Source organism: Labeo rohita, chromosome 1 (genome assembly GCF_022985175.1).
Source record: "Labeo rohita strain BAU-BD-2019 chromosome 1, IGBB_LRoh.1.0, whole genome shotgun sequence".
NCBI classification, from domain to species: domain Eukaryota; kingdom Metazoa; phylum Chordata; class Actinopteri; order Cypriniformes; family Cyprinidae; genus Labeo; species Labeo rohita.
This window is the reverse complement of record NC_066869.1, coordinates 49,189,739-49,333,917: the sequence shown is the minus strand read 5'-3', so window position 1 is coordinate 49,333,917 and position 144,179 is coordinate 49,189,739. Positions and strand designations below refer to the sequence as shown.

The 144,179-nt window shown below is 32.3% G+C and overlaps 5 protein-coding genes and 2 long non-coding RNA genes across 12 annotated transcripts in view; 2 read left to right on the top strand and 5 right to left on the bottom strand.

Moving 5' to 3' along the window:
- Positions 1 to 25,000: 25,000 nt before the first annotated feature.
- Positions 25,001 to 30,796, top strand: n6amt1 (N-6 adenine-specific DNA methyltransferase 1). 3 transcript variants are annotated; one of them, XM_051129479.1, is made up of 8 exons: positions 25,001 to 25,096; positions 27,151 to 27,288; positions 27,392 to 27,533; positions 27,601 to 27,687; positions 27,766 to 27,856; positions 28,675 to 28,758; positions 30,072 to 30,213; positions 30,296 to 30,796. In XM_051129479.1, exons 3-8 carry the CDS (start codon positions 27,406 to 27,408, stop codon positions 30,400 to 30,402), a joined length of 639 nt encoding a protein of 212 aa, XP_050985436.1. In that variant the 5' UTR covers positions 25,001 to 25,096; positions 27,151 to 27,288; positions 27,392 to 27,405; the 3' UTR covers positions 30,403 to 30,796. The 3 variants fall into 3 exon arrangements, with proteins under 3 accessions (XP_050985436.1, XP_050985348.1, XP_050985267.1); XM_051129310.1 differs by having other exon boundaries at positions 25,020 to 25,096; positions 27,146 to 27,288; XM_051129391.1 differs by lacking the exon at positions 27,151 to 27,288 and having other exon boundaries at positions 25,012 to 25,096.
- Positions 30,797 to 32,539: 1,743 nt separating this feature from the next.
- On the bottom strand, positions 32,540 to 57,725 carry gart (phosphoribosylglycinamide formyltransferase). 2 transcript variants are annotated; one of them, XM_051128855.1, is made up of 23 exons: positions 57,702 to 57,725; positions 56,457 to 56,525; positions 53,881 to 54,033; positions 53,637 to 53,732; positions 51,300 to 51,474; positions 51,050 to 51,161; positions 50,251 to 50,319; positions 50,054 to 50,179; positions 48,460 to 48,547; positions 47,616 to 47,701; positions 46,106 to 46,274; positions 44,809 to 45,043; positions 42,908 to 43,002; positions 40,608 to 40,717; positions 40,322 to 40,520; positions 38,398 to 38,649; positions 38,178 to 38,330; positions 36,659 to 36,862; positions 36,391 to 36,543; positions 36,192 to 36,322; positions 34,719 to 34,860; positions 34,350 to 34,465; positions 32,540 to 33,013 (listed from the first exon to the last, which is right to left on the bottom strand). In XM_051128855.1, the coding sequence occupies exons 3-23, from the start codon at positions 54,023 to 54,025 to the stop codon at positions 32,819 to 32,821; spliced, it is 3,051 nt and encodes a 1,016-aa protein (XP_050984812.1). In that variant the 5' UTR covers positions 54,026 to 54,033; positions 56,457 to 56,525; positions 57,702 to 57,725; the 3' UTR covers positions 32,540 to 32,818. The 2 variants fall into 2 exon arrangements, with proteins under 2 accessions (XP_050984812.1, XP_050984892.1); XM_051128935.1 differs by having other exon boundaries at positions 53,881 to 54,030; positions 57,702 to 57,719.
- Positions 57,726 to 58,645: 920 nt separating this feature from the next.
- Positions 58,646 to 65,083, bottom strand: LOC127177109 (uncharacterized). The gene is made up of 5 exons (XM_051129190.1): positions 64,925 to 65,083; positions 61,309 to 61,617; positions 60,854 to 61,120; positions 59,202 to 59,354; positions 58,646 to 59,020 (listed from the first exon to the last, which is right to left on the bottom strand). Exons 2-5 carry the CDS (start codon positions 61,595 to 61,597, stop codon positions 58,851 to 58,853), a joined length of 879 nt encoding a protein of 292 aa, XP_050985147.1. The 5' UTR covers positions 61,598 to 61,617; positions 64,925 to 65,083; the 3' UTR covers positions 58,646 to 58,850.
- Positions 65,084 to 65,802: 719 nt separating this feature from the next.
- Positions 65,803 to 73,800, top strand: LOC127177330 (myelin-oligodendrocyte glycoprotein). Its single transcript, XM_051129608.1, has 4 exons — positions 65,803 to 66,134; positions 67,419 to 67,733; positions 70,761 to 70,904; positions 71,116 to 73,800. The coding sequence occupies exons 1-4, from the start codon at positions 66,035 to 66,037 to the stop codon at positions 71,148 to 71,150; spliced, it is 594 nt and encodes a 197-aa protein (XP_050985565.1). The 5' UTR covers positions 65,803 to 66,034; the 3' UTR covers positions 71,151 to 73,800.
- Positions 73,801 to 76,381: 2,581 nt separating this feature from the next.
- Positions 76,382 to 80,674, bottom strand: LOC127177462 (uncharacterized). Its single transcript, XR_007829231.1, has 3 exons — positions 80,282 to 80,674; positions 79,760 to 79,874; positions 76,382 to 78,541 (listed from the first exon to the last, which is right to left on the bottom strand). It is a non-coding gene; the product is annotated as an uncharacterized LOC127177462 (long non-coding RNA).
- Positions 80,675 to 93,970: 13,296 nt separating this feature from the next.
- On the bottom strand, positions 93,971 to 105,468 carry LOC127177518 (uncharacterized). The gene is made up of 3 exons (XR_007829239.1): positions 105,369 to 105,468; positions 102,331 to 102,413; positions 93,971 to 94,001 (listed from the first exon to the last, which is right to left on the bottom strand). It is a non-coding gene; the product is annotated as an uncharacterized LOC127177518 (long non-coding RNA).
- A 33,692-nt stretch (positions 105,469 to 139,160) lies between these two features.
- zgc:152904 (uncharacterized protein LOC767777 homolog) overlaps positions 139,161 to 144,179 on the bottom strand; it is a 326,637-nt gene continuing 321,618 nt past the window's right edge. For all 3 annotated transcript variants that reach the window (XM_051106297.1, XM_051106313.1, XM_051106304.1), the window contains one exon: positions 139,161 to 140,779. In XM_051106297.1, the coding sequence (XP_050962254.1) occupies positions 140,665 to 140,779 (115 nt within the window). In that variant the 3' untranslated portion in view covers positions 139,161 to 140,664. The remainder of the gene's footprint in view (positions 140,780 to 144,179) is intronic.

Genomic DNA, 144,179 nt, shown 5'->3' with positions numbered 1-144,179 from the left:
GTTAAACCGTTTTTAAAAAGACAAGCCGGTTCTTGATCCCCAAACTGCTAGAATGAAATAGCACGTGTGACAGATTTCAGCGATGTGTTTATGGTCATTCTTAACATCGGCATCACCGCAGCCACAACCTGATGGAGCCAATTCCTCGAAATCACTCAATTGGTGCTCTAAAGTAAATCTTATATGCTCCTGAGAAATGAATCTGTGGAAAATACACATTTGAGCCAAACATCAGGATTAGCTATTGACCGAACGCTCATGCTGCCAGGAACCGAAGGAGTCGCATGGAGCATTTTGTGTCAAAACAATGTGTGTTTCATAACTCAGAACTGCTTTATCTCATTATTCACTTGGAAGAACTTGGAAGTCTTTAAGATGCTGGACATGTGCTCATCCTCAGGTCGACAAGATGTAGATAAGTTTCTTCATCAGATTTGAGGAGAAATGTGTCATTCCATCACTTGCTCACCAATGGATCTTCTGCAGTGAATGGGTGCCGTCAGAATGAGAGACTGAACAGCTGATAAAAACATCACAATAATTCACAAGTAATCCACACCACTCCAGTCCATCAGGTAACATCTTGAGAAGACAAAAGCTGAAACAAATCCACCATATATTACTGTTAAATGTGTTTTCATTGCAATATTAAGATGATTTCTGAAAGGTATCATGTTCAATTGCTGCTCAAAACTAGCCCACTCACGATTCGAGTGTGGTCCCCCATTAAAAAACACGTTCCAGGGATAAAATACACCTTTTTTTGTCTGGGATCCCCTGGTAAATTTGTATTCCAGGGGATAAATATGACGTTATTGGGGTCGCTTCAACCCGTGGACGTCAAAAACAACCTGCGGCAACAGAGTTAAAGTAGCCCAACTCAGCAGGAAAACCGTGGACTTGGCAACACTGGACAGGGTGGGCATTTTGGAACAATGACAGGGTCAGGGTTGCCAGGTTTTCCCAACAAAACCCATCCAATTGCTGCTCAAAACTAGCCCACAATTAGCCCAGTCGCGTTTCTGGGTGGTCCCCTGTTAAAAATCTGTTGTCCTAATGTCACTAAAGAGGATGGCCATTCCCCAATACAACAGGGTGGACAACCATTCAAGGGACATGGACAAACTCTTCTTTTTTATTCAATAAAAATATTGGGTTTTTACCAAACACTGTAATAGTAATAATAAAAAAAGTTGTTTCAACTTAAAAAGTAAGTGTTTGTGCTGCCTTAAAATTTTAAGTTTAGTCAACATGAAATGTGAAGTTGTACTACATGAAAATGTGGATATTTGAGTTGAGTGAACTAACTTTTTTTTTTTTTTTTTTTTTTTGAATGGTCAATACACTGAAATTGAGTAATCTCTTATTTAACAAAATATTAATAGGAAAACAAAATTTTTAAATGTTATGATTTGACTATATTTTACTCTCATTTAAATTTAACTAAAAACCAAGTCAGGAATCTTGGTGTGATTCTGGAGACAGACCTTAGTTTCAGTAGTCATGTCAAAGCAGTAACTAAATCAGCATACTATCATCTCAAAAACATTGCAAGAATTAGATGTTTTGTTTCCAGTCAAGACTTAGAGAAACTTGTTTATGCCTTTATCACAAGCAGGGTGGATTATTGTAATGGTCTCCTCACTGGCCTTCCCAAGAAGACCATTAGACAGCTGCAGCGCGTCCAGAACGCTGCTGCCAGGATTCTGACTAGAACCAAAAAATCTGAGCATATCACACCAGTCCTCAGGTCCCTACACTGGCTTCCAGTTATATTTAGAATTTAAAGTAAAGTAGTAATTTAAAGAAAGTGATTTTAAAGTACTTTTACTCATTTATAAATCACTCAATGGCCTAGGACCTAAATACATTGCAGATATGCTCACTGAATATAAACCTAACAGACCACTCAGATCATTAGGATCGAGTCAGTTAGAAATACCAAGGGTTCACACAAAACAAGGGGAATCCGCTTTTAGCTATTATCCCGACCGCAGTTGGAACCAGCTTCCAGAAGAGATCAAATGTGCTAAAACATTAACTACATTTAAATCTAGACTCAAAACTCATCTGTTTAGCTGTGCATTTACTGAATGAGCACTGTGCTTCGTCCGAACTGATTGCATTATGTATAATCATTTTCTGTTTTTAACTGTCTTACATTTATTTTAAATCAATTTTTAAATCATTTTTAAATCATTAAATCAATCAGTTTTTACATTTTACATGTTTTGTTTTATTGTTGTGATCATTGTTTTTATGATTGTTCTACTTCCTTTTTTGTGATTATTGCTTTTATTATTGTTTTTATGATTATTCTACTTCCTTTTATGTAAAGCACTTTGAATTACCTCTGTGTATGAAATGTGCTATATAAATAAACTTGTCTTGCCTTGCCTGCCTAATGAGCAGTGCATGGGACATAGCAAAATAACACACATCCTCCTACACAAAACTTAAAAAAAAATCTAGAAAATGTATCTGAAGAGTCAAATAATGCTTTTGTTATGAATTTAAAACCTTAGCCTAACATAACATACCCTTTCATAGTCATTTTTATGTGAAGTTATCATGGCACCCTACAGATATTGACCTACTTGTGGATTATAGTGATGTTTTTATCAGCTGTTTGGACTCTCATTCTGATGGCACCCATTCACCGCAGAGGATCCATTGGTGAGACAGTGATGCAATGCTACATTTTTCCAAATCTGATGAAGAAACAAACTCGTCTACATTTTGGATGACCTGAGGCTGTGCACAGTTTTCAGCTAATTTTCATTTAATTCATTTTGCTCCACAAGTTACAGGATACGAACCTGCTCTGGAGCCTGTTTAATGCTCACCAGGTTGACGATCTCTGGAAAACAGTCTTAAGTTGTGTTTACAGTTTTTAGTTTGTGTTTATGCGTTTAAGTCACGTGATTTCCAGCATCAGCTTCTTGTACAACACCGACACCGGTTTTTGTGTAAGTACGCGGCATATGACTTTAAACAGATTAGACGTGCACGGTTCATTTTTTAAATGAAGAACATCAACACCCTCAACACGTGTTTATGAAAGCACTCACAGTTTTATAGCTTTATTATGATACTCTCAGTTTACCAGCCCATATAGCAGCTTATTTTCCAGCGGGCATCTTGGCACAAACAGTGCACTGGGAAAATATTTGACCCCACAGACGTGCTTATGAAATATTCCTCAGGAGATGATAAACTTGAAAAAACGACTGTGCCAGCGTCGATTTAATTTGAGGGGAAAATATTCCACTGTTTATGTAGCTACAGCACAGTCTTTCCTCACATACTGATAGTTGACCCATTAAACACCACAAGAAATGAATGAAAAAGCAACACTTTCTTAAATCCCGTTCTGGTTTTTCATAGCCTCGCGCTCGCTGTTAAATATTCCACAGTATAGCTTGTAAAAGTTGATTTGTGTGTAAACTTTTATATGTAACATCAAAAATGTAATTCGCAGCTTCTCGGTTCCTCCTGCGGAGGATCTCCAGAGGCCAAAAGTCTTAAAACCAAACCAAAACACGGACAGCATAAGTGCGTGTCCCGGCGGGGCTGGAGGCAGGCGGCTGTGAATCGAGTGAAAACAGGAGCTCAGCGTGGGATCTGAGGTTCCTTTGTTTACCTGATTTGGCTTCGCGCGGCGTCCTGCGTTGGCGCACGCTCCTCCACATCTGGAACGTGGATAGGGCGCAGATACACGGGATATAAGGAGAGAAATGTCACGTGCCTAGTTTTTAACGCTCACACACAAGCATGCACGCCTTACAAAAATGTGACCCTGAATAAATAAGCTTTCCACAGATGTATGGGTTTGTTAGGATGGGACGATATTTGGCCGAGATACAACTATTTGAAGGTGCAAAAAAATCTAAATATTGAGAAAATCACCTTTAAGGTTGTCCAAATGAAGTTCTTAGCAATGCATATTACTAATCAGAAATTAAGTTTTGATATATTTACGGTAGGAAATTTACTAAATGTCTTCATGGAACATGATCTTTACTTAATATCCTAATGATTTTTGGCATAAAAGAAAAATCGATCATTTTGACCCATACAATATATTTTCTTGGCTATTGCTACAAATATACCCATGATACTTAAGACTGGTTTTGTGCTCCAGGGTCACAAATAATGTTTTATGGACATATTAGCAGAGCTGGGTACCACATTTGCATGTTCACTGGTTCTCTGACATTCTCTGACAAGAAAATGATGCTAAGCTTTGGTAAATAAATAGCAAGCGGCCCAAAAATCTGCTAAGTTAGAAAGAGTTAGAAAGAAAAAACAGAACTAAGAAAAATGAAGAACACTAAATGAATAAAAATAAAATAAAAACAAAAAAATAAATAAAATAAGATAAAATAAAAATATTACTGAAAGGCTTTAATGTAACTAATTTTAAAATGGAAACAGAAAATGTAGATTTTTTTTATTGTTATTATTTTAGATCAATAAAATGTTCTTGCTATAGAAATTACCAAAAAAAAAAAAAAAAACATAATAGTAATAATAATAATAATGATAATAATAATAATGATGATGATGATGATGATGACTATGACTAAACTTACTTGAAAATAGTCTTGAAAATTAGTATTAATATCTTCTGCCATGGCTAAATGTAAGTAAGCAAATGAATGAATGAATGAATGAATGAATGAATAAATAAATAAATACTTTTTTGCCAGTACAATTGCAAAAATCTGATTTAAAAAAAAAATACCAAAAAGGCTAAAAGACTTTACAATGTTATTAAAAAAAAGTACTAAAATTAAAATGAAAACAGAAAATGTAAAAAATAAAAGCAATTCAAAATATTAAGTAAAAATTAAATGAAAACTTAAAGAATCTCTGATTTGACATTGGTTATGGTCACATGACATGCAGGTAAAGTAATAAAATATTTATTTTTTTTAGCAAGTTATTTTATTTTGATTTATTTTCAAATTATTTTAAATATATATATATAAACCTTGATAATTTAATTTAATGCACTTCTTTATTGTCATTAATACATTTTCTTACTCTTTTCATGTCAGTTTGGTGCAAGGTTATCCTATTTAAATCAATGTGATAAACGAGTTAGGACAAAAGTAATCTACAGTTAAAGTAATCCAAAAGTAGTCTGATTATATTACCTAAAATGTGTAATGTAATGGATTACGTTACTGACTACAATTTTTGTCATGTAATATGGAATTAGAATTTGTAAGTAATCTACCCAGCTTTGCATATTAGTGCCAAATGATAGCATGCATTTATTGATACAGTAAAATTGTGAAATATTTTTACAATTCAAAATAGCAGTTTTCTAGGTGAATATCTGCTAAAATGTAATTTATTTCTGTGATCAAAACTGTATTTTCAGCATCATTACTCCAGTCTCCAGTGTCACATGATCCTTCAGAAATCATTCTAATATGCTGATTTGCTGCTCAACAAACATTTATGATTATTATCAATGTAGAAAACAGTTGTGCTGCACAATATTTGTACGAAGACAAAGTAAAGACATTCATAATGTCAAAACATTTCTATTTCAAATATAAGCTATTCTTTTGAACGTTCTATTCTTCAGAGAATCCTGAAAAATAAAATGTATCAGTTTCCACAAAACACATTCGACAGCAGTTTTCCTTAACAATGTGGGATGGTTTTGTCCTAGTTATGAACAAACATTCTTCCAGTCATTTTAACAGAATGTTCAATGTTCTTTAATAATTTTCTCAAAATGTTAGCACCAAAACATTATTTAGACGTGGAACATTTATTTTTTCCTGAAGCATTTTAGTTGGATGCTCATCCTAATGTCATTAGTTGTTTTGGAACATTCAGCAGAAACAGTTCAACAATGTTTGCAAAGTGATCAAATGGAATGTTCCTTTAGCGCTTACACACAAAACAAGTAAATATGTGAATCTTAGCGCAACGTTCTTGGAACATATTTTATTGAATATAATGACTGTGTAACTTCTCATGGCTGTTCAGTTTCTCTGTTAAGAACATGAGTGAGATTTATACTTCCTGAAGCCGGTTGTTGAACTCTCCAACCTGAACGCGCACACACATACACATACACATAAACGCACTGTGTTGTACAGTCGTGTACGGCAGATCTGACAGAACTGACCCAGTTGGCTTTGAACCAGCGGCTGTTTGAACAGGAAAACAGAATGACAAACCTTTGCTCTCCTGCCCTGAACCTCCTCATTATTTCTCTTTACAGGCGTCTCCTCATGTGCTCGTTTAGAAGTTGATTACGTACCTGCAGCGAGTGGATCTCACAAATCTGTGGATGTAGGTCAATTGAGCAACTCAAGTACAGAACATGCAGTGTACCGTAAATAATAATGTTTGAAAATGATCAGATTTTAGTTTTGCTTTGTTTTTGTTTTTTTGAAATCACTCAAACTGGGTTGGTCAGGCATTGATGACAGGATCTGTTTTCTCTCATAATTGTTTGTCCTAATACACTGATCCTGATGGAAATCTGCAGAAGTTCAGCAAACCTTTAATTAGTATTTAGCTCATTTTAATTTTTAATTTTAAATTAAAATTTTTCTGAAGTATAAGACAAACATGAAAGTGTCATCCCTGCGTTTGTTTGGATTTTATCTATACATTTTATTAGAAGAATCACACACTTTTTAACCTAAAAATAGAGTACAATTTATGAGTTTTGAAAAAAAAAAAGATTAAAACTGTAAAAATAATAATAATAATAACTTTCCCTTGGCAAGTAGCTGAAATGAGAAGTATATTTATTTATTTATTATTAGATTTCAGTTAATAATTATTTTAGTTCAAGAAACATATTTATATATTTTTAATTTTGCTATACAGTCATATTTTTTGAGCATCTTTTAATTTCTGAACTAGTGCTATTAAAGTATCATATACTATACTATTATATACATGTTTTCATTAATACTTTAAATATAAAAGTATCTACAGAAATGTATATATAATTTTTAAAATATTAAATATTTAAATATATATATATACACATACATATACATATATATATATATATATATATATATATATATATAATTACAATTTATAATTTATAATTTTGAAGATTAAAATGAAGATTAAAAAATATTAGTAGTAGTAGTAGTTTTTGTTTTCAGATACAAATGAAAGATGTTTTTGTTTACTTTTTAATCTAATATATAATATCTATATATCTATATATATATATATATACATATATATAAACATACATCTAATATATATATATATATATATATATATATACATAAATATACTAAAATAAAAATAAAATATATTATTTTATTTTTATTTTTTTCACCTCATTTTTAGTTATTTTGGCTTGGAAATGTTGCCATGGCAAGTAGCTGAAATATGAAGCATAATTATTTGTTATTATTTTAGTTCAGTTAATGTTTATTTTAGTTCAAGAAACTTTTTATATATATTTTTATTTTACTATACAATCATCATTTTCTGACCATTTTTGAGCATCTTTTAATTTCTGAACTAGTGCTATTTAAGTATCATATAATATACTATTATATAATGTTTTCATTAATATTATAAATATATATTTTTAATATATATATATATATATATATATTTTATGTTGAATATTTTAACATTTTAAATATATTACAATGTATGATTTTGAAAATAAAAAAATTAAACATGAAAAAAAAAACTTTTTAAACTTTTTTTGTTTGTTTGTTCTTAGTTTTTATATTTAGATGCAAATGCGTGAAAGATGTTTCTGTTTACTTTCTGATTTTGGCTTGGAAATGTTGCCTTGGCTGAAATGAGAAGTTTAAATATTTATTTTATTTCAGTTGTTTATTATAGTTCAAGTAACTTTTTTATATATATTTTTAATTGTACTATACAGTCATCATTTTCTACTATTATAATTTTTTGTTTGTTTGTTTGTTTTTTGTAGTTTTAGTTTTTGTCATCTGATAAATTTGGCTTGGAAATGTTGCCTTGGCAAGTAGCTGAAATGAGAAGTATAATTATTTATTATTATTTTATTTCAGTTCATGTTTATTTTGGTTCGAGAAACTTTTTTTAAAATTTTTTTTAATTTTACTTTACAATCATCAGACTATTAAAACACAATAAATGACTCACTGAAGACAGCATAACACACACACTTATTTTCTTTCCAGTCTTTCAGATAAACATTGGAGGTTTTGTGCTGGTAACTGTAGTCTGTCAGCAACTGCAATTGACCGGAACAGAGAAAACAACAAGAGAAATGAAGTGATGAGTTTTATATATCAAATGTCCGAGCTGCAGCCGATCTCCCACCGGCACAGCATTAATAGATGAGCGGGAGATATTCGCTTTAAGTGAGTAATTATTTAACGGCTCGCTGATCTTTGAAGCTCCTTCCAATCAAACCAGAGGAGGGCTGGCGGAGGAACGAGGGTCTTATTTTGGAAAGTCTCTTGCGTAAGCCTTAAATTCAGCTCCTCCATCAGAACAGACGAGTGACGGTGCAGGACGTTCAGGGTTGTTTGTGCCACATTTGGAAAGTTTAAATGTGAGTCACTGTGAATGTGACGTTGTTGCAGTAAACGATTATGTGTTGATTTTCTGTTCTAATTCGGTGTGACCCCGATGATCGTTGCTGAGATGTTGCTCTTTCAGATCTCAGGAGGCCTAACTGAGTTACATAAAGGTCATTTCTCTCTTCTGTGCTGTTTGGACTTCATAGCATTTAGAAAATCAACAAAGTTTAGTAAAATATTTTAAAGAAAATGATGCTAAGCTTGGGTAAATAAATAGAAGGTGACCCAAAGGCGGACAGAGCAAAATTATAAACACATAGCAAAACGAAAAAAAAAAAAAAAAAAAAAAACTAAATAAATAAATAAAATAAAATAAAATAAAAAAATAAATATATTACTAAAAGGCTTTACAAAATTATTTAAAATTTAAGTAATATTAAAATGAAAACAGAAAATTTAGATTTTTTTTTTAGATGAATTAAATGTTCTTGCAAGAGATATTACAAAACTTACCATAATAATAATAGTAATAATAATGATAATAATAATAATAATAAATGAAAATAGTCTTGAAAATAAGCATTAATAAATGTAATTAAATAAGTAAGTAAGCAAATAAATAAATTATTTTTTTGCCAGTGCAATTACAATAATTAGAATATATATATATATATATATATATATATATATATATTAAGGACAATAAAAAGGTTAGAAAGAAAAAAAACAAAAAACTAAGAAAAATGAAGAAAACACAGCAAAATTATAAAATAAAATAAAATAAAATATAAATGATATTACTAAAAATATATTAAAAATGATATTACTAAAAATATATTAGCCTAAATAAGTACTTATTTACTTTTTTGACAGTATATATATATATATATATATATATATATATATATATATATATATAATAAAAGACATTACAATGTTGCTAAAAAATTTACTAAAATTAAAAAGAAAATAAAATTGAACATTATTCAAAATATTTAAAAAAAAAACAGCAAAAACAATATATTAAAAAAATAATAATAATTATACTAAAATGAAAAATTAAACAATCTCAGATTTGATATCTTTGGCAATGTGCATAGATTTATGTTTACTTTCTTGCCAGTGAAATTACAAAAGTTACCAAAAAATTACTAAAATTATTTAACTTTGACAGTTTTTTTCTTTCCTACAGTTTTTGTTTTCAGATACAAACGCATGAAAGGTCTTTTTATTTACTTTTTTTTTTTTTTATCTACTCCAGAGAAAAACTCAGTTGTTCTTTTCCATGTGTGTTCACCATTCATCATCCAGTCTGGAGCTGGAGCTGTAAAATGAAAGTGAAGTATCTCAGATCTTTTGATGAGAAATGTTGTAGTTCGTATCGAGATCTCTGACTTTTGATTGTAAATCTGCATCTTCGTTTTGTCTCCTCGGGTCTTTTTACAAGACGTCTGTGAGACGCGGCGTGGCGGCAGCCGCGTGCTGCTTTAGCGTCACATTTGGCTCACACATGTTCTCCCTGAGGCTCCACTGGACCTGGGTGAGAACAGGACCACAAACCACAACAACACTGAGCGCCAAAGAATCGCCTTCCTCTGCAGACTGGAGCCGTACTAGAGCTCGTCTGATAGAGACAGACTCCAAAACATCATCCAGTAAAAATATTTAATGTCAAAATAAATCAGAAATACATGTGCAGCTTTGAGTTCATCCATATGCTAGTGAACTAACTACAGTTAATTAATATCCAAATAATACTGGTGACATTACATTGTCATATAATCAAATGCTAATCAAGATTTATTTATTTATTTATTTATTTATTTATTTATTTATTTATTTATCCAAATGGCAGAATATTTATTTATTTATGTATTTATTGATTGATTGATTGATTTTCCATTTAGCCAAATAGCACAAGATATCACAACTTATATTTATTTATTTATTATAAAATAAAATAAAATAAAATAAAAATGATATTACTAAAAGGCTAAAATTATTTAAAATTTAAGCAATATTAAAAAAGAAACAGAAAATGTAGCTATATTTTTTTAGATAAAAAATGTTCTTGCCAGAGATATTACAAAAATTACCATAATAATAATAATAATAATAATAATAATGATTGCACATTTTATTCATTTATTTATTTAATGTATTTTCCATTTAGTCAAATGACAGAAGACATCAAGATTTATTTTAGATTTATCCAAAAGCATTAGATATCAACTTCTTTTTAGAGACTATTTCACTTGTTTTAAGCATGACCCTCAGTAAACAGTTCATTTATTTATTTATTTATTTATTTATTTATTTTTACTTACTTACTTACTTACTTACTTACTTACATTTAGCCAAATAGCAGAATATTTATTTACCTTTAAATAAAATAAAATAAAATAAAATAAAATAAAATAAAATCAGGAAAAGGCTTTACAAAATTATTTAAAATGTAACTAATATTAAAATGGGAACAGAAAATTTTAATGTTTTTTGATAATTATTATTATTTATTATTATTATTTATTAGTTTATTTATTTATTTATTTATTTACATTTAGCCAAATAGCAGAATATTTATTTATTTATTTGTTTTCCATTTAGCCAAATGACAAAAGATATCAAGACTTCTTTTTACGTATTTATTTATTTTCATACCTATCTACCTACCTAGCCGAATGATAGATAACAAGACTTTTCAATTTTATGTATTTATTTTACATTTATCCAAAAGCATTAGATATCAACTTCTTTTTAGAGATTGTTTCTCTTGTTTTAAGCATAAACCTCACTAAATGTCTGAGTAAATCGTTTGGTTTCTTATTTGCAGTGTAAATGAAAAGCGCACGCTGCGGCGAGCACCACGGAAGACCACACTTTTAAAAGTTTACTTAAAACCTTTATCTGGTCATAAGTTAAGCGAGCGGCCTGCCGCTAATCACAGAGCCGTTCCCACAGACTTCCTTAGTAAACACAGGCTTGTTGATACGAATTAGAAACGTGACCTTCTCATCAGTGGAAGCGGAAAACCGTCCGTCTGAAGTCTGCCATTAGATCTGTAATGTGGAGTTCATTACCGAGAGGCTTTATAGGTGCATATTCTCTCTTTTGGAGGATAAATCAGGCCTTCTTTATGTTACTGCCATCATATGCATTTGAGTTCTGTGAGTTCTGGAGCACAACTACATGTGCCATCTGTGAAAAATGTCCTCCAAGATACCCTGAACATTACAGACGATTAAAATGTCTGCTGTTTTTACAAATACCTTCTTGTGCTCTTTTCTGATATTAAAATACTCATATTCATAGAACAAATGTTCTTCCAGTAACATTAATAGAATGTTAATTCAGTGTTATCTAGTCTCTGTACTTACGTTCTTAAAATTAATATCCAAATAATACTGGTGACATTACATTGTCATATAATCAAATGCTAATCAAGATTTATTTATTTATTTATTTATTTATTTACCTTAATAATAATAATAATAATAATAATAATTATAATTGGATAATATAATAATAGATAATATAATGATCTGGTCGAATAATATAATATAATATAATATAATATAATATAATATAATATAATATAATATAATATAATGATCTGGTCAAATAATAATAATAATAATATTAATATTGATGTTAATATTGATATTAATATTATTATTAATATTTATTAATACCTACCTACCTACTTACCTAGCCGAATGATAGATATCAAGAGTTTTTAATTTTATGTATTTATCTTAATAAAAAAAATAACAATAATACTTAATAAAACATTAGCAAAACAGACCATATTGTCAAAAATTACATAAAGTCTACATGATTTAAATGCATCGGTGAATCATTCACACTAAAACCGGGAACATAAATTAAGTAAACAGAGTTAATTCTGATTTCATTTGGACTTTTGTGCTAACATTTACCTTTTGTTTGCAGCTTGTTTTATAACCTGTGCGTTTGAATGGGTTGAAGTTAAAAATGCGTTAATGATAGATTTGTTTCAGCTTTTGTCTTCTCAAGATGTTAATTGATGGACTGGAGATTATTTGTGAATAATTGTGATGTTTTTTATCAGCTGTTTGGACTCTCATTCTGACGGCACCCATTCACCACAGAGGATCCATTGGTGTTGAAGTGTGTGATGTCTAACGTGAGATCCTTTTCTCCAGACGTCATCCGTAAGGTATTTTGATGAAAAGATTCATTAGACCTGTGGAAGAAAACATGTTGTTAAACGCTGTCGGAGGAATAGGACAGTCCGTCCAACCGCAGCTGGAAACGGTGTGTCCAAACCGATAAGACACGGCAGAACAACTGCCCTGCCAAAACGGAGATATTTATGAGGAAAACTGAGACCAAAAAATACTGAAGATAAAATTAGTAGGAGTTTGAGTGTGAGTGATTAGTAATGTGCATTGCTGAGAACTTCATCTGGACAACTTTAAAGGTGATTTTCTCAATATTTTGATTTTTTTCACCCTCCGATTCCAGATTTTCAAATAGCTGTATCTTGGCCAAATTTTGTCCTAACAAACCATACATCAATGGAAAGCTTATTTATTATGTATAAATCTCATTTTTAAAAAAAAACAAAAAAAAAAAACTGATCTTTGTGAACATGTGATCCCAGGGTCACATGTTTCTCATATATATATATATATATATATATATATATATTTTTTTTTTTACTTTTTATTGTTTTTTTGTTTGTTTGTTTGTTTGTTTTTTTCATGATTATTTTTACAATTTTTTAATGTAAAGTACTTTGAATTACCATTGTGCATGAAAACTTGCTTTGACTTATGTAGACATTATTCTCCATGCGAAAACAGTCAGTTTCATGCATCTAAATAGAAATGCACTCTTGGGAAGGGGTTGAGCACCATGTATGGTCGGTTCCCACGCGCTCATCTGATGTCCCGCTCTCAAAAGAGCCCATTGGCTGCTCCTGATGGGCCGTAAAGCGTGCTTTAGTTCGGCTTGTGTGAAGCTCAGCGACTGTAGCCGTAAAGTTTGAGCGCCGCAGGCGGAGATTTTCTCAATCCCGCTAGATTTCCTCTCGTTTCCATTGACTGACCTCACCAACATCAGAGATCCTCCGTCTGACCTGTGTGATCCTGACCTCTACACATCCCCTAAACTCTTCCAGACCTCCGGCACTCCATTTGGGTCTCTTTCTGTTGCTTTATTAAATCCCAGCTAACAGAAAACATTCTCAGAATGTTCTGGTCCTCTCAAATTTATTAACAAATGTTCTTTTAATAATATTTAGAGAACAATTTGTTCAGAGTTATCTGGCCTTTAATAATGTTCTCAAAATGTTAGCACAAAAACAATAATTCATACATTATTGACATTTTAGTTAGATACAAATTTCAGTTTTAATTGGATGTTCATCGAACTTTTTTTAAATGTTGCTGCTTGTTTCAGAACATTCAAAAGTAACGTTTCTGTAATGTTTGCAAAATTATTAAATGGAATGTTTCCTTTTAAATGTATTTATAACATTTAAAAGTCATTCAGAAAATGTTAGCACAAAACCATTATTTATACATTGATCATGGAACTTTTTTCTGAAACATTTCAGTTGGATGTTCATGTATCATTTTTTCAAATATTACTACTTGCTTCAGAACATTCAAATGTAACATTCCCATAATGCCTGCAAAATGATACAATTGAATGTTCTCTTAATGTTTGCATGACCTTAAAAAAATGTTGTTAAAACTAAACATTCAGAATCAGTGTTTTCATAACTTGGGAACGTTATCAAATTTTTCTAGAACAGACATTTGTTTGCTGGGATATTCAAAATTTAGGTTATAAAAAGGTTGTGGGAAAATTGTTTTAAAATGTTTCTAAAACATTATTACATGTCAGGATTAAAATGTTAAAAATTACAAAAGTGTGTATTACAATTTTCTACTAACATTTTCACCCAAAATACAACATTACTTGAACATCTATTGTTTATATTCAGTGTCTACCCTGTAATAAACAAACAAACAAAAAAAAAAACAATTTAAGTCAACTTAAAATAATGTTACCCTGCTGCCTTAAAATGTTACGTTCAGTCAACTCAAAAAAGTTTAGTTATCTTGAAATGTGAAGCTGTACTGTGACAACTTAGATATTTGAGTTGACTTAATAATTTGAATTGACTTTAACAATTAGTTTGTTAAACTTAAAAGCTGAGTAAGTTACCCAGCTGCCTTAATCCTTTAACTGTCACTCCCATTTTTGAACACAGACATAAAAATGCACTATCCAGACTTAAATTTTTATAATTCATGAATGAAAACATTTTGTAATATGAATTTGATGTAAATTTTCCGTGGTAATGCAATGTCTGATTTTAAAATGCCTTTCAAAGGATGAATTTTGAGATTTTACGTTTTGAACTGATATATAATTTCTTATGATATCTAAAGCGTGATAGGGAAAAAGGAAACGAAGAAAGTCTTTTGTGACAAAGGTCAGAACTCATGTTATGATGTACATTTTTTGCATCTTGCACTCTTGCCATATATTAATCTATTACTTTTCCTACATAATTTGTAGCACAGAAATATGGTCAAATATCTATTTAGGAGTCTTAGAACTTTCGAACGATGTATAGTTTGTCATGATTAGATTAGAATTTATTTGTAATATGGTGACGTAAACTTAGGTGTCCCACAGAGTGGACGGTGACAGTTAAAGGGTTAAAATTTTAAGCTGAATCAACTCAAATATCTAAGTTGTCACTTAGTATAACTTTAGTATAACATTTCAAGTTGACTAAACGTTTTTGAGTTGACTGAACTTTTAAATTTTAAGGCAGCCAGGTAATAAATTATTTTAAGTTGACTCAACAATTTTTTTTTTTTTTTTTTTTTTTTTTTTTGACAGTGTAGTTTTCTTGATTATAACATTTTTTAACGGTTACAAAAACATTTCTTAGAACCTTCGAGTACAAGTAACATCGTGAGGACAATCAGAGAATACTGTAAAAAAAAAACAATTTGTTGAGTCAACTTGAAATGTTAAGTTGTACTAAGTGACAACTTAGATATTTGAGTTAATTCAACTTAAAATTTTAAGGCAGCTGGGTAACAAAAACAGGTTATAAGTTTAACAAACCAAATTTTTAGTTTAGTCAACTCAAATATCTAAGTTATGACTTAGTGCAACTTAACATTTCAAGTTGACTAAGCTTATTTGAGTTGACTAAACTTAAAATTTTAAATCAGCAGTGTAACAAATTATTTTAAGTTGACTCAACAAATTGTGTTTTTTTGTTTGTTTGTTTTTTACAGCTGCCTTAAAATTTTAAGTTGAATCAACTCAAATATCTTAGTTGTCACTTAGTTGGCAGCCGGGTAACACATTATTTTAAGTTGACTTAATTTTTTACAGTGTAGTTTTCTTGTCGTGATTATAATGTTATTTAACGATTACAGAAATATTTCTTAGAACCTTCAAGTACACGTAACATTGTGAGGACGATCAGAGAATGTTGATCTCAGAACATTTCCTCAATGCTATAAGAATAAATGTTAAAAAAACATACTATAAGCATGGTTTTTCAATTACATGTTTTTAGTGCTAAAACATTAAAACCAAAGCGTTAATACTTGCTTTTATTCTAATGTGACATTTAAATCGTCCTTAAGAATCAGAATTAGTGTCGCCTCAGGTCCTGTGATAATGACGTACACACATTGATCATTAATCGTCATTAACGAGTCTGTAGGTTCGTAACGCCCCGGAGGATCGTGCTCTAACCCTGTGCCCTCACACGCCATCATTAACCAGCAAAACAACCCGCTCTGCCATTTATTAGTCCTGTGGTGAAAGCAGGCCAAACTCATGTTTATAGGCTCAGCGAGAAGCAGTAAAGTAAGCGTTTGAGCCGTTTCTCAGCACTCGGCGTATCTTCTCCACCCGCGCTCTCAATGGCAGTATAACGCCGGCTTGACTTTAACACGCAGCAGCTGCGCATGGAGATGAAGAACAGACGGATAAATCCACTCAGCTCTCATCTGACCTCCAGCAGTCTCTCTCACCTTCAATTAATAACTCTTAATTAGAAGCCAAGCATCACTATTGCTCCTATTAAGGTTAGAGATCTAAAAAAACCTGTCCCTTAGACCTGTACTGAGTTGTAGGTTTTTTATTAAGGGGAGTTTCAGAACCATTTTACCAGTGACGCATTACAAGTAATGTGAGTTATGTAATCAGATTACTTTTATTCAAGTAACTAGTAAAGTAACACATTACATTTTTAATTTAGATTAAAATATCTGAGTTATTTTCCAAATAAGTAACGCCAGTTACTTTGTTTTTCCATTTATTGACTGACAACTCCTCTGTTCCTGTGTTGAGAGAAATGGGGAGTAAAATGTTACTGTAGTTCTAAATGTGAACATGCATTTATAGATTCAGTGTTCCTCAAAGTGAAATGCAAACTTGCAATAATTAAAAATGTTAAATAATGCAAATATAATTTATTTAATCCCATTTTATTAACCAATGTCTTTGCTGCTGACTGCTGATGATCCAGTTCAGCCATATTAATAAGCAAAAATGACATTAGAATATATAATATATATATATAATATATTAAAATATATATTTTTTATTAAAAAAACAAGCAAGCCCAGCCCACTTGAAAAAAGTAACACAAAAGTAACGCAATGCATTATTTTTCCAAAGTAACTAAGTAACACGATTAGTTACTTTTTTAGCAATTACAGTATTGCGTTACTTTTAAAAGTAACTTTCCCCAACACTGATTTTTATGTTTGTAAGTGCATATTTTAGTTAAAAACACACAACATGATTTTATGTTGTGCTTATTAAATAATATTGTGTATTGTTACTTTAACTTATTATATTCTATTATTATTTTAATATTATTTTAATATATATTATTTAATATTATATATATATATATATATATATATATATATAAAGGAGATTGATATGAAAGCAAAAAAGTGCTAAATTATAAATGTTTATATTATTTTATGTATTTATAAATATTAAATTGTATGATATTTTGTAGATTATATTTAATTTACATTTATTTTATATTTTATATTGATTATATTTATTTTTTATTGTTCAGTGCTTGCTTATTCTGATTCAGAAATATTAGATAATATTTGAATGATTATTTTACTTTGCTTTAAAATATATTATATTATACTACACTGAACTGAACAAAAAATTCTGTGAGGACATTATACACTAAGTTTACAGACATTTTCTTCAACCCTTAAACACTACACAGTGCCTAATTCAAAATACAGGTCAAAAGTCTGTGAAAATTCAGTACTGGAAATTCCTTCAGATTAACGCAGTGCATATTAGGCCCTATTTTTCAGAACAAATTTTCTCTTTTTTCAGAACAAAAAAGGCCTTTTTCCACTGAGTCCTGCACAACCTGAGCAACAGTAAAGGATGATTATGAACATTAATGGTTCGTTTTCTTCAGGTGTCACAGAGCTTCTTGAGCGACATTCACACCACAAATGCCTTCATGCAAGCTTTGCTTGTTTTTCCTTCTTCTCTTTCCTCATCTCCACCGGGTCCGATCGGAGCGCTGAAGACGATGGACAGCAGGGTGCAATAAATCCAGTGGCTCCCAGAGCCTCGCTGTGATAAATTCACAGTATACGTTACTCCTGCGTCCAGCACGTGCTCCGCGCCCGTATAAATCTGGCTCGTTTATACACAAACACCCCTGAGTGACTCCCATTCCCAGCAACCAGAGACATCACCTGTGAAAATGACTAGAAATTCCTGCCGTACCCGTTTATCTATCTAATGGTTTCCCTCACGGATCCCATAATAATTTAATAAGTGACTAGACCGGTTTCTTGCAGTCATATTCCTCAGCGGGCGTCCAATAATCTGCACATCTGTGCACCGATGCTTTAAAAATGGCATTAATGGCATTCTTTGGAATGCTTGTGAGAGTATGTGTAACATTTTTGTAATTTTACTGGAATATTTTTGATCGTTTCTCATATTTCGATAGTACTGACATTTATGAACTGCTATAAAGGAGGTTAATGGGAATTGACTTCATACGAGTCTTATGACAACGGTAACTCTGGTCATTTCTGCACACCAGTTCAACATATTAAGAAATTAAGAAGTTTTATTTATTTACTTAGTTGTTTACTGTAAGACAGGTATTTTATTTTATTTTATTTAGTTTAGTTTAGTTTAGTTTTATTTTGTCAGTGATAGCTTTCAAAATTGTGAGATTGGTTGTAAGTAATATATATATATATATATATATATATATAATATTATACACACACACACACACACACACACACACACACACACACACTATATATATATATATATATATATATATCTTTGTAGTATTATATTAAATGAAATATAGTGTATTTTAAAAATAGATATAGCTATATCTATAATTAAAATACACTATATGCCATTTTCCTGTATATTTGTATTATTATATTATTATAGTATTATTTTGATTATTATATTTAACTGCTCGGATTAAAAAAAGGATTTATATTATACATATATATATATATAGAGAGAGAGAGAGAGAGAGAGAGAGAGAGAGAAAGATATATATATATATATATATATAGATAGATAGATAGATAGATAGATAGATAGATAGATATATTATATGTGACCCTGGACAACAAAACCATTTTTTAATTAAAAAAAAAAAAAAAAAATTATATAAATTAAGCAAAAATTACTTCAAGTAAATAATATATGTATATTTTTTTATAATATTATATATATTATATATAATATATTATATAACTTTTTTATTTAGAACTTTATTTAGCCCACTTGAGAAAATGTAACACGAAAGTAACTAAGTAACGCGATTAGCTGCTTTTTTTTAGCAAGTAACACAATACTGTAATGCATTACTTTTAAAAGTAACTTTCCCTAACAAAGATTTTTACATTTATAAGTGCATATTTTAGTAAAAAAAACAAAAAAAAAAAACACACACACACAAAACATGATACATGATTTTATGCTTTTACTTTCCTTTATTTTATTTTATTTTATTTTATTTTATTTTATTTTATTTTATTTTATTTTATTTTATTTTATTTTGTCAGTGATAGCTCTCAAAATTGTGAGATTGGTTGCAAAATGTTGCAGTATTTTTTTTTTAAATATTAAAAATGGATAAATATTCAACAGATCTCTTTGTAGTACTATATTATTGAAATATAATGTATTTTAAATATAGATATAGCTACATGTATCAGTAATATATAATAATATATATTATATTTGTATTATTATACTATTATAGTATTATTTGGACTATTACATATTAGATTGCACTGATGAGACAAAGATATATTATATTATATTATATTATATTATATTATATTATATTATATTATATTATATTATATTATATTATTATATGTGACCCTGGACAACAAAACCAGTCATAAGGGTCAAGTTTTTAAGATTTATACATTATCTGAAAGCCGAATAAAGCTTTTCATTGATGTTTGGTTTGTTAGGATAGGACAATATTTGGCCAAGATACAACTATTTAAAAATCTGTAATTTGAAGGTGCAAAAAAAAAAAAAAAAAAAAAAAAAAAAAAAAAAAAAAAAATCTAAATATTGAGAAAATTGCCTTTAAAGTTGTCCAAATGAAGTTCTTAGTAATGCGTATTACTATTAAAACATTAAGTTTTGATATATTTACAGTAGAAAATTTACAAAATATCTTCATGTAACATGATCTTTACTTAATATCCTAATGATTTTTGGCATAAAAGAAAAATTAATAATTTTGACCCAAACAATGTATTTTTGGCTGTTGTTACAAATATACCCATGATACTTAAGACTGTTTTTGTGCTCCAAGGTCACATATTATTTTATTATATTATAAATCCTTGACAGAAACTCAGATGAGAGCGAGTACGTGCTTCACAAGTACAAATCCTCTAAAGAAGCGTCTGTGCTGTTGAAGTGCTTTGAACCGCATGTTTATGAGGTTCAGAACGAGTTCTGCTGATGTCTCAGTGCCAGCCGATCTCTCATAAAGCTCTCCGCACAGCTCAGCCGTCTCCAGAGAAGACCAGAACATCCCGAACACAGTGCTCTGAATAACGCACGCAGCTGGCTTCAATGAACGTGCAATTTTCTAATACAGAAAGTCAGACGCTTCATTCGTCTAATCCAAGTTATAACTTCAGCCTCATAAAAGCATCGCTGCGACCACAGAGACGGATCTAGGAACTGACGTTTGGCTCAGAGGAAAACAACACACATTTTACAGTCGCTTACAGTTGTTCTGTGAACCTGTCTGAAAGGTCGCACGCGAGTGCAAAGATGCTGAATCTTTAAAATTCACCCAGAAATGAATATTCTGTCAGTATTTGCTCAGAGCTCATGCTGTTCTGAACCCATAACACACTGCACTTTGCTAAACCACACAAAAACCCCATAAACCAACTTGCAGGAAACATTCTGGCAGGTTTCTCTCAAAGTTACAAACAAGCATTCTTCATTAATAGAATAGTTTGTTCAAAGTTGTCTGGTCTTAATGGGAACATTAGCCAAATGTTCTTCAAACATGTTTTTGTTAGCTGGGAACAGGTCATAAAAGTAGTCCCTGCAGCTTGTGCAAAGCTGAAATCATTCACTTCTGAAATGACAGATTTTGTATTTTAAGTGAACTACTTATTTTGAATAGACAAACTGCAATCTTTGCAACCAAAAACGTGCAATTCGCAGAATATGAAGTAAAAAAAAAAAGCAGCAGCTGAATTCTGTTCAGACACGTCTTTCGTCTCTGAGAGGCCTTTTGGGGGAAGGGAGGCTGGGAAGTGTTAAATCTTCCCTCCTGTAGATCACAGCCGGGTCACGGTCCGAACAAACGGCCTGCGACACGATCAGCGTGAGCGATGAGCGAAGACGAGTGTCTGTGCTCATTAGTGTCCTGAAGGACAGATCAGTGCTTCTCAACTGGTTCTGCTTCAAAACAAAAAACATTTAAGATTCTTAGAGCTTCCCTAATGTTTTGTCAAGGTTCTGTCAAAGTTATGAACAATCGTTCTTCCAGTAACATGATAGAATGTTTGTTTAAAGTTATCTGATTTAAAATAATGTTCTCAAAAAAATAGCACAAAAATGTTATTCATGCATCGTTCATGGAACGGATTTTGTTTGTTTGTGTAACATTTTTTAAATGTATCTACTTCTTTCGGAATGTTCAGAGAACATTCAAAAGTAACATTCCCATAATGTTTGCAAAACGATACAAAGAAATGTTTTCTCACTGTAAAAAAAAAGTTGTTTCAACTTAAAAAAGTAAGCGTTTGTGCTGCCAAATATCCACGTTTTCATGTAGTACAACTTAACATTTCATGTTGACTAAACTTAAAATTTTAAGGCAGCACAAACACTTACTTTTTAAAGTTTTTTTACGGTGCTCAACATTTGCATAACCAAGAAAAAGCATTTTTAAAACATTCAACTGGACGTTTTTTGTTTTTGTAACTTAACAGAAATGTAAGCCAAATGAGTTTGTTAGCTGGGTTGGTGATATTTTCGTTTATCCTTGTATAGTTTTGTTTATAGTTTTTGAAAATAAATGCGTCAAACAATCAGTAATTTTGAGAGTTTGATTGGATACGCAGTCTTTGACATCATACACGAAAGATAACCAAAGTGTTTTTTCTCCGCTTAAAAGTTGAGGCAGCTAACAAAATATGTTCTAAGAACATTTGGCTTTTTGATTAAGTTATGAAAATGTTACTTCGGTTGTTCTCTAAACGTTCCAAATGTTCTGTTTTTTTAAATGTTTAAAAAATATTCTGCAAATGTTAAGGGAACGTTCCATTGTGTCATTTTGCAAACATTATGGGAATGTTACTTTTGAAAGTTCTCTGAACATTCCGAAACAAGTAGTTACATGGTAACGCATTGCAAGCAACACGAGTTACATAATCGGATCACTTTTTTCACGTAACTAGTAACGTAACACAGTACTTTTTAATTTGCAAGAAAATATCTGAGTTACTTTTTCAAATAAGTAACGCCAGTTACCGTAATTTTTTCTTCCCTTTTTTAATTGAAATCTCTTCTGTCCCCATGTTGAGAGAAATTGGGAGTAAGATGTTACTTTAGTTCTAGAATAAATATGAATATGCATTAATTCATCTCACAAAAAAAAAGTATTCATCAAAATAAATAAAAAAGTGAACTCAGAATGTGCCGCAAACCTACAATAATTAAATGTTAAATGATACAATTATACTTTATGTATTTAATCCCATTTTATTAACCAGTGTTTTTGCTGCTGACCTTCGATGATCCAATTCAACCATACTAATAAGCAAAAATTACTCAAGATAAACTAACAAGTGTTCTTCTTCCTGAAGAGTATTAAACTTTCTTCTTCTGCGTTCTACTGTACAGCCGTGAATTTATTTTCGCTTTATCCTGAGGCTTTTGGTGTGCAAGGGCTACGTTTGCCAAAAAATAAACTTTTTATACTAAAAACAAACAAGCAAGCCCAGCCCAGATTTAAAAAGTAACACAAAAGTAATGTAACGCATTACTTTCCATAAACAGTAACAAAGTAAAGTAATCAGTTACTTTTTTGGGAGTAACACAATATTGTAACACATCACTTTTAAAAGTAACTTTCCCCAACACTGGTAGTTACATTTACAAAAATAAAATAATACAAAATAAAACTTTACATTAATAAATGTATATAATGTAAATTATGTATACATCATGTTTTTGTGCTAACATGAGATCATTAATAAAGACCAGATAAGTCTGAATGAACGTTGTATTAACGTTACTGGATGAATGTTTGTTCATAACATTGTCAGAACCTTAGCCAAAGTTCTGAGAACATTTCCTGTTAGCTAGGGATGAGTTTGTGTTGTTGTAATACACAATTATATGAGTATTTACATTCATTTTCTGCAACTCTGTGTTTCCCTGCTGTCTGTGACCCTGAGCTGTTTTTGGGTTATAATCCACCTGTGAAGAAGCGCTGCTTTAAAGCACATTTCCAGTGTTTCTTTCACCGGCGTCTCAGCTGAGTTTAGTGTCAGGTATTAATTCTCGATCTGTATTTGTTTAACACCTGGAGCTGAAGGCGTGAATGAAATAGAAGCCATCTGAAGGTGTTTTGTACGCTGTTGATTTATAGCACACAGTGCGAGGACTGTTTTTCTTCAGGCTGGATTTACATGCAGCAGCACCTGGACATATTTTTGCACCGGTGACTGACCAATCCTGCTTCTATGAGTCTAATTATTTATTTTAACCGTGTATTAAACATGATCCAGAATGAAGACAATAGTGATAGTGACTGATATTGGCGCTGATCTTGGAGTAAAAATCAAGAGCCTGAAAGAAAAACACACACAGATCAATGCTGCCCTCTATTGAGAGTTTAAAACATTTCTTCTCATTATATATTTGAATATATTATTTATCAGTCACTCACTTCCACCCAATTGGTCGACTTCAAAAGACTGACAGCTCCAGGCTCCGCCCTCCTATCCTGGCCCATGTGGCCCCTGTAAAGCTCTGGCCTTTCTGCAGATCCAGGAATGTCTAAATTAAAGCGAGTCGTTTGCCTTATCACTCGTTGCATGCAAAAATTACATGTTTTATTGCTTGTCTTTTATGAGTCCCTCTTGTATCTATAATTGAGAGTCTGTTAATAGGTAAAACAGCACATGGACTCTCTAACCAGGGCCATCTGGAGCGGCTCACGTTTGCACAGACAAAATAAAAGTACTTTTTTTTCTAATATATACTTTGGTAGAGATAAATAAATTACAATATGTGTATAAAACTGCGCATACAAAATTTGTGAATTGAGGAAAAAAACCCAAAAAGTTTTTCAGTGTCAAAATTTATTTATAAAATAATATATATTCTGTCTTCCCGTTACCATGAGTTATTTTCATAATATTTCATATTTGATTCCCATACAGAATATCGATGCTGGGTCGTCGAATACGAATCCAAGTTGAAAAACTACGACTCCCATAATGCACTTGTGACAGTAAAAAATATAATGATGACAAATCAAGTTAAAAACTATGGGATAAAACATAATACCAAAGGTATTAATATAATACCATAATACCAAAAAAAAAAAAACAAGCAAAAAAAGAATTTTAATGTTTTTAGTGTTAGTTTCAACATTGTTGTTGTTATTATTAATTAAATAAAAACAAATCATTTTTATAGTTTTGTATAGTATTTAAAAATAATAAATTAGCTTTATTTATTTATTTATTTATTTATTTATTATTATTATCATTAGCTAAACTGTTTTTTTTTCTTTCTTTTTTTTATTTATTTTATCTGTATTTCAGTTTCCAAAAATTATTTATTTATTTATTCATTCATTTATTTATTTATTTCCAAGTTGAAAAACTACGACTCCCATAATGCACTTGTGACAGTATCCGGAAGTGCTGTGTGCCGAGTCCACACACGCTGTTGTGTTTGAAAATCATGCGCTTGGAGCACACAGGGTAAGAAACACCTTCATTATCATATATAGTATGAAGTTTACAATACATGTCCATATCAGAAAGTAGGATGAGCTTAAAATGTTAAAAATAACGATTACGAGCGCGCGTCAATCCCCTCTTTACAAAAAGGGTGGTAGTACCATAGTATTTCGACATATACCGTGGTACCAAATGCTTATAAGATTCACAAACCACGGTCTTTACATGTTACAGCAAAGTATATAAAATAATACTTTGTGTTATCATGATGCTATGTCCACAAAACCATGGTGTTACCCTGGTACTTTTTCTGTTTATCATGTAAATATCACGTGCATTATTATGATAATTATGTACTGTCTGTGAGATATCAAAAAACTAAATGCATTTTAGTTTTTGAAAAGTAAATAAAAAACATTTTTATCAAAAAGTGCCATGTACTGTAGTATTACAATAAAATATAACAATATTGTGGTAAAGTACTTTTTTTATAATGATTGCCTATAACAATAAATAAATAAATAAACGCGGATTTGTTTTCCTATTGAGCTATCATTCTATGTACCAATGAAAATAAACAAAAATAAAAAAGTCATAATTATGGCAAAAAGTCTAAATAATGACAATTATGAAACATAATTATGAAAATGTTGAAATGATGAGATGCAAAGTCATAAAGACAGATGTCCTATGTCAAAATGAGCTTAAAATTATAATTATGACATATAAAGTTAAAACCGAGAAAGCAGAGAAGAATAAAAATGTATGAGATACTAAGTTGTAATTTATTTATTTTTTATTATTATTACTTTAGTAAATAAATGTTATCGTTCAGTGGAAAATGAATATATTGAAGTACTATAGTTTGTAAATTGAAATAAGATACAAAAATCGTAATTGTGATATAAAAACAAAAGTCAAAATTAGGAGGTAAAAAATATAATGATGACAAATTAAGTTAAAAACAATGGGATAAAACATAATTTTGACTTTAAAAAATCAGTTGAATTTATGATACTAAGTCATAAATTGTATTACTTTTTATGTCATAATTATGACTGAATTTCAGTGCTTCTCTTGTTAAAAAAAAAAAAAAAAAATAAAATGGAACAACTTTTTTTTTTATTATTCTTTAAAGTGCTTCAAAAAAAGTAAGAAATTTTTTTTTTTTAAAACCAAGCCTGCATTTACTTGATCAAAAATACAGCAAAAGCAGTAATATTGCGAAATATTGTCACTATTTAAAATAACTGCTTTCTATTTAAATATTTTTTTAAAATGTACTTTATTTGTAATTTTGATTTCAAAGCTGAATTTTTCAGCATCATTACTCCAGTCTTCAGTGTCACATGATCCTTGTTATACTGATTTGCTGCTCAAAAAACATTTATTATTATTGTGAATATTAAAAACAGTACATTTTCAGGATTCTTTGATGAATAGAAAGATCCAAGATCAGCATTTAACTGAAATGAAAAGTGTTTTGTAACATTATACGTTATACCGTTATAATCGTTTTTTGGGAAAGAAATATAGAAATGAATAATTACATTTAGCAAGGATGCTTCAAATGAATCAAAAGTGATGTTAAAGACATTTATAATGTTACAAAACATTTCTATATATAATTAATATTATTAAATTGATTTGTGAAGGATCATGTGGCACTGAAGACTGGAGTAATGATGCTGAAAATTCAGCTTTGATCACTGAAATTAATTACATTTTAAAATATATTCAATCAGAAAGCAGTTATTTTAAATAGTAAAATATAAACAAATTTTACTGCTTAGGATCAAATAAATGCAGGTTTGGTGAGGAGAAGTTTATGGTAGTTTGGTTGTGTATATCAAAGTACCATAGTTTTACCGTCACTGTACCATGGTATCAGCACGGTGTGTTTTGACGGGTTGGCTGTATGAAAGGACAGAAATAATCATCGGCGTTGTTCCAGATGTTTGGAATCATGTTTATGTGACGGAGCGCTGCGTGTTCAGACGGATGCAGCTGCATTTACAGACTTCATTAAGACACTGTAAACTTCTCCTCTCTTAATCTGCTTGTTTTCAGAGCAGATTTTACACGCTCGGGGCTTCACACCATCGGGCGCTCGGCCGTGCCAGAACTCAGAAAATAAATCCATAAAAGCCCAAATCGAACCGTGTGCGTGTGAAACGACACTTAAAACCAGATTGCGGCCGCTTCGCCAGCACGTGAGGCACATAAAATCTGTTCAGAAACGTCTGACCACCCAACCGGCAGAGCTGGGCCTTATTTGTGAACCCTGTTAATAACCCGCATTGGTTTTCCCATCAGACCTCGCTGCTCTCATGTACCCGACGCCCCTGTACGCTCCGGCCGGCCGCGGCTCTTTCGCAGACGTGTACGAACCCGCCGAAGACTCGTTCCTGCTGATGGACGCTCTGGAGGAAGATGCTGATCGGCTGAAGGGAAGCAGGTGATGAATGCGACTGACTGTCGGCTCTCTGTGTGTCTCTGATCTGCTGACGGCTGCGTGTTTTCAGGCCGTCCGTGTGTCTGGAGGTGGGCAGCGGGTCTGGAGTCGTCTCGGCCTTCCTCGCGTCTGTGGTCGGGCCCGAAGCGTTGTATCTGTGAGTACAGGGGAATCACGTCAGCTCATCCCACCGTTTGCACAAATCAAAGTCACTGGTTGTGTGTTTGTTCTGCAGCTGCACTGATGTGAATCCAGCGGCGGCGCAGTGCACACTGCAGACGTCTCACTGCAATCACCTGCAGCTGCAGCCGGTGATCACTGACCTGGTGAGATACACACCTGCATTGTCTGTTATTTATATACTAGTATTTTTATTTTTCATATATATGATATTTATTTTTTTATTTAACTATAGTGTTTTTATTCGTTTTTTAATTGATGTATTTTAGTTTTCATTTGCATTTTTTTTAAAGTATTTGAAGTACTATAGAACTTTTTTTTCCCCCCTTTTTATTTAGTTTTAGCCATTTTAGTACTTCAGCTACTCACGTTTTTCATGTTTTATTTCAAATACCAAAAAAAATATTTTTAGTTTTAGTTTCAACATTGTTGTTGTTATTATTAATTAAATAAAAACAAATCATTTTAATAGTTTTGTATAGTATTTAAAAAAAATATTAAATTAGCTTTATTTATTTTATTTTATTTTTTGTTTTATTATCATTAGCTAAAATAAAACTGCTTTTTTATTTTATTTATTTATTTTAATTTATTTTAGCTGTTTCCAAAATGTATTTATTTATTTTTAATTATTTTTGTTACCTAAAATAAAAGGGGAAAAAGTCATCACATTTTTGTTATAATAAACATTAACTGAAGTAAAATAAAATATTGAGACTTTTAAAAAAAAAAAAAAAAAGAAAAAGAAATTTAGCTAGTTGCCAAGGCAAAATTTCTCATTTCTCATTAGTAACTATTTACTAAAACTGTAACTAAAATTAAAGTGAAAACAAAAAATATAAAAATAAAATCTAATTTAAAATAGTAACAAAAAGCTTGTTTGATTTGTGCAAAAATTCCTCCTTTGATTTGTGCTTTTATTCTGTTTGTTGAGTTGTTTCAGATGTTTTGTCATGTCTCACAGGTCCAGTGTTTTCTGCCGAGGTTGAATGGAAAAGTGGACGTGCTTGTTTTTAATCCACCGTATGTCGTCACTCCATCGGAAGAGGTAAAAAAGTGGCACATCATATAATTTGCAATAAGTTTATAAGTTGCAACTAGTCTTTGGACAAAAAAGAAAACATTCCCAACAGCTTCAGAAATGATGCAGAAATCTAAAAATATCAGTCTGCCATGTTTGTATGGAGCTATATATATATATATATATATATATATATATATATATATAATTTTTTTTGGGGGGGGGGATAACAAAAATAAATAAATAAATCCCAAGGCTGCATTTTTTTATATATAAAAATTATGTAAAAACAGAAATGCTGTGAAACAATTCAATAAAAAAAACTCTTCTATACTATTTTTTTTTCATAAAATATTTATATTTTATTACATACATTTTATTTTTTTTTATTTATAGTTGATTTGTATTATTAAGTAGTTATTAATTTTGATTGAGAAGAAGTTTTAATAGTTTAATTTTTTAAGTTTAAGTTTTTCATCTAATAATTACATTTCATTCTTTATTCTTCATTTCTTTATTTTATTTCAATAAAGAAAACACGTGTAAAATATTTTAGTTTTTTAATAACAACACTGGTCATTTGTTACAAAACAAAAAAAAATTAGAAAAGTAAAAAGAAAAAAAGAAATTTTATAACATATACTGGTTAAAAAAACATTTATTGGATAAAAATTCTATTAAAAAAACAAATACTGTAAAATAGTACAATAAAAACTGTGTACTATATTTTTTCATATAATATTTGCATTTTATTACATTAAATTAAAAAATAATTAAATTAAAAAAAACTCGGAAGTCTTTCATCTAATAATTATATTTCATATTCTTAATTTCTTTATTTTTTTTCAATACAGAAAATCTTAAAATATTTAAGGTTTTTAACAACAACACTGGGCACATGTTATAAAATAAAAATAAATTAATTAATTAATACATTTTATATATATATATATATATGGAATTTATTTTTTACCATTTTATTTTATATATATATAATGGTAAATCCCATTTGTTTGATAAAAATTCTGTAAAAACAGATACTGTGAAACAATGCAATAAAAAAAACTATACTATATATTTTCATATAATATTTATATTTTATTACATTAATAATATTTAATAATATTTAGTTTTTTAAAACAACACTGGTCATTTGTTACAAAACAAAACAAAAATCTTTAAAACACTTTAAAGGAGCAAATAATGAAGTATATTGAAGCAAATATTGAATGAGTGCACAGTCCATGTGAGACTAGTTAAGAGCTGCTAGTTTAACAGGTAAGCCTGAGTGATGCTGTAATGTTTAACAGCGTCATGAGTCGAGTGTGTTTTGTGTTCAGGTGGGCAGTCACGGGATCGAGGCGTCGTGGGCCGGCGGGATCCGCGGCCGAGAGGTGATGGATCGATTCTTTCCCGTGATTGGGCAGCTGCTGTCAGACCACGGCCTGTTTTACCTGGTGACCGTGTCAGAGAATGATCCAGGTGTGTGTTTGTGATGTTTCTTCACATCTGCATCAGTATCTGTAGAGTTTTTGACCTGGACTCATGTTTGTTTGTTCTCTAGAAGAGATCGTGGATTTGTTGGGTAAATCAGGACTGAACGGACAGGCGTGTTTGACCCGTCAGGCTGGACGAGAGAGACTTTCTGTTCTGCGCTTCAGGAAGTCCTGACCGTCAGCACATGACGGCTGATGTTTGTTCCAGCTGATGTTTGGAGGTTCGTCCCACCGCTGAACCGTCAGTAATTCAGACTGCGTTTGTTTCCATAAAGTCTGCTGAAGCTCAACAACTGGGTCACAAGAACCTAGTTAGTGATTCCTAACGGACTGCGGCTGGAGCGTTTGACACGGACATCGGCTGAGCCGTTTATGGGGTGAAGTGTGTGTCAGATTCCCGCTGCTCCTGTTTCATTCCGTCTGTTACGCTCTGATCGTCTGTTTCTGAGCAGCGCGTGTTCACTATCGAGGGTTAAACGCTCTTATTGACCCGCACTGAGATCCGGAGCGCATGGTATTACCCAGAATGCCACTGTCATCAATCACTGTATTAAACTGAATTTTTTTAAGTCTTTGTTGTTTTTCTTTTTCCACAAAAAGGTCATTTTACACAAACTGAGAGAAGTGTCAACATCACCGAAAATAATTCATGTTGTTCCCATCATACAGTAATGTGGCTGGAGAAAATCTACAGTCTTTTTTAAAGATGGAAATATGTATTTTTATATTTGTATTTTTATATTTTTAGTCATTTTTTTTTCTTGTAAAATGAAAAAAGAGATTTTAATAGTTTTATTTGGAATTTTAATAGTTTTATTAATATTTTAATTTTTATTTTAATTGTTACTTAACATTTTAGTAATTTTTGTTGGTGTTTTAAAGTGTCAACATAAACTAATATATATATTAAAATAAAAAAACAAACAAACCTAAAACAATATAGATAAAAAATAACAGCAGTCTTTCATTCTTGTTCCCATCATACATTAATATGATTGGATAAAAGATACAATTATTGTAAAGATGGAAATCATGTAATTTTTTATCGAATATTTATAATCATATATTTATTTTTCTTATAAAATAAAAAAAATAGAATTGAATAGCTTTAGTACAAGTTTCATTAGTTTTTATTAATTTTTTTTATTTTATTTAGATTTTTACTTTTTAGTAGTTTTCGTTGGTGTTTTAAAGTGTCAACATAAATTTATATGTCTATATATATATGTGTAACAATAAATATTACAAAGTAATACTAGTCATTTACGTTATTCCCATCATACATTAATATGACTGGATAAAAGCTACAATTATTTTAAAGATGGAAATATAATTTTCGTATAATTCTAATCATTTTTTTCTTTGAAAAAATAGATTTTGATTGTTTTAAAGGTTTTATTAATGTAGTTTTTAAAATTTAGATTTTTACTTAACATTTTAGTAGTTATGTTAACGTTTAAAGTGCCAACATAAAGTTTTATATATATATATATATATAGATACATAGATAGATAGATATAGATATATAAAAATAATAATAATAGTGACAAAGTAACACCATTCATTCATTTAACAGTCATTCATGTTCCCATCATACATTAATATGACTGGATAAAATATACAATCTTTTTTTTCTTATTGTATATTTCTAATTATATATTTATTTTTTCTTATAAAATAAAATATATATATATATTTCAAATTTGTATAGTTTTTATTCAAATTTTAATTTTAATTTTACTTTGATTTTTACTTAACATTTTAGTAGTGTTTTTTGTCGTGTCAACATAAACACATATATATATATATATATATATATATATAAAAATAACAAAAATAAAACAAGGACAAAGTAACACCAGTCTTTCATATTGTTCCCATCATATGATTGGATAAAAGCTACAATTATTTTAAAGATGACAATTATATGTATTTATTTCTTCTAAAAAGAAAAAAAGGTTTTTTTTATTCTATTTTAATTTTATTTAGCATTTGTGTTTTTGTTGGCATTTTAAATGTCTACATAGTTTTCAGTTCTATAATGTTTTATATTAAAAAAAATTGTAGAAATTTTATATATACATTAGTTAAAACTTTAGAAAAATGTGGATGTTTTAATGTTTTTCACTAAAGCTATATTTATTTGATGAAACATTCAATAATAATAGAAATAAAAGTGAAATATTTAAAATAAATGTTAATGTTAGTAATACATTTTAATATATTTTAAAATGCTATTTGCTGTATTTTTGAACATACAAACAAGCATGTGAGACCATAAATGAGTGAGAACAATGTAATAACACACATAATGAGGTTCGTCACAGAGCAGTGCAACTTTAATGCCAACAGCAAATACTGATCTAGTTCTGATACATGCAGAGAATAAAGTTCATCATGTACATCTCAAATAACACAGACATGAGCAAATATCCCTCAACAGCCTGCGCTGGACGAGACATTAAAACTTTCAGGAATTCATTTCTGGAATGATCGGATCTGGAATGTCTGAATGAAAGATCACAGTCTAGAGCGGAAATTAAAGACTAAAGTAGATTAGTGTCATAATGAGCGTCACATCTGTGTGTTTATCACTGAACGTTGTGGCTCCACACCATCCGACCGTCGTCTCGCAGCTTCACCGCGCCGCTGGCCACCAGCTCTAGGGCTGCCGGGAAAGCGCGATGCTCCGCCTCCCGGATGCGCTCCGATAGGCTGTCCTCGGTGTCAGTCACCAGGATCGGGACCGCCTCCTGGACGACGATCGCTCCTGCGTCCACTTCCTCCTGCGGATTACACAATCTTACTTTACTCCAGGGTTACGATCATTACCTAAAAACCATTAAAAATTACTTAAAATAAATGTTAACTAAAACAAGTTCACTTTTTTTATATTTGATTTTAGCTAGTTGTCAAAGAAACATTTCTCCTTTTCATTAAATTTTAGTGTTAAAGTACACAAACTAAAATTAAAAAAAAATAATACTAAAAATAATAAAACAAAATAAAACTAACTAAAAAAATAAAAAAAATAATATAAAAAGCTTAAACTTATCATTTTTGTGTAGTAGTACTAAAACAACTAAAACTAAAAATGAAAAATAATAATAATAATAATAAAACTAAACATTGACTATAAAATATCAAAAATTAAGATTAAAATATAAAAAGCTTAAACTTATTTCATCTAGTTGCAACATTTCTCCCTTTTTTATTTATTTAACCTGAAGTACTAAAATGACTAAAAATAAACCAAATTTAATTATTAAAAATGAATAAAAACTATAAACATACTTAAACACATTAACTAAAAAACATTTTAAAAAAATTACTTCAATGTTAACTAAAATAAGTTTACTTTTTTTTTTTTTCAGCTAGTCGTCAAAGAAACATTTCTTCTTTTTCATTACATTTAACAAAGTACTAAAGTCAATATACTAAAAATTCTAAAACAAAACAAAAACTCAATCTAAAACATAAAATCTATAGATATTTTACAAAAAAAACTTAAAACCTAATTTTAACAACTTTAAAATTAGTATCCTTCTCATTTTTAATTTACTCTAGAATTCTCAATTGTGTGTAGTAGTACTAAAACAACTAAACCTAAAGAAAATGGGAAAAAAAGAACAATGAAAACTAAACTATAAAATATCAGAAATGAAAATGAAAATATAAAAAGCTTATTAAACGCATTTCATGTAGTTGCAACATTTCTCCTTTTTTAAATGTAGTTTAAAGTACTAACGTAAAAATAAAAATTTTATAAATACAATTAATAAAAAAACTATCAACAATTTTATTTATTTATGTCTTTCTACTGGTTTCATTTTCACATGTTTTTTTAAACAATCTGTAATTTTTTATTTTTCACTGAATGCACAATGTGTGGTCTTGTTAAAATATGAAAAACAAAATAAAACAAAAAAACAACTATAAACATACTTAAAAAAAAAAAAAGAAAAAGACAAATGACAAAAACGCACAACAAAATTACCAAAACTTTAAAGTGGGAAAAAAAAAAAAAACCCAAAACAATTAAATAAATTCTAATTTAAAATATGAACAAAAACAAAAACAAAAATCCCAACAGTGTGTGAGTGAGAGTAAAGTAAGACTGACCGCCACGAAGTGCACCGTGCATCCGGTGACTCTGACGCCGGCCTGAAGAGCCTGTTTCTGAGCGTTCACTCCTTTGAAGGACGGCAGCAGCGACGGGTGGATGTTCAGCATCTTCCCTGATTCACACATGACCACAAACACACAACAGACAACACAATTCAACCTCATCTTCACACCATAACATTAAATCAAGTCTTACAATGCCTGCATAAAATATACAACTGTTTTAAATGAAAATATTTCATTTTTTCTTCTAAAAAAAAAAATATATTTTTTGCTCTTTCAGAAAATCAGAAGTTAAATATTCCTAAATAGAAAACATAATATATACGCATCTTCCTTCAGGCTGTGATGTTTTCTAAGACTCACCGCTCCACTTCCTGACGAAGGGTCCCGTCAGGATTCGCATGAAACCGGCCAGACAAACCAGCTCCACCCCGAACTCCTCCAGGACCTTATCGATGGTGCCGTCGAACTCGGCTCTGCTGCCGTACAGTTTATGATCCACAACCTCACACACAAAACAACAACACTCTTATTTCACTCTTGTGTGAATGTGTTTTTCTATTATACTACAGTGATTATTTTAATATAGTGATATTATTATAGTTTTCACTTTCATTTTAGTTGAAGTTGTAGTCATTTTGTTGTTTTTTTCTCATTTTTTTCTACTTTTTAAAATATGACGTCTATATAGTTCTTATTAAATTTCATTTACTAGTTTTAGTTTTAGTTATACGAGTACATTAAATAACAGTTAAACTAAATAAAATTGCTGTTTTATTTTTTATTTTTTGATTTCAATTAACATTTATTTTATTCCAAGAAGTGAAAACAAACAAAATTGTTTGTTTGTTAATTGTGGTTTTTGTTTTAGTTAATTATAATGGGCCTGCATCGGATTAAAATTTAGAGAAAAAAAAGAGCTAAATATAGGCACTGTATTACAGTTTTTATTTTATTTTATTTATTATTATTATTATTTTTTTTTTTGTATTTATTTTTACTTACTGTGTTTTTCAGTATTTGATTTATTTATGTCTTCATTACAGCTACTGTTAAAATTTTAATATGATTTGACCTCAATTTGCTTTTGGAATAATTACATCACTAAAATACTGATCTAAAAAACCTTCTGGGCAACTAAAAATTGTATTTTAAATTATTGTATATTACATAGTTATTATACATTGCATAGTACATATGTATTACATCATTAAAAAGTTTATATAAAAACTACCTTATGTGCAAAATTAAATTGTATTTTATATATATTACATATTAATTAAATGTATTAATTTTTATTTAAATTTAATAATATTTATTTTATTCATTTTCACAAATTTATTCATTAAGTAATTGTCATTAATAATTTATATAAAAACTACTATATGTGCAAAATTAAATTTTGTGTGTGTGTGTGTGTAATATATATATATATATATATATATATATAAAACAATTTTTTTTTTTTTTATATTATAAATAATTTATATTTTTTCAGCTCAATGAAAACTTTAATTTTGGTTTTAATTTGTGATCCTGGACCACAAACAGGCAAAAATACACAGTATGCGTCAAAATTATTGATTTTTCTTTTATGCAAAAAAAAAAAAAAAAAAAAAAAATAGGATATTAAGTAAATATTTAGTAAATTTCCTACCGTAAATATATCAAAACGTAATTTTTGATTAGTAATATGCATTGCTAAGAACTTCATTTGGACAACTTTAAAGGTGATTTTCTGCCTTTTTTGCACCCTCAGATTCCAGATTTTCTAATATTTGCATTTCAGTTTAATTTCAGTGTTGGTTTTGGTGCATCTGTATATTTGAGACCAACCCGCGTCTGAATGCCGGCCAGAGCGGCTCTCTTCAGCCCCATGACGGCGGGTCTGTTGGAGATCACGACCACGATCTCGGCCGAACTGGAGGGTTTCTTCACCTGCTCCATCAGCGCCTGCAGGTTGGTTCCTGTCAGACAGCAGAGCGTCAGAGTTCACAGCTTTATTCACACGTGTATTTTACGAGAGCACACGCACCGGTTCCTGAGATCAGGACGGCCACTCTGGTCCTCTTGCGTGAGGCGTGTTCCCCGTGATGAGCTCCGTTCTGGAGGGCGCTGGTGTCCGGCGAGCAGCCCGGACTGTCCTTCAGACTCCGCTCCAGGTTTCTGATGACCACCGCCTCGGCTCCTGGACGCACAAAAATGCACAAAATATTAGTTGCTTCATTAAAATGACCTTTATTTTTAAGGTGAAGTACGATTGATATGTGAAGCGGCGGTGAACGTGGGCGTCTGTGTCTCACCAGGTTGTTTGTGGGCGAGTGAACCCACGATCCAGGCCTCCTCCTGGGCCTGCAGCAGTCGTAGGACTCTCTGCGCGTCCTGTTTGCTGACCACCAGCACGGCGCCCAGACCGCAGTTAAACGTGCGGCTCATCTCGTCCTCAGACAGACCGCCCTCCTGCTGCAGCCATGAGAACACGGCCGGGATCCTCCAGCGGGACGCGTCTGAAACACAGGTCGACAACTGACATCATTTGAATATTAACATTTCAAGTAATGTTCCAACCTTTAAAAAAAAATAAATAAATAAAAAATATTATACATTTATAAATAAATATATAATGTATTGATATATTTACGTATATATTTATACATAAATATTATTTAAAAAAATATGAATTATTATTATAAATATATAAAATAAATTATTGCATTATAAAAAAAAGTACAATTATAAATAATTTAAATAATGAATATGTAATAAATAAATACAATTTTAATCAAATTAAATAAATGTCAGAATTCAGGACAAATGTTTATAAGATCAGAATAAAGTGCTATTTTGATTATTTAAATTTATTCTATTGTTAAAAAATATCTTGATTTGACAAAGCAGGACTTAAATTACATTTATCAGTGAAAGCAAGAATTTTACTAGATTAATTATATGAGATCAGAAAAAAATAATATTGCATATTCAGTTGTGGAAAACATATTTTTTAAAATTATTTTTATTTATTACAAACTGCAACTAAACTGCATGTATCAATCACTGAAAGAAAGAATATTTGAACTAAAATGGTGATTCTGCTTTTTTTATGAGATAACATTAAATACAGTGATCAGTGTATTTTTATTATATTTATATTTTCTATTATTTTATTGTATATTTATTTAATTATATTTGATTTTGCATATTAAATTGTAATTTATAAACATTTTATTATTTTACAATTTTATTACAATTTTTAAACAATTTTATTACAATTTCTAATTACAAAGTGTGATTAAAACTGTACATTTCAATCTCTGAAAAAAATACAATTATAAAAATTATATGAGGTTGGAATAAATGCAGTGATCAGTATTATTTTTTCTTATTTTTATTGTGTAAAAAAAATAATTTTATTTTAACATTGTTAATTATATGAGTTCAGAATAAATTCAGTTAGTGTTCATTAATTTAGCATATTCAATTGTAAAAATATATATTTGAATTATTTTATCTTCAAGTTTAATCACAAAGTTGTTTTATTTTGCATATTCAATATGTTTAATTATTTTATAATTTTATTTTAATTTTAATTACAAAAAGTGACAAACTGTCTATTTCAATCCCTGAAAGAAACAAATAGAATTATAAGATTCAGTGATCAGTATTTTTATATTTGTTGTAAAAAAAAATATTATAAATTTTATTTTAACAGTATGTTCATTATACGAGTTAAGAATAAATTCAGTAAGTGTTCATTAATTTATTTTGTTTGTATCAGGCTTTCCCTCATTTACTATTGGACGTTCATATGCAGATGTTGCTCACCCAGTTCCACTGCCAGTTCTGACGGCAGAACGCGAGGAATGTTCTCCAAGAGCCCGCCTCCGGTGATGTGGGCGTAGGCCTTCACGGCTCCGCTGCGCAGGATTGGCTGAAGCAGGCGGCTGTAGATCTTGGTGGGCGTGAGCAGAACTTCACCTTTAAAACACAACGCAGGTGTGAGGACGTCACAAATAATGCAGTGGTGAGTCTCACGCTAACGTACCGACAGTCTGCCCCGGCCGTCCGAACGGAGCGGGAGAGTCGTACTGCAGGCCGCTGCGCTCCAGGATCTGACGCACCAGGCTGAAGCCGTTGCTGTGAACGCCAGACGAGGCCACGCCGATCAGCAGATCGCCCTCCATGATGTCCTTGAGTCTGGGCAGGACGGCCCCTCGCTCCACGGCCCCCACGCAGAAACCCGCCAGATCGTACTCACCGGGGCCGTAAACGCCCGGCATCTCCGCCGTCTCACCGCCTCAACAAACACACACACGCACCGTTATTATACTGTCACTTGGATACTATTATAGTATTTATTCATATTTTTGCCACATATATCAGTTTTAGTTTTAATTATTTTAGTACATTAGTGCAAGTTAAACTGAATTCAAATGAGAAATATATGATATATTAAACAACAGTCAAAATCAGTCAAAATTTTAGCACCAAAACAATAAAAAAAACAATTTTTGTGTTTGTTTGTTTCCATTTGATTATTATATTATGTTTTTGGACTCATTCTTGTATACTAGACCAAAATAAATGTTTTGATTATTCTGTTGATTTTCCTTTTATATAAAAATATGGATTTATAAATTACAATAAAAATAAATAATGAAAAAAAAATATATCATGTTTAAGACTCATTTTAATGCTAAGTTCAGAAATAAAGTGTTTTAATTTAATTTAATTTAATGTAAAAAAAAAAAAATGCAGTAAATAAAATAAAATAAAATAATTGAATAAAATAAAACTATAAATAGCTAAACAAATGATTTTTGCACCAGAACAATTAATATACACAAATAATTTTTGTTTCCTTTTGATTGATTATTCTATTCATTTTGCATTTGTTTCTTTTTAAAGTCCGCTTCCTGCTGATATTGGTCACAAAAATGCTTTTAGAAATTAGTATAACAATTAAATAAATTAAATAAATAAATGTTACTTTGGCTTTTTTTTTTTTTTTTTTTTGCATTTATTTAATTTTAATCAACATATTTTTTATATATATATATTTTATATATATTTATATTTTTTTTCCATTATTTTGTAAGGTTATTATAAGGTTATTTAACTAAAATTGTAAATATGTAAAAAAAAAAAAGTATAAAATATATTTTTATTTTTTACATATTTACAATTTTAGTTAAATAACCTTATAATAACCTTATAAGATAATGGAAATAAAGAAAAACTGTGCAGAAGTCTGAATCACAACAAGAACAAAAAGCCAGTCAAACAATTTTAGCACCAAATCAATAAATAAAACATACAGTTCTCTTTGTTTGTTTGTTTCCTTTCGATGATTCTATTAATTTTGCATTGTTTCTCTGCTGTTGCTTTTAGAACTCATGATACTGCATAAATAAATAATTAATAATGAACAATAAATCTCATGTTTTTGAACTCATTCTGGTATACTAGACCAAAATAAACTGCTATTTGGATTGCTTTAATTAATTTGATTGCAAGTTATATATTGATTATATTCACATGATGAAATCAGTATAAAAATTACACAAATAAAATATATATTTTAAATGAATTTGATTGATTGTAAAATATATATATATATATATATATATATATATATATATATATATGCACATTATTTTAACTTGCAAAGCGTGGCACACAAAATTATATTAATATTTGTCACTCAAAATAACAAATGATTTTTTTTTAAACCAAAACAATGAATATGCAAAATACTACAATTGTTTTTGTTTACATTTTTTGATAATTCTCTTGATTTTCCTTTTATATAACAATATGGATTTAGAAATTAGTACAAAATAAATAATAAAATAAATAGCTATTTATTTATTGCATTTAATTAAACGATTATATGATCATTTTGCGTCGCTGTGAAGAACTGCAGTAATGTTTTGATTTCCAGCCTGGACGTGTAGTGTGAGACTGACCTAACAGAGCACATCCAGCCATCTGACAGGCGTCCGCGACGCCCCCGATCACAGCAGACGCGACTCCGACGTCCAGACGGCCGCAGGAGAAATAGTCGAGGAAGAAGAGCGGTTCGGCTCCCTGAGCGAGGACGTCGTTCACGCACATGGCCACCAGATCCTGACCCAGAGAGCCGTGGACGCCGCACGCCTGAGCCACCTGACAGACACAAAGCAGCTCCGCTTCATCACGCTGTTCCAGCGCCTCGGAGTCATCTGCAAAGTCAAAGTCAAGCACTCACGATACCTTCAGTTTGGTTCCCACTCCGTCCGTCCCGGACACCAGGATGGGATCGGTGAATCCCGCAGCTTTCAGATCGAAGAGTCCCGCGAACCCGCCGAGCTCCGCGTTACAGCCTGAAGCACAGACAGAGAAACGCCATCAAAACCACACACATCTCAAAATTCACATGTGAAAACTGACAATAAACACTCACATCCAAGTGTTTTTGACTCACTAAACTCTCCTCTCATGCTGTTTGTCTGCAGTTCGAGTGATGAGCTGAAATGATTGTTTGCTAATTCATCAAACTGATTAATGTTGTTATTGGAAATCAAGTTTTGAACCAGAACCTTCCTGTATGAGGAGTTTTTAAATAAATGTGAAAATAAATAATAAAATATACAAATATAAATATAACAATAATAAAAATGATATAATAATAAAATAAATAATTCATCTCATGTTTAGGACTGATATTTTAAGATAAGACCAGTAAAAAAATTTTAATTTGACTAAAAAACTCTATTTTATTTTTTAATTTGACAAAATGTTACTTAAACTGCATACATCACTTACACAGTCTCACCTTCTGAATAACTGCACAAAACAATATAAATATGAATCATATAAATATAAATACAAATATTTGAGGGGAATTATTATTTTTTTTAATTGCAAATAAAATAGGTTGAAATACTAAAATGACAAACTAAATCTGAAATATATATGACAAAAAAAACGATTTTATTTTTTAATTTGACAAAACGTTACTTAAACTGCATACATCACTTTTTAGTTTCACCTTCTTGATAATTGCACAAAACAATATAAATAGAAATAGAAATATTTGAGGGGAATTTAAATTTTTAAATTGCAAATAAAATAGGTTGACGTCGAAATATTAAAATGACTAACTAAATCTTAAATTAAAAATATATATATAAAAAATGGAAATAAAAATATATAAAAATGAAGGGGAGAAAAGCACATAAAAATACCAAAAATGAAACTAAAAATTAAAATGCAAAGTGAAAATATGAAAATATATAAGAAAGAAAGAAAAAGAAAGAAAGAAAGAAAGAAAGAAAGAAAGAAAAAGAAAAAGAAAAAGAAAAAGAAAAAGAAAAAGAAAGAGAAAGAAAGAAAATAAATAATAAATTAAATAATAAATCTTGTGTTTAGGACACATCTTTTAATATAAGATCGGTAAGAAGTTTTAATTTGATTACAAAAAAAAATATAATTTTTTTTAATTTGGCAAAACATTACTTAAACTGTATACATCACTTATGCAGTTTTATCTTCTGAATAAATTCACACAAATAATGAAAATATAACTATAAATATAATTGGGGATTTTTTTTTTAATTGTAAATTAAATAAGTTAAAGTTCAAATACTAAAAATATTAAATCTGAAATTAAAAAGAAAAAAAATGTAATATATATATATATATAATATATGCTCATAGTATATATATATATATATATGCTCATAGTGCCAGTGTCCACAAGTGAAGTCAAAAACAATAAATAATCTTGTGTTTATGGCACATTTTTGTATTTAACATCAGTATAGTGTAACTTTGATTGTCTTGCAAGAAAAAAGTAAAAAAAAATAAATAAATAAAAAAATAAATATATATATATATATATATATATATATATATATATATATACATATATAATTCTTTCTTTTTACTAACCGTGACTTCTGAATCAATGCACACAAAACAATATTAATATCAGGTATTAGGGGAAAATAAAAAAGTACTAAAATAACTAAATATAAAGATGAAATAAAAACAACAGCTACATATAAACAAACTAATAAAAATGCACAATAAAATGACCAAAACTTAAACCAAAAAATACATTAAAATTAATTAAATAATTACATTTAAAATTATTCAAATTTTTAGGGCTCATGTTTGTCACACAAAACAGTATTCATATCTGTCGCTCAAATCAGTGGCGTGATAAACATGAAGTGGCATGTGAAATCAGTGAAATGACAGAAGTATTAAAGTCTCCTCTCGTGCCATTAACATATTTGAAAGCGCATGACTGCAAGTGTGATTTCGTTTTGTCTGTTTGAGTGACGGCGTGCTAATTGACAGCATGTTGATTGATGCTGTAAACTGAGATTAAGCTCTGAACTCCGAGACCTCCTGTGAGAAAAACAAAGTTCACAGGTGTCTAGAAGTAAACAGGAAGATTAATCAGCCATCAATCATCAGTTCATGAGAAAATACCGGCAGTTATAAAAACCGAACGAGATGATTGTGTGTCAAACTGAGAGACGAGAGGATCCGAGACGACCGACCTGGACGAGCCGTGGCTTTAGCCAGAGGTTTGATCAGATCCACCAGTCTGTTCCCCGCTGCGATGTCCACACCGCTGTCCTTATACGTCAGTCCTCTGACACACACAAAACACACAACACACCATTCACAAACCATTTTCAGTCACTGAAATACAGCTCACAAAACAGCTAACTATAACTACTGAATTTTAACTTAAAAAAAAAAAAAAAACTAACTGAGATGATGTTAAAAATTAATGCTAAATAGAAGCATGTAAAAATAAATAAATTAATAAATAAATTAATTAATAATAATAAATGACAAGGTATTTAACTAAAACAAATTATTAAAAATTAATAAAGGATTAAATTAAATATTAATTAGTATGTTAATTAATAATAATTAAATATTACTAATTATGAAAAAATAGCATATATATATAAAAGTATTAAATAAAATACCAGTAATTGAAATGAAAAAAAATAGCATATAAGAGTAAGAAATATTAATAAATTATTAAATAAAATAATTAGTAATAATAATAATGAAATATAAGCTTATTAATACTTTTATTTTTTTATTTATTTTTTTAGTATTAAATAAAAATATTAGTAATTGAACTGAAAAAAGCATATAAAAAGTATTAAATAGAAATATTAGTAATTAAAATGAAAAATGAGCATATAAATGCAAGTATTAAACATTAATAAATTATTAAATAAAATTAAATTATTAAAAAAATAAATTACTAATATTTGTATTTAATACTTATAAAAATACAAGTATTACATATTAATAAGTATTAAATAATATATTAGTAAGTAAAATGAAAAAAAGCATATAAAAATAAAAGTAATAAATAGAAATAGTAACTAAAATGAAAAAAGAGCATATAAACATACGTATTAAATCTTAAAGTATCAAATAAAAATATTAGTAACTAAAAAGAAAAGTACTGAATATTCATGAAATAACAAAATATTAGTAATTAAAATATAAAAAGATCATACACAAATAAGTGTTCAATATTTATTAAGTATTAAATTTATAAGTAGTAAAACTACTAGTAATTAAAATGAAAAACATGCATATAAAAATATTAAATATGAATAAAGTATTAAAAAAATATTAATAATCTAATGAAAAATTAGCATATACACAAGTATTACATATTAATAAAGTATTAAGTAAATATATTAGCGATTAAAATGAAAAAGAAGAATGTAAAAATAAAACATTAAATATAAATAAAGTATTAAATAAAAATATTAGTAATTACAATTAAAAAATGAGTGTATAAACAAGTATTAAATATTAATGAAGTATTAAATAAAAATATTATTAACTAAAATGAAAAACAAGTATTCAAAAATAAAAAATAAATTACAAAAATTGTAGTAATTAAAACAAAAAAATGAGCATATCCAAGTAAAAAAATTAAATATTAATAAGTACTAAAAAAAAAAAAAAAGAAGAAGAAACTAGTGATTAAATGAAAAATTAACATATGAAAATAAAAGTATTAAATATAAAAAATAAAATAAAATGAAAGTGAATACTATAATATACATGAAAATGTGCATTATATACTAAAATAACACTGCCACAATTTTAGGGTGGTTGCTATGCAGTTGCTAGGGTAGGGTGTTCTGGGTGGTTGTGACACAAACACTAAACTTTATTCGTTGTGGTTAGTGATGTGAACAAACTCCCAAATGTAAACCGGAGTACCAGAGATTCTTGACCTGCAGACGACACTACTAAACGATTACTTTGTTTATTAGAAATGCATAGATCAGACATATCACTGATATTAAAAGTGAACTGTTTAGTAAACACCATGCAGTGCATGTAGTTAGTTTAGTGTTCTGCTGTGTGCTCCAGGGTTAACCGGTCAGTGTTAGTTAGCGGTCACACACACCTGCTGCGGGTGAGGTAAGCGATGGCGCGGTGGCCGATGTCGCGGCGGTAAACGGCATCAGGGAAGCTGATGGCCGCCACTCCTTCATTAGCGCTGTGTAACGCGCTCTCCAGAGTGGGCCGGACCGCAGTCACCGTCAAGACACGCCCACCGTTCGTGATAACTCCGCCCCCTTCCTTCAGCGCAGTGCCTGCGTGAAACACCTGAATGCCCATCTCTGACACCTGAGACAAACCTGATATATAAATACACACACACACACACACACACACACACATATAACATTAGCTAATATTAGTACATTAATATTAATAAAATTATTAGTAGTTAAGATGAAAATATATATGACACCTGAGACAAACCTGAAGAAACAGCAAACTCTTCATTCACTTTGTCAATTCACTTACATTCAAATGTCAGATCATCTTAAATAATTCACTTTTTTATTCAGATTTGAAATGTTAAAACCCTACAAATAAATAAATAATTATTTTTTAATATTAGTAAAAATACTCATTATAATAAAAATTGAGCATATAAACAAAAGTATTAAACTATAAATATTAGTAATTAAAATGAAAATAATATAAACATATAATATTTTACATTAATTATTTTGAATATTCTATAAAATATTTTATATATTTATTTTTACACATTTATGTTATTTAATAATAATAATAATAATAATAATAATACATTATAAAACTCAAATTAAAACATACAATTTATTAAGTATTACAAATATTAATATATATATATATATATATATATATATATACACACACACACACACACACACATTAGTTAATATTAGCACATTAATATTAGTAAAAATTAGTAATTAAAATGAAAATATATAATAATTGAATAAATATGAATAATAAATAATATAAAATATATAATTTACATTATTTTAATTATTCTAATTATTTTTCTATATTAATTGCATACATTTATATACATATTTATTTTTATAGATTTATGTTTAATAATAATAATAATTATTATTATTATTATTATTATTATTAATAATAATAATAATAATAATAATTTTAATAAAACTAATCTAAACACACCATTTGTTTAATTAAATAATTATTTAATATTATTTAATTTTTTGTACTTATACTAATTTTTTGTACTTTATATTATATTATATTATATTATATTATAAAGGTCTCTTATTTTGAAACATCTATGCTTTATTTCCAGCTGCTCATTCAAAGAGATAATAATAAAGACTTGGTTATACCATTTGAAGAGTTTTTGAGACCTTGATTTGATGTAAACGCACCCGTGATTTCCAGACCCTTCTTATATGAGGCCGGATATCCTCCGCTGGCCATGACCACAGTGACGGCCGCACTGTCCTGCAGCCACTGCACCGAACTGGAGCTCAGCTCCGCCTGCAGCGTCTTCTTCAGCACCTCATACAAATCAGACTTCAGCAACGGCATCAGGACCTGAGAGAGACACCGACAATCACTACAAGAGCTGTACAAGAGGAACAGAGCCACATTAAAGCTGATTATTTTCTTCTCCAGTGAACTGTAAACTTGAGAAATGAGTCAAATCGAGAACTGAATCAGTGAATGAATCATTATTCTGAATCAGTTCGTTACAATGAACCAGCAGATTCGAGTCACTGCACCAGATCTCATTTCAGCCTTTCAGGAGTTTCAGTCTGTTCCTCACAAAAACTGAAAAGACTTCGGAAAATTTGGATTATAATATATGAGCATATAACCATAAGTATTACATAGAAATATTAGTAATTAAAATGGAAAACAAGCATAATATATGTTTATATATTTTAAACATATAAACATTTTTAAAAAGAACAATTATAATATTAAAGTACAATAAATAAAAATTAAATATTTATTATTTAACACACGCATTGTATTGTATTGTTAGAATCTATTATTAAATAATTTTATATTTATTGTTTTTAACACACATATATGATAAAAATGAGCAATTATAATAATTGTTTTTACATTTATGTATTAATATATACTATTACATATAATAAATTACAGCATATATTTTTGAAAAATGTAACAATGAAAAAAATATACATATGAATAATTAGTATATTATATACTAATACTAACATTTAATGTTTATATATATATATATATATATATAAAACATTAAATTATATTTCATATATTAAAGCAACATTTTTTGTTGAAACACCAAGCAAATATAAATAAATAAATCGATAAATAAATAAAAATTATTAGAATTCAATACCTATTTTATTTGTCAAGAATTTTACATAGAGAGAGAGAGAGAGAGAGATAGAAAATTATTGAAAAAATAAATTAATAATTAATTCTATTTTTTTTTTTTTATCATTTATTTACTTTTATTAAATTTATTTCAATAACCGAAAACTACACATTTTAATAATTTAAATAATTGTTATAATACATTAAATAGTTTTATAACATGCTGTACAAGTAACACATTTGTGGGAAACTAAATTTATTTATGTAATAATGTTTTTAAATTATTGAAAATATTTTTTAAATATTATATAATACTTAAAAAAAATATTGTATTAATCCTAAATATATTTTATTATTTATTTATTTTATATATTTAAAATGACATAAATAATTTGGTTTCCCACAAATGTGTTACTTGTAAAGCATGTCATTAAATCAGCAGCTGGGTATTTTTTTCTGATCATATTTCATCCGGTATGAATTTGCCTCAAGGATGAACATGTCAAAAACAGCCATTATCACATCAAACGGATGATTTCCACAGAACTGTGTCAGGAATGTTCTCACCTGACATTCGGGGTCCCCAAAGCGGCAGTTGAACTCCAGGACCTTCGGCCCCTCTTTAGTCAACATCAGCCCTGCGTATAAAACACCTGAGAGACAAGAAGAGCAATCACTGACTGATAATAACAATAATAATAATAATAAGAGCATCATGTTCTGGCTCAGGTTTAATCAGCATCAGCTCTCTCGTTCTCGTGTTTATTTGCTGAAATACGTCACTGATAAAATTCTCACATCAATCAATCACACGATTCACTCTCTTCTGTGGAACAAACACTGAAGATGCTCTTTCTATGCAATTCTAAGAAGTGATGACAGAAGTGTGTGTCTGACCTACTAAACGACTTCTGAAGACGTGATATAGTGCACGAGACGTGCGAGCGGCTGTTTTGATATTTTTATGGTGTTTGTTTATTGGAATTATTTCAAAAGATCTTCATTTCTGTTCAGCCCTACAGGTTTGTAACAACATGAAGGTGATGAAATGAAAACACAACGATCATTTTTCAGTGAACTATCACTTCAAAAATGTTAAACAGTGACAGCAAGCATTCTGTGGCCAGAAAAATCTTTTTGAAATGGAATTTATTGAACAGAGTATTTGATTCATCAGGCTTCTGTAATGCAATGCAATCCAATGATGATTGAGAGATGAACGAATACACTAAAAGAGCTGCTGCTTGATACAAAAAAAAAACCTATCAATCAGAGACAGAAGCCATGCAGATGATTGTGTGTGAAGCAGGTTTAACAGCAGATCCTGTCGATCGTTTAGATCTGATACAGTAGGTCTTTCAGGGTTAAGCTGAGGCTAATTGCACTAGTAGTGTGTGTTTGTTAGTCTCACCCACGTACGGCGCTCCCTCTTCTCTCATGCCGTCCACCGTCTTCTGCAGAACCGATTTCTTGATTTCCTGCAGCACTTCCTCTGACACCTAACACACACACACACACACACACCATTCACACTTTAATAATGTCACCAAAACACAGGGCTCTATGAGACACGTTTGATTTAGTAACCAAAAAGCATGTAAATTAATTAAAATAATGCAACATATAAAATTTAACAACACTTTATTGAAAGTTTAACAAAAATTACATTTTAGGGCCCTATAAAAGCATTTTTCCCCTCTAATATTGTTTTTTTTTAAATATATAATAATGAATTTATGATTTAATACAAATTTAATACAAAAACTAGTGATAATCAAATGTAACATTACAAATGTAATCAAATTAAAATGTAACAATTCCTTTTACTTTTTGGTAAACAATGCGCTGTACAACTGAGGTTACCTTTTAAAATAAAAAAGTGGTATTCTTAAAAAAATAAGTTTAATAATTACATGTAAATAAAAATGTTTAAATACATTATTAATTATTATTATTATTATTATTATTATTATTATAAATAATACTATTATCATTTGAGAATCATATATTAACTTTACAATAACATTTATTAAATTATTTTATTTTTTAATTAATTTCATTTAGAAATTAATGCATACATTTATAAATACATTTTATAATTTAATTTAGTTCATATATTTATAATGCTAATAATTATAATTTATTAAAATTTAAAATGTAAAAAAAGTTGTATTTTATTACTATTACTTGAGAAGCATATATTATATTTATAATATCATTTATTAAATGATTTTATTTTTAAATTAATTTCATTTATAAATTAATGTATTAATTTATAAATAAATTTAATACTTTAATACATACATATATATACATATACATATATATATATATATATAATTTTATTATTATTACTTGAGAAGCATGTTATATGTATAGTATCATTTAATTATTTTATGTTTATTTATAAAGTAAAGTATTAATTTATAAATTTATAACTAAATTTCATAATTTAATTTAGTTAATATATTTATAATATTAATATTATATTTATAATTTAATATAATAAATGTAATAATAATATTTTTATAATTTATTAATTTAAAATGCAAAAAAAAGTTTTTTTATTATTATTACTTGAGAAACATTGTATTTATGATATTATTTATTAAATTATTATTATTTTAATTTCATTTCATTTACAAAATAATGTCTTAATTTATAAATAAATTTCATAATTTAATTTAGCTAATATATTTTTAATATTAAAATTAGAATTATAATTTAAATTTTAAAATGTAAAAAAAAAAAAAAGTTTTATTTTATTATTATTACTTGAGAAGCATATATTAAAATATGCAATATAATTTATTTGTAGTATGTAATATTTGTCACAATTTCTTCAAGTTAAACCAAACATTTTTTTGTGGTATGAATTTCTGTGTGTATCATGGTAGTTTTTCTGGATTGAACCAGTAAAATGTTCATGAAGTGAGTATATAAAAATTACCACAGTATTTATATTAGTTCTAATTTATCCATGAGGTGAATGAGGACGTGTTGACCTGTGGTGTGGGGCAGTACGCGCCCATCCCGCCCGTGTTTGGCCCCTGGTCTCCATCCAGCAGACGCTTGTGATCTTGAGCCGGTGGCATCGGCGACACTGTTACTCCGTCACTAAAACACAAACACTGACAACAGACGAGACGCTCAGTGCCATCTGATCACCTGACACAACCGTTAACAACCAGGAAATACTTACAGAGACTTCCTCTCCTTCCAGGAGCTCCTCGACCACCACAGTCTCACCCGCAGAGCCAAACGCCTTGTCCTGAAACATCAAATAATGAAAAAATTACTCATTCTGTTCATCAAGGACACATTCGTGAAACCTGAAAAACATAGAAAATAAAAAATCATGTGACACTGAAGACTGGAGTAATGATGCTGAAAATTCAGCTGCGCATCACAGAAATAAATTGCATTTTAACAGATATTCACATAGAAAACACATCTTTGAAACTGTAATAATATTTCACATTTTTACTGTATTTTTGATCAAATAAATGCAGCCTTGGTGAGTAGAAGAGACTTCTTTCCAAAAACATAAAATCGTAATTATTTAAAAAAGTTAGGAATGATTAACTAATAAATAAATAAATACAACACAACAATACCATACCACTAATGTTCAAAAAAAAAAAAAAAATGAATGAATAAATAATTTATAAATAAATACATATTTATTAATATTTAATAATATATTTAAATTATTAACTTCAACATATTTTTATTTAAATAATACAATATATTTTTAATTCTTATTTTAGCATTTATTTTAAATATATATTTATATAATCAAAAGTGTCACTTATTGCACACAAATTGTTACATATTCAGCAAAGAGTTTGAACTGTATATTGAAGGATTTACACAGCAAACAGCTCTGAATCAGTGAATTATTTTGCTAACTGTGAAACATTCAAGGACACATTTCATTCTTTCAAAGACACACACAAACAGAACTGCAGTGAAAATATAAATATTAGAGAAACACTGACCTTCATGATGTCCACAACCGCCTGACACGCCTCGTCTTTATCCCGAGCGACTACGACTCCCTTCCCGGCAGCCAAACCGCTGGCCTTCACCACCAGAGCGGGAAACTCGGCGCTGAACAAACACAACCACACGTCAGCGATGTGATATTTAGATGCATCTTAAAACACCCATTTATTATAAGTTGCATTCGTTTGTTGCCACAGAGAATGATTGCGACTTATATATTCAGCGCAGGTTGCAGACGTTTACCCTCGGATGTATCTGCAGGCGTCCTGCGGGTCGGTGAAGGAGCTCCAGCGCGCCGTGGGAATGTTGTGACGCTCCATGAAGGATTTGGAGAAACTCTTGCTGGCCTCCAGCTGCGCCGCCTTCGCAGACGGACCGAAACACGACACGCCGGCGGCCGTCAGGTCATCCACGATACCTGAGAGACGGTTAACATCATCTGTTATATTCGTTTACAATATAAATCACAAACCTCATATTTACATGAAAATAATTTTAACATAATTAATAAATAATTTTAAAAACGTACTGTACGTATAATAAACAAAAGTCATCTATTAGCAAACATTATCAAAATCAACATTTAGAAGATGTTTTCACTTGATATTTATGGTTACTACGGAAATGCGGAATCCAGTCATAAAAACGGAATTTACTGAATAACACGGAATGTCACAGAATTTTACATCAAACCACAATATGGACTAGTATCTGTAAATATTACGCCACAAAAATACCATTTAAATGTGAATCCTGCATGTTCTGCGTGTCTCTGGTTTAACGAATGGAGCAGACCAGCGCTTTTGTTTACCACACACACTGAAGCGCACGTGACGCTCGCCGTGATTTCAGCATTTGACCGTTACATTTTAGGAAAATTAGCGTTATATCATATACACACAGAAATGTAAAGGTAAACACGGCAACCCGTCAAAATAAAAGTCCGGTTTAACTTGAAGACATTGTGTCAGATATATACTACTACTATCACTACTACAACTAAAATTAAACAAACATTATTTTTTAGGGTATAATCACACAACATTTCTTCTATGTTTTGATTTTAATAGCAAATTCCCCTTTGTTTGGCAAAAAAAGCTTAATTTTCAATAATTAAAAGATAAATAAAATTAATGTTTTATGCCTTCATTTGATAACCAGAACATTTTAAATACACAACACAGAATTTCTGAGTGCAAAAAAAACTTTCATGAGGCTATTTTATGAATAAATTTGAATAAATTAAGTATGCATTCAAATAATTAGACATGCTAACAATAAATCATACGGTGAGAAAAAATAAAACATTTCATAGGGCCCTAACCACGTCATTTTTGTTCAACCTTTTAATACAATTAAATTAATACAATTTTATTTAACCATTAAAAAGGGGAAAAAGCAGAATTTAGAAAAAATAAATCAGAACTTGGGAGAAAATAAAACTAGATTTCATAACTAACTAAATCAACATTCAACAATCAGTAAAATATTTTATCATAAAATAATATTTATTATGTACAACATTGTTTTTAGAGTATATTTAATATTAATATTATTATTTAATTTTTTACATTTTAATGAATATTTAATTAATATTAATATTATTTTAATTAATATTAATATTTTTTATTTATATTTTATTGTATGTGACCTTGGGCCAGCATCACGGGTATATTTGTAGCAATAATCGTCAAATAATAGTCAAAAATACATTGTATGGGTCAAAATGATTTTTTTTATGCCAAAAATCTTTAGGATATTCAGTCAAGATCATGTTCCATGAAGATATTTTGTAAATTTCCTACCGTAAGTATATCAAAACTTAATTTTTGATTAGTAATATGCATTGCTAAGAACTTCATGTGGACGACTTTAAAGGTGATTTTCTCAAAATTTTTATTTTATTTTATTTTTTATTTTTTTACAGATTTCAGATTTTCAAATAGTTGTATCTCAGCCAAATATTGTCCTAACAAAGCTTATTTATTCAGCTTTCAGAAGATGTGTAAAGTTTAAAAAAACAATTGCCCTTATGACTGGTTTTGTGGTCCAGGGTCACATATTATAATTTGTTCTATTGTTATGCTTTTGTTAATAAAATACTATTAAATAAAGTTTTTAAATAAACAAGTGTATATGTGTATTTATGTTATGTTATGTTGTTATGTTATGTTATGCTATGCTATGTTATGCTATGTTAGATTAGATTAGATAACCCCCCACATTTAGCAGATGTTTTCACAACATGTTGCTTCCAAGCGGGCCACAGGATGACTTTAATGTATTTAAATGAATACATTGTTATTAATAAATTAAGATAATAATAATAATAATTTTTCCCCCTCAGGAACTAATGCTTTACCAAAGAACTTGCAGATTTAGACTGCATGTGATTTTTTTTTCATGTGTTTATCAGATGTTTGTACACAAATATGATCAGATTATATCTGATATTATGTGAAACTTTACTTTTCTGTACAGAAATTTATATTTGACACTGGCTTATGTGCAATCTTTCATCATCTATTTTGATCATTAAGAAACATTTGCCTGTTCTTCATCAGATGAAGTGTCTCTTACCAGCAGCCAGAGGAACTTCTGGACCAACAACCACGAGCCCCACGTTATGATCCTTACAATACTGAGCTAAAATCGTGTGATTGTTCACGGACACCTCTGGAGAAAAAAAAATGATAAAAAAATATTATAAATATTATAACACGTCTTCATGCACACACAAAGTCTGAATGTGCATTAAGTATATTTTAAAAGCATATTGTTCATTTATTTTTATTCATAAGGAAAGTTTTTCTAGGTCTCTCACCGGAGTTGATGATCTTCCCGCTGTTGGCGGTTCCTGCGTTACCCGGAGCCACGAGCACCTGCTGAACATGCGGCGACTGCGATAACTTCCACGCGAGAGCGTGTTCCCGTCCACCGCTGCCGATCACCAACACCCGCTCCGCCATGACGTCTGCTGATGATTTAGTTACATTATCAAAAATATATATATTTTTCCATTCCAATATTCCAACAAATAAATTACTGGTAAAAAAAAAAAAATACTTAAAATTATAAATATTTTTATCAAAATATGTACATTTTCTGAAGAAAAATGCTTGGGCAGTTGCTAGATTGTTCCTAGTTAGTTAAATTAAAGTCAGTTCATGTCAGCTGAATTCTATTAAATAATATTAAAAGATACAGATTTGAATTTAATAATGTAGTAATAAATGCTTCAGATATATTTTTCATTGTTAGTTCATGTTAACTAATGCATTTAAATACTGTAAACAAGTAGAACCTTACTGTAAAGTGTTACCAAATTATTTTAATTAAAAATCATTCTGCAAGTTTTAACACATCGGTTAAATGCCCAAGTGGACATATCTCTGATATATTAATCTCTGTCTCACAAAATGTCACTATCTGCATGCCAAGCATGCTAAATTGTTTTTATTTCTTTTAAAGCGGCGGTTTAATTGCATGAAGTGTTTGACCTATAGGATGCAGCGATGCGAATTTGATCTCATCTTCTGCCGCTGACCTTTCGGTGCTGCAGTAAGATCTTAAATCCTAAAACATAAACGTCCAGCGGCACATCCATAAACACCTACAGAAGCTGCGCAACACTGTGCTTTACCATCATACTAAGTGCAAAAAAATCATGGTGCATGTGCACAAACCATTGCATCACATTTGTATGAAAAATAAGTTTAAAAAACATACAGAAGCATTGAAACACCATGCATAAGTGCAAAAAAAGCATGGTGCATGTGCACAATCCACTGCATCACATTTGTATGAAAAATAAGTTTAAAAAAAAACATACAGAAGCATTGAAACACCATGCATAATAAGTTCAAACAATCACGGTGCATGTGCACAAATCACTGCATCACCTTTGCATGAAAAATATGTTTAAAAAAAACATACAGAAGCATTGAAACACCATGCATAAGTGCAAAAAAATCATGGTGCATGTGCACAAACCACTGCATCACATCTGTATGAAAAATAAGTTTAAAAAAAACATACAGAAGCATTGAAACACCATGCATAATAAGTTCAAACAATCACGGTGCATGTGCACAAATCATTGCATCACCTTTGCATGAAAAATATGTTTAAAAAACATACAGAAGCATTGAAACACCATGCATAAGTGCAAAAAAATCATGGTGCATGTGCACAAACCACTGCATCACATATGTATGAAAAATAAGTTTAAAAAAAACATACAGAAGCATTGAAACACCATGCATAATAAGTTCAAACAATCACGGTGCATGTGCACAAATCACTGCATCACCTTTGCATGAAAAATATGTTTAAAAAAAACATACAGAAGCATTGAAACACCATGCATAAGTGCAAAAAAATCATGGTGCATGTGCACAAACCACTGCATCACATCTGTATGAAAAATAAGTTTAAAAAAAACATACAGAAGCATTGAAACACCATGCATAATAAGTTCAAACAATCACGGTGCATGTGCACAAATCATTGCATCACCTTTGCATGAAAAATATGTTTAAAAAACATACAGAAGCATTGAAACACCATGCATAAGTGGGAAAAAAAATCATGGTGCATGTCCACAAACCACTGCATTACATTTGCATGGAAAATACCATCAGCTGACTTTGAAAGCAAGACTGATGATCATCTGGCATAGTTTTTAGTTGAACTTTGACTCTAGAACCTACTGACAGGATTCCTCAGGTTGAGTAACAGTGAATGCTGATAACTGATGATCAAATCAATCAAACACACAGAGCAAACACACAGTCACAGTCAGAATGTTAACTAGCAGCACATGAGGGACTCACATCACGAGATTCAGGGTTTGCTGCTCATTTACTTCTACTATGAAGGTTTTTAAGTGCATTATCTGAACAGCAAATGCAACACATATGCATGCATAATAATGCATTAGATCTCTATATTCATGTGTTGAAATGCCTCAGTGTGAGCAATTTACATGCATGAACATGTTTGCTGGTATTTTCAGGCACAACCTTTATAAAAGAAACACTGTGGTTGTACTATTGTAGTTTGATATGGTTGTAAAGTAGTAGCATGCTCAGATTTACAATGCTACTTTCAAAGTGCATATCTCATAATATTATGAACAAGTTAAAAACTAGTACTTTAATGGTATATGACCATAAAGACACGACACTAACACAGTACAAATGTTCAAAAAAAAAAACTGTAAAACTTTCAGTACTGCACAATACATCATGCATTCTGAGAAGTAAAGCTGCAACACCAGCCAGACTGTTAAAACAATGAGTAACTTTAATAAACTTTATGGAAATCAACCATCAACTCTTTCATGCTAGTTGTTTGAACATGCATTCGTTGCTTCTATAGGTGTAATTGTTAACTTACGTGATTTCAGATGAGCAGCGGGTGTTACAATCGGGACCTTCTAGTGTTCTGGTCGTGAAGGAGTGACGGTAGTGATGGGTCGTTCTTGAACGATTCGTTCATTTTGAACGAATCTTTAATGTGACTCGGGACGAACGAGTCGTCTCGGCGAGTGATTCGTTCAGTCATCCTATTAGGTTCTGTACTGGAATTAGTTCACCTGTTTTAGAGTGGTTCGTTCACCTTATGGGGCTGTCACGTGATGAACGAACGACTCAAACCCGAAGACTCAAAAGATGAACTAATCAATTCTCTTTCCGGCTCAGACTGCATAGGTTAACATTAAGGGGCTGTCACGTGATGAACGAACGACTCAAACCCGAGGACTCGAGAAATGAACTAATCAATTCTCCTTCCGGCTCAGGCTGCATAGGTTAACATTACGGGGCTGTCATGTGATGAACGAACGACTCGAACCCGAAGACTCAAAAGATGAACTAATCAATTCTCTTTCCGGCTCAGACTGCATAGGTTAACATTACGGGGCTGTCACGTGATGAACGAACGACTCAAACCCGAAGACTCAAAAGATGAACTAATCAATTCTCTTTCCGGCTCAGACTGCATAGGTTAACATTACGGGGATGTCACGTGATGAACGAACGACTCGAACCCGAAGACTCAAAAGATGAACTAATCAATTCTCTTTCCGGCTCAGACTGCATAGGTTAACATTACGGGGCTGTCACGTGATGAACGAACGACTCGAACCCGAAGACTCAAAAGATGAACTAATCAATTCTCTTTCCGGCTCAGACTGCATAGGTTAACATTACGGGGCTGTCACGTGATGAACGAACGACTCAAACCCGAGGACTCGAGAAATGAACTAATCAATTCTCCTTCCGGCTCAGGCTGCATAGGTTAACATTACGGGGATGTCACGTGATGAACGAACGACTCAAACCCGAAAGCTTGTCAGATAAGAGGCGAGGTGAGCGAATCATAGACTAAAGACACAGGTAAACAATGAAAGAATCTTTTCTGTTTCTTATAGCATTATAGTTTTGTTTTGTTTGTAGTGTGATCAACGTTTGTGTAAGCAGTAGATGTGTTAGGGAAGTAAAACGTAACATTTTAATTATATTTTGCTAAAATGAACAAAATGAACGAAATGACTCGAAAAAAGATTCGTTCATTTTGCTGAACGAGACTCAAAGGACCGAGTCGGTAAAATGATCCGAACTTCCCATCACTAAGTGACGGACAGTGGACCAACGTGTGTTTCCCACCACAAACCACGTGCACAGACTGATAATTCACAGGCTACTGATATTCGATTCGCTAAATGATTCGTTCTTTTGAATCGGTTCTTTTTAATGTTTTAGTTAAGTCGAATCGCAGATTGAGGTGTGATCATAAAAACAGCAATATTTCTTACAATATGTGTGTTTTACTAAAAACAGTCATCAACAGTATCATTTAACAAGAATTACGTTTGAACTGGAGCGAACTGTCCGAACGAATCGATTCGCTCGAAGTGAATCGGACAATACCTCACAAACACGCTGAACAAAAAGGGAATTTAATGACAATTAAAAGAGTGAATTGTAAAGTAAATATACAATATAAAGATTGGAAGTTTAAGCTTTTGTTTAGTCTTAAAGTTTCTGTTTCAAGATTTCAAGAAAGTTTACGTTTCACTGTAATCAACTTCCTTTCGGAGATCGTGGAGAATTATGGTAAATGTAGTTTATTTAATTATCCCGATTCCCAGAATCCTTGAGGAATGTTACCTACGGAAATTTCCATTATAATAAATACAATACAAATACAGAAAAGTAGGTGTTTTTAAACATATTTCCCAAAATGACTGTGATTCCCTATAGCCGTTTAATTTAACTTCTGTAATTTTTAAATTATAACTTCTGTAAAATAAAAAATAAATTTGTTCTAATATTGTAATATTTCATACTATATGTGCACTTTAATCGAGAACATAGTGATAAAAGTTAGTATTTAACAACAATCAATTTCATTTGAGCTAATTAACTGAAGCAAACCGTCCAAACGAATCGATTCACTGTAAATGAATCAGACTTCTTGATGCTATACTTCTCAAACTCATTACACAAAGAAAGAATTCACCAAAAATGGTTTGTTTACAGTTCATATGATAAAAGTAGTGATAAAAACATGAACAGGTAACATACTTTTCTCACTTTTTATTTGATAAACATGACACTGTCAGCCATTAAACTCTCAAAGAGAACACAAAAATCAGTGAATCAGCATTGTTAACACAAAACAGACCAGGATGACAACATCTATTTAAAACCACAAGAATAAAACCAGACATAAATATTGATCGAAAGTCAAGAATAACTTAATTAACGGCTGATTTCATGTGTAAAATCACAGCAGAGGCAGATCTGGGCTGCTGAGAAGCTCTTGAGCAACATCAGAGTCTCTAAGAGCGAAGAAAGTGACTCCAGAGCTGTATGCCGCGGGAATCACGAGATGCGTCGTCTTAGGATGGTCTTCATCATTCTGCTCTTCCTCGCTGATCATCTGTCTGACCTGACCTATAAATGACAGAAACTCACGGTCAGTTGAGTCCAGCTCAGTGAATTTAGCCAAAGCATTAAGACGGCATTTACATTGACAGCATATGCACGAACACTTAGTGTGCAATGGAAAATGTGCATTAGAATGTGAATAAAATATCGCTAAATAAAACAGAGGGTGACTTAAAGATTGCCGTACCCTCCACATTTAATGTTTTCCAGCGCAGGTCGGGATGCTGATCTGAGATCTGCGATAGATGAGCGTCCGGCGTCAGTCTCTTCAGAACGTCTTCACGGCGAATGAGCAGCACAGACTCACTGCACAGACGCTCATGAACCTCATCTTCACTTACTGCCGAAAGAAGAACAATGTATGTACTATTACAGTTTTTTTTATTATAGTTTTAAGTAGCTTTTATTTGTGTATTTTCAGTTTTCGTTTAAATTTAGTTTACTTTTTAGTCATTTTATTTATTTATTTTCATTTTACTTGTTATTTTTAAAGATTACTTAGGGCGCATTTTTAAAATATTACTCCGTTTTAGTTTTTTTAATTATTATTATTGTTGTTGTTTTCTGTTTTCTAGTAATATTAGTGCTTCAACTTCTTTGCCAAGGCAACATTTCTAATTTCAACCTTTTATATTATCTTTCAGCTTAATTGTAATAAACATAAAAAAAACAATAATAATAATAATAATATTATAAATATAAATATAAATACACAAATACATAAAATATTTAAAAAATAAAAAATAACTATTATATAATAAAAATAACTATTAACAATATATAATTGTCACAATATACAATTACTTCAGTTAGTTTAAAAACAATACATAAGCTAATAAATGAACATTTTAGAAGATGAGTATCAGTGTTATTTTAGTATTATTTATGTACTATTATAGTTTTTCATTATATATTTAAGTAGCTTTTATTTTTGTATTTTCAGTTTTTGTTTACTTTTTAGTCATTTTATTTATTTATTAATATGTATTAATTAATTTATTTATTTTACTTTTTGTTGTTTTTAAATATTACTTATGGCAATTTTTTAAATATTACTCAGTTTTAGTTGAAATTGATTTTTTTAATTATTATTATTATTATTATTATTATTTCTAATTTTATTTTCTAGTTAGTAATATTAGTGCTTCAACTTAAACTTATTCGCCAAGGTAACATTTCTAATTTTATATTTTCTTTCAGGTTCATTTTAATTAATATTTTTAAAAATAATAATAATTATTATTGTAAATACACAAATACATAAACAATATATTAATATTAAAAAAAAAAACTATTATATAATAAAAAATAACTATTAACAATATATAATTGCCACAAAATATAATTACTTACTTAAATTAGTTAAAATTAAAAATATTATATCTATTTAAGATATTTATCTCCAATACAGATAGATATACATATGTATTTATATAAGATTTTTAGACGTATTTAAGATAAAAAAAATGTATCTGAACTTCATTTCAGTTTTTCTGCTGATACTTTAATAAACTCTTCTTTCAGAGAGCTTTCTGAATAAAATAAGATTTTGGTCACATCACCTAGAACTAAACACAGTTCTATAAACAAATCAAGCTGATATGTTTATTAATATCTATTTTCCATATTTCTATATTCATATTTTTTAATAATTATTTTAATTTATTTTATAGTTAAAGTTTTACTTTCTATTTTTTTCTTTTTCTCTCTTTTTTTATGTCCACATGGCTTTTATTAATTTTATGTCAGGTTTAGTTATTTTAAAACATCAAGTTAAACGAGTTAAACTTAGACTTCATTCACAATAATAACCCTGGTGTTGTGTGATTTGGGACGCACCCACATCCAGCGGGTTGGTCATGAATATGGCACTGGGTCCGACTCCGAAGATAAGCTGGTGATGCCAGGCGTCGGGAATCTCTTCCCCATCAGGAACGGCCCGCTGCATGTTCATGGTGGCGACGGGAACGGCTCCGCGCAGAATCCAGCGCGCCAACCACGGCACCAACTTTATCCTCCGCCGAGGATACAGGCCAAAGAATCGGCCCACAACGTGCCCCCCGCTTGCCTGCTCGGCCCCGGAGATCAGCTGTGGGTGTGTGGCCCCTGAAAAGCAGAAGAGTGTTGGTTTATAGCAGAGTTTGCCAAACATTTTGTTTTTAACCGTGTCAAGAATGTGCAAATGTGTCGTTAAATTACTAAAATACTACATTAAATTTTTAGTAACGTAAATACTAAGCGGTTTGGCTGACCAACAAATAAGTCTGGTTTAGAGAATAAGACACAGGATTTACCAGCATTGCTGCGGGAGTGCAGGTAATCAGGCAGCGGCGCCTCGTTCATCCTCAAACTGGTCCTGACGCAGTGGTTGACCGTCTCTGGATTCACCGTGATGCCCAGCGCCTGCAGGACGTCCACCACCGCAGTGGCTCCGCACGCAGAGACCCCGATTTGCAGCGTCTGCCTCTGAACGGCCTCCTGGATGCTCCACAGCATGGCCGTGTGGATCTCGGCCTCCTCAGCATCCCGCCCGGGGCCGTCGGGAGCAGCTTCGGCTTTGGCTTCGGATCCGATCGCCTCCATCTCCTCTGGATGCTGATGGGCTGGAAACACATTCAAAAAATCTCAATTTATAAGTGCTGTAATTAGCCACACCCCCTCTTTCCACAGCTCCACCCACAAACACAAGCAAATATGCCAGTACAAGAAAAAATATATTTATTATTTTTTAAGTTTTTATTTTATTCTATTTTTTTTTTTTTTTTTTACATTTTTAGATATAAATGGATCGAATGCAGTGTGTAAGATGATAACTCGGCATTGCAAAATTAATAATTAAGCAATGTTTACATAAACATATCAAATAAAACACAAACTTATCATTATCATTGATGATAATAATAGTCAGAATAAATCATTGAATATTTATATTACAGTTTCATAGTTATAAACAATTATATATTGTTATTTTTTACTAATACAAGATTTATTTATTTTTTTTTTTTGCGAATTTGCATCCTACATTGTTACATTTTGACTGGTTTGAAAATGCAAAATAACTGTTTATGTTTAAGATAATAACTGTGCTGCAATAGATAAGATAATAACTGTTAATCAATTCAGTATGCAATGTTGACAATTATGTTGCTTGGCAACCTTAAGATAATGAGTTATAGTACTTGTAAATTATAGTTTGTTAATTATAAGCAAATTTAAATATAACTCATTATTTTAAGGTTGCCAAGCAACATGATTGTCATCACTTGCATGATTTACTAATTAAGTAGTTATTCTTAAACATAAACGCAGCTCTTTTGCATTTTTAATGCAGTTTTTTTTTAAATATCAGACACAAATTCGTTATTTACACTATAATAATGATCAAAAAAATTTTACATTTATATTACAATGTAATAATTATAACCAACTATATATTCTGATATTTATCAATAAACAAGCATTTTAAAAAATTGTGTTATTCCACATTTTTACATAAAATTGGATTCATGTTTAAGAAGATAACTTAATAGCTTAATTAATTAAATATCAAATCAGATGGTCCTGACAATTATGTTGCTTGGCAACCTTAAGATAATTTATTATGTGTGTTATTACATTATATATTATAAGACCCACACATTTAGAATTAAATTATATAATTAAACAAGTAATATAATTCTTTACCCAAGCAACACAGTCAGGAACACAACACATCATGTTTAATTAATTGTGCTGCACACAGTAATCTTACACATAAACACAGCTATGTTTAATCCAGTTTTGAAAAAATATCAACAAATACATAAACGACATACATGTGCATTAAAATACACTGTGTGCAGAATTATTAGGCATGTTGATATTCTGGTCATATTTTTTTTCCAAACACATTTTACCAATTCCAAAGCACATCAGTCTTAATAACTACTGTTAATTTTGTATTTAATCATTTGTAAGTGATATATAATTGTCCATGAAGGCTGGAAGTGAAAAACTCCTTATATTCAGGTGTGCATAATTATTAGGCATGTTTTCTTTTTCAGATAAAATGAGCCAAAAAACAGATTTAACCCAGACTGAAAAGTCCAAATGATTAAATGCCCATGAGAAGAATGCAATACTAATGCATTACAAGAATTTGCAAAGTTAAGGCTTGACCATTGAACAGAGAAATGCTTGTTGAGTCTGCGTGGTCAGAAAAAACAGGTGGAGAAGAAAAGATGGATGTTAACTGCAAAAGAATTAGGAAGTAAGGTGAAGAGTTAGGTGTGACACCATCAGGAACTGTTTCCAGTTCTCCAGCGCCACCATTTTCCAGAACTGCAACCTACCTGGAGTCTTCAGAAGCGCAATGTGTCAGGTTCTCAGAGACTTTGCTTGGTAAAAAATCCTAAAAAATGCCCTTGACTTAATAAGAATAACAAGCTGACGTGTTGTGAAATACATGAAGACAGTTTTTTTTTTTTTTATAGGCTTTATAGACAGATAAGTTGAGAGTGACTCTTAAAGGACAAGCATCACATTCTCTTGTACCTCTGATTCAGTAAGTTTTGGGAGTTCATGTTTAGTCTCCTATCCTGAAAAGTCTGACTTGCAGAGATGGACTAAAATGAACTCCCAAAACTTACAGCCAGATTTTGGAAGATAAATTCTTGAATCAGAGGCACAAAAAAGAATGTGATGCTTGTCCTTCAAGAGTCACTCTCAACTTATCTGTCTATAAAGCCTATAAAAAAAAAATAAAAAAAAAACTGTCTTCATGTATTTCACAACACGTCAGCTTGTTATTCTTATTAAATCAGGGGCATTTTTTAGGATTTTTAACCAAGCAAAGTCTCTGAGAACCTGACACATTGCACTTCTGAAGACTCCAGGCAGGTTGCAGTTCTGGAAAATGGTGGCGCTGGAGAACTGGAAACGGTTCCTGATGGTGTCACACCTAACTCTTCACCTTACTTCCTAATTCTTTTGCAGTTAACATGCATCTTTTCTTCTCCACCTGTTTTTTCTGACCATGCAGACTCAACAAGCATTTCTCTGTTCAGTGGTCAAGCCTTAACTTTGCAAATTCTTGTAATGCATTAGTATTGCATTCTTCTCATGGGCATTTAATCATTTGGACTTTTCAGTCTGGGTTAAATCTGTTTTTTGGCTCATTTTATCTGTAAAAGAAAACATGCCTAATAATTATGCACACCTGAATATAAGGAGTTTTTCACTTCCAGCCTTCACGGACAGTTATATATCACTTACAAATGATTAAATACAAAATTAACAGTAGTTATTAAGACTGATGTGCTTCGGAATTGGTTAAATGTGTTTGGAAAAAAAAATGACCAGAATATCAACATGCCTAATAATTCTGCACACAGTGTAGTATAATCGTGAACAGTAATATACTCTGATCTTCATTATATCATTATATGTTTACATAATGAGTAAAACTAAATTGAAAATCCATAATAGCAATGTTTCAACTCAATTAATTAAACAAGTAATGTGACGAGGCTGTGACAAATGATGTTGCTTTATATTACTTGTTTCTAATTTAATTAGCAATTCCTATTACTGATTATTACTGTCATAAATAAATGATTGCTGTGTATATATTATTGCATTGCTCTTGTTGCTTGTAAAATACTGAGGCAAAGCACTCGAGGACGCTGAGTTGCACGGTTTTACCATGGTAAAGAGAGGTTCGGGTAGCATTTTACCATGGTAAAATCACTGACAGCGATATTTTTAGATATTGTCTGCAGTCTCGCACACGGTAGTTTTCATTCATCGCGACGCTCGCTGCTGTTGACGCGCTGTTATGGCGCAGATCGCAGCTTTTAAGACATACTGAGTCAGCTGTGCCGACACAACCAGGATAAAACGTCAAAATGAAGCATCTAGTTCGATACAAACCACTTCACCGGGAGAAACTCGGCAGAGGGAGTAAATCCTTCACACATGTTCCGTTCGCCCCTCTCCACAGGTTTGTTTACAATTCCTCGATTAGCCCACGTGACTCCGCTGGTGTGTTCTGATTGGCTGGTTGGACTCGGCTACCGTGTGGTGATTGGTCTATCAAATGTGACTGGATTTGCGCATGACTCTGATTTAGTTACAAACTGAAACGACAGGATTTGCCTAATGTAATTTATTACAAAAAGACAGATTCAAATTAATTTTATTTTAATTGTATATAATATAAATAATTAAATAAAATTAATAAACGTTTTTTGTACTACATTTACTTTTCCAAAACATTTTACAGTAGTTGCACAAATGTTATTTACTAATTTCAGACGGATCAGAGAACATTCAATAATAACGTTTCTATGCAAATTCACATAACCAAGAAAAAACATTTTTAAAACGCTCAGAGAACATTCAGAATTAAAGTTACAATAATGGAAGCGTTAGCAATACGTTCTTAATATATGTTGAAATATATGTTATTTATATTTATTTAGGCTACTATTAGTAGTAGTCAGTGTTGGGGGTAATTATTCTGTTTTTATTGCTGAAAAGAGTTGAACTTTCTTCTTCTGCGTTCTATTGTTTGTTTTTCTTTTATCCAGAGGCTTTTGGTGTGAAAGGGCTTTTACATTTGACAAAAATAGAACTTTTATATTAAAATCAAACAAGCAAGCCCAGGCAAGATTTTAAAGGTAACGCAAAAGTAACGTAACGCGTTACTTTCCATAAACGGTAACTATGTAACGCTGTTACTTTTTACCAAGTAACGCAACATTGTAATGCATTATGTAGTTGAATGTCTGTGCGTCCACAGGGAGGCGGGTGTGGAGTCATAAGTGTGTGTTACAGCAAATACAGTGTAAATACTTTCGTTTTCAAGCGCATTTTCTGTGCAAGTGAAATTGTGCGTGGCTCAGTCAGTGAAACAGTGCTCATGAACAACATCGCTGACAGGGACAATGTAGACCTCAGCTCAAGGTCAAGTTGAAACTGGAGCTACACATTTAGGTTTGTTTAGAAACACATGGACCTAATTAAATTCGAACAGACTGAATGAAAAGCACCGGGATGACTTCTGTCCCTGGAATGCGATCTGTCCGTTTCAGAGTGTTTTCAGCTGTGTTCATGTTGTTGTCGACATGCTGCTGCAGTGGTGAGTATCGTTATATAATCAAGGTTTCACATAGATAAATGGATACATAAAACAACCTTTAAATGTAAACAAATGCAAAACCATGCCATATAGACATATATATAACTTTTATATTTAATTACATATTGTATACATTTATTTTTATTATATGTATTTTATATATATTTAAATTATATCTTTATATCTACTGGTGCCTGCAGAACACTATATTTCATTTATGTAAGTGAGTATAGCAAAATAAAGTAAACTGTGATATATTATACCCAAAAATTCTTCATACAGTGGACTACCAGTAAAACTGAGAAATATTTGGGACCAAAAATCTGATTTGACATGACTGTGTTTTGTTACATACCTTTCTTTCAAAGTTGTCTGATAATATCAAGAAATTTTGTTCTGATACAGTTTAACTCTTGAGTTACCATTTTCTAAACTGTAGCAAATGAACAGTGATAACTGTTAAAACAAAAAAAACAAAAAGAAACAAAAAGAAATAAAAATACAAAAACTTTAACTATAAAATTAATCACAAACAATTTGAAAACGACAACTGAATACTGAAATACTTGATTTGTTTATAGAACTGTGTAGTGATGGGCGATATGACCGAAGTCGTATTTTATTCAGAAAGCTTTCTGAAGGAAGTATTTATTAATTTAAAGTATTTATTTTCCATCTAAAAATATTACACATATTTCATCGTACATATTTTTTTATTACCATTTTCTAAACTATAGCGAATAAACTGTGATACTGTGAGAAATGTTGAAGGTGTCTGAATAAATTTTGGTTTGAATGTGTATATATATATATATATATATATATATATATTAAAAAAAATACAACATAACACATTTTTTTTTAATTATTGTATTATATTTCATATATTTTTGGTTAGTTGGTTATTGAATGTGTTCATAAATTTGATAAGCAACACAAAATCAACTGGATAGATAGGTAAACTTTTACTTTATACTGTTTTTACACATGAGGAGCTTTTGACAGATTTAGCACACTTCTGGGTACAAATATGAACCTACAATATGGTTGGTACACACACACACAAACACAGATACACACACTCACACACACCCCCAAAAAGTACCAAAAAGTACCACTGTATGAACATGCACAGTAGTATGTTATTATCTGATGAATCACTCATGCTATAAATCTCAAAGCACCTGTTATCTGGTATCGCTACAGTATCATATTAGTTAAACCTGTTGTTTCAAACTGTTGACTGACTTTGAGATGTTTATTTCAAAAATTTTTTCTCCACAGGCCGCGCTGATATTAACGTTAAGGCCATGGCTGGACAAGCAGCTTCTCTTCCCTGCAAGTGTCCTCCTGACTGGCCTCCGTATCTGGTCTGGCAGAAGGTCACCAGTGAAAAGCCGCTCGTGGTTAATTACTACAAAGATGACAACCAAGAAGACGAGCAAACGGCACCGGAGTACAGGAACAGGACAGAGCTGAATCTGACAGGAAACTGTTCTCTTGTGTTTCACAGAGTGCGTCTGTCAGACCGAGGACTGTACGAGTGTTACTATAAGACAACGCCTTTAAGACATGAAAAAATCCATCTGGACATCACAGGTCAGTATGTGTGCATTTATTTCACACTGCCCTTTATTGTGCGTATTACATACATAAATTATGTTGCTTATAAATAAAATTATATGTTTTTATTTGGCATTTTTGTGTTCACTTGTTTTTTTTTTAATGGCCCTGCAGTATAACATTAAAATATGTAGTCTATAACATTTATTTAAGTTGCATAAAAACATAACATCACACAGCTGAGCAAATTAACTTAACCAATAAATGTTGTGTTTCAAAGAAATTACATGAAATGAAAAGCCAAACCTAGGATTTGTAGGTCATTTCATTCTTTTGAATTAATAACTGTTTCGTCAAGGATGCTCATTTTAGCACTGTGGAAGCACATTTACTCAAGGGGGAAACTGCAAGTTTACATCTCACAATTCTGGCTTTATAATATCTCATAATTCTGACTTTGTATCTCACAATTCTGGCTTTATAATATCTCATAGTTCTGACTTCATAATATCTCATAATTCTGACTTCATAATATCTCATAATTCTGACTTTATAATATCTCATAATTCTGACTTTATAATATCTCATAATTCTGACTTTATATCTCACAATTCTGACTTTATAATATCTCATAATTCTGACTTTATATCTCACAATTCTGACTTTGTATCTCACAATTCTGGCTTTATAATATCTCATAATTCTGACTTTATAATATCTCATAATTCTGACTTCATAATATCTCATAGTTCTGACTTCATAATATCTCATAATTCTGACTTCATAATATCTCATAGTTCTGACTTCATAATATCTCATAATTCTGACTTTATAATATCTCATAATTCTGACTTTATGTCTCATAATTCTGACTTCATAATATCTCATAATTCTGACTTCATAATATCTCATAATTCTGACTTCATAATATCTCATAGTTCTGACTTCATAATATCTCATAATTCTGACTTTATAATATCTCATAATTCTAACTTTATAAAATCTCATAATTCTGGCTTTGTATCTCACAATTCTGGCTTTATAATATCTCATAATTCTGACTTCATAATATCTCATAATTCTGACTTTATGTCTCATAATTCTGACTTCATAATATCTCATAATTCTGACTTTATAATATCTCATAATTCTGACTTCATAATATCTCATAATTCTGACTTTATAATATCTCATAATTCTAACTTTATAAAATCTCATAATTTTGACTTTGTATCTCACAATTCTGGCTTTATAATATCTCATAATTCTGACTTCATAATATCTCATAATTCTGACTTTATGTCTTATAATTCTGACTTCATAATATCTCATAATTCTGACTTTATAATATCTCATAATTCTGACTTCATAATATCTCATAATTCTGACTTTATAATATCTCATAATTCTGACTTCATAATATCTCATAATTCTAACTTTATAAAATCTCATAATTCTGACTTTGTATCTCACAATTCTGGCTTTATAATATCTCATAATTCTGACTTCATAATATCTCATAATTCTGACTTTATAATATCTCATAATTCTAACTTTATAAAATCTCATAATTCTGACTTTGTATCTCACAATTCTGGCTTTATAATATCTCATAATTCTGACTTCATAATATCTCATAATTCTGACTTTATGTCTCATAATTCTGACTTTATGTCTCATAATTCTGACTTCATAATATCTCATAATTCTGACTTTATAATATCATAGTTCTGACTTCATAATATCTCATAATTCTGACTTTATAATATCTCATAATTCTGACTTTATAATATCTCATAATTCTGACTTCATAATATCTCAGAATTCTGACTTTATAATATCTCATAATTCTGACTTTATATCTCACAATTCTGACTTTGTATCTCACAATTCTGGCTTCATAATATCTCACAATTCTGGCTTTATAATATCTCATAATTCTGACTTCATAATATCTCATAGTTCTGACTTTATAATATCTCATAATTCTGACTTCATAATATCTCATAATTCTAACTTTATAAAATCTCATAATTCTGACTTTGTATCTCACAATTCTGGCTTTATAATATCTCATAATTCTGACTTCATAATATCTCATAATTCTGACTTTATGTCTCATAATTCTGACTTCATAATATCTCATAATTCTGACTTCATAATATCTCATAATTCTGACTTTATAATATCTCATAGTTCTGACTTCATAATATCTCAGAATTCTGACTTTATAATATCTCATAATTCTGACTTTATATCTCACAATTCTGACTTTGTATCTCACAATTCTGGCTTCATAATATCTCATAATTCTGACTTTATAATATCTCATAGTTCTGACTTCATAATATCTCATAATTCTGACTTCATAATATCTCATAATTCTGACTTTATAATATCTCATAGTTCTGACTTCATAATATCTCATAATTCTGACTTCATAATATCTCATAATTCTGACTTTATAATATCTCATAATTCTAACTTTATAAAATCTCATAATTCTGACTTTGTATCTCACAATTCTGGCTTTATAATATCTCATAATTCTGACTTCATAATATCTCATAGTTCTGACTTCATAATATCTCATAATTCTGACTTTATAATATCTCATAATTCTGACTTTATATCTCACAATTTTGCACTTATATTTTGTAATTCTGACTTTATATCTTGTAATTCTGACATTATAATATCTCAGAATTTTGATTTATATATAAGTCAAATATATAATACTTTATAATTCAGACTATATCTTGCAATTCTGGCTTTATAATATCTCATATTTCTAAGAAATAAGAAAAATATTTTTTCTTTTACTTTCACAAATGACGTGAAGATGTTCATTTTATCTATTTATCAATCTGTTCCTTGGGAACGGCAGCCATGGTTTTGCCCTTTGACTCACAGTTTGTCTGCCGTGCTGAGTATTTCAGTATCTGTATTTCAGATACAGGGTGTGCATCCAAAAGAAAGCTTTCTATGGAACCTGAAGACCACAGGGAACACCACTTCACTACTCTAACACAAATATATAATGATCTTCTGTTGTTTCTGCAGAACAACAACAGCAAATGCCAAAACCGGATCCGAACGTCCAGAGCCTCATTGTGACGTCTTCAGTTTGCGGGCTTCTTTTCATTGCGCTCACAATCGCTGCAGTATACGTGGGAATTACATGCAGGAATAGACATCAGGCGAAAAGTATGTGCTTTTTTTTTCTTTGCGACGCTTAATTGCTTGATGCAATTAAACTAAATGGCAGCTTTTGGAAAGAAGCTCTTAGGCGTAGTATGTGAACTCTTCTTGCACCCTGATGTTGGTCTAAAAGCTCTATGACGATCACATCCAGATGAAATCTGAGTCTATAATCAGCATTTTATATGTGATTTATGTTGTTTTTCTGCTTTTGCAGGAGCATTCATTGCAACACCAGTGAAGAGCATTTAACAGCTGTCAATTCAAAGCAAGATCTTCGTAGCTGCCGTTGTGTCTTTTCATGGATGGTAGCAAATACAACAAACAAAACTATAAAATGCACAGGCTCACACATGCCGTGTTCTTATGTGGGTGATCCACTTCAAACCACCGCAAACATTTCCTGACATGTCTCCATCTATTAATGGGGCAAATCATCACTGACAAGATAAGCTTTTATTAAAATTTGGCTGTCTATGCAGTAAAAATATATTTTTTAATCGGTGCTACACGACTAGAGAATATAAAAATGCGCAAGTAAATTCTGTAGTTTTGGGGGGATTTCTTGTACAGGTCACACTGAAAAAGCAAACACCCACTGTGTTTACTTATACTACTGATACAGTAACAATTCAGAGTTGGTTAAAATTTGGCAAACTTATCCTTCAAAGCTTAAATAGTCTAAAATTGTGCCAGTTTCTCTTATGCTTTAACATGATTATTATTGCTTTGAAGGCGTCATATCAAGACCAACACCAAAGTGTTTTTGAAGTAAAAGGTAAACGTAATTTTGTCCAAAACACTTAGAACATAAAACAAACATGAGTGAACCTCAAATAATAATGTATGATATGTTCTGTCCAAACACTTTACATCCTTTCCTGCTTTAGCTTTGCACGTCATGTTTGACATTTTACACGCTGTAAAACAAACTCATACAGCGGCCTATGTGCATATGTAGTGTGTTATAAAGAGTACATAACCAAAGAAAAGATGTACATTAAACATATAGTGTGAATTTGAGTTTATTATGAATCTGAATGAAGTGGTGGATGTTGAAGAAGCAAACCTTCTTCCAATAACGTTAACAGAACTTTTGATCAACGTTATCTGGTCTTTAATAACATTCTGAAAAGGTTAGTACAAATATCATCATTCATGCAACCTATTATTTCTGAAATATTGGAGAACTATTATTAAACATTAATTAGTTACTATCAGCTAACAGGGAATATTTTCACAACTTTTACTAATGTTATTAACTTTATTAATATTTGATATATGTTCTTCATAACGATGAGAGAAAATATTCACTTACAATTTTTGTAACATCTAAATAACATTCTAATCATGACAAAAATGGCATTTTAACATTCTTATTCAATATTAAAAAAAACTGTGCAAATAATGCTATTTTTGGGTGAAAAGTTATTGCAACATTGTAAGAAACAGTTTGTAAGCTTTAAATAGCAATCAAACCATGACAACATTTTAACATTTTAACAATGTTCCATCACTGTAAAAAACAAACAAACAAACAAAAAACAACTTAAAAAAGTAAGTGTTCATGCTGCCTTAAAAGTTTAGTCAACATGAAATGTTAAGTTGTACAACATGAAAACGTGGATATTTGAGTAAACTTAAAATTTTAAAACAGCATGAACACTTACTTTTTTAAGTTGAAACAACTTTTTTTTAAGTGTTTAGTAAGTTTTTTCATTCTGACAAGGTTCTTTCAAAGTTATAAACAAACCTTCCAATAACTTTAATAGAACGTCTGTTCAATGTTATCTGGTCTTTAATAACACTCTGAAAAGGTTAGTACAAATGTCATCATTCCTTGAACCTATTATTTCTGAAATGTTTTAGTTGGATGGTCGTCTAACTATTAATAAACATTAATTAGGTATTACCCAGCTAACAGTGCAACATTGTAAGAAACAGTTTGTAAACGTTAAATAGCAATCAAACCACGACAACATTTTAACATTTTACAACTTAGAAAAAAAGTTTTGACTTAAAAAAGTGTTTGTGCTGCCTTAAAATTTTAAGTTTAGTCAACATGAAATGTTAAGTTGTGCTACATAAAAACGTGGGTATTTGAGTTGAGTACACTTAAAATTTTAAGGCAGCACAAACACTAACTTTTTTAAGTTGAAATTAAGTTTTACGTTTTATTACCTTTTATTACCTACATTTGTTACCTGTGTAGTTTTAGAGAACATTCATGTTTCCCAAATGATAGAATGAAATGTTCCCTTCGCAACTTACGTAACGTTCAGATAACAATAAACAACAGGTGTAAACATTTAAACAAATAATGTTTTCATTACTTAAGGCGAGACACTGCAGGTGAATAGGGTAAAAAATGTTTTTACTAATAGTTATCACCTTCCTTACCTTGTTGATTGATTACATTAATAATTGCATTTTTTTTGTATTACAAGTTTTCTAAAATGTTAGGTTTAAGTATGCAAATGTAGCATTATTTAATGAAATATGCACTAATTTGCATACATTTCTAGTAAACACTGGATGAAAGATTCAAAATTCTTATTTAATTTTTTTTTGACATTAGAGTCAAGTTTTTCCAGAGGGAATTTTTGTCACTCCGTAATTCAGAAAATACTTAGAAAATACAAATTTGCATTTTTATGAGGCTGTGATGTATAGGTTTCTATATAAGCACCGGTACTTCTGATTGGGCTGAGGCTGGGATTTTAGCGAGTTTGAAGTAAAAGTATTTGATGGACGTATAATATGTCGAGAACATTCACTCAGTATCATTATCTCATTTTTGACCGAGATGGCTTTTAGGGGGTTTCGCATCGGAACTCTTCTCTGAAAAAACACTTTCTGTGAAAAAACAAAAAGCCCAAAATCTCAAACTTACCAGGTGCCTGCAGTGTCTCCCCTTAATGGTAATGTTAACAATGTGTTCTTAAAACATGTATTTGTTATCTGGGATTGTGCTTTGAACTTCAAAACAACACTTGCTTGGTCTCATATTTACACTTAGTCCCTTCATGTAAGTTTCATTCTGACCAGCATTGCTCTGTGTTTGTGTTGTAACAGGGCAATACTGACTGTAGTCATCTTAGTCATCTAGCAGGAATGCACTCGTCCAGCACTGACCCAAATATCTGTGTGTGTTTGTGTTAACTATCTCGCAGTCCTGCTTTATTGTTTTGCACAGTGTTGTTTTGGATTGGTTTCTTTACTGACTGGAAATGAACACTGCTCTCAGCAACATAAACATGTGTTTTATTACTACTTATCAAGGACATGAGTAAGTTTGTCTGTTCTGTTCTTTTATCATTTTTTAAAAGCTTGATTAGTCTGAGGTCATACAGTATATTAATGCAGAAACTGTTTGATTCAATGTGTTCTGCTGTATATAAAGTATCCCAGCTAAAAGGGAATGTTCTCAGAATTTTGTGTAACATTCTTTTTTTCTGAAACATTTTAGTTGGACTTTTTTTTTTAAATGTTACTTGTTTCGGAACATTCAGAGAACATTCAAAAGTAACACTTCTGTACTGTTTGCAAAACGATACAATGGAATGTTTGCACAAAACCAAGAAAACATTTTTTGAAACATTTAAAAAAAAATATTCAGAACATTCAAAAAATAAATAAATATATATATATATATATATATATATATATATTTTTTTTTTTTGTAACAAAACCAGAATGTTAAGAAAATGTTTTTAGAGCATATAAAAAAAACTGTCAGTATCTAATCACATTACTGAGAAATAACCCTGAAATGTGAAAATAAAAACTTTATATCAAACTGAAAAGTGTGTGTGTGTTCATGTGTGTTCATGAGTGTTCACTGGACTGTAACAGTTGTTCTTAGCGGTTTGATCTCATCGCTAGTGCTGACAGAAAAGCATTTGATAACATCACATTTCTGCTTGACACCTGAAGTTAGTGATTAGTGAACACAGATGTCATCTGTGCATGAAATGGAGTGTGAAATATCAGATTAAGTGTCAGTACTGGTTGCAAAATTCCTACGCAAAATGTTTTGAAAAGCAACCTGAAAAAATGATTGATGCGGTAACATCTAAAACTGTTTTTATAGAGGTTGAAAGTATAATTCAATATGTGTCAATCAATCTTAATATTTAATGTTGACTAAACTTAAAATTTAAGGCAGCATGACTTTTTTTAAACTTTTTAAACTTTTTTTTTTTTTACCGTGTAGTAAAGTAACGTATTACTTTTTAATTTACAAGAAAATATCTTAGTTACTTTTTCAAATAAGTAACGGCAGTTACTTTTTTTCCCATTTATTGATTGAAAGCTTATCTGTCCCCATGTTGAGAGAAATCGGAAGATGTTACTTTAGTTCTAGAATAAATGTGAACATGCATTAATTCATCTCAAACACAAAAAAATAGACTTGTATATTCGAGTATTCGTCAAAGTGAATAAAAATAGTGAAATGCAACTCAGAATATGATGCAAACCTGCAATAATTAAATGTTAAATAATGCAAATATTCTTTATGTATTTTATCCCATTTTATTAATCAACATCTCTGCTGCTGATTTTCAGTCATACTAATAAGCAAAAATTACTCAAGATAAACTAACTTTTTTTTTCTTTCTTCTTCAGCGTTCTGCTGTATAGACTTGAATTTACTTTTCCTTCAGCCTGAGGCTTTTGGTGTGAAAGGGCTTTTACATTTGCCAAAAATATAACTTTTTATATAAAAAACAGACAAGAAAGCCCCGCCCAGATTTAAAAAAGTAATGCAAAAGTAATGTAATGCATTTCTTTCCATAAAAAGTAACGTAATTAGTTACTTTTTAGGGAGTAATGCAATATTGTCACGCATTACTTTTGAAAGTAACTTTTCCCAACACTTGACCTTTAGAGTTTTCCATGCAGTTTAACAAAAACCAACACTTCGAAAAACACTAACGACTTAAAGATGACTCAAAATTGAGATTCGTCTTCCATAATCATTCAATAAGTTGTTACTGTAAATAAATAATTTAATTTAATTAAAAATTTGAATTTCATTTTTTAAAATTTAATTAAAAAATAAAAAGATCTCAATTATTAGACTGTTACAGCACTGAAAATAAATGTCAGAAGCCCATTTTACATTTACAAAGGTCTGAGAAAGACATAAAAAGCAGAGAAATACAAATAACAACATCTGTTGGGTTAAGCATTTGTAAAATAATAATAAATATAGCTGCAAGCAGCGATGACGGGCCCTCGCCGCCAGTGCATCCGCAACCCTGGTGCCATCAGAAAAACGGTGCCCAGCGGGCACATGCATTAACAGTATCCCTGTACCAGTTTGGATTGAAGGGTTACAGCAATGAAAGGGTTAAAATCAAAATGCTTTTAAGCCGTTCTGATACAGTGAGAATGAGATTAGGGTTAAAAAGATTCCTTATCCTATGAGGTCATCTTGTGTTCATCCTTGGTCTTCATCTGCCAGTTTACAAGTGTGATATTTCAAATGTTTTTGCAGTCTCTGAAAACATGATAAACACATTTCCTAAGAATGACTTGTTTTTCATATGTAAAAAGTTGTGAAGAGTTAGGATAATGCACTTTAAATGCACTCTGTCTCTCTCAGTCTCTCTCTCTCACACACACACACACACACATACACACACAGCCACTCAACAACCCCCAGTCACACTTACACACACACATACACAGACTTAATCCCTTCCCCCGACACAGAGTTAGAGTGAGAGAGTTAGAGTGAGAGCAGATGTTTAATAGTTTTTTAATTGTCTATTTTTTGTTGATTATTTTATATCGATGGAAGTAAGCATTTATTTCTCAGAATGACTAGTTCTATGTATGTAAAAAGTTTTGAAGTGTTTGGATGCTGCATTTTAAAGATTATGGATATGTTTTTTACTGCTACTTTAATAAATCACCATAAATCAGCCGTTCAAGATATCCCAAATCTGCTCACAATTTAACATCTTCAGTATGTTGGCATCATGTTGACAAAGTTTGGTGTGACCTACTTATTCCTGCTTGGAGGAGTATGAATTTATTTATAGCCTGATTTTTACAAAAATCCACATTTAAATCAAAATAGCAGACTTCCTGTTGGTCGCAGCTAATGGATGTAAATTAGAAAGTTGTCCGGCTTGATGAGACCAATATACATACCGAGTTTGGTGTCTGTAGCTAAAACTAACCACCCCACTTTTGACAAAAGGTGGCGCTATAGAGCGCCTCCTCCACGCCCATTTATGACCTTTTGCCAGTGTCTAACTGTCATTAATACTGATGTGTGTGTTGAGTTTCATGAAAATCCAACCTTATTAAGTGCCCCAAAAACACAGGAAACAAATGTTAAAGTTTGACACGTTGCCATGACAACAACATTTAATGTATCAACGACCCCTTTACAGATTCTGATCGACCTTGTTTTGACATTATTCTGATGAAGTCTGAAGCAAATCGGGTAAAATTAACCATGTGATATCAAAGCATTTTTAAAAGAGACACACTTCCTGTTGCCAGTTGGTGGCGCTATAACTGTGACTCCTAATAGTCACATCTATGTGATCGACATCATACAATGAACAAACCTCTGACGTTTCATCCAAATCAGACAATGTGTGCAGTAGTTATTAGCCATTTCCTGTTTCTCATTTCTCGCCATAATTTCAACGCCTCGCCACGGCCAAACCGTTCGAGATATCAAGAATCCCCTCACAATTTTTCATCCCCAATGTCTTCAGATCAGGTTGACCGAGTTTGGTGGCAGTTGGGTAAAAAACCTAGGATTAGTATATCAAATTCCAGAGCATGCACTTTTTAAACAGCCCTGAATAGCTCACTTCCTGTTGGGATTAGCTCATGACACAGAGTGCGTGAGTTGTTCGGCTCAGTGAGATCTATATGTGTACCGAGTTTCATATGTATATGTGCAAGTATGTGCGGGATATACATCAAGATTTAAAAAGTAGTAGAGCCCCTGTACCACGCCCGGGTCCCAGCCTCTGGGGCGTCCTAATGGCCGCAGATTCCAAGCTGTGTGCCAATTTTCAAGAGTTTTTGAGCATGTTAAGGGCCCCAAAACCCCCCAAAACCTTGAAAAAAAAAAAATAAATAAATAAATAAATAAATAAGAAGAAGAAGAAGAATCCTTCGAAAAACAATAGGGCTCTCGCCCTTTCAGGGCTCGGGCCCTAATAATAAAAACACAAGAATAGACAAAGTAAAAAGCAATTCAAAGTCAATAAGTAACTTCCTAGGACTCTGTGTGGCAATTCCTTCTTGCCGAGTCATACTCCTACAGTTAATGTTTAAGCACAAAACTATTTAATTAATACATTTTTTCTCATCTGACAGTTTATATGTGAGACTAAACATGCTGAAATACCCTGCAGACACTCGATGAGCCTCAAATTAATACGATTCCTAGGAATGAAAAGGAGATTTAAGTGTTATTTTAGTATTTTCATCATCCGCCTTGAGCATTTCATCACATACTGACAAAAACAGCTTTGATTTTGTGCGTCTCAATCATTCATAGTCTCTAAACATTCACAGATGAGTTCATTGAATCCCTGGAGAGCTCAATGAGTCATTATGCTTCATATTTGGTGTATTGTTCCTCATAAACAGCACAGCAATATCTGAAAGATACAAGGAAGTGAAACTAAGCAAATATACGTTAGTCCTCTCCAAACTGACATTTTAACTGCCATGTAATTAACAGACGTGTTTTTCAGTTTCAGAACAGTTTGATTGACAAATAGCACTACTAAGACTAACCACACAGAAAAATACTACAGTGGTTCATCTTGACCAACAAGACCTAAGTAAGAATACTGTATTCTGTATTTTTGGAACATAGTAGCCGGGTTAATTCAGGTTAACTCAAACCAGTTCAAAAATACAGCCTGAACTATATGCGAGGTCAGAAACTGGCTTTGACTGAACCATATGAACTATTAATTTCCACATATTAGGAAATCTTGTGCAATCCAGTGCATGTCATTGCACCTCCTTACTTTAAACAAACACACTTTTGACAAACATACATACTTACATCCGCAGCACTCTCGTCACACACATAACCAAAACACACTGCTAAGTTCTGACTCCTTTCTGTCTTTTCTAAAGAAGCCAAATTTATATTTTATAAAAACAATGTGGTTAGAAACTGTCCTGGATGACAGAGAACGCTCTCATAATGTTCTGGGAAGGCTCACTTGACATTTTGAAACATCCAAAACTGAATGACCTGTCTTCTTTTAGCCAAGAAGTTGAGTGAGAAAGCCAGGTATGAGCAGGAGATGAAGTAATGATGATAAAAAGGAGTTTATTGTTTCAATGCTTAGACTTCATCAACAACTGCTATCATACTGTGAGCTATAGTAATGAAAATTAATAATGCTCTCAAAACATGAGCACAAAAAAAGTTTGTATTTGTCATGAAAAAAGGAAACATTCAAATGACAGAAAGCATCCTATATTTTTATTATGAATTGAATTTATTGATTTTAAGATTGTTAATGCACTGACTAATTAGCTTATTAAATAACTAAATTGATAAATACATGTAGGCAACAAACAGTTAATTACACCATTTTTTAAAATGCAGAAAGCTGGTTTGTTTGACTGACAAATATGCATGACATTAAGTTTGTTAATTTATGTTGAAACTGTCCAAATGAATCTAAAATGCATATGCAATTCAAATATGAATCTTACATTTAGGCATGAGTGTGAGTCATTTTCAGTGATAAGGAGAAGCGTGTTTATCAGACTGTGCTACTGTGATAAATGAACTAATATTACTGACTAATAAAAAACTGATTTAATATTTCATCCAATATATTGAGAAATACCTGGTGAGATGATGAAAATGTGGATAACAGGGATGAAGCGTGTGTGAAATACATCTATTGCCCGCCGGGTGTCAGTGTTGCACCGTCGTTGTGAAATTTACAACAACGTCATGTTCTGTGAATTTAAAAAGGGAAATAAACCTCAGAAAGCAGCAAATGACCAATAAGACAGACTGATACCACTTGAGAATACATGTTTCTGCTAGAATGTCATTTCCACCAAATCTCCAATTATGCATTTTGTTTGATAACTCCACATGGTGCAAACGACACATTTTTGGATTAAAAAATGGAATGGAATAATTTCACAGCTGGCATTTTATACATCTTAAAAACACCTAATTAAATACCATTTTCACAGTTTTTGCATACTTTTAGATTTAATAAAAAGCAACCCTTGGGTATAAAAAGGCCTCATTAATGCAACCGCATGATTAATGTATTGGAGAACTAAAGCTAGTTTTATCTGTATTACTAACTTTTTTCTTGAATTAGATCCTCAGTCATAGATCTGTGTCTCACCTGTAGAGATCTGACCACCAGCATTCACATTACTCTCAATGGCAGCTGCTGAAGAACATTAGATAAAGTCTGCCATCTCTGCTCATGGGCGTTCGGTTCTGCTGCCGACTCACTTTCAGCTTCCAGCTGTAAATGTCATGTGACTATTGCAACTTGTTTTCACTACAGGATTCACAAGTTCGCCTGCCCATCCAGTCCTTATGGGCAATGGTAAACAAACTTGGCTTGCTGTCCTTAATGGAGGCTCGAACCTGAGGCTCGGCTTGAGCGCAGAGTTCGACCCCCCCGTTGCGATATTATCTAGAGGGAGAATAACAGAAACAGAGGAGGAGAAGGGGAGGTGGAGGGATGCCGGAAGAACAGAGGCTGGGATGGTGCAATGAGAGCTGCTGACATAGGCTTGTAATGATGACTGACAGGACTGAATGATTAGGCTCCTCCCAAACCTACGTTTGGAACTTCATTAAAAACTAAACAAGGTATTTACAAATTTTTATCTTAGGATTTGGCCTTTTTTCAGAATTGTAAGATATGAAAGCAGAACTGTAAGATATAAAGTTGGAATTACAAAATATAAAGTCGAAATTACAAGAAGTCGGAATTATGAGATATTAAATCAGAATTACAAGATGTAAGCTTGCAATTCGGAGAAAAAATGCTGGAATTGTGAAATATAAAGTCAGAATTCCAAGATATCAAGTCAGAATTGTGAGATATACAGTCAGAACTGCATAACATATAGTCGGAATTGCATGACGTAAACTCACAATTCTGAGAAAAATGCTGGAATTGTGAGATATGAAGTCAGAATTGCCTGATGTAAACTTGCAATTGCAAGATGTAAAGTTGGAATTGTGAGATATAAACTAACAATTCTGAGGAAAAACGTTGGAATAGTGAGATATAATGTCGGAATTGCAAGATATAAAGTCAGAATTGCAAGATATAAAGTTGATATTATGAGATGTGAACTCTCAAATGCAATATATAAAGTCAGAATTGTGATATATACAGTCAGAACGGCAAGATATAAAGTCGGAATTATGTGACGTAAACTCAGATTTTTTTAAAAAAAATGGAATTGTGAGATATAAACTAACAATTCTGAGGAAAAATGTTGGAATTGTGAGATATTAACTCGGAATGGCAAGATACAAAGTTGGAATTGCAAGATATAAAGGCAGAATTACATGAATTCGAGAAAAATGTTGGTATAAAGTTGATATAAAGTTGAAATTGCACTATTTAAAATCAGAATTGAAGATATGAAGATATGAAGTCGGAATTGTGAGATATACAGTCAGAACTGCAAGACATAAAGTCAGAATTACATGATGTAAAATCAGAATAAAGTTGGAATTGTAAGATATAAACTAGCAATTTGGAGAAAAAATGTTGGAATTGTCAGATATAAAGTCGGAATTGTAAGATACGAAGTCAGAATTACCTGATGTAAACTTGCAATTGCAAGACATAAAGTCGGAATTGTGAGATATAAACTAGCAATTTGGAGAAAAAAAATGTTGGAACTGTCTGATATAAAATCGCAATTGTGAGATATAAGGTCAGAATTACCTGATGTAAACGTGCAATTGCAAGATATATAGTCGGAATTGTGAGATATAAACTAACAATTCTGAGGAAAAATGTTGGAATTGTGAGATATAAAGTTGGAATTGCAAAATATAAAATCAGAATTGCAACGCAAAGTCAGAATCACAAGAAATAAAGTTGGAATTGTGATATATACAGTCAGAACGGTTGGAATTACGTGATGTAAACTTGGAATTCTGAGAAAAACGTTGAATATAAAGTTGATGTACAGCTGAAATTTCAAGATATAAAATCAGAATTACAAGATATGAAGTTGGAATTGTGAGATATACAGTCAGAATTGCAAGACAAAGTCAGAATTACATGATGTACAGTCTGAATAAAGTCGGAATTGTGAGATATAAACTAGCAATTTGAAGAAAAAAATGTTGGAATTGTCAGATATAAAGTCGCAATTGTGAGATATAAGGTCAGAATTACCTGATGTAAACGTGCAATTGCAAGATATAAAGTCGGAATTGTGAGATATAAACTAACAATTCTGAGGAAAAATGTTGGAATTGTGAGATACAAAGTTGGAATTGCAAAATATAAAATCAGAATTGCAACGCAAAGTCAGAATCACAAGAAATAAAGTTGGAATTGTGATATATACAGTCAGAATGGTCGGAATTACGTGATGTAAACTCGGAATTCTAAGAAAAACGTTGAATATAAAGTTGATGTACAGCTGAAACTGCAAGATATAAAATCAGAATTACAAGATATGAAGTTGGAATTGTGAGATATACAGTCAGAACTGCAAAATATAAAGTTGGAATTACATGATGTAAACTTGCAATTCTCTGAAAAATGTTGGAATTGTGAGATATAAAGTCGGAATTGTGAGATATAAACTAGCAATTCAGAGGACAAATGTTGGAATTGTAAGATATAAAGTCGGAATCGCAAGATATAAAGTCGGAATTACCTGATGTAAACTTGCAATTGCAAGAAATAAAGTTGGAATTGTAAGAAAGTTTGAATTGTGAGATAAACTAACAATTCTGAGGAAAAATGTTGGGATTGTGAGATATGAAGTCAGAATTGCATAATATAAAGTCAAAATATAAAGTTGGCACTGTGAATTGTGCAATTTCCACCTGTATCATTTCCATAACATAATGCCATGTATGCAATAACAATCATGCAAGATGTAGTGCAAATTGACACTGGTGGGAATTTTAATTACTTTCAGGAAAAAATGACAAATTTCTATTGTGGTGTAGGATAATGTTCACAGAACATGAGAGGCTTAACAGTCAAAACACTTGTATTTGAAACACTCCGTTATTAAATGGGAGGTTCGATCCTTTACTGTAGCACTGAGTCTGGATGACTGCAATTACTCAGATAACCAAGCGCAGATGACAGGTGCGTGACCTTCACCCTCCGCACCTGATGCGGATCAACCCTTCTTCCTATGGCCAGAAACCCCCTGTTTCTTCCCAACAGGAGATCCGCTGGGCCCGGGGTGGGCGGGTGACTCAGGGTTGTGGAAAATCTGTGAAATGTCAAGGGTTGACGTCTAAATTGGTACAGAGGCCCAGGTCTGCGGGGGCTGAGAAATGTAGCGGAGAAAATGACATTTGAAGCCCAAACTAGGAGGCAGTCATCTGTGCAGACAGCCTTCATCGGCTCCATCATGAGCTAATGGCCACCTGTCTGGATGCCTGCAGCGAGACGGGATCGTGAGACTGTAAATAGACTCTTCAGACAAACATCAAGCCCAAACTTACCTGTGAACGTCCTCTTTAACTTCAACTAACAACCCAAATCACAATAACCTAGACACATAAGAACACTGCTTGGAAAAACTGCACTGTATAAAGTTAAATAATGAGTCTGTTTCTATGTTCCATGTTCTAGTGATCAGTCACATGTGGAATGCTGATAAAAAAAGATAAATGCACCTTTTTATCTCACAACTTGGACTTTTTCCCTGTAATTCTGAGAATAAAGTTCTGACTTCATATCTTGTAATTCTGATTTAATATATAATTTATGAATTTATATCTCGCAATTCTGACTTTATATCTCACAATTCTAATTTTATATCTCAATTCTGATTTTATATCTCGTAATTCTGACTTAATATTTAAATTCAGACTTTATATCTTGTACTTCTGACTTTATATCACGGAATTCTAACTTTATATCTCATTATTCTGATTTAATATCTCACAATTCTGACTTTATATCTCGCAATTATGACTTTATACTTTGTAATTATGACTTTATATCTCAATTCTAACTTCATTTCTCGTAATTCTGACCTAATAATGTCTCAATTCTGACTTTATATCTCGCAGTTCTGACTTAATATCTTAATTATGACTTTATATCTCATAATTCTGACTTGATAAAATCTTAGTTATGATTTTATATCTCACAATTCTGACTTTATATCTCACAGTTCTAATTTTATTTCTTAATTCTGACTTTATATCTCACAATTCTAATTTTGTATCTCAATTCTGACTTTATATCTTGTAATTCTGACTTAATAATATCTAAATTCTGACTTTATATCTTGTAATTTTGACTTTATATCAACATTCTGATTTAATATCTCACAATTCTTACATAATAATGTCTCAATTCTGACTTTATATCTCAATTCTAACTTTATTTTTTGTAATTCTGACCTAATAATATCTCAATTCTGACTTTATATCTCATTATTCTGACTTAATAATGTCGCAATTCTGACTTCATATCTTGCAATTCTGACTTTATATCTCATAATTGTGACTCTACAATATCTCAATTCTGACTTTATATGTCGCAGTTCTGACTTAATATCTTAATTATGACTTTATATCTCATAATTCTGACTTGATAATATCTTAGTTATGACTTTATATCTCACAATTCTAATTTTATTTCTTAATTCTGACTTTATATCTCGTAATTCTGACTATCTTAATTCTGACTTTATATCTTGTAATTTTGACTTTATATCAACATTCTGATTTAATATCTCACAATTCTTACATAATAATGTCTCAATTCTGACTTTATATCTCAATTCTAACTTTATTTTTTGTAATTCTGACCTAATATCTCAATTCTGACTTTATATCTCATTATTCTGACAATAATGTCGCAATTCTGACTTCATATCTTGCAATTCTGACTTTATATCTCATAATTGTGACTCTACAATATCTCAATTCTGACTTTATACCTTGTAATTCTGACTTTATATCTCACAATTCTGATTTAATAATATCTCACAGTTCTGACTTTATATCTCGTAATTCTGACTTCATAATATCTCAATTCTGACTTTATATCTTGTAATTTTGACTTTATATCAACATTCTGATTTAATATCTCACAATTCTTACATAATAATGTCTCAATTCTGGCTTTATATCTTGTAATTCTGACTTTATATCTCAATTCTAACTTTATTTTTTTGTAATTCCTAATAATATCTCAATTGTGACTTTATATCTCATTATTCTGACTTAATGTCGCAATTCTGACTTCATATCTCATAATTGTGACTCTACAATATCTCAATTTTGACTTTATAATGTCTCATAATTCTAACTTCATCTCACAATTGCAAGTTCATAACTTGAATTTCTGAGTTTATATCTTGCAAATTCATCTTAGAAAACGCAATAAAGAAAAACACGATCAAAGCCTACGAAACAGATCTGATGCTCTTATTTGGTTTAGTTGTATCTGAGCTTAATCAGACCATCAAACCACACTATCAACTAAGAGCTTCATGCTGGTTTAAGCTGTTTTATTCAGCAAGACTCTGAGGAGATTAATGATCACTTTGACAATTACAGTCACACAGCAACGAGAGTGGAATTACACACCATCAAATTCATAGAAAATACTTACGTGTTTGTTCGGTGAAAAGCATTCACCCTGTGAACAAACAGTGAATCAGACACACACCGAACACTTTTCTCTAGTCTGTTCTTCAAAATATAATCATATGAGCAGAGCTGAAGTGCACTTCTAAGCAATGACATTTCCTGTCAAATGTCAACCAGAGACGTCTCACAGGTCACTCGCCAAAGCAGATGCTGCAGAATAACAAAATGACCCGCTACTGCGCAAAAGCCAGAGGAGATCGTTCATTACATATTCCAAATATTTGTTATTCCCCAACATGATGTTCTTAATGCATCAAATGCGTGAAATGCTCACCTTACAACTCGGCTTGACATAAAGAGTCCTGAATCTGACGACAAAGACTGTAGACGGGAAGAGAAAAATCTCTTTTCATGCTTTTAAGAAACTGCTAAAGAAAAAACAGTCACTGATAAAACACTGAAACACGTAAAATAATGAAACTTTATGATTGTTATATGCGTTTTAACACACAGATCATTTTGAATGGCTGTCAATGGAGAAAGACGCTCTCTAACAACATGATGCAATTATGAGTCAAAACAACTAACTAACCCATTACCACCATCATAAGGAGTTATCAGAAAAAACGTTTACATCCTAATCATGTTAGAAACATGCTGCAACACGCTAGTAATTTGCTAATCCAGCTAGTGACATGTTAATCCAGCTAGAAACATGCTAGTGACACGCTAATCACGTTAAAGACATGCTAGAAACATGTTAATCACGTTAGAAACATGCTAACAACATGCTAGTAACTTGCTAATCCAGCTAGAAACATGGTAGCAACATGCTAATCATGCTAAAAACATGTTAACAACATGCTAGTGACACGCTAATCACATTAGAAACATGCTAGCTAATCCAGCTAGAAACATGGTAGCAACATGCGAATCATGCTAAAACATGTTAACAACATGCTAATCATGCTAGAAACATGCTAACAACATGCTAGTGACATGCTATTCACGTTAAAGACATGCTAGCAACATGCTAGCAATTTGCTAATCCTGCTAGAAACATGTTAATCACGTTAGAAACATGCTAACAACATGCTAGTAACTTGCTAATTCAGCTAGAAACAAGCTAGTGACATGCTAATCACGTTAAAGACATGCTAGTAACATGCTAGTAATTTGCTAATCCTGCTAGAAACATGGTAACAACATGGTAATCATGCTAGAAACATGTTAACAACATGCTAGTGACACGTTAATCACATTAGAAACATGCTAGCTAATCCAGATAGAAACATGGTAGCAACATGCTAATCATGCTAAAACATGTTAACAACATGCTAATCATGCTAAAAACATGTTAACAAAATGTTAATCATGCTAGAAACATGTTAACAACATGCTAGTGAGATGCTAATCATGTTAGAAAACATGCTAGCAACATGCTATTAACTTTCTTATCCTGCTTTAAACATGCTAATCATGTTAAAAAATGCTAGCAATATGTTACTAACTTGCTAATCATGCTAAAAACATGTTAACAACATGCTAATCCAGCTAGAACAAGCTAGTGACGTTAACCACGCTAAAGACATGCTAGCAACATGCTAGTAACTTGCTAATCCTGTTAGAAACATGCTAGTCATGTTAGAAACATGCTAGCAACATGCTAGTAGCTTGCTAATACTGCTAGAAACATGTTAATCACGTTAAAAAATGCTAGCAAAAGGCTAATCATGCTAGCAACATGCTAGTAACTTGTTAATCGTGTTAGAAACATGTTAATCATGCTACAAACATGTTAACAACATGCTAATCAAGACAGGAAGAGAAAAATCTCATGCTTTTCTCATGTTTTCATGCTTTTAAGAAATTATTGACTATAAAATAATGAAGCATTTGTGATTTATGATTGTTATATTTGAATGTAAACATTTAAGTTGTGGTTGTGAAAAGAACTAAGACTAAAAGGTTAATAATAATAATAATAATAATAATAATAATAATAATAATAATAAAACACCAATCATATTTAAAACTATAATAAAATAAAAAAATAATATATTATAATTCATATAATGAATATAGTGCATATGTTTATGCTCCTAAAATGGTCCTATAAAAAAAAATAAGATCTGAGGCAAATGTATTGTTTTTAAGCTCTTTTACTGATGCTGACATAAGCCAAACATGCCATCAGAGCATGTTGAATTAAATGTGAAATCTTAAAGTAGAAAAACTTGTAAATCATACTCCAATAATCTTCATTTGCCACTTCAAAAAAATTTTTTGAAGGTACTAAATGAAAACTGTTGACTCATTTGTGTTTACTTCTTCTACAGAATTTTCTGTCAAGTCAGCTTTATTAAAGCGTTCTTCACAATCCAACACTCCATGAGCAAAGCAAAGGAGACTGACACATAGAAAAAAAAACAAGCTGTGAGGAAAAAGTGCCACTGTCCTTGTAAATGAGATTCTTCCAGCAGTTTATTCCTCAAGACAAGCCAAGCAGCAGCATTTGAGATCCGTTTTCCTCCACAAACACCCTCCAGAGCATCTTACGCTCAAGTGTTTATTGTGTTGGAGCATTTGGACCAGAGAGAGACGTTCACGTTCGAGCCGCCTGGCAGCAGATTCTCACGGATGGAGCGCTCATCTCCAGATCTACAGCTCATTTCCATGCAAATCATCTTCACGAGCTTCCAAACTGTGCGACGGACCACAATTACACCGGAACGCAAAGTGGGCGGAAATACAAGCAAGTGTTTGATGTTGACGTTAGATTAGTTTCTCTTGCAGCGGGTTCACGTTTGAGTCGATTACACACATCCTACGTCCTCTACAGTAAACAGCAGTTCATGAAGTGAATAAGCACAGCCTGCAGGATTAGAGGTGGAGAAACTGGACCTTCTCCATTAGTTTGTGGGTGTTCGACTATCACACAGCTGATGTCGTGATGGAGACCATGTGGAACATACTTAACATAGTTTTATTAATCCAAACTACTCAAGCAAATCAAACAAACAAATTGAGCCTTTACTGGAGACTTCTGATGTTTCTTTTAAGAACTTTCATTAATGGTTTAAGAATGTTTGTTAATGTTTCCATTAAGTTATGAAAATGTCATTAATTTAAACCTATTTAAACTTTTTTTTCTTCTTCTGAGACTGGTCAAGACTAACTAGAAATTTAACTCTACAAACTTCAAACCCCAGATCTTTAAACTGATCTGAAGTTAGTTGCTATATCTTTTCTGACTGATCGAACTTATGGTTTTCCTGTAAAAATGACAATCAAAACTGGGGAAAATCCCATAGACTTACATTGACGGAACGTTTAAATGAGCAACACTTTTCAAACTCCAACTGACAAAACTCACAGAATCCCTTGAGACTCAATCAAACTTCCCTTCTATGTACTATTTCTATGCTAGTGACATGCTAATCACGTTAGAAACATGCTAGTAACTCGCTAATCATGCTAGAAATATGCTAAAAACATGGTAATCATGTTAGTAACATGCTAGCAACATGCTAATCATGCTAAAAACATGCTAGCAACATTCTAAGACCTTGCTAATCCTGCTAGAAACATGCTAGCAACATGTTAATAACATGCTAATCATGTTAAAACATGCTAGAAACATGCTATCAACTTGCTAATTATGCTACAAACTTGCTAGTGAAATGCTAATCACGTTAGAAACATGCTAGTAACTTGGTAATCATGCTAAAAACATTCTAGTAATTTGCTAATCCTACTAGAAACATGTTAGCAACATGCTAATAACATGCTAATCATGTTAAAACATGCTAGAAACATGATATCAGCTTGCTAATCATGCTACATAAATGGTAGTGACATGCTAATCACGTTAGAAACATGCTAGTAACTTGTTAATGATGCTAAAAATATGCTAAAAACATGCTAATCATGTTAGTAACATGCTAGCAACATGATAAAAACATGCTAGCAACATTCTAGTGCCTTGATAATCCTGCTAGAAACATGCTAGCAACACAGTAATAACATGTTAATCATGTTAAAAGAAAACATGCTAAAAACATGCTAGTAACTTGCTAATCCTACTAGAAACATGTTAGAAACATGCTAATCATGTTAGAAACATGTTACCAAACATGCTAATCATGCTAGTTACATGTTAATCACTTTAGTAACTTGCTAGTAACATGCTAGTAACTTGCTAATCATGCTACAAACATGCTAGTGACATGCTAATCACATTAGAAACATGCTAATAATTTGCTAATCCTGTTAGAAACATGCTAATCATAATACAAACATGCTAACAACGTGCTAATCATGCTAAAAACATGCTAGCAACATTCTAGTACCTTGGTAATCCTGCTAGAAACATGCTAGCAACATGCTAATGACATGCTAATCATGTTAAAACATGCTAATCATATTAGAAACATGCTAGTAACATGTTAATAATGTTAAAACATGTTAACAGCATGCTAATCATGCTAGAAACAAGCTAGCAACATGCTAATCATGCTAGAAAGATGTTAACAGAATGCTAATCATGTTAAAACATGTGAATAACAAGCTAACAAAATGTTATTCATGCTATAAACATGCTAGCAGCATGCTGGTAACTTGGTAATCATGCTAGAGACATGTTAGTAGCATGCTAATCATGTTAGAAACATGGTAATAATAAGATAGCAACATGTCGATCATGCTAGAAACAGTTTGTCTTGACAAACCTTTTTTATCAAGTTTCTGAATGTTCTCTTTCTTAGTTTTGTGAACATTAAGGGAACGTTCCATTGTATCATTTTGCAAACATTATAAGAATGTTACTTTTGAATGTTTTCTGAACATTCTGAAACAAGTCGTAATATTTGAAAAAAGAATGTTAGATAAACATTCAGAAAATGTTTTCTTAACTTAATGGGAATGTTAGCAAACATTCTCAGAATGCTTTTTTTAGATGGGGACCATCATGTTGCCAAAAAAATATCTGCAAGCACATGAGGTGTTTTGTTTAACAGAAACACCATATAATCTAAATCTCTGGTTTCAAAGATCTAGAACCTCGCACATACAGCGTCCAACAAAACACACTGACCCCGGAGGAAGAAATTCCTTACATGTAGCGGGATGATGAACGGCCGTGAGGCCGGAACGCTTCCTCTGGAGGGGATAGAGATGCCAGAGTAATGGAAGACCACGGCCAGAGCTTCTCCCTCAGGCTAATGGGCCAGAAAGCCACAGTCTCATTTTTAACAGACCTTTTGTCGCCTCGCTTCGGGCTCCTTGAGGAAACAAATAATGACTCCTCCGCTCACCCTAACGATCCACATCAACAGATCCGCAACGTTCCTTCACGTGTAATGCTGATCCGCGCGAACGGCTCGTGACTGATTCATGAGGTTGAAACGGTGGCGTTTAGAGCGCTGGAAGGCATGTTGTGCATCAGCAAATGATGAAAATCTTTCACGTTAAAGATGATTCATGGCTTTTTCACATTTATGGGAAGTTACACCGTGAGGAGCTTGATGCGAAACTGATGTGAAGTTTAGTTTGAATAAATCTGCAATCAGAACACACACACACTCATACACTCGTACAGATAGTGAAGCCTCCACCGTTTGGATGGTGTGTGGTCGTCTTCATGACCCTCATTCAACATGCACTTCTGTGCAGAACTTCAAAAAGGTAACGGGGAGAAGTATCATGACGCCTGCGGCAGAAACCAGCCCAACATCCTGCATAAATTCCCTTTGATGTGCAACTTTGATCCGAACCAGATACTAATACTGCAGCCGCGGCCTGCTCCCTGTTAGCTGCTGATTATGTAATAAATATAACGAACTGCCACTGAGATGAACGGGAATGCTAACGGACGGACTCCTGCTGGTAATACTGACCTACTGAGTTTGAATCAAGCCCACCTAACATGAAACGTTCTCACAACTTCTCAGTTACGTAAACATTAGGACAAAATGTCCTTAAAATAACTTTTATGGAAAGTTCTTCTAATTCTATTATTAGGAAATACGTTGTCAGCAAACTTTCTAAGATCAACATTCCTTATAATGTTATTTGTGCTTGATGAACATTCTAAGAAATGTTTTGTGATCTTTAAATAGCATTCTGATCATGACAAAAAAACTGGACATTTTAACATTCTTAGGATATTCAAAATAAAAGTTCAAATAACACCATATTTCTGGTGAAATAAAATGAGTAGAATGTTTTTGTAACCTTTAAGTAACGTTGAATCATGGCAAAAAAAAACTGAACATTTTATCATTTTAGAAAAATTTCAAAACATAAATGTATTACCTGGGAGTGAAACTGAAGCTTCTCTTTCTACATTCAGCATGTCATGCATTGTCCAAAAAATAATTTAGAATTAGACTAATCAAAACAAAACAAAAACCTGAACTGCACTGAATTGCACTGAAATGTTCAAAATGTCTATTTTTAAATGCTTTTTAAACATTAAGGGAATGTTTCATTGTATCATTTTGCAAATTTAATATTACTTTTGAATGTTCTCTGAATGTTCTGAAACAAGTAGATAACAAGTAGATTTTAAAAAATGTTACATGAACGTCAAACAAAACATTTCAATATTTCAGAAAAAAAAAAAACATTCCATAAATAATGTATAAATAACATGCTAATGTTCTGCAAATGTTATTAAAGACACTAGACATTTTATAATCTTAGAAACATTTCAAAACCTAAATGTATTACCTCAGAGTAAAACTGAAGCTCCTCTTTCTACATTCAGCATGTCACGCATTGAAGTCTGAAAAATAATTTAGAATTAGACTAATCAAAACAAAACAAAAACCTGAAAATGAACAATGAAAATCATATCATGTGCTTATTGATGTATGTTATCTGGTTGTTTTGTAGGCAGCCTGTGAGGGACTTTACATTTTTGTTACAATATTACTAGAATACCCCGGCTAACAAACATATGTTCTCTTTGAACATTTTGTTAATGCTGTCATTAAGTAATGGAAAACATTATTTTTGAATTTTCTTTGAGTGTTCAAAGTGTCCAGGGTTTTTTTTTTATGGTTATGTGAACATAGAGAAAACATTAATGGAATGTTTCATTGTATCATTTTGCAAACATTATGGTAATGTTACGTTTGAATGTTCTAGATACATTTAAAAATCTTACAAGAATGTCAAACAAAACATTTCAGAAAAAAAAGCTCCATGAATGCTGTATAAATAGCACGCTAATGTTCTGCTAAATGTTATTAAAGACACTGAGCATTTTATAATCTTAGAAACATTTCAAAACCTAAATGTATTGCCTGGGAGTGAAACTGAAGCTCCTCCTTCTACGTTCAGCATGTCACGCATTGAAGTCTGAAAAATAATATAGAATTAGACTGAACTAAACAAAACAAAAACCTGAATTGCACTGAAAATGAACAATCAAAACCAAATTAATTAATAGAAAAACCAATTAATTATTGATGTATGTTATCTAGTTTTTTTGTAGGCAGCCTGTGAGTGACTGACATTTTTGTTACAATATTACTAAAACACCCCAGCTAACAAACATACGTTCTCTAAGAACATTTTGTTAATGTTGTCATTATTTAATGAAAACATTATTTCTGAATGTTCTCTGAATGTTCAAATTGTCCAGTTTTTTTTTAATGGTTATGCAAACATTAAGGGAATGTTTCATTTTATCATTTTGCAAACTTTTTGGCAATGTTACCTTTGAATGTTCTCTGAATGTTCTGAAACAAGTAGATACATTTAAAAATGTTACAAGAATGTCAAACAAAACATTTCAAAAAAAAAAAAAAAAACATTCCATGAATGATGTATAAATAATGCTGTTTCTTAACATTTAAAATGTCCAGTTTTTTTAAATGGTTATGTGAACATTATAGAAAACATTAAGGGAATGTTTCATTGTAGCATTTTGTAAACATTAATGTAATGTTACTTTTAAATGTTCTCTGAACATTCTGAAACAAGTAGATACATTTAAAAAATGTTACATTGAAGAAAAGACCATGAATGATGTATAAATGACATGCAAATATTTTGCAAATGTTATTAAAGACTACATAACATTGGAAGAATGTTTCGTTAATGTTAGATAACCTTATAATTAATTAATTTTGAATACTTCAAATCATTCATTACTTTTCACAACAGATTTTTTCTATGCGGTAACAAGTGTATAGGAAGACACATGAATTAAAATTTTGAAAGTTAATTTACTCACCCTCATGTTGTTCCAAACCTGTGCAAGTTTCTTTATTCTGTTGAAGACAGTATATATATATTTACATATTAAAGTCAATGGGGACCAGCAATATAGATATGGAAGAACTTGATTGTGAAAATTCCTAAACTTGATTTTTTTTTTTTTATTTTGCATGAACTATCCCTTTAAGTAATGAAGTATAATGGAAGGCATTCGAAATATATATATATAAATTCAAAGAAACAGAATGATACATGGATGCAAACAACACTGCCATGTCTCACACTGACACACTTCCTCTCATTGTCACATCTCAGCAACTCTTGAGTTTCCTACCTGCACTGTAAACACAACTTCGCTTGGTCATTCATGCAGTCAGATCCCATAAATATGATATTTCAGACTCCACTTGAAGTCCGCATCAGTATTCATTAAAACAGAAGCTCCTCCCAGACGCTGACGGCACCTGCGGCCCTTCACAGCGAGTCAGGAGCCTGTCGAGTAATTTCGCTTGACTTATTCCTGCTTACGAGACTTCCATCTATTCTCTTATAATGAAAGCACCCAAATATTATTGCCTCGGCATCTGTGATTATCCGCGTCAAGCTCCGTGATAGATATCTAATGATCGGTGAGGGTAATCTCCACAGAGCTGCTGTTATCTCAGGAACGGTTCACTTCACGTCACCGCGCACATTATACTGCCGCTTTGCAACACAAATCTTTCAGGATTGTGGGCTAATGGGGCATCTGGGGTATTACAAACCGGCAGACATATAGTTATCATCTCTGTCAGTCATGCGAAGCTCCACAGGTGATGGAAAATCCAATCAAGCTCTCGACAGCGATATAACAGGCGTCTGGGAAACGAATAAGGCCAAAATGCAGTTCCTGTGGGAGATCTCCTATTAATCATAATGAAAGTTCAAGCCCTGCGTCTAATACGGTTAAGCAGTCAGCGTCTTTCTACATGTAAATCATTCATCATGTGTTTTAGAGGCCAGTGGCCTATTATTAACAATCATTAACGAGTGTTTAAAGTGATTTTAAAGTAATGTGTTTAGTTAGCGGTGTCCCTGTGTAAACGCACTGGTCATTCAATCTCTTTTAGAAAAACCTTTTAAAATTGGTTACTAATCTGTTGTCGTGCAGTGTTATTAGCAACTATTAGATTCAGTCTTTTCATCAGCTTGATTTCTTTTAATTAGCACAGATTTAAGATTAATGTTTGGAGCTGACTGATCATAGACCTTATTGATCTGAGGTCATAAACCTCAGTTTTTAAGTGAAGAAAAGCAGATAAGTTTGGCAATATTATTATTATATTTAAATATTTATTTATTTAAGTAAAAATAGGATAATTTTAGCAATATTCAGTTTTTTTTTTAGTTAAAAATATTTGTGGATAATTTTGGCAATATTCAGTTTCTGAGTTAAAATATTTGTTTTTATTTTTGACATCATTCAGTTTTTGAGATAAAAATATTTGTAGATAATTTTGACAATATTCATTTTCTGAGTTAAAATATTTGTATTTATTTTTGACAATAGTCAGGTTTTTTTTAGTTAAAATATTTTTAGATCATTTCGGCAATATTCAGTTTTTTGAGTTAAAAATATTTGTGATAATTTTTGCATTATTCAATTTCTGAGTTCAAAAAAAGTTGCTAATTTTGACAATATTAAGTGTTTTTAGTTCAAATATTTTTTAGATCATTTTGGCAATATTCAGTTTTTGGGTTAAAAATATTTGTGGATCATTTTGGCAGTATTCAATTTTAAAACATTTGTTTTTATTTTTGACAATATGCAGTTTTTTGAGTTAAAATATTTGTAGATCATTTTGACAATATTCAGGGTTTTTTTAGTTAAAATATTTGTAGATAGTGGCATTATTCAGTTTTTGAGCTACATTTTTTTTAGATAATTTTGACAATATTCCTTTTTTTAGTTACAAATATTTGTGGATATTTTTTGCAATATTCAATTTCTGAGTTAAAAAAAATTACATCATTTTGACAATATTGAGTTTTTTTTTTTTAGTTAAAATATTTGTAGACAATTTTGGCAATATTCAGTTTTTGAGTTAATAAAAAAAAAAGAAAGAAAGAATCTTCTCCAGGTAAAAATGACTAAAGAAAACATGATGGTTAAACAAGTTTACACTTCTAAAGTCAGCCAACATTTAAACAATTCTTTACAATGATTAAAATGTTTTTCATACTTTAAAAAAAAAAAAGTTATTTCACTCTACTAAAGACGAAAAAAAAGTTCTTTATTTGTTTATGGTTCCATGAAGAACCTTGAACATCCATGCAATCTTTTCATTGCACAAAAGGTTGGATTGGTTTTGATTATTAAAATGTTCATTGCACAAAGAAAACATGCTTAATTTAAGAACTGATCAATGTAAGGTTCTTTGGGAAACCAAAAATGGTTCCTTTATTGCATCGCTGCAAAAACCCCCTTCTGGAGCCTTTATTTTAAAACTTGGACAGCAGGCCTGAAGCTAAACCGGTTGGGAATCACTGATCTCGACAGTGACGCTAGTTTAATCAGACTGTGTGTACAAGTGAAACTGTTCTGCTGTTTTGGGCAAAACTCTTCAAAACACTTTGTTGTTTTCCTTCACCAAGAGATTATGCAGTAAATTAGTCTGGTGCCTGGAAGCATGCTGATTATCCCCAACCTCATTAATTAAAAAAAAAAAAAAAAACTTATTTCACATCTGAAACACTATTTTGTATCCTGTCTTCCATGCAGTTCCGATGCATTTTAAGTAAGCAGTCCTAATGCATTATCAAACCTCTCAGTATTCAAGCAGACGACAGAGTTTCCTTCAATTATCTGTAACATTAAACCAGTTGTGTTAGTATTCAGGTCACTGATATAAACATGTCAACAGTTTAATTAACTCCCTCAGCATCATTCTCTTCAACTGCTGCGCCACCATTGCAAACGCCCCTTGTGGCAACATTACGAATTGCATCCTGACACATCTAGAATAGACTTGAATACAGTATGTTTCTCCGGTAGTAGGCGGGACTAACGCGCAAACAGCCATCTCATTGGCTGGCGATCACCTATTATCGTCTCTGTTCTGATTTCAGCAAATCAGTTCGAGCGAACGCAGACAACGTGATTAATATTCATGAACCCAGGAGCTCATTAATCCTTAGTGCGTTTTATATTGTTATTACTAGTAGAATTCGTAGTAGTTTTGTTATCTAAATGATCATAATGTCATATTATAATGCTTGACTGACTGACGCTAAGTGTACTTTTAGATATTTAAAAAACTGTGCCATGAAGTTTTATATATGTATAGTTGTCAACTTTTAAAGCGGATCAAAACCTTTTATCAAAATTGTCCTAAAAACAAAACAATACCCATTCTTGTCTTAGGACAACTTAGATGAACTTATCAGATGTTGACTACTATAATAGTATATCAGATATTTTATATTAGTCCGGTGAGTAAACAAAAAAAAAAAATCATGTAAATTTCATTTATTTAACATATTTAATATTGGGGGTATCCAAGTTATTTTACATATTTTCACTTAAAAAAAAAAAAAAAGTAACACAATAGTTACTTTCTCTGGTAATTAGTTACTTTTATAACGATGTGACACAGTTACTAATTTAGTTACTATTTGTGAGAAGTAACTAGTATAACTAATTACTTTTTCAAAGTAGCATGCCAAACACTGAGTATAACTGTTATTTGGGAAACCACTGGGATGGATAATGAGAGCAGAGAAACACCATGTTCCCAAAAAGCAAAGAACAGAACATTTTAGTGCTGCAAACTCACTGAAAAACATCAAAATATCTGTTTACTTTTTTTTTTTAATTGACATGCGAATGTCAAACTCTACCAGTTCACTGGAGTATGTTGAGTTTTCAGTGTTTCATGCTGCATACGGTTTAAAAGTTTGGGGTTAGTAAGACTTTTTCTTCTTCTTCTTTTTTATTTAAAGAAATTAATACTTTCATTCAGGCAAGGACACGTTAAATTGATCCAAAGTGGCAGTAAAGATGTTTATGATGTTACAAAAGATTCTATTTCAAATAAATGCTGTTCTTTTGAACTTTCTATCCATTAAAGATTCCTGAAAAATAAAATGTATCACGGTTTCCACAAAAATATTGTGCAGCACAAGTGTTTTCAACACTGATAATAATCAGAAATGTTTGTTGAGCAGCAAATCAGCATATTAGAATGATTTCTGAAGGATCATGTGACACTGAAGACTGGAGTAATGATGCTGAAAATTCAGCTGCGCATCACAAAAATAAATGACATTTTAACATAAATTCACATAGAAAACAGCTGTTTAAAACTGTAAAAATATTCAACAATTTTTACTTATAATGATAATAGAATATGTAAACAAAATATAAATGAATTTCTACACTGCAGTTACAACTGCATAAATAATATTATGAGATTTATGTTCTAAAAATAAGGTTCTGCATATTGAAATATTGAAACAATGTTATTTTTTTAAATGAAATGAAACTTTAAATGATTTCTATTTCAAATAAATGCTGTTCTTTTGAACTTTCTATTCATCAAAGATTCCTGAAAATAAAACGTATCACGGTTTCCACAAAAATATTGGACAGCAAGTGTGTTCAACATTGCTAATAATCATAAATGTTTGTTGAGCAGCAAATCAGCATATTAGAATGATTTCTGAAGGATCATGTGACACTGAAGACTGGAGTAATGATGCTGAAAATTCAGCTTTGATCACACAGATAAATGACATTTTAACGTAGATTCACATAGAAAACAGCTGTTTGAAATTGTAAAAATATTTCACAATTTTAACAGTAGTTGTGGTCAAATAAATGCATCACTGGTAAGCAGTACCTATTAGTTTAAACAAATGTAAATAATAACAAACAGCAAGCCACGCAAGTTTCTCAGCCTCTTCTTGAGTGAGAGCTGATGTTGGAAGGCGCCCCAGTCACACCGATGCGGCTCTGAAGCGAACGCTCTGTTTGTCTGCCGTTCCTCTCGTCCGTCCCTGTAATTGTCCAAAGACGCTGTGCATTCTGAACAGGCATTACTCGTACCCACCTGTCTCACACGTCAGGACTGTGAGCTGCTTGTGACGGCGCAAACCGAATGCTGTCGGAGTAATTCAATCCCCTGAGTTCCCATCATCCTCTCTGCTGGAGCACCGATGGAAGCCGTCGGTCTGAGGACCGAACGAGGCTAAAGGTTTCCTGCTGGAAAGCCTGACGCATGAAATAAAAAGAGTATGAAAAATGTATTATTATTTTTTTTTTTTTAATGGAACAGTTACAAAATCTGTTTTTGTTGAGTATTTGATGCATCAGGCTTTTCTGGCTCATATAATCTGATACAGTGAGAATATGGAAGAAAAAGCAGCTCAAAAAAACTTTAAACTATCAATAAGACAACAGAGTAAGTGCAGCATAACGAGTGTGAAACAGGTTTAAAAGCAGCATTTTGATCATTTAGAGGCCTTATGTTAAAACAGGAAGGATTCATTATTTTTCAGGCTTAAAATAGTTTGTGGTCACTTTGTTAAGAGTCATTAGTAGCTTGCTTTTTGCTTCTTTTAGACTTTAGAAAATCATTTGACCCATCATGACTTTCCAATGCCCTTGATACAGAAAATAAACCATTCAAACACAAACCATTTTCATGAAGCTCTTAATGTCATGCCGCTTGCGTCGGCTGATGATGCCGTATTCACACTCTTTAACTTTTATTTTCCTCCAGACCTCAGAATCTTCTCTGTATTCTCTGTGAATAAATTACCTTTCAAATTGATCTTTTTTCAGCACAATACGAATTAAGAAAAGAGAAGAGATGTCTCGTGCATAAGAGATGTGGAATTATTTTGACCTTCATCTGATAAGTGTGACATTTAATACGTTAACCGTTTATTAGAGACAGACGGAACCGTAATATAACTAGTCCTTCAGTGTTGCCCTAAATACAGCTTCATGAAGCAGAAGAAACGATAACATTTGATTAAGAGAAAAGCAATATCATGACTGATATGAAAAGTCATTTCTGATGGTTTGAATGTGATTTACCATTTTTTAATGTTCTGAAACAAGTCTCTTCTGCTCATCGAAACTGCATTTATTTGATCAAAAATGCATTAAAAATTGTGAAATATTATTTTAATTTAAAATATGTGTTTTCTATGTGAATATCTGTTAAGATGTAATTTATTTCTGTGATCAAAGCTGAATTTTCAGCATCATTACTCCAGTCTTCAGTGTCACATGATCCTTCAGAAATCATTCTAATATGCTGATTTGCTGCTCAGAAAACATTACTGATTATTATCTATGCCAATTATCAATATTTTATTTTTTTCCTAACTCAATGTCAAAAAAGCAAAAAATGACCCTATATGACAGACACTGCTGATATTATTGGGAATACAATATTTAGACTCCTTTGGGGGTATGAAGACAATATGAACATTAAAAATGAAAGCAAAATAATGTCTTCTGAGGAAAAACAAAAACTAATAAAACACTAAAATTAAAATGAAAACAGAAAATATAAAAACAGAAACATTTAAAATAATCCAGCGATTACTGGGGTTCAAGCGCTTTAGGTCGTCTATGCACATATGAAAAAAAGACATTATGTGGCAAGCCTTTTTTTGCAAATACAGGTCCCAGAAATATTATATTTTGAATGTTTATGACTGTTAAAATGCCAGCTGTGGTCCGATGTCCTAACCTAACTAGAATCACCTGTCGTATGTGCTCATCAGGTTTTGTGAAGTTTTGAGCTTTCCTTTAGGATTTATAGGATAAACTCAGACAGGACCCTTTTCTAATCGACCCTGTTATAGCTTCCCAAAGAGTAAATTTAAACTTTTTTTACATAATTATTGACCTAGAGAGTCCTAGAGAGAAATGTACTGTGGTGCTTTTTCCAGATTGAGCGAAAATTCTAGGACTAGTTCGCAAAATCATTTAACAAACGACAAACGATTTGATTGACAGCAGTGGTTCTAGAGGCAAACTTGTCCGGAATGAGGAGTTCTATTGCATGATAGGAATAGGAAAAACAATGCAGCGTGCAATCATTGACGCCTTTGAAAAATGAGATATCGCCTCCCAGTGGCTGATTTCTTTCAAATTTATCACAGATCTTTGGGGCTGTAAGGCAAACAGGCCCACTGAGTATTATTCCAATCGGCCTCTGTTAACTTTGTCTGACAGGTGCTCAAAATCCGTCGTCCAATGGCAGTCATGTTTTTTGAGATACGCAAATGTCCTTGTAGACGCTTGTGGCACTTCGGACCAAGGCCATGCACAGCGATTTCCATGTTGATAGGACAAATGGTTGCGCAGTTATACCCATTTTTATGTTTTCTCCCTTATAGTGCCACCAAGTGGCCAAGCTCTGCAATTTTTGGCATACGGCCTCAGATTGAGCTCTTACACAAGGGTTCTGAGTTTGGTGAAGATATCTCATTTCAGGAGTTATAGACATTTTACTAAAAGTGGCCCTGACCCCTTCAAACGTTTTTAGCGGTCCTTTGCAACGGTGAGTCAAAAGTTGGACTTTTTTTTTGCAGAATCTTTCTGCACTGCTTTGGTTCCAATCGCTCGCGTTTTGTCCACCGCATGCCAAGGAATCCAATGACATAAGACACTTGAACCTGTGACTGACGGTTTAGGAGTTATGAGCGATTTCGCACTTTTGATCGCTGTAGCGCCCCCATCAGGCCGACTGGGGCTAGACTTGGTCACGTTGTACACTGTAAAAAATAAAAAACACAATTTGTTGAGTCAGCTTAAAATAATTTGTTCCCCTGCTGCCTTAAAATTTTAAGTTCAGTCAACTAAAATAAGTTTAGTCAACTTGAAATGTTAAGTTGGACTAAGTAACAACTTAGATATTTGTGTTTGCTAAACTTAACAGATGGGTAACCCAGCTGCCTTAAAATTTTAAGATGATTCAACTCAAATATCTAAGTATCTAAGTTGTCACTTAGTATAATTTAACATTTCAAGTTGAATAAACTTTTTTTGAGTTGACTGAACTTAAAATCTTAAGGCAGCCAGGTTACAAATTATTTTAAGTTGACTCAACAAATTGTTTTTTTTTACAGTGTAGGCGGTGTGAGTACTACCATCCCTCCAAGTTTCATGTCTCTACAACTTACGGTTTGGTCTGCATGATCAGTTTTACATGGAGAACTTCTTGGAAACTTCATTGTTCGTGGAGAACGCTTGAACTTCTAATTATCAAAAACTATACTAGTAAAATTACAGCTGTAAGAGTGATTCTGTAAAACTGCATGATTTTCTGACTGCTTCATTGTGTCAGCATGTCCCTTCGGTTATTAGCGCCTTTGTTGTACCGTGTTGTTTTGTCCCTTGCGTTCGCAGCATTGAAGTTCAGCAGCTTCACCAATATCATCGAGCTCCGCGCGGCCCACAGACACTAGAGCAAACAAAGAGAACAAATATATATTCATGTGCTTATTCAAGATCCAGCGTTGCTATTATCACTCTCCAAAACATCTAAAAACAAAAGGCTTCAGATGATTAACCTTGTTGAATTGTTTTAAAGTGCTTTAATATCATTATCTTCCTCCGCGTGTGTGTTATTGGAATTCTCTTTGAAAGAAACAAACCTGTTTGGAATTAATGAAATGCCGCTAATGTTGATGTATGACGGAGCGCGGGGTCTGACAGATGGCGACGCGTTTGCGGATGCCGTACACGTCTGACGGAAAACAAACAGCGGGAACGAAGGCCCGAGAAACCATGACAACATTATCTGTCCTGTAAACAAGCATGAAATCAAGACAATTTGCTCTTTGTCTTATTCTATTTACGCAACAATTCGGCGCTTTTCTCATCTGGCTTCCTGTCCTTGTGGGACTCCGCAGTGCCGAGTTTGTTTTCTGAGGGGTTTTGTTTGGCCGGAGCGCAGATGCGACGGTCCGTCCTTCACAATGAGTCTTTAACAGCCAGAAACTGAATGTCTCCTGTTGAATCTTCTTCTTTGGAACACAAAAGGAGATGCTATGAATATGCAGAAGTGTGAATATGATTTGATGGATACAAAAACGCATTCCTGTAGCTCAAACTGCACAATGTTAACATGAGTCTGATTTTCAGAGAATGCATGAACTGATTCAATGCAATGTACACTGTAAAAAGTTGTTTCAACTTAAAATAATTTGTTACCCTGCTGATTTCTCTTTTTGTTTTTTTTTTGTTTAGTCAGCTTGACATTTTAAGTAACTTAATTGTAATTTAAGTGACAACTGGAATATTTTAGTTGACTACAAATTTTAAGTCAGCGGGTAACAAATTATTTTAAGCTGAAACAACTTTTTTTTCTTGTTTTGTTTTGTAAGTCACTTTGAATAAAAGCATCTGCCAAATGCATAAATTCAAATGCAAAAATCATCATTTACTGACTGTCATGTTCCAAACTAGTATGACGTTTGTACAATGTTTAATGGTTAAGATAAAATATTTTTTAATAACATTTATAGAATGTTCTTATTATATTATTATTATTTGATAATTATGCTAATAAGCAAGAGAAAACGCTCTTAAAATAATGTTCTTAGAACCTTGTTATGATGTTATTTGTGCAGTACAAGACGAATGTTGTCATAATGTTAATAAAACATTCTTAGAACAACAACCCCTATGATTTTATTGATATTTGTTTAGTGTACATTTGTAAAATATTACAAATAGGCATTACATTTTTTATTTATTTATATATATATATATATATATATTGGAATATTAAAAATAAATAAAAATATTTTTATTTAAATTTTAAAATAAATGTTTGATAGTTTGAAAGTGTAGATTGACCTTTTTATGTTTTTAAGTCTCTTCTGCTCATCGAAACTGCATTAATTTGATCAAAAATGCATTAAAAATTGTGAAATATTATTTTAATTTAAAATGTGTTTTCTGTGTGAATATCTGTTAAAATGTAATTTATTTCTGTGATCAAAGCTGAATTTTCAACATCATTACTCCAGTCTTCAGTGTCACATGATCCTTCAGAAATCATTCTAATATATATGTTTGAAATCTAAATAAATGCTGAAGAATGTTACACTGTTACTGTTAAAGGGGGTGGAAGATTTCCAAAAGTTTCCGAAAAAAAAAAAAAAAAGGAATTTTTTGGAAATTTAATCAGATTCACAAAATAATAAATGGCAGATACAGAACTTAGTAAAAAGACAAACAGTTTTGTATATACAAATCTATAAAAGATTATTTAAATGGAAAAAAAAAGAATCAAAATTAAATAAAGTTTTTCTGGGTCCATCTTTCAAGGTATGTCTAAAATTCGAGTCCATAATTGATAATAACAAATCTCCAGTGATCTCCAGTGAAAAAGTCTCACATCAAAATCCATCCACATATTTGTTTAGAGCTGTTTTGGACTGTTTTGATCTGTGCAGATTTCTCTCCTGATTCAGACCAGACCACTTTTTTTTACTGGAGGAAGCGTTATTATGGATTATGAACTTATAATTTTAGCTCTAAACAAAGTTTGTTTTGATAAAAACCACTGCTGAAATGCAAAAGTAGATGTTTAGCAGTTTCTTGTTTCTTCAATTTCATTACATAATAATAAAGAAAGTCTCCTACTGTGTATAAAGAAAGTTGGAACAACATGAGGTTAAGTAAAATAATACATATGTCTGTCATCTAAATAAATGTTTGAAGAATGTTACACTGTTACTGTTAAAGAGGGCGGAAGATTTCCACAAGTTTTGGAAATTTTCAGAACATTTCAGAAAAAACCTGAAAAGTTTCCGGAAATTTTATCAGCATCACAGACTAATACATGGCAGGTACAGAACTTAGAAAAAGAACAAACAGTTCCGTAGATAATCTATAAATCGATAAAAGATTATTTAATTGCCAAAAAAAAATCTAATCTATAAAGTTAAAGTTTTTCTGGGTCTATTTTTCAAAGCATGTTTGAAATTCTATCTAAAAGTGCTTTTCCTGTTGTCTCTCACATCGAAATCCATCCACATATTTGTTTGTTGGACTGTTTTGATCAGTGCAGATTTCTCTCCTGATTCAGACCAGACCACTTTTTTTTACTAGAGGAGGTGTTATTATGGATTATGAACTTGTATTTTAGCTCTAAACAAAGTTTGTTTTGATAAAAACCATTGTTGAAATGCAAAAGTAGATGTTTAGCAGTTTCCTGTTTCTTCAATTTCATTACATGATAATAAAGAAAGTCTCCTACTGTGTATAAAAGAAAGTTGGAACAACATGAGGGCGAGTAAAGTAATTTTTCAGTGAACTATTCATATAAGTCAGTGATTAGAAAGATTGCTTGGCAAGCGGTCACACACACACACACACACACACACACACTGCTGTCCTTATTTACCTCTCCTAAACAGCTGTAGAGACTCTGACAGATGCTCGACTCGTCTGGCCAAAATTCTGCCACTCGGCGCCCCTTAGAGTTTGATCAATAGTGACACGAGTCCCGCGCCGACTGCTCACCTCCGGCGCGCTCACGCTGCGCTTGCGTACTTCAGACTCCAGCTCTGTGACTTTTTAGAGCCGTCGGTCGGCATGAGGCCAGAAACGGAGAACGACGGGAGAAACCGGCTGTGTTCCAAAACAGAGCTGCCTTGATGTTTACCGTCTACTTATGCACGCAACAAATGCAAGTTAGAAAAACGTTGTGGGAACATTGTTTTGAAATGTTTCTAAATGCTAAAATGCACATCATAAGTGACTGAGGTTAAATAGAGTCTGTTGGTGCTTGATTTTGTGCTTTTCATGTCAGATATGCGACTGCAATGCCTTCAGATCCCGTCTAGAATCACTAGAGTTTGAAACCGAGCTGAAGAAGCTGACATACGGGCTCGAGCACAGTGGGAAAAGAAATATTATGAGATTGTAAAGGTCATGAGATGTCACTAACCTGAGCAGACGCGGTGGGAATAGTGATGAAAGACGGCAGGATATTTTCCCATTGGTCCGGATGCTCTCTTTTATCATCCACATGTCTTCAAATAAAGCGAAAAGGTATCATGCATTAAAGATGACAACATGATCAAAACCTCATGATCTCCAGCATGATTTGAGATGATTCAAAGAGAAGAACATCTGACCGTCTGTATAAAGAGTCAAATGATCAGTGACACTCATTTACTTACATTTAAGGCACATATAGTTGTGCACAATATTAAATGTTTTAACCTGTCTTTGTTTTAAAGTTGTAAAATCCTAAACTTTCTATTTCGTTTCTAGTTTAATTAAAAAAAAAATTAAAAAAAGTAACTTGCATAATAAATATATTAAAATAATAAATTATAATAATAAATGAATAAATGAATAATAAATTAAATGAATAATAAATTATATATATACATATACATATATATATATATAATTAAAAATAAAGGTGAAATAAAAAATATATATATATATAAAACCAAACAAAATCACTAAATCTTACACTAAAATTAAAATGAAAACTGAAAATAATTAAATAAATAAAACTCTGAAAATAATTCTGCACATATATAAGCATATATATAAACATTTTCTTTGTTTAAAATGTTCAGAATCCTAAAAAAAAGGGTATTACAGCAGTGAACAATGTTATATATAACTATAGTTTAATAAAATTAAAACTATTAAAATGCTTTTTGTTAATTAAAAATAAATCTGAAATGAATGTTAATAAAAATGGAAATTAAACATTTTAAAAGTTGAATTACTAAAACTAGAAATTAAATAAAAATGAAGCAAAGTAGAAATATTTACACACTGCTGCTCAAAAGTTTGGGATCAGTAAGACTTGTAATGTTTTTTTTAAAGAAGTCTCTTATGCTCATCAAGGCTGCGTTTATTAAAAAAATACAGAAAAAAACAGTAGTATTGCAAAATGTTATTACTATATAAAATAATGGTTTTTATTTTTAATATACTTTAAAATATAATTTATTCCTCTGATGCAAAGCTGAATTTTGTGTCTCATGATCCTTCAGAAATCATTCTAATATGCTGCTTGTTATAATGACAAAAGCACAATTTCCAATTTATAAATATAACAATAAAAGCAAATTCAAAATTAGAAATATTATTTCAATAATGACATTGCAGTGAGCAGAATGTGTTTTGGGGGTTTTAGGGCTGTTTATTATCAGAGGCTCATTTCATCTACACATGTAAAATCAGACGTCGTGACAGCAGTTCAGTATCTCACCCTTTACATCTTCATCCAGCGTCTGCTTCTCTTATGTTCAATTGATGGTTCTGGAGCGACATGAGGGCGAGTAAATGATGACAGCATCTTCACTTCTGAGGAAACGATTCCTGTAAAGGACGACTGGAGAGGAAAATGATGCACTGAAAACATGTGAACTGAAGAACGACTTCTACTGACAATATCATGTCATGCCGAATCAATCAACCCGTCTGCCGGAGGACTGATTAATAATGGTCAAACCATTTCTTGGTTGAGTGAAAGTCTCAATGTTCAGATTCCTTCATGTTGTCTTTCCAGGAGCATGTCAGCTGTAATTGGGCCCAGCTGGAATTGTACGACGCTCGTGATGTCCACTCAGAGCTTCATTAGGACGGTAAAAGCAGTGAAGATCTTACAGATGAAGATCAAACCCTCAGGACACGCAAACCAGACGCCAAAACCCGCTGGAACGCCGGCTTATTTTCTCATGCGTTCAGAGACTGGAGAATATATTCAGCATCCTTCGGTGATATTTTCAGATGTTTCTCCTGAAATGAGGAGAAATAAAAACAGATGCAAATAAGTCACTAGTTCATCCAGTACAAGTCTGGAGCAACTCATTTCAGACCATTCGATGAGAAATATTCGAGTTCATATAGAGATCTTACATTTGAAATGCAGATCTGAGGACAGTTTAGACAGAGTTGAGATGAAAATGAAACTCTTGAGGAGACACATGTATGAAAGCTCGTTCTATCTTGCGATTATGACTTTTTTCTTTAATTTATGACTTTATATCTCACAATTTTTTATTTTTTTTTTTACTTTTTCTTTGAATTTTGAGTTTAACTTTTCTTCTATTAATTGTTTTTATCTTGCAATTTTGACTTTTATCTCAAAAGTATGTTTCTATCTTATAACTTTTACTTTTTGTTTGTATCTCACAGTTTTAACTTTTCTTTTTATGTCTTGGAATTTTGACTTTTGTCTCAGAATTATGAATTTACATCTTGCAATTTTGTCTTTTTGCTCTAAATTATGTAGTCATATCTATTTTTTTACTTTTTTCTTTAAATTCTGTTTAATTGAATTCTTACTTGAGTTTATATCTCACAATTTTTACTTTTTCTTTGAATTCTGTATGTATCTCACAATATTAACTCTTTTTCTCTGAATTATGAGTTTATATCTTGCAATTTTTACTCTTTTTTTCTTTGAATTCTGCTGAATTGAATTCTTACAATTTTAACTCTTTTTCTCAGTTATGAGTTTATATCTTGCAATTCTGATTTTTTTCACTAAATTATAAATTTGTATCACAATTTTGATTTTTCTCTCTGAATTATGTTTATTTCTTGCAATTTTTACTTTTTCAATTCTGTTAAACTAAATTCTTTGAATTGAATTCTTATAATTTTAACTTTTTCTTAAATTCTGAGTTTATATCTCACAATTTTAACTTTTTCTTTGAATTGTGTTTGAAACTCACAATTTTAACTCTTTTTTTCTCTGAATTATGAGTTTCGTAGCGTGCAATTTTAACTCTTTTTCTCTGAATTGAGTTTATATCTTGCAATTCTCACTAAATTATAAATTTGTATCACAATTTCGACTTTTTTCTCCTCAAAATTATTCGTTTACATTTTGCAATTAATTTTTTTTTCTGTCACAAACTAAAGAAATTGGTAAAAAAGAAATTGACATTTTCTCTCACAATTTTCCTTTTTTCCCTTTGGAATTCTGATTTTTGTTCTTCCAATTAAACTTTATTTATATTTAAGGCTTCCATACATACATGATTACTGGCATGTGTCCCTAAGAAGAAACATCTGAAACATTTTCAACATTTGCTCTCCATTGCTGATTTGGAGCGGTAGATAAGCTATTAAGAGATTTTTCTTTCTACAATCAAGGTGATTGTTGTTTTCAAAAACTTGAAAACAATCGATCTTGAATTGTCTCTCTGCTTTCATCATAGTTTCCAAAAGTTTCAAACATCCGACTTGCGTCTTTGTTTCAGTTCTGAGATGACAAAGGGTCAAAAGGTCAAGGTTTGTTATTATTGAATCAACCGGTACTTTAAAGAAAAAGGTCAAATTATTGCAGCAGCAGGAGATACAGTAATACACACACACAAAGAGGATAAGGTCACAAAATAAAAATCATTCAAACAGAACAAAAGCTAAAAGCGTGTTTTTATACTGTCAAATCAAAGTTTTGTGAAACAACTTTTATTAATACCAGGCAATATTTCTGAAAACCTCTATAAATGAAACCCTTCTCAGAAGTGTCGTCTCAACAGCTTTTAATTTATATTTGGAGCATATTTTCACCAATTTGATTCGATTCAGCCCACCTATAATTCTTTTATCTAAAATCACCCTCAGTGTGATTCTATCTTTTAGCCAGACATGGATTAAATGCCACAAAACTAGACATTCTTAGAATATTAAAAATAGATATTCAAATAACATTTTGGGTGAAAATAAGTTGTTATAAAACGGATAGTTCCGGTCCTTGATTCTGATTGGTTGAACCGCGTTCAAAGCTGTTGTAAATTACTCTACAAACACACAGCTTTGTTTACTTTTGTATGTTGCTCGGCAACCACTTTGTTGCATCCACAACCATTTCTGACGAACTAAATTGTTTGGTGGAAGAATAATGTTTTTATTCATATCATTACACTTTATTTACTCTGTTTTATTTTGTAAAACCTTACTATGTATATGGAATAACCGTTTTATAAAAGCAATAAACTCTGTGAAGCCATGGTTTACAGTGAATTTGTAACAGCTAAGTGGACAGCTTTTCGTCATGCCTAGAAACGTTATTAAATTCACTGTAAACCACGTTTTTGGGGGGGTTTAGTGCTTATTTGAACATAATGTAAGAACCATTTTTGTAACCTTTAAATATAATTTAAGAAAGAAGAAGAAAACTGGAAATTTCAGCATAAAAACATTTCAAAACAATGTTCCCACAAAGTTTTTAGAACTTTAGGTTACTGTTTTGAAAGGTTAAAAGTTTAAAGGTTACAAAAATAACTTATTTTCAAAATGCTATTTGAATATCTAATGTTAATATTCTAAGAATGTTAAAATGTCTAGTTTTCTTGTTGTGATTAGAATGTTATTTAGAGGTTACAAAAAATACGAAAACATTTCTTAGAACGTGCATCCAATAACATCCCCAGGTGAACAGGGTAAAAATGCAAGCTTTTTCTAAAATGTTATATTTAATTATGCAAACGAGGCAATATTGAATTAAATTTGTCATAATTTACATACGTCTCCAAAGTATATAGTGGATAAAACCAGGTTCAATATCAAAATCAAAGTGTTTTCCCAGAAGGAATTCTGGATTTCTCTTTTTCACACTCCATAAATCAGAAAATACTGTTAACAGACAGAAAACAAACACATTTTCACCATGTTTTTAGGAATAAAATGTTGTACAAATCAGTGTAAATGAAAAACGAACAAACCCGTCAGTAAAACCCTTCAGAATATAGATAATATAGTGGAGAACAAAACTTGAAAAAGATACGTGCAGTGCAATAAAATAAACATTTAAAAGTGTATTTTAGATATTTACTTAAACAACACTTCATGAAAACTCAGATAGCCCAAATGTCAAAACTGATGCATTAAAAACACAGTGTTTTTGGCTGTAGAGTCTTGCATTAAGATGCTTGACTTGTTGATTATAATTATATGTCAACACTAAAATCTAATTACAAATGGACAATTTGACCCAAAATTTGTGTGGTTTTCCCAAATCAGGTCACTCACTCCAGTTCACATCACTTACTCCAGTTTCATTGCCTATGCAGGGATCCGCCTCTGTAGGCATCTCAGTAGGGTTTGTCTCGCTCCGGTCTCCTCCCATCAGTCCCTGCAGTTAAGTGGCAGGCCAATTTCAACCTTTGTGCAACTCACACCTCCTGCCGTGAAAAATGACCCGTTCGCTCGCTGACTCTTTGTCACCATCCACTTTGTCCTTGACCTGCCATTTTCCAAAAGAGAGGACGCGTGGGAAATTACTAAAGCGCAACAGGCTGTCAGGACGTGACAAAAGACTATTAACCTTTGAGCAGAAATGGATGTTTCTCCATTCGGGCGCTAGCAGGAGGTCCACGGCGTGACTGATAAGACGCAGCCCAGGTGGGTGAGCGATGGTCCTCGTGACGGCCTCCGTCTGTGCGGCCCCCCATCATTGACCTATTACAGACACCAGGGGTCGAACTCAATCAAACTCTTACCGCAAATTGATTTAACAGCCATAATGGATATTAAAACACCTATTTCATAACAACCATTTCTTATGTAGGAGTGTTAAAGAAACACGTACTTGGCCGTTCTGGCAGTAGATCCACCTGCGAGACATTTCAACCTTGGAAAAAGAAAAATAATGTTTTTTATTCTTAACTACTGAATATGACTCCACAACATGTTTGTAAGTCTGTTGCATGTTCTAGCACGCATACATTTCACAAATACAAGCAATATCAACATTTTATAAAACATATAAAAAATTCTATATGGGTATAAGTTAGGTAATGTATAATAAACTTGATTCACATTCAGTGCAAATAAATGTAACATATTTATTCAACTTGCCTTGATAATTAAACTGCCGTTTAAAAAGAAAACATTGTTTGTTCCATTTTATTTGTAAATAAACTTTCAAAGTTGAAGCAATTTCAAAGTTTTGATTCTTAGTTAAATGTTTCTGAACTCATACAGACAGTAAAACATTAGAGAACTAGTATGCTCAAAAATTAATTTTGTTAATAATTTTAAATCTTCTGAAATGATATCCTAGCTATCTCACCGATTTCATGAGTGATACTGCCATACATGTTACCTGTAAGATCATACTGTATAAAATCTTCACATATGTACATTTTCTGGGTAGAAGAAGATATAATTTATAACATATACAAAATTCCCTTAGTAAAATGTGCACGTTAACAATATCAATGATGGTATTACATGTAACAACCATGTATGTTAACAATATATTTTATGCAACAGCATCTAAAAGATAACATACTGCTTTTACAGTTACTTACATAATATCAACATGTAATGACAGGTTTTAGGATGGATACACATATACACGTCATATATGTCCACAAATGCATTGCATATACATATTTGTATGGGCTAGATTTATAGGTTAATATATAAAATTGCTCCAATTTCTAATACGTTTCATATATGTTTTAGCTTGTATGATGATATATTTCATAAATGAAAAATTAAAATATGAACATATATGTGACCCTGGACCGTAAAACCAGTCATAAGTATCACGGGTATATTTGTAGCATTAGCCAACAGTGCATCGTATGGGTCAAAATTATAGATTTTTCTTTTGTGCTGAAAATCATTAGGATGTTAAAATCATGTTCCATCAAGATATTTTGTAAATTTCCTACCGTAAATATATCAAAACTTAATTTTTGATTAGTAATATGCATTGCTAAGAACTTTATTTGGACAACTTTAAACGCGATTTTCTCAATATTTTGATTTTTTTGCATCCTCAGATTTCTGCTTTTCAAATAGTTGCATCTCGTACAAATATTGTCATATTTTAACAAGCCATACATCAATGAAAAGCTAATGTATTCAGTATTATGTATAAATCTTAATTTAAAAAAATGACCCTTATGACTGGTTTTGTGGTCCAGGGTCACATTCGTTAATATATATAGTTGTTCCAATTTCTAATAGGTTTCATTTTTTTACCTAATATGACAAAATGTTTTATAAGTGAAAATTTTAAATATGAGCATATATTACAATTGTGCAAGGCAGGAGATGTTCTCAGAACATTCAAGCAAGACACTCTCAAAGTCATCAACAAATGTTTCAGAAACATTAAAATATTAAAGTTACCTGATCTTTAATAATGTTCTCAAATTGTTAGCATAAAAACACTATTCAAATACCATTCATAGAATGTTCAGTTGGATGTTCATCTAACTTTGTTTTAAATGTTACTTTTTTAAAAGTTAAATGTTACATTTAAAAAAAAAAATGCTGCTACTTGTTTCGGAACGTTCATAGAACATTCGAAAGTAACATTTCCATAATGTTTCCTAAATTATACAATGGAATGTTCCCGTAACATTCAAAAAGTCAGGTTTGGAATGATATGAAAGTAAGTATCATTTACAAAATGCAATGAGTGTACTATCACTTTAATGGATTATAATCCATAGTTTCATTTGGGTTAGTCTTGGCTCATGTTGTGAACGGTGATGGCAGTCAGTTATTTTTGAATCATTTGTACCACCATCTCCACAGCTGGACGTATCTGGATTTTTGTAACAAGAAATGTCAAATCCATCTTTTCCTATATTCTTCTCGCTGGGTCTAGAAGCGTCTCAGCGCTGAGCTTTACCAGTGCACACCACAGTAAACGACCTCACAGTCAGAAATAAACGGCGGGGTTTGAAATACACACTGCAGCCACGGCAGCATACTGGAGGAAAATTGCAAAAATTCACGCATGGAGGAGATGAAAGCAGGCGTTCTTCTGCCCTGGATTGCGGCGACTGCTCGTCGTCTCTCGGCGGAGCCGTGTTCACCCAACAACATCAAAGACCAGATGTTCAGCCCAGAAAATTCTTCGGAGAAATCAGTCGTCTTCCAGCGTGCCAAGCGAGGCAAAAATGGAAATAAATAAACACAGAGATGTAAACATAACGTAATCCTTTCATACAGCCGTACACACTGGAATATTCACTGGACTTACAGCCAACATGAAGAAAAATGATGTACAAGCTGCTCCACATGGAGCAAATGTCTTTCTAGCCAGCATTTGCAGTACCAAAAACTAGACTTTTACACATGCATTCTGAACAAAATGTGAGTTTTGTACTTAGAAGTAGGAATAGCTCAGCCAAAAATGAAAATGTGCTGAAAATGTGCTCACCCTCAAACCATCCAAGATTAGGATGAGTTTGTTCCTTCATCAGATTTGTAGAAATGTGTCATTCCATCACTGTCTCACCAATGGATGTGAATGGGTGCCGTCAGAATGAGAGTCCAAACATCTGATAAAAACATCACAATAATCCACAAGTAATCCACACCACTCCAGCCCATCAGTTAATGTCTACAAAAGGCTTGTAAACGGTGCTTGATCTGTGCAGATTTCTCTCCTGATTCAGACCAGACCACTTTTTCACTGGAGGAAGTGTTATTATGGATTATGAACTATGGTATTTTAGTTAAATAATGTCTTAATGATAGATTTGTTTCAGGTTTTGTCTTCTCAAGTTGTTAACTGATGGGCTGGAGTGTGGATTACTTGTGATGTTTTTATCAGCTGTTTGGACTCTTATTCTGACGGTATCCATTCACATCCATTGGTGAGACAGTGATGGAATGACACATTTCTACAAATCTGATGAAGAAACAAACTCGTCTACACCTTGGATAGCCTGACATTTTGCTTTAAGAACCACAAATCTCCTCAACAAGACACGTGATTTGAGGAATCATTCGCAGACGCTGCGCAAATGCAACTTTAATACAACCAGTCAAGTGGATGGAGCATCAGCGTCAACATTCCCAGCATGCTCTGGTTAGCTCTCATGAGGTAACGGACTAGTTTCCATGGTGACTCAGCAAGTGGATGAGATTTTGCTGAGGATAGTTTAACCTTGACTATCAGCGACAGAGACACACCGAGCATTTCTAACTTCCTCCTGTCTCTAGATTTATTTTTCAGCCGGCTGCGGTTATATTTAGCGTTACAAATGCGAAGGATTTAAACTTAGAAAGTCAATCTGTGAATCGTTCTGATCTGAAATTGCATCTCTGAAATTGGTCCCAACCAAAAGTAAATTGGCAGTGATAAGGCAAACTCTTCTGCGCTTGGTTATATTTTAATTCTTCTCAGAACTTCCTCATAGATAAACTAAGTTCTGCGCTGAGAGGAGATTGAAAATAAATCCCAAGAGACCAAATTAAGCACATCAGCTCTTTTCAGAACAAATCAGGTTATGTAAATTTATAATTTGGAATGCTTTTCAGAATTAGTACGCCGTAAAACAGAAATCCGTATAAAAATAAGTTAGGGAATCTATAATGTGCTGCAAATCAGGTTATGTAAATGAGTCAAAGACAAAAAAGGGTTTAAACATAAAAAAAAAAACAATAAGTGTATTGTTCTTGTTTTTCTGAAAAAAAAAAAAAAAAATCTTAAAAAGTTTTCTGTTTAATTTAATTGCATTTTTGTTTTTGTTTTTATGAGCAAAAAATAAATATCATACATTTTCCCCTAATTTACAGAAGACACCAACTAAAATGTCATTCAGCGTAACAATCTTGTCAGGCATATTTACAAAAAAAAAAAAATCAATTTATGACATATTTAAGGACAAATTACTCACCCCAAATACTAATTAGATGTAATTCTACATTTTTAAAATTTGCCACAATAAAATTTAATATGCTCCCTTATTCTTTTATAAGTCAGAATAAGAATGTTGTTTGAATTTTTACACAAATATTGTGTTACACTGAATGACATTGTAACATTATTACAACCAGATTTTGACACTTTATTCTCCAAAAACATTTGAAACCTTAAAAGTAGACACTTTACTTACACTTAATGTGCTGTCTATGGACATAAAATCACGTTAGTAAATTTCGTTTGACGTGGACATCTCAACATCTTTGACCCAAATATATTTTGTGTAATTATTAAATGATCTGAAACACAAACCTATAAAAGTTTTCATAAGTTTAAATAATTATTTATATATTTCTGTGCGTGTGCCGTCATAATCTTTAATCAAAATTTAATCACTTATAGATTTCAGACTTTCATTTTCTGCTGACCTATCCTGATTTTCAACTATATAATCACGTAAAAACGAAATGTATTAAAATAAGTCTTAATGTGCAAGATTTTTGCTTTTAAATAAAAGAGGAATTTAATCCACTTTAATCCATTTAATCCATATATTGTTCATGTTCTAACTGTTAATTTATGAAAATGTTTAATACATTTTTAAGGTTCAAAGCCAAAATTATGTATCGCTGTTAACTGTTAATGAACTGTTATGTGTAATACTTTTACAGTATTTGTCAACAGTCCTGTTATCCTGTTACCACACGAATTGAGGTGCATATTCCACATGATCTGGTTTCTTAGACATATACAGCGAACGGTCGTCTGCTAGCGGATACTGCAAATGTTTATTAAGCCCTTCAGTGACCCGACTAATAGCACACGGCTCCAGTAAATCATGACAGAACACGAATTTCAACAAGAACACGTCCGTCAAAGTCACATGCAATTCTAATGGAATCACCACCACATAAAAGTTTGAACACATTCACACACAAAGCCAACAGACGTTTGAACGGGTTAGTAAGTCAAAAATAAAACAGCACAAATAAAAAACTTTTTTAAATATATAGTACGTATGCATTTATTTCAAAATAATTTATTTATGGCAAAACCAGCATATAAATAAATATTTGAATTTTTAAATATTTTTAATGAAGTGTCTTTTGCTCACTTAGGCTGCATTTGATCCAAATAAAGCAAAACCAGTAATATTTTAATTAATAAAATTTCAAATAAATTTTAATATATAAAACCTTTAAAAACATATTTACATAATCAGATATATATTTATATAATTGTATAGTCTTTTATTATATATACATCAGCAACTGGAGTGTGGGTGGATTTACTTCAACACTGACACAAAACTCAAAGCACATCTGTTCATCTGAGACATAAGCAGGACAGACACACATCACTGACACATCGTACAGATTCCCACATAACACAGAGACGCCACAGGCTTAAGTGCATGATGGAACTAATATAACAGGGTCAGTCGGAGAAGAAACACACGTCTACTGATGGGCGCTTGAGAAGAATCAGACACTGAAGATGAAGATTTACACACTCAAAAATATGAGTTTATGACTAGTATAGAACACTGCATTCACTCAGAAAACCTTAGCAACCACATAGCAACACACAGAACACCTTAGCAACCGCATAGGAACACACAGAACACCTTAGCAACCACATAGCAACACTCAGAACACCTTAGCAACTGCATAGCAACACACAGAACACCTTAGCAACCACATAGCAACATTCAGAACACCTTAGCAACCGCACAGCAACACACAGAACACCTTAGCAACCACATAGCAACACTCAGAACACCTTAGCAACTGCATAGCAACACACAGGACACCTTAGCAACCACACAGCAACACTCACAACAACTTAGCAACCACATAGCAACACTCACAACACCTTAGCGACTGCACAGCAACAATAAGAACACCTTAGCAACTGCATAACAATACTCAGAACATCTTAATAACTGAATAGCAACACCACATAACAACACTCAGAACACCCTAGCAACTATAAAACAACACCACATAGCAACACTCAGAACATCTTAGCAACTGCACAGCACACTCAGAACACCTTAACATCTATAAAACAACACCACATAACAACACTCCAAACATCTTAGCAACTTCAAAGCAACACTCAGAACACATTAACAACCGCATAGCAACACTTAAAATCTTAGAAACTTTAAAGCAACACTCAAAACACCTTAACAATCGCATAGCAACACTCAGAACATCTTAGTAACAGCAAAGCAACACCACACAGCAACACTCACAACACCTTAGAAACCACATAGCAACACTCAGAACACCTTAGCAACCACATAGCAACACTCACAACACCTTAGCGACTGCACAGCAACAATCAGAACACCTTAGCAACTGCATAACAATACTAATAACTAATAACTAATAACTGCAAACATCCTAATAACTGAATAGCAACAACACATAACAACACTCAGAACACCTTAGCAACCACATAGCAACACTCACAACATCTTAGCAACCACATAGGAACACTCACAACATCTTAGCAACTGCATAGCAACACTCAGAACACCTTAGCAGCCACATAGCAACACTCAGAACACCTTAGCAACTACAAAACAACACCACATAGCAACAATTAGAACACCTTAGCAACCACATAGCAACACTCACAACACCTTAGCGACTGCACAGCAACAATCAGAACACCTTATCAACTGCATAACAATACTCAGAACATCTTAAAATCTGAATAGCAATACCACATAGCAACACTTAGAACACTTTAGCAACCACACAGCAACACTCAGAACACCTTAGCAACTACACAACACTCAGAACACCCTAGCAACTATAAAACAACACCACATAGAAACACTCAGAACACTCAAAACATCTTAGCAACTTAAAAGCAACACTCAGAACACATTAACAACCACATAGCAACACTTAAAATATCTTAGCAACTTCAAAGCAACACTCAAAACACCTTAACAGTCGCATTGCAACACTAAGAACAGCTTAGCAACAGCAAAGCAACACCACACAGCAACACTCACAACACCTTATAAACTGCATAGCAACACTCAGAACACCTTAGCAGCCATATAGCAACACTCAGAACACCTTAGCAACTACAAAACAACACCACATAGCAACACTCAGAACACCTTAGCAACAACATAACAATACTCAGAACATCTTAATAACTGAATAGCAACACCACACAGCAACAATCACATTGCCTTAGAAACCGCATAGCAACACTCAGAACACCTTAGAAACCACATAGCAACACTCAGAACACCTTAGAAACCACATAGGAACACTCACAACATCTTAGCAACCGCACAGCAACACTCAGAACACCTTAGCAACTGCACAGCAACACTCAGAACACCTTAGCAACTGCATAACAATACTCAGAACATCTTAATAACTGAATAGCAACACCACACAGCAACAATCACAACACCTTAGAAACCGCATAGCAACACTCAGAATAACTTAGTAACTGCATAGCAACACTCACACCTTACTCAGAAACACCCTGGCAACCAGCCACAACACCACAGAGTCGTGGCGTTGAGTTCTGCTCTACAACTCACTACATGTTTTGCTCTTGTAGTTGACCTCAGATCATTATGAGCACTAGTAATAATTATACTTGCCCTGGTAAACACTACTAATCATTGAATACGTATATTAAAAAAAACAGCTCTGATTGATTCAGTTACTGCAAGACACAAAAACACTGAACTTCAGCACTCTCTTAGACATTCACGGTTCACAGGTTATTCTCAGCTCTCAAGCGCATATCAAAAGCCCCAATCACTAATTCTTTCATTTTGTTGTTAAGCAGAAGTGGTTCGCTGAGGAACATCTCCATGGAGATGCTGATGAAACTCTCAGAGAGCGCAGAAACTCATTCAATTATTATTTGGTGTGATCACAGATTCCAGTGCATAATTATCAGAGCGGTTTGGTGGTGAAATGAAGATTCATACAAAGAGATACTGTATTAGTTCACACCACATGTCGCTTTAAATGTTGCCACGTTGCTTCGCAGAATTGTTTTTTTGTATTCATCACTATTAATAGATTTAATTATGTATTGGACACCCTAGCAACTGCCTAACAACGCAACCTACATTTATTAACCAAGAAAAACTTTCAAAACTACCTAGGGTAGGCCAAAGCACTGCACAGAGAAAAACACAACCTCCCAGAACACCATAGCAACTGTCTAGCAATGACCTAGCAACCACTCAGAATACCATAACAACTGCCTAGCAACCACATATCAACACCCTAACCACCCAGAACACCGCAGCAACTGTCTAGAAAACAACATAGTAATCTGCAACTGTCTAACAACAATATATCAGCGCCTAGCAGGCACCTATAACACCATAGCAACACTTCCTTGTAATCACCCAGAATGACATCCTCACAATGAACTAGCAACCACCCAGCCTCAGAACATTCTAGCAACTGCCTAGAAACCACATAGCAAATGCCTTAGCAACCACCCACAACACCTTTGTAATCACCTAGAACACATAGCAACAGACTAGCAACCTCCAGAATACCATAGCAACACCTTAGAAACCACCCACAACACCTCTGTAATCACCCAGTACACATAGCAACAGACTAGCAACCCCCAGAATACCATAGCAACACCTTTGAAACCACCCACAACACCTCTGTAATCACCCAGTACACATAGCAACAGACTAGCAACCCCCAGAATACCATAGCAATGCCCCAAGCAACCACCCACAACACCATAGCATCACACAACCCCCAGAATACCATAGCAACACCCTAGCAGCCACCCACAACACTTTTGTAATCACCCAGAACTAGCAACCCACAGAATACATAGCAAGACCCTAGCAACTACCCACAGCACCTTTGTAATCACAGATAACTAGCAACCCCCAGAATACATTGCAACACCTTAGCAACCACCCACAACACCATAGCATCACACAACCCCCAGAATACCATAGCAACCACCCACAACACCTTTGTAATCACCCAGAACTAACATCCCACAGAATACATAGCAACACCCTAGCAACCACCCACAACACCTTTGTAATCACCCAGAACACCCTAACAACAAAATAATGTCCACCCAGAACAACCTTGCAACTTTCTAACATCCTAACAACCTCCTAGCAACAGCCTAGCAACCACCAGAATACCACAGCAACTGCCAAGCACCACTTATAGTTTTTCATGTGTTTAATCATTGCAATAGTACATTGAACACTGGTATACTTTGCTATCGCCGTCATTATAGAGACTGTGACTCCGGTTAGTAAGTGCTGCTGCTGCTGTCAGTGTGTGTGTGTGTGAATGTGTCAGGATGGGTTCTCTCCAGGCTGTTATTAGAGTTAATTACAGTAAACAGAGGGTTAATTATTGAGCTGCTGATGTCAGAGGAGCAGCGCTCAGCTTAACGAGCTCACAGTGATGCTGTTTAAGCGCATGAGGCTACAGGTCTGTCCGTCCATCTGCAGCATGATGAGCACTCAATAGCACACTCCTGCTGACTCACCAACACCATCAACAGAAAGTGTTCAGACACCTAAAAACATCTGAATGACATTGAGTACATCACATGCTATTTTGAGCCAAATACCCGAGCATGTGACTGATCACTGATTGGTTGGTGTCATTTTAGTATCAGTGAAATACTGTTTATTTATTTATTGATATTTCAAATTAGATTTTATATTATTTATATTTTTGTAAATAATTTTTGTTTTATTTTAAAAAATGCATTAAGTTAAACTAAATTAAATGAGATATGTTTTATTTCATTTCAGTTAATGTTTTTATTATAAGTACATTTTTTAATGGTTTCATTTTAGTTCACTATAATAACCCTTGTTTGTGCATCTTTATTTCCAATAAATGACTCTTGATTTGATGTTTTATGATCTAATGAATGACACTCAGACATTTATAAGTGTAAGCTGTGGCACCTGAAGTATTTATATTTATTCTGTGTGTGTGTGTGTGAAGCAGTGAGTCTATTGATTTGTTGTAGTGTTTTTTTTGGCAGACTGATGCCTGTAGATGGAATAATAGGAACTCCTGAGAAATAACAAATAAGGGCAGCAGAAGAGTTCGCTTAACTAGACACACAGACCACTTTCTGGGAACCTGGAGACCTGATGAAATCCTCCATGTCAGCAGATTTGCTTTTCTTCAGAGTAGATCTGTGGAGAAACATACAGCAGTTCAGTACAGTGAACAACATCAGGACAGAAATACAGCATCTGACTGTGAAGATTCAGAGACGACAGACGTCTGAATAACAGACAGAGATTGATGATTCAGAGATTTCTAACACTTCCAACACTGACCTTCAGATTTTAAACTCTTAGTTTTATTATATGTGACCCTGGACCACAAAACCAGTCTGAAGTATCACGGGTATATTTGTAGCAATAGCCAACAATACATTGTATGGGTCAAAATTATTGTTTTTTCTTTTATGCCAAACATCATTAGGATATTAAGTAAAGATCATGTTACATGAAGATATTTTGTACATTTTCTACCGTAAATATACCAAAACTTAATTTTTGATTAGTAATATGCTTTGCTAAGAACTTTATTTGAACAACTCTAAAGGTGATTTTCTCAATATTTAGATGTTTTTGCACCATCAGATTTTCAAATAGTTGTATCTCAGACAAATATTGTCCCATCTTAACAAACCATACATCAGTGGAAAGCTTATTCATTTAGCCTTTAGATAATGTACAAATCTAAAAAAAAAAAAAAAAAAAAAAAAAAAAAAAAACTGTTACGACTGATTTTGTGGTCCAGGGAAATGAATAACATCACCTGAAGTGAGTGAATGAATGAATTAATTAATTAATTAATGTGACATTTAGTCGTGATTTTTATTACAGTCATATTTAAAATAATTCTGAAATTGTTTTTAATAAAATAAAAAATAGAAGTCTGAAAAAGTGTAGTTCATTTAATGTTGATGTTTTTTGCATTGCATTAGGATCTTCAATATGTTGTTTTTCAAAAATCATTTTTTGTATTTTTGAATCTGTTACCAAATTGAAAAAATAAATACTAATCAATTTATAATTAAATATAAAATATATATATATATATATATATATATATAATTAAATATTTTAAATATATTAGATTAGTAAATTAAATGGACAACCAGACAGAAATATCTAAAACATAATTACTTCTTAATATGTTTGAAAAGTTGTTAAACAATTCTGTAATCATTCATAATAAAACAAAACTGGAAATTCATGTAATGTTGATTATAATTTAAAATTTGAGATTAATAGGCCATTTTTTAATATATAAGTAAATAATAATACATACCAGGAATAAAAATAAATGTCACTGATGTATCAGCACTAATATGTTAAGTAAATTGGTTTTCAAAACATACTTAATGTGCTTGAGAATCTGTGACATCAAATAATAATAATAAAAAAAATATATATATATCAACATGTGAGTAATGTACGTAGTTGCCAGGGTGACGTGATGCGGTTGTCATGGTGTTCTGGATGCTGGTTTCTAACTGTTACTCTTTCTGTAAACACAACACTCACCAAACCATAAAACAGTTCATGCAGTTACACTTTATAATGTAAAACATCCATTTGAGTGCATCACCTCAACACACCAGTTTCAAGAGTGACAGTGATGTCTGATAAATCTCTGTCTTGTTGGAGCTTCTCAGTGGTAAATCTGTTATTAATATTCTTCTGTGTCAATCATTTGGCTCGGTGTTTTGCAGAAACTCTATTTCCATGCATTCGGCCTATTTAGTGAAACGCTCGTCGTGTTTGTGCTGGAATGGGAACGTGAGATTGGATTGAGCTCCTCGGGAACGCCACACTATTACATCAACAAAATCAATTAAGCTGAACGCTCTTATTAGCTCGGCGATCCGGGCATTTTCGTCTGTCTATTGATCTGCGTAATTCCTCAGCTTCAAAGGAACTACAGTCCTCCACATACAGTTCCCAATAAAGTGATTAGCATGCGATTCACGAACCCATCTCTACAGGAAAAACAGAGCAGAAATAGAACAAAACCGCCTGTTCTGGTTTCCTGCGAGCGCTAATGAGTTTTATTGAATGTAGCCGGTGAGTCAGAGCGAATCTCAGCCGTTCATAACGATACGAACAAAAGGGAACTTCAAAGCTGGCGGCGTGCGCGGGTCGCTCGAGGTCCGCCGATTTAATGATGGCGCTTCGGCTTCCTTCGCCATCAGCGGCCTCTCATGACGCCCGGACAGCGGAGTTCAATCTCCTTCCGTCTTCGGTTGCTCTTTTTCTCCATCTTGATGAGGAATGGGCCTCTCGTTCGGTTAATGATGTTTCTCTGTATTCCCGGCCTCCTCTCTCTTCAGCATCTCCATCACTGACCGCCCGTGACTCCACAGACTGACCGACTGATGTATATCGAGCACGAAATGCCATTTCCAATCCGTTCGGCTGGATTCAGGCAGCTGCCGGGAATTCTCCAGTCTGCCTACAAAACAAATGCATCATGCAGAATTTGTTTCACTTAGTAGCTTAGTAGATCTCCGCGGGCTTTCTGTGCTTATTTTACTGAAGGTTGATAAAGTTTGGAGTTTATAAGATTTGTTTAATGTCTTGGAAAGAAGTCTCTTGATCAGAAATACAGTTAAAATTGTGAAATGTTATCATAATTTAAAATACCTATTTTCTATGATAATGTACTGTAAAAAGTAATTTATTCTTGTCATCAAAGTTGAATTTTCATATAAAAACGATGACAGAAAAATGGTACTATAGTGACGAAATAAATAGCGCAATGCAATAAAATAATTAATTCAAATTAAATTAATAATGCAATACAATTTATAATTTATTCCTGTGATGCAAAGATGAATTTTCATACAAAAACAATGATTAAAAATGGTAAAATTACAGAAATTTCAATGCAGTGCAGTAAAATGCAATGCAACAAAACAAAACAAAAAATAATATTTAATAGCAGAAATACACTCTTACAAATAAAGGTGCTTTAAAGGTTCTTCACAGTGATGCCATAGAAGAACCATCTCTTTCTTACCTTTTTATAATCTGAAGAACACAAAGAACCTTTTGTGCAACAGAAAGGTTCTTCAGATGTTAAAGGTTCTTTATGGAACCATTTAGACAATGGCATCGTGAAGCACCTTTATTTTTAAGAGTGTAATAGAAATTGCAACGATATGCAATAAAATCTAATTATTTTATTGATCAAAGCTGAATTTTCAGCATCATTACTTTGTCTTTAGTGTCACATGATCCTTCAGAAATCATTCTAATATGCTGATTTGCTGCTCAACAAACATTTATGATTATTAGCACTGTCCAGTATTTTTGTGGAAACGTCAAACATTTTATTTTTTTTGTTCTATTTCTGCTCAAATTAAATAAAAGTACCCATTTCTTTAAGAAAACTCAAAAATTTTTGAACAGCAGTGTGTAAATCATAAAATAAGCTTACAATCAAACGAGTGTGGGCTCTTGTGATAAAGCATCCTAGCACTGTTGACATTTCTGCTGTTCATCCGTCATTAGAGCCGAATCATGAGCCTGTGTGGTGCATCAGAATGACAGTCGGGTCCTGGTCACAGCTGGCTGAAGGCGCTGTCCGCTGCGCAGCAGATGGGTCTGTCATATTCAGCCCGATGGGGCGTCTGACCCTCAGTCCTCACCGGTCCTCGACCCCTCATATGAGCCAGCGGGGTCTAAAAGAGACGGGAGGGTCAGTTAGAATGGTGTTAGAGAGGAGTCTGGTCATTGCCACTGATCTGAGACTAATTTGTATGTGAGGAATATTGGCAAAGCATTAGTACAAAATACAAAAAAAATGACAGAAAAAATGGTACTGGTGTGAAAATGTCAGAATTTGCAATGCAATGGAATAAAATATTGGCAAAGCAACAATGCAAAATACAAAGACAGATAGGAGTGTCGGCTAAATGATTAAATGAAAATGTAATTTAAATGTAAAAAAAAAAAAATGCAAAATTTTTATTTGCAATGTAATGCAATAAAACTAAAAATTAAAAAATAGCAAAACATCAATACAAAAACAATGACGAAAGTTGCAATAGTTGAAACATAACAGAATTTGCAATGCAATGCAGTAAAATACTGCCAAAGCATAATACAAAATATTAAAAACATAGACAAAAAGTGTTAGTACTGGCAACATAACAGAATTTGCAATGCAATGCAATAAAACAGCATCAGTACAATAAAAAAAGGACAAAAAATGTAATGTTTGCAAAATAACAGAATTTAAAAATACTAAAATACCCAACCCTAAAATTGGCACAGCATGAATACAAAATACTAAAAGATAAAAAGTGTTTGTTGTGGCAAAATAACAATTTGCAATGCAATAAAAAATGGGCAAAGTACAAATACAAAATAAAAAGACAGATACAAGCGTCTGCTAAATGATTAAATTGAAAATGTAAAAAAAAAAAAAAAAAAAAAAATATATATATATATATATATATTAGTTGCAAAATAACAGAATTTGCAATGCAATGCAATAAAACAAGATTAAATAAAACAAAACTGCAAAGCTCCAGTAAAAAAAAAAAAAAAAAAAAAAAAAAAAAAAAGACCAATAATGTAATAACTGCAAAATAACAGACTTTGGGATATAATGCAAAACACTGAAACTGGCAAAGCATAATACAAGATACAAAAACAAAGACACAGAGTGTCACTAGTGGCAAAATAACAAAATTTGCAATGCAATGCAATAAAAAATGATTAAATAAAATAAAATGGCATCAGTACAAAAAAAAAAAAAAAAAATGTCAATGACAGACAAAAAACTGTAATAGTTAATAACAGAATTTGAAATATAATGCAAAACACTGAAACTGACACAGCATGAATACATAATAAAATACTGGCAAAGCACCAATACAAAAAAAAATCAAATATAGACAAAGGCTTCTGTTAAATGATTAAATGTAAATGTAAAAAAAATTGGCAAAATAACTGCATTTGCAATGCAATGCAATAAAACAAAACTAAATAAAATAATAAAATAGCAAAACATCAACAAAAAAACAATGCCAATAGCTGCAACATAATATAATTTGCAATGTATTGCAACAAAATACTGGCAAAACATCAATACATAATATAAAAACAAAGACACAGTGTTCCTAGTGACAAAATAACAGAATTTGCAATGCAACAAAATGGCAAAGAATCAGTACAAAATACTAAATCACAGAATTTGCAATGCAAATTGTAAATACAAAATAAAAATAAAATAAAAAGACAAATCAATACAAAAACAATGACAGAAGATTTGTATAAATTGCTATATACAATGCAATGCATCGTAATGCATTGAAATAATAAAACTAAATAATAAATACAATAAAATTTCATTATATTAAAAAACTGCAGAATGGCAAAATAACAGAAAATGCAACACAAGGCAATGCAATGAAATATATAAAAAGATCTAAAAGAACTATAATGCACAAGTCATGTGGACTAATGTTCTGATACTTGTGTTTTTGGGCTCTATTTCAAGGTCTTCCTCATCAAGCTGATTCTTCTGTTTCACAGGATGTTCATCTGTTGCTGTGGAATAACAAGAAAACAGTGAGAATGAGTGAAACAGATGTGCTTATTCTAATTAGTTTGTTTGTGTACAGACACGTAGAACTACAACACAAACACTAAAACCCATTACGATCAGTCACACTGACCGCCGGATCAATAACATCTCCGGCTCCTGCTGCTCTGATGTCCTGTACACGCTCAAAGCTTTATAAATGGGACATAAATCCATAATCAAACACACAAACACCATCTGATATTATTACAGCGACTGCATTCATTCATGCTGCTGAATTTCTTCAGAAAAAGAGAAAATAATGAACAAACAAATAAATCAGTGATGAATATCATCCTGGTCCGGTACAGTTTAACAAATTTAATTTATGAAAAACAGCTGGATGCAGAACATTATTTCTCCATAATGAGTCCGCAATAGGAAATAATGATGGTTTTTCTCTGTACGATTCTCTGAAAATGAAAAGCATTTTCCTAATTTCCAGCAATTAGCTGTGTCCATAATCCCCAAAGTGGCCAATTAATTCTGCATGAATCTCTTCAGTCAATCTAAAGAGAAGAGAATCCGGCCCATTTTTAGCCAAACGTCTCGTTTGGGTCCGTCAGGAGGTTTTATTTGCTCCATCTTAAGGCTTCACGAGAGTCTCGGCCGCCCGTGGATTGAGTAAACAACAATTATCCCTCCTCACGGCTTTACATTTCATTTGTACGTCTGTTAAATTAGTTTTTAAATCATTTGTGTTTGTATTGTCCTGGATAATAAGATTTTGCATCTTAAAAGAATGGTTCAGTTCTTCCACATTTGCCCTTCAGTGTGTGTTATTTGACAAACAGATTCTGAGGAAAATGTGAGCAACGTTTGCCGGTGCAAAACCTGCTGGATGAAATCGTTCAGCTATACGACAAAATAAAATCACAATAACACAGAAAAAACAATTGAGAAAAGGCAGAATAAAGCTGAGGAATGCTAGGTTGCTAGGGCGTTGCTAAGGTGCTGTTACAGATTTTAGTGTGTTGCTATGCAGTCACTGAGAGGTTTTAGTTTGTTGCTATGCTGTTGCTAAGGTGCTTTGAGAGGTTTAAGTGTGTTGCTATGCAGTTGCTAAGGGACCCGAGAGATTTTAGTGTGTTGCTATGCAGTCACTGAGTGGTTTTAGTTTGTTGCTATGCTGTTGCTAAGGGACCCGAGAGGTTTTAGTGTGTTGCTATGGTGTTCTGAAAGGTTTTAGTGTTTTGCTATACAGTTACTAAGGTGTTTTAGAGGTTTGGTATGTTTCTATGCAGTTGCTAAGGTGTTCTAAGAAATTGAAGTGTGTTGCTATGCAGTTGTTAAGGTGTCCAGGGAGGTTTTATTGTGTTGCTATGCAGTTTATATATGCAGATTATAGTGTGTTGCTGTGAAGTTGCCAGGGCGACCAGTGAATGCCTTAGCAACACGGTAACACAGTTGCTAAGGTGTTCTTAGAGGTTTTAGTGTGTTGCTATGTGGTTGCCAAGGTGCCTTTTAGATGTTTCTATGTAGTTGCTAAGGTGTTCTAAAAGACTTTAGTGTTACTATGCAGTCGCCAAGGTGTCTTGAAATCTTTTAGTGTGCTGGTATGCAGTTGCTAAGGTGCTCCTTGAGATTATAGTGTGTTGCTAAGGTGATCTGAGAGGTAAAGTGTGTTGCTATGCAGTTGCTAAGGTACCCTAGATATTATAGTGTGTTGCTATGTAGTTGTTAAAGTGCCCTTAGATGTTATAGTGTGTTGCTATGAAGTTGCCAAGGTGTCCAGAGACATTTTAGTGTTGCTATGTGGCTGCTAAGGTGCCCTTACCGGTTTTACTTTGTTGCTAAGGTACCCTAGATATTATAGTGTGTTGCTATGAAGTTGTTAAGGTGTCCAAGAACGTTTTAGTGTTGCTATGCAGCTGCTAAGGTGCCCTTACCGGTTTTAGTTTGTTGCTATGCAGTTGCTAAGGTACCCTAGATATTATAGTGTGTTGCTATGAAGTTGTTAAGGTGCCCTTACCGGTTTTATTTTGTTGCTAAGGTACCCTAGGTATCATAGTGTTGCTATGAAGTTGAAAAGGTGTCCAGGGAGGTTTTAGTGTTGCTATGCAGTTGCTAAGGTGCCCTTACAGGTTTTAGTTTGTTGCTATGCAGTTGCTAAGGTACACTAGATATTATGGTGTGTTGCTATGCAGTTGCTAAGGTGCCCTTTGTTAAGGAGCACTAATAATACTAATGCCTAACCTAATAAAAACAAGCAATGTCAATATGTTCAATCAAGCATACAGGAGAAAGAGCTTACACAATGGCAGCTGCAGACAGGCTATAAACTCTTATTGTAAACCCTTTGGGCCGAACAATGACGGCGTCCATTTAACATTCAAACATTTGGAGCGTGTTTGGTCTGAGGGCTTTTCATTCCTGCTGAACAGCTCGTGATGAGGTCATAATTCCGGCGTAATGGCCCCGTCTCCAATGTTCTGTGATTGATGGACCCTCTTCAGGAGCTCCAGTGGGCTTAATGGACACGTCTCAGTCCAAATTGCACTCAAGAGCTTTTGGAAGAGACCAAATGTACTGTGGACCGCCGCCAAACCGCAGCAGGTCTCGAGGAGCGCTAGACCTTTACAGGACGGCACACTTGATAAATACTGTGAACTGAGGTTACGTTTGACCGCCAGCGATTTTTGTTCCAACAGAATGAGGTGACACAGCAGTCTATGCAGATGTACAACACCGATCCCACGATCCTTCACTTCATATATCAGGCGTAATCGCTGTGAGCCTCTCAGAGTCTTCAGAGATGGAAAAGGAGAAAACGCTTTCCATGCATCTTTTGTTGTTAACATCTCATTGTACACTATTTTAGCCCAGAACCACAGGCTGCTCTGTGCTTGCTCAAAACTGTGTCAAGACATAATGCTGCATAAATACCATACTTACTTATTCCTGCTCTTACCCAGCTCATATTTGAAAAGTGCTCAGTATCAATTGATAATTGTGAATGCATTTATGAAGCATTCAAGCAGTGTGTTAAAGACCTAAATGCAGTCTCTGTGCCACCTCTACAGTGTAAATTTAGTATTAAACAGGTGACAAATAGAGCACCCTGGCAACCATGTCACTATGCTAACAAGAACTCAGAACACCTGAACATTTGCATAGCAACACTCGCATGGCAATGCCCTGGCAACCATTCAAATCATCACTGTAACTGCATAGCAACGCCCAGGCAACAACCCAAAACATCCTAGTCGCTGCACAAAAATGCAACATGCGAACATTCAGTACATTTTAGCAACACCCTGGTAACAAAGCAAAACATCCTATCAGCAGCACAGAAATGTAACATGCAACCACTCAGCACATTTTAGCAGCCCCCTAGCAACCAAACATTAGACCCTGGCAACCACCCAAAACATACTAGTTACTACATAAAAACTAGGGTAGCAACCACATGTAGTAGCAACACCCTCACAACCATCCAAAACATCTTAGTAACAGAAAGTGCAACATCCTGGCATCAACTCAAAACACCACCCTAACAACACCATGGCAACATGCTAACAACACAGAAACCATCTAAAAACACCCAAAGTATCCTAGCAACTGCATAGCAACACCCTGGTAACAAAGCAAAACATCCTATCAGCAGCACAGAAATGCAACATGCAACCACTCAGTATGTTAAGCACCCCCCTAGCAACCAAATATAACACCCTGGCAATCTCCCAAAACATACTAGTAACTGCATAGAAACACCCTAGCAACCACACAGCAACACTGTGGCAACCATGCAAAACATCCCAGTAAAGGCAATCATCCAAAACATCTTAGTAACTACAGACCAACAACCTTGAACACCCCAGAACCATGGAGAAATATTCTAACAAGCACTTACAACACCTGAGCAACTGCATAGCAACACACTAGCAACCTCCCAAAGCAGCCTTATAACTGCATAACAACACCCCGGCAACAAAGCACCCTGATAGCAACCCCAACAACCAAACAATACACCCTGACAGCAACACAAAACATACTAGTAACTGCATAGAAACAACCTAGCAACCACAAAAAGTATCCTGTTAAGTGCATAGCAACACCCTGGCAACCACCCAAAGTATCCTAGTAACTGTATAGCAACACCCTGGAAACAAATCAAACCATCCTATCAGCAGCACAGAAATGCAACATGAAACCACTCAGTACATTTTAGCAACCCGTAACACCCTGGCAACCACCCAAAACATACTAGTACCGGCATAGAAACACCCTAGCAACCACATACACTGGCGACACCTTCACAACCATCCTAAACATACAGCAAGTGCAACACCCTGGCAAAAACTCAGAACACCACCCTAACAACACCATGGCAACGTACCAACAACCCAGAGCCTAATCAACGCATAGCAACACCTTGGCAACAACCCAAAACATCCAATCAGCAGCACAGAAATGCAACATACAACAACTCAGGACATTTTAGCAACTGCATAGCAACACCCTAGTAACACGGTAAACAACACTCAAAGCACCTCATCAACTGCATAGCAACACCCTGACAATCACACGACACATTTACAGTTTATTTAGCAGATTTTTTTTTATCGAAACTGATTTACAAATGAGGACAACGGGTGCGAATCATGACTTGAGCACAAACTCACATTTTGCAACATGTAGAAGTCTGTAAACATAAAAATCAAGTTTCAGCTGGAAATTTGTGCTGATGTTCAGCATTCGGCCCATCGCTGTGTGAATGACTCATTTGCATGTGTTCATGCAGAGTTAATGAGTTATTGTAAATTAGAATCTCCATGAACAGATTCAGTCTTGCACACCATTACCTTTCTCTGTTGTACTACTTGTTCTTCTCTCTGCATTGATTAGATTTTCTCATGTGGTTTTATGTGTTATTTTTCTCAGATCTTTCAGATGGTGTCACTTCTTGTTAGTCAAAGTGACAGACATAAGAGCTGGCACAAACAAACCTGAGTAACAGGAACTTTTTTCGATATCGTTATCTTGATATAGAGGAATTTCACAATATAAGAAAGAGTAAAATCAGTTGTTCAAGTGTAAAGAGATTGACTGATATATATTGTACAAGTGAGATAAAAATAAAGTGCAACACTCACCATAAAAAATAAGACGCAATACTCACCGTTCAACAAAGACCTGGCAACCCGGGTGACTGAGGTTCTGGTGTCCAGATCGCTGTAACATCCATCCAGACTAAAGCGTGTAGCGTTGACCCGTGAAAGCCCAGCATGAGGATTACACAACATATCTGCGCTCTCACAACCCTCAAGGTCTCAGCTAAAGGGATTCAATCTTCCTCCCTCGGTGTTCTTCTCTAACAGTACAGTTCAAACAGTGGGAACGCGCCTCTCTAATCCATTTACTGGCCTTCGCCGGGATCAAACCGAGGATCACGCTATGAGAAGTCAGCCTGGGCCTCTCCAAAGGGGATTTATGGTTTGGCATCTGGGATTTTGATTAAAAATGGAATGCACCCACTTGCTGGCTGTTGAAGATGAATGTCATAATTTACTAAAGTTATGCTGAGCTGCGTCTGATTTAAGACATTTTGTGCATCTGTGTAATGCTGTGCATGAGAAGAAAAGCCAGTGAAATTCAACTTTTCAAGAATGCATTCAAGAACACTCTCCATTTTAAATGTGAACAGCTAAACAAGCATATTTATGATGGATATTCATCAAGTTTCAAAGCTTCTACTTGTGCAATACTTGTACTGCTTAATTAATTCTTAATTTAATTTAATACAACAGTATAATAGAATTTATGAGGAAAGCCAATGCAATCCAACTCTGTTTCAAGAATGTATCAGAGAAAACTGTTAATTGTAATATGAACAGGCAAAAAGGCATATTTACAATGGATATTAATTGACTTTCAGTGCTTCCACATGTGAAAGAAAAAAAAATCAATGAATCAAAATGTGCATTCAAGGAAACAGCCAAACAAAGAAATAGATGTATAGATGTAGAAAATATATATATATATATATATATACAACATGTGCAATACAGAACTGTATTAAAATCCTGTTTAATTTAATTTAATTAAATTTAATAATTAACAGTGTCATGCTGTTTGAGGAAAAAAAAAAATCAATGAATCAGAATGCATTCAAGAAAACTTTCCAGTTTGAAAGTGAACAGCAAAACAGGCATATACTGAAAATGAGTATTATTCACTGACTTTCAATGCTTCTACATGTGCAAAAAAAAAAAAAAAAAAAAAAAAAAAAAAAAAAGAAAACTGCTTAATTTTTAAATTAAATGTAATTTAATTTAATGCAACTGTGTAATGCTGTTTAGGCAAAAAAAAAAAATAATAATAAAATCAATGAATAAAGAATGCATTCAAGAGGGTGAACAGCCAAACAGGCATATTTATGATGAATATTCATGTACAATACAAAATCCTGCTTAATTAATTGTTACTGAAATTTTATTTAATGCAACAGTATACTGCTGTTAATGAGAAAAGCCAATTCACTCCAACTTTATTTCAAAAATGCAACTGAGAAAACTGTTCATTTTTAATGTGAACAGCATAGATATTAATTGACTTCTACATGCTCAACTTAAAAATAAAAGCTTAATTCTTAATTTAATTTAATTGTGTAATGCTGTTTAAGAAAACAAAAATCAATTAAATGTCAGGAATGTCAGGTGCAATACTTAATTTTCTTAATTCCTAATTTAACCTAAGTTAATTAATGCATCAGTGTGGTGTATGAGGAGAAAGTCAACAAAATTCATCAATATTTCAAGACTGCATAGGAGAAATCATGCAATTTTGAATGTGAACAGCCAAACAAGCATGTTTATGATGGATATTCATCACGTTTCAAAGCCTACTTGTGCAATACTTTAAAAAAACTGCTTAATTAATTCTTAATTTAATGTAATGAGAAAAGCCAAGGCAATCAGTTTAAATAATGCATCTGAGAAAATGGTTAATTTTTAATGTGAAGAGCCAAACAGGCATATTTAAAATGAATATTCATTGATTTTCAATGTTTCTAATGATTCTACACAAAAAAAATATATATATATATAATTTAATTTAATGCAACAGTGTAATGCTGTTTGAGGGGGGGAAAAAATCAATGAACAAAGAATGCATTCAAGAAAAATGTTCAGTATTTATGATGAGTATTCATTGAGTTTCAATGCTTCTACATGTGCAATACAGTAGTTAAAATCCTGCTTAATTAATTCTTCCAAATAAAGTTCAGGAATGCATTGAAGAAAACTTTCCATTTTGAATGTAAACAGCCAAAAAAGTGTATTTATGTTTGATATTCACCAGGTTTTAATGCTTTTACACGTGCAATTTTCTTAATTCCTAATTTAATCTAATTGAATTAATGCATCAGTGCTGTTATGAGGAGAAAGTCCACAAAACCCATTAATATTTCAAGAATGCATTGGAAAAATCTTTCCATTTTAAACGTGAACAGCCAAACAGGCATATTTATGATGAATATTCATTGAGTTTTAATGCTACAACATGTGCAATAGTTAAAATCCTGCTTAATTAATTCTCACATTCAGCAGGGAATTACAAGCAGACCTTCATCTAGAAACAACCTTTAGCTTTATTATCAGGAGAATTCAGCGGTTTATTAATCTATTGCTTTTTATTACAAATGACCTTTCATACCAGTAATATCTTAATTGCTTAATTAAGATGGCCTATAAACCTGCAACAGTAAGCAATATTATGAAAGATCAGCTAAAAGAAGCATTTTTCCAGCACACAATATTCATTCTTTCCTTTTCTTTTTTAGGCTTAAATACTAAAGCGAGCGCCGTCAAGCTTGGCCTCAGGAGCTGATGAGCTCTCGCCTGCAAAATCTTGAGTGACTTAAAGCTCTCGACTAGATTATAATATTATATAAGAACTCAAACTTTCAGAGTCTTTCTTCCAGTGCAGTTTCACACATAAACTGATCAATAAATCAACAAGAGGAAAAACTTTACGGAGAGACTTGACTTCAGCGACCTCTAGATGATTTATTTAAAATCCGCTCTGGAATAACTAACGCTCTACATCACAACAAAAGAGATATTTATGACATCTGCTTTATGTGTTCAGATATAATCATAAAAACAACGCATGAGATGACGACCCATAATGCACCACTAAAAGTTATCTGACTGCACGTCACCTTCAGATGGTTTTACGACTCAATGGAACAATTAGACGCTAATCGCTGTGCGTTTAGATAATTGATTGTTTTAAAGCCCCGAAGGCTCTTGTATTACTGATGCCGTGCGCTCTAATAGAGAATCCGATAGAAATGCGCGCACGCTGAAGGCAGCGGCCCGAAACGCTACACAAACACAATCGAACGGCACAAAGCGCTTCAGGAATAACAACCACTCTGCAGCCCGTTTACATCACGATGCTTCAAAAGAACAGCAGAGAGAAGCCTGGCTGGAATTTTGGTGGGAAAAACATTTAAAATGTAACTTCAGAGAAACAGAACCGCCAAAAGAGTCACTGTAGTCGTCATGATGAGAATATGATTGAGTTCATATTGAGATCTCACAGGGTTTGGTGTCTTAAGCAGTTCTAAGAACAGTTTGAGATGTTTTAGGAGAAACATGAGCAAAAATGTCAGTTTGGAGAAACATTTGAGAAACATTTGAGATATTAGAGATCCAATTTATGAATCCAACCAGTTACACGTTCATAAATGACGTCTAAACACGTTTAGAAAGATGTGCAACAAACCCTGGATTTTAGTAAATACAGGCCATGATTTTATAAAAGTATGAATCACAACATAACACTGTCATCAAACTAATTTGATTGAATTGTGGTTAATTAGACTTTTTTGGTATGTTTTATGTAAGTTCTATTGTTCAAATGAACACCAAGTATAAAAAAAATAATATTTAAAAAAAAAAAAAAAATGCATGTAGCCTTTGCAATGAAGTAAAATAAAATGAATTTAAGCTAAAGTACTAAAATGAAAAAAGTACTAAAACTGACACTGAAATAAAATATACCTAAACGAAAATCTATTACATAAATAAAAGTGAATATAAAATCTAAAAGCACACAATAAAATTACAAAAATAAAATTAAAACTGAAAACATAAAAAGAGAAGCTAATTCAAAATATACTAAAATGGAAATATGCCTAAATGAAAACCTATTAAATAAATAAAAGTAAATATAAAAGGCAAAAGCACACAATAAAATTACAATAATAAAATTAAAACTGAAAATGTAAAAATAGAAGCTAATTCAAAATATACTAAAACTGAAACTGAAATAAAATATACCTAAATGAAAATCAATTAAATACATAAAAGCAAATATAAAATCTAAAAGCACGCAATACAATTACAAAAATAAAATGAAAACTGAAAATGTAAAAATAGAAGCTAATTCAAAATATGAATACAATTTGTTATATTGTATAAAAGAAAAACAAACACTAGAAGAATACTTTAAAAAATAACTTACTATCTTTATGCATTATATACAGTATGAAAAGAAAATGCCCTTGAGGAAAAAATAAAATAAAATAAAATAAAAACACCAACTCAACATCTCGTGTTCAGATTCATCAATGCATAACAATCTGCAAAAGTCCCAATATGAACTCAAATGTTTTTCATCAATTTGTTCAAAATGTTTTACTTCATGACTCATTTGCGTCTATTTTTATTTCTCTAAAGGAACATTATAAGCAACATCTGTTAATACCAATATAAAACATAAATAAGAAAGCAATTACATTTTGTGCGCTATGAAAGAACAACCTTTGAGCATTAAGATGTTCCTCCTGTTAAATTTCATTTGTACCTGCAACTGGCAGCTGTTTTGCTCCATCTGGGAAATTAACAAGTGTCATGTTTTCTCAGCTAACGATCCTGGATCATAAGCCGTCTCTGCTTTGAACATAATTGAAATATAATTCACATAATCAGTTCAGATTTACTGCAAAGATTTATATATATATATTTTGTTTTGAAGTCTCTTCTGCTCACCAAGGCTGCATTTATTTAATCACAAATAGAGTACAAATTCTGAAATATTACAATTTAAAATGGATGATGTTTGTGTGAATATATTTTGAAATGTAATTTATCTCTGTGATCAAAGCTGAATTTTCAGCAGCCGTTACTCCGGTCTTTGTATTAATTCTGGAATAAAAGAAAATGCATAATAGCTTCATCAAAAAAAATTAAACAGGATAAACTGTTTTCAAATTGATTATACGAACCAATATTGCTAACTGAGCACTAATAATAACTGAGCATATTAGAATGATTTCTGAAGGATCATGTGACACTGAAGACAGGAGTAATGATGCTGAAAATTCAGCTTTGCATTACAGAAATAAATTACATTTTAACAGATATTCACATAGAAAACTGTTATTTTAAATTGAAATAATATTTCATAATTTTACTAAAGTTTTGATCAAATAAATGCAGACCTGGTGAGCAAAAGAGACTAAAACATTAAAAATCTTAATTTTAAGTGCAGTTGGTAGAAATAACTGGACGCTGACAGAATATTTTACAAGCACCGTCTTATACTAGTACACATTTATTTACAGCGGTAAATTACAGTGTTAACAGGTGTTCCAGTGGTAAGATCAGGATTCAGATGTTCAACTAAAGACCTGCAACAAACGGAGGAAAAAGAGCTTCAATCATTCAGAACAACAAAGCAAAAGTCTTTTCTGCATATGCATAGAGTATTTGAACAGAAACTCATCTGAATGACACTGAAACACAATCAAACTCAATAATGAGCGAGAGAAGCAGCTGGAAACAATTCATGATTAATGTCAGATTTTTCTCTTTTGACTCTTCTGGCTTAATGCAATAAATACTTCTGGAGAGAAAAAAGATAAAGTTACATTTTGAGCAGCGACAGATGTTTTCTATCCAGATGGTTTGTACGTCTTCACTACAAAATAAGCGTGAGGTACAAATGAATGGATCTTTTTTTGCAACTTCATAAGCAGGTGTGACTGGTTTCATTGACATCATACGGGCTTTACAAACACTTTACAAAACAGATTTGGTAAATAATGCCCTGCTGCTCCATTAATGAAGAAGAAGAAGAAATCCGGCCTGATCTGGAACTTCATTCCTAATGTTCTGGGAACACGTGTTATACAGGAACACTACATCATACGTCATACTCATGTATGTACAAACAGCTGTGAACCATAGTAAAATATATCAAATATAATAAGAACTAAAGTGGCTTGAGTGGCAAACGTTGCCTTTATCAACAACATTGACCAGAATCTCACGCTACACAAATATACAGACGCGAATGCCTGACGTGTGCACTGGAAGCGTGTGTTACATACTTTACATGTGTTCTTGTGGCCATAACGACTTTAACGTATAATACTTTTTACTAAATGAAATAAAGCAAAAATATATAAATATTAGAATCAAATTTGAAAAAAAAAAAAAAAAATAGGAATGTTGCCTTGAAGTACTAAAATAGCTCAAATGAAACTAAAATAAAAATAATTAATACATAATACATATAAAAAATTAGATGCAAAATTTTAAGTAAGCGTAAATAAAAGAACATCATAAAATTACAAAAACTCAAAATATAAAAATATAAGGTAAACATTCATAAATATTCAAAATATTAATAAATTCCATTCAACTGAAACAAAATATAAATATTATATTATACTTAGAAAAAGAAACTAATAAAAAAATAGCATTGTTGCCTAAGCAAAATAAAGTGGAAATAATAAATTAATGATAAATGAAGATATATATATTAAAAAAAACAAAACTAACTTAAATGACAAAAAAAAAAATAAAAAATAAAATGAAAACTGAAAATGTAAAAACAGAAGCTTGTTTAAAATATTAATGCATTCATTAAAATTAAAATATATTATTGTATTTTAATAAAAATAATTTTGAAAAACCAAAAGTGCAAACAAAAAAAATAATTATTTTAAAAAGTTGTTCAAACTTAATATAATTTGTTATCCAGCTGACTTAAAATTTTTAGTTTAGTCAACTTGAAATTTTAAGTTATTTAAGTCAGCGAGGTAAATTATTTTACGTTGAAACAACTATTTTTTTTACAGTGTAGTAAAAGTAACAAAAACACACACTGTAAAATATTAACCTAAAGTATCAACCTAAAAACTTAAGTTCAGTAGCTGCCTTAAAATATTAAGTTCAATCAACTTTAAACTACAAATTCAGTTCACAACAATAAAAAGAGTTCAAATGACTTGTACTTTTAAGTTGATTTAACTTAATTTTAAGACAGCTGCTGAACTTAAGTTTTTAAGTTGAAACTGGTGAAAACTTTTTACACTGCATAATACAATTATAAAAAATGTAACTAAAATTCAAATGAAAAATGTAAAAATATTAATAAATACTATAATAATATAAACAATACTAAAACAGGACTGAACTCCAGGGGGCGACAAAGTCGCTTTCCAGCTTAACTACTAGTCATGATGGACTAACCGTTTGAAGATAATCCTCCTGAGCAAGTTAGTTAAACTGTTGAGAGGTTTGCAGCAGTTACCTGAACAACAACACGCCTGGTTTGAGACATTTGAGACAACAACACTGCGCTCGCAAAGCGTCGATCAAACATTCGCGTGTATTTGTGTACTCACATACTCACAAACACTCACACGTGCGCACATTAATCAACATAAATTAAGAAGAGCGTTTCATCTGGCATCATGGCAGTTGAGCAAATCCAAACTACAAAGTCACTTTCCTACAAAGTTTGGGCAGGTTTCTTTTGCGAAGTGACCCCTGCGTTTAAAACTCATGACGACGAGATGGAAAACACGAACCGATGAGGTTTTCAAGCTTCAGAAGTCGACATAAGACGCACCGCCTAGTTCTCGCTGGACATGCCTGGAAAAATAGAAGAAATCCAATCGAGGGATTTTCTCCATGGAAAAGTCCTACCAAAACATCGAAAAAGCCAATGAAGTCTCGAACACATTGAGATGAGAAGCCCAGAATCTGAAATCATCAAGACTATAGACACAATACGACGTCCCGCTGGGAAAAAAATAATAATAATTTGACTCGACATGCCTGGAAAGTTGAAGAAAGGCTTGGAAATTCATTTGTGAGATCCAAAACCAAAACATCGAGACGCAAACGCCAACCGAAAAGCAGTGCTGGAGTCTTCGTGAATAGAAAGGACAGTAGATTTATCACAAAACCGCAGTCTCTGTTTGTATTTGAACATATTTACACGCCCTTCATTGGCCGCACAACTTTTTTTTTTTCTTCTCTTTTCGTTTCTCTTTTATGGTATTTTCTGCTTTCTACATTTTGGTCTGAGTTTGTCGGGGCTGGGAATGTCTCCGGGCTCCATTACGCTTTGCTGTCGTCCTGTTTTGTGTGGATGCTGTTGTCCGTGTGGACCTTGATCTCGATCAGATCCGGCTTCAGCGCCTCCTTGCCGTTCTCCTCCTTCAGCGGGAGCTTCCTGCAGTCAGAATCAGTGTAGTTTAGTCATGATTACCTCAGCCAACATGTTCTGTGACACAAACGGAGCCGAACGTCTGACAACAGGTCAACAGGTCGTGCATTAGCATGCAAATGTTCTAGGAAAACAGTCACACAACAAACTGAAAATGGAAGTGGCGTCTGTACATCAGCTGAACATATTGATACAAAAAGAAAAAACAGGGCCGAAAATGAACATTTTGCCGCACCTGTCAATTGCTCCTGACTTTTGAGAAAACAATTTGAAGAAACACAACTTACTGCAACTATTATTTTTATTAAAATTAAACAAATCGTTAAAGAAATATCATTAATATTTTAAATTGGTAAAATAATTACATGTATAACATGCTATTTTAACATGTTAAAATGTTAACATGTTAACAAACTGTTAACGTGTTAACATGGTGTTAGCGTACTGCTAGCATGATTAACATGTTCCGTGCATTTCTTTAACATGATTTACATGCTTTTAGCAAGTTGTTTACATGATTGGCATGTTGCAAACATACAGTGGGTACGGAAAGTATTCAGACCCCCTTAAATTTTTCACTCTTTGTTATATTGCAGCCATTTGCTAAAATCATTTAAGTTCATTTTTTTCCTCATTAATGTACATAAAACCCCCCTTATATTGACAGAAAAACACAGAATTGTTGACATTTTTGCAGATTTATAAAAAAAAAAAAAACTGAAATATCACATGGTCCTAAGTATTCAGACCCTTTGCTCAGTATTTAGTAGAAGCACCTTTTGATCTAATACAGCCCTGAGTCTTTTTGGGAAAGATGCAACAAGTTTTTCACACCTGGATTCGGGGATCCTCTGCCATTCCTCCTTGCAGATCCTCTCCAGTTCTGTCAGGTTGGATGGTAAACGTTGGTGGACAGCCATTTTTAGGTCTCTCCAGAGATGCTCAATCGGGTTTAAGTCAGGGCTCTGGCTGGGCCATTCAAGAACAGTCACGGAGTTGTTGCGAAGCCACTCCTTCGTTATTTTAGCTGTGTGCTTAGGGTCACTGTCTTGTTGGAAGGTAAACCTTCGGCCCAGTCTGAGGTCCTGAGCACTCCGGAGAAGGTTTTGGTCCAGGATATCCCTGTACTTGGCCGCATTCATCTTTCCCTCGATTGCAACCAGTCGTCCTGTCCCTGACAGCATCATGCTGCCACCACCATGCTTCACTGTTGGGACTGTATTGGACAGGTGATGAGCAGTGCCTGGTTTTCTCCACACATACCGCTTAGAATTAAGGCCAAAAAGTTCTATCTTGGTCTCATCAGACCACAGAATCTTATTTCTCACCATCTTGGAGTCCTTCATGCGGGCTTTCATGTGTCTTGCACTGAGGAGAGGCTTCCGTTGGGCACTCTGCCATAAAGCCCCGACTGGTGGAGGGCTGCAGTGATGGTTGACTTTCTACAACTTTCTCCCATCTCCCGACTGCATCTCTGGAGCTCAGCCACAGTGATCTTTGGGTTCTTCTTTACCTCTCTCACCAAGGCTCTTCTCCCCCGATAGCTCAGTTTGGCCGGACGGCCAGCTCTAGGAAGGGTTCTGGTCGTCCCAAACGTCTTCCATTTAAGGATTATGGAGGCCACTGTGCTCGTAGGAACCTGAAGTGCAGCAGAAATTTTTTTGTAACCTTGGCCAGATCTGTGCCTTGCCACAATTCTGTCTCTGAGCTCTTCAGGCAGTTCCTTTGACCTCATGATTCTCATTTGCTCTGACATGCACTGTGAGCTGTAAGGTCTTATATAGACAGGTGTGTGTGTTTCCTAATCAAGTCCAATCAGTATAATCAAACACAGCTGGACTCAAATGAAGGTGTAGAACCATCTCAAGGATGATCAGAAGAAATGGACAGCACCTGAGTTAAATATATGAGTGTCACAGCAAAGGGTCTGAATACTTAGGACCATGTGATATTTCAGTTTTTCTTTTTTAATAAATCTGCAAAAATGTCAACAATTCTGTGTTTTTCTGTCAATATGGGGTGCTGTGTGTACATTAATGAGGAAAAAAATGAACTTAAATGATTTTAGCAAATGGCTGCAATATAACAAAGAGTGAAAAATTTAAGGGGGTCTGAATACTTTCCGTACCCGCTGTATTTCTAAAGTTTGCAACATGTTTTAAAGTGATTAGCATGTTGCTGGCATGATTAGCATTTAACACGTTAATACACTGTCAACAGCAATAACATATTGTTAGTATATTTCCCACGATTAGCATGTTTTTAACATGATTAGCATGTTTCTAGCATGAGTAGCATGTTGTTAACATGTTGTTAGCATGTTATTCCCACATTTTAACACATTGTTAACATGATAAACACATATTTAAAGTGATTAGCATGTTGTTAGCATATTTTTCACATGATTAGCAAGTTGTTAACATGTTGCTAGCATGATTAGCAGGTTGCTAATAAATTGTTAGCATGTTGTTACCACATCTTAACACATTAATATGATTAACAAGTTTTTAAAGCGATTAGAATGTTGCTAGCAAGTTGTTAACATGTTATTGTGGTACCACGTTGTTAGCATATTTTCCACATGATTAGCATGTGGCTATGTAACATGTATATATCTCCAGCATGACATGACATAACATGTCGCTACCAGGTTTTAGCATTCTTTCATGTTGCTAGCATGATTTAGCATGTTGTCGTAAGATAGTCACTAAACTTTGCTAGTGACAAAAAGCTTAAATAAAAGTCTTACTGTACAAAAGTTTTGACCCCTTAAATAAAAGGGATTTTTGTAGTTTTGTAAATTTATGTTTTGGTTGTTTACACAGAGACTTGCACTTTAAAAACTCTTTTCAAAAGTTTGTATTTTCAAGCCTCCAAATCGCTATTGTCTAAATGCACATTCAATAAACACATGTAAAAAAGTTTTCCATTTTTAGTTAAAAAAAAAAAAAAAAAAAAAAAAAAAAAAACATAAGTGGTTTCAAGGGCTACTACATCAAAAACGTTAAGATATAAACTATAAAAGGAATATTAGACAAGACAACTTTGAATTTTTGGCTTAATAAAAGCCTCGCCTGAAAGTTTAGAAAGCCTTGATGTTCTTTGAAGGAGATATTGGTAGTTTGGAGGTCACATACGTCTGGAGCATTAGTAAGCCGATGCTAAGGCATTCTGAGTGACAGACCAGACTGAAGGACGGAGTTTTGGAGAACAGCTTGAAAGCTCTACAAGGAACTACAGTCAGAATGTTTCAGTGATGCTGACGGGATGAAAGCACTTAGAAGCATTCAATGGATTGTACTAAATTTGCACTGATCTAGATTGTAATCTGAGCTACTACCATTCATATGTTTGGGATGTGTCTTTTTTGTTCAACAGGGCTGAATTTATTTCAAATTACAGTAAA

What these genes read in the sequence shown, in the direction of transcription:
- gart (XM_051128855.1), bottom strand. Translation starts at nt 54,025, where the DNA reads ATGGCGGAGCGGGTGTTGGTGATCGGCAGCGGTGGACGGGAACACGCT. An exon ending in ACGGCCGGGGCAGACTGTCG is followed by an intron (nt 38,331 to 38,397) that starts GTACGTTAGCGT and finishes TGTGTTTTAAAG; the next exon opens with GTGAAGTTCTGCTCACGCCC. An exon ending in TGGCCGGCATTCAGACGCGG is followed by an intron (nt 34,861 to 36,191) that starts GTTGGTCTCAAA and finishes TTTGTGTGTGAG; the next exon opens with GTTGTGGATCATAAACTGTA.
- LOC127177330 (XM_051129608.1), top strand. Translation starts at nt 66,035, where the DNA reads ATGAAAAGCACCGGGATGACTTCTGTCCCTGGAATGCGATCTGTCCGT. An exon ending in GTCGACATGCTGCTGCAGTG is followed by an intron (nt 66,135 to 67,418) that starts GTGAGTATCGTT and finishes TTTTCTCCACAG; the next exon opens with GCCGCGCTGATATTAACGTT. An exon ending in GAATAGACATCAGGCGAAAA is followed by an intron (nt 70,905 to 71,115) that starts GTATGTGCTTTT and finishes CTGCTTTTGCAG; the next exon opens with GAGCATTCATTGCAACACCA.
- n6amt1 (XM_051129479.1), top strand. Translation starts at nt 27,406, where the DNA reads ATGTACCCGACGCCCCTGTACGCTCCGGCCGGCCGCGGCTCTTTCGCA. An exon ending in GATCGGCTGAAGGGAAGCAG is followed by an intron (nt 27,534 to 27,600) that starts GTGATGAATGCG and finishes GCGTGTTTTCAG; the next exon opens with GCCGTCCGTGTGTCTGGAGG. An exon ending in GGGCCCGAAGCGTTGTATCT is followed by an intron (nt 27,688 to 27,765) that starts GTGAGTACAGGG and finishes TTTGTTCTGCAG; the next exon opens with CTGCACTGATGTGAATCCAG.
- LOC127177109 (XM_051129190.1), bottom strand. Translation starts at nt 61,597, where the DNA reads ATGGAGGCGATCGGATCCGAAGCCAAAGCCGAAGCTGCTCCCGACGGC. An exon ending in GACCAACCCGCTGGATGTGG is followed by an intron (nt 59,355 to 60,853) that starts GTGCGTCCCAAA and finishes TTCTTTCGGCAG; the next exon opens with TAAGTGAAGATGAGGTTCAT. An exon ending in GAAAACATTAAATGTGGAGG is followed by an intron (nt 59,021 to 59,201) that starts GTACGGCAATCT and finishes TGTCATTTATAG; the next exon opens with GTCAGGTCAGACAGATGATC.